The following is a 123,172-nucleotide window of genomic DNA, read 5'->3' as shown; positions in this document are numbered from 1 at the left end:
GCACCTGGTCAGGTTACCTTTATGTTTTCAATGTCAAGTACCATTCTTAAAATAGTAAGGAGACATCAGAAAATTCACTGAATGGCAGCGAGAAGTTTGGGTGTATGTTTTGGCAAATGAAACACGTTCCATCTTTTGTGTCACTGAAAGGTGTCAATCAGACCCACTCATTCCATTGTCTCCAATGGGCTTTGGAAAAAGCTTTTTGGGCATGACTACTTCTAGCACATCCTGAAGATAACCACACGATCCTGTGCCTGTTATTTATAGGTAAAGGCAAATATGTAATAAAAATAAATAGGTATCTTAAACAAGGGCTGCTTTAATTTCTCCTAGGAACAGGGTTAGCTGAGACAACAGTGTACTAGATAGCACCATTTCTGCATGTAAACAATCCACTCAGTATAGGTGCCTGGGGAAGGAGAGAAGGTAAAGAGTTGAGCTTCCTCCTCCAGGTATGTAAAGCAGTAAACAAAAATCTTTAAGCTGCAGCAATAGCTCTCCAGACAGTCACAAAACCACAGAATTCCAGGAAAGCCTGCCAGATAACCACCAAGTTGCAACAATAGTGCCTGCTTTGGAAAAAATTACAGGGAGGGGACTCAAAACCTGATTTTGATCTGGAAAGGCTTGTGAGTAAAATGTGTCCAGATTTACCAAACTTTCAGACGTAAGGAGTTTGCCTCATTTCCTGCCATTGTCTCAGATACCCAGATTTTGCCTTGAACCAATGCTGTCCTTACACTTCTAGAAGAGTTAGAGCGCGTGCAAAGTAGGTGCTCCCAGATCTTCATCTTGCCAGATATTAACTGACTCGCTCTGACATACGCTGTTGTCACAACCAATTAGGCTCTTCTACTTAGTGGAAGTGTTTATGGCTAGAATCTTGTATCATTAGACTTTCATTGCCTTAGGGATCAAGGTGGTGAAAACAGAACTTGACTTTGAGTTAGTCTACTTGTAGATGAGAAGTCTGTATTCATATACCAACGGAGCATCCTGCCAACTTCTTCCTACCTGGACACACAGCTTTTAGCAGCAGAAGACCTTTTTTGGTCTCTTTTTTTCCAATATTAACAAAGAATCTGTGATGAAGGACATGTTTTGCTGCTATAAGCTTCTGTGCAGTAGAACTTCTGCCAGCACAGAAATGTTGGAAGGTGAGAATTCTTCACACCTCTGAGTTGACAAAAATATTCCTATAAATCATTCTAGCATTCAGACTGTGCTTGAACAGCATCGTATTTTGTGCTCCTCATCAGGCTGAGGAAATGTGTATGGAGTCATGCATAGGAGTGAAAAAAATTTCAAGGGGGCTTGCGTGTAAGCCACAAATTGGGGATGAATGTTGCAAAGGACGTCTAGAACTTGTGGTTAAACTGAATACTTAAATTGTTCCATGTGATAGATTTGCAGGATATTAAATGTTGATGCAAAAGCTCAATTCTCTTTCAGATTTATCCATTTTAGTCAAACACAGTTTTGCGTTACTAATGCATTAACCCTGTACAATAAAAAAGGAAGGAAAACAGAAGCAGTTTTGTCACTTGCGGTAACCAATATATTGAGAAACACCTCCTGACATAAGAAATAGTGACACCTGCACAGGAACCACTCCTAACAACAAAGCACTAACTTAGGAATCTACTTCAAAAAAATAGGAGACTTTTTTATGTTTTCTCATACATTGTTGGGTGAGGGAGGAAAGTCTCCTCCATCATATGGCCAGAGTTGCACTGCCACATCTGCACAAGAAGTGAATCCATTCTTGCTTTGAAATTACTGGTTTTGTGTAATTTCTGTGCTTCAGAAGCAGTAGTGCTTAGAAACTCTCTCTTACCCTTCAGTGTTTCAATCCTGTGCAAAAATCACAAGGGCTACATTTCAACTTTTGCCAAAATAAACAGCTTTTGACCCTTCAGGAATCACTTTGTGGGAAACTTAAGTTATTATATGTGCCTGCACAAAGAATGCTGTATATCACTAAATAAAAATAACATGGTTTAATATGTACTTCCTTTGTTATCTTCAGTATATGTTTCTGGAATATGTTTACATTAGGAAAAAACTTTTTAAAGAAGAGAGGTGAATGGTTATGCATGCTCTAAAATAAAAATTGGTGTTTTAAAGTCAATGAATAAAATAAAAAAAATTGTGTTTCATTCAAAATTTGTCAACAAAACAAATAAAAGCCTTAATTTGATTTTAGTTTGGCAGCTTGGGTTTTCCTCTTTTACTGGCATCACTTTATGCAGAAGTGGGAGAAGAGAAGAAAGCAGAGGAGTGTTAATGATGTAAAACAGAAAGAGAAAAATATCATTTGATTTGAAATGATCATTTCCGTTACTGTGGAAGAAACCAAAAATCTGACGATAAGCATTTTAAAGAGTCATTTTCAGGTACACATGTGTTGAGCATTGGGGTGCCCATCAGCAACAGAATGAATAGTTAACATGGGCCATTTCCTTAATGTATTTCCATGCCAATCTGTTACCTCAACTTTTCCTAAAAATTGCCTTTCTTCAAGACTTGTTATTGATGTGGGTGTCAGAATATCTTTGTTAGTCCTAGAGAACAGCCCCATGGGCTGCACTGCACAGACCCAAGACCAGATGACTGAGCCCAGTGACCAGCCCGTGAACCTTCAGACATCACCGGCGGGTCAGCGTGTCAGGGAGTGTCATTTCCTCCCTTGTATCTCCTGGTGCCCCGTGTCCCCTTGACTTGTGGTTAAACTGAGATATAATTATACTGGAGGTGTGGCTACCGAATGTGATATTATAATTAAGAGGTCTTAGTGCTTCATAGGCTCTTTCTCAGAGTTCACTAATTAATCTTCCTTGCCCTGACTATGTCAGTTTATCTCTGCGTTGCAGTCGGTGAGACTGAAGCACGGAGGTTAAATGTCTTGCAGCCCAGAGCGGAGACAGTAGTTGTCAAGTAGCTTCTTAATGAGAAAGTACATCTCCTGTTTTTCACAGTTTAACTGTGGCCCTTACACTTAGAGGAATCCAATTTTTGGCAACCTGGCCTAGAAGAGCCGAGAACAGCCCAGGGGTGGGGAACATCCTCGTCCTGTCCCTGCTCTGATAGCCCTTTGCTGCTTGGTCTTGCTCAATCATCTTGCTACAGTTTTGTTCTTGGGCATTAACTGGATATTCTGACAACACAAGTTTCTAATGGCATGTCAGGGTTTCCAACCCTTGCTTTCCATTTAGTATAAAGTCTTAGCTTTAGCTGCTTAACCTGTTGTTATTGTAGGTGTGATATGTTAAGGACATGAGTGAGGCAAGATTTATGGAAGAGTTGTTCTCTCTATCATACCGATAGATGGAGAAAACCAGGGAAGATTTAGGCCCATGACTCTCAGCAAGACTTTGTGATACTGAAAGTGAAAGACCTTCTATTTTGCTTAGCCCAGAGGCTGATTCTCAGACAGCCAAATTAGATAAGATGACTACCACAGCTCGTGCATTTTAAATACCAAAAATGTTCTTTCTTCACAAGCTGTAAGACTTCATAACATTTGTTCAAAACTCTGTGTTTAAAGTCCTTGTCATGTAAGTTAACTGCTGAAGAGCTCTTACATCATTCTCCACAGATAAGACTTAGACTTGTACCAGGGTAGTTGCTCTTATCAACTCTCAGCATATGTGCTTCTTGTGAGTATATCTGGAACCAGAATAGAAATTGTAAGAAATTCTCGGTGTTACTAGCTTCTCGCCTGAACTACACATAAAAAGCAGCGCAATTCTGTAGAGGTAACTTCAGCACATACCAGAAAGCATGTGCTAGTACCACAAAGGAAACAACTCTCAGGGCATCAGTATAAAAAACAAGTTTGTGAAAATACAGTCAGAGAATGGAGAAAAATGTTATTTGACATGCTGGACCTCAGTGAATGTCATATTGCTTTGACCTCATCTGTATATGGGAAACTCATAGTCAGAAGCATCTCAGCCTTTCCAGGGACATGAACAACTAAGTGGAGTGACCCAAGCTCTCCTTGAAGTCTGTACTGAGAAACAGGATCATCCAGGTAGCATTTCATCTCACCTGCTATTTCTTCTATTCCACATCAATAGGGAAGCAGAATCTTTTGAAATCCCCTATGAAAGTAAGAAGGTTAATGCCTGGATACCCTGCGGTAGCCCAGCAGGATGCATGATGCTCCAGGGTGGCACCTCATGATGCAGAATATCTCTTCCAGCTCCTGCTGCTGCCATGCTCAGCCACCATAGCTGGATATCCAGAGCACAAAAGCTGGCTCTTTGGGGAGGGAGCTCTCTCAGAAAGCTCTGATAGTAAAATCATTCCTCTTTAAATACTCATTGGCCCAGAGAGAGAGAGGGAGGAAAGAGAAAGTGTGTGCGTGGAAGGAGTTTTAACACCCATCTCCTTGGTTGTAAGCAGAAATTAAATCTTGGAAAATATCCCAGAAAACACCTGAGAGTTTTGCCAAAATTATGTATCCTCCTGTAAGAGAACTGGGGTTTTATAGAATAGTATTTTTTTGAGGAAAATATAGGTTTCTCAGGAAATTTTCACCCAGCTTTGGTTTGAATTACACTTTCTACAAATATCGTTGTGGTTGTAGGAGCCTTGAATAATGGCATACAGTCATGATGTTGAAACTGAGCTTCAGGCAGGTAGAAAAACAAGGCTACCAGAATTAGTCATTGATATCCTGGAAACCATAAATTGCCTTAATTGCATAGTATAAATTGCTTTAATATGATAGTAATTTGGCCAACAGAGACAGGATGAAACAATGGAGGGGAAGAAACCGCTACCAAACTGTTTCTATACATAGTGATTATTTATTCATCCAGTATTAGCTAAGAAATTCTGTGCAACCAAGTGTTAAAATTAGGCCGGGTAGGCCCAGAACTTTAATTTCTAGTAAAAGGAGGAGCCCTTTGTACAGGTAGCAAAATGAAAAAATGATGCAGCTGAATGTCTGGGTACGGTTCACCATCTTGTGTTTTTAACCAGAATTGCAGTCCTATGGAGAAAATGATTTTTGCTGGTCTAAAATAGGAAGGGGAGGTGGTAAGTGGGATCAGTCCTGCTCAGGGCTGGTATATGTGACTCAAGACCTATGGGAGACCAGTACCCATCTTGAGGACCTGGAGGTCCGGTGGGACACCCTAGTGCATCCTGCATGGCACCAGGACGTATCACTTGGGAGAAGTGTCAGGAGGAAGGTTAGCGGGAAGGAGCTTCTCTGTTCAGTGAGAAGATGTTGTTCCAGATGTTTGCTCATTTTTTAACATCTATCAAGGTTTATAAACGGTAAGCAAAGAGCTTCTGTTTCCTCTGTATCTACCTTTTTATTAAAGTTAGACGTATAAAGACCAGATAAAAACTATAATGTTAAAAAAAAAAAAGCTGTAAGATGATTCTGAAATACTGTTTTATCAATGTAATAATATTCTCAGTAATCAGGCATGATTGTGATAATGCCCCTCATTAGATGGGTCAGAAAGTTTCTCCAAGTAACCAATGCCACAGAGAGGTACCAAATCTAAGTCCTCAGTTCTGAGTCAATACAGATACGTAATCCTTTGAAGTCATGCCCTGCATTGTAAAGGGCCTGGAAAGATATGAAATGAAAAACTTTACTCAAGGAAATGCATTATTAGAAGCAATGCACAAACAAACATGGCACTGTGACCACGCACAGCAGATCCAGCTAAATTTCCCCCTAGGCAGGAGCTGGTGGCCTGCCTGCAAATAAAGGTGGGAGAAGGCACATCTGGCACATCTAAGGTCTTCAGCTGAACTTAACCCTCTTGGAGACGTCTTAAAGGTGTGCACCGCTAGGCATTGGCACTAAGATGGTTCCTGGGAAGTTCTGGAGAAAATCAGATATTTTGATGGGGATGTTTGGGGACTTGGATCTACTGCTTTTTTGTTTGTTTTTTTTTTTTGTTTTGTTTTTTGTTGCAGCATTTTTTTCTACATGCTGCAATATGAATTCCACCTCGGGGGAGGTGCCTCGCTCGACCTGCTGTTTACAGACAGAGAAGGACTGGTGGGAGATGTGGTGGTCGGAGGCCGTCTTGGGCTTAGCGACCATGAAATGGTGGAATTCTCGATTCTTGGTGAAGTAAGGAGGGGGGCCAGCAAAACCGCAACCATGGACTTCTGGAGGGCGGACTTTGGCCTGCTCAGGTCGCTGGTTGAGAGAGTCCCGTGGGAGACGGTCCTGAAGGGCAAAGGGGTCCAGGAAGGCTGGACGATCTTCAAGAAGGGAGTCTTAAAGGCGCAGGAGCAGGCTGTCCCTGTACGCCGCAAGAAGAACGGGCGGGGAAGACGACCGGCCTGGCTGAACGGGGAGCTCTTGCTGGGACTCAGGAAAAAAAGGAGAGTTTACCGCTTGTGGAAGAAGGGGCAGGCGACTCCAGAAGAGTACAGGGATCTCATTAGGTCGTGCAGAGAGGAAATGAGAAAGGCAAAAGCCCAGCCAGAACGTAATCTGGCCGCTGTCGTTAGAGACAACAAAATATGTTTCTGCAAATATATTAATGACAAGAAGAGAGCCAAGGAGAATCTCCATCCCTTATTGGATGCAGGGGGGAACATTGTCACTGAGGATGAGGAAAAGGCTGAGGTACTCAATGCCTTCTTTGCCTCAGTCTTTAACAGGCAGACCAGTTATCCTCAGGGTACTCGGCCCCCTGAGCTGGAAGACAGGGACGGCGAGCAGGATGAACCCCCCATAATCCAGGAGGAAGCAGTCAACGACCTGCTACACCACCTGGACGCTCACAAGTCTATGGGGCCAGATGGGATCCACCCGAGAGTGCTGAGGGAGCTGGTGGAGGAGCTCGCCAAACCGCTCTCCATCATTTATCAGCAGTCCTGGTTAACGGGGGAGGTCGCGGACGACTGGAGGCTTGCCAATGTGACGCCCATCTACAAGAAGGGCCGGAAGGAGGATCCGGGGAACTACAGGCCTGTCAGCCTGACCTCGGTGCCGGGGAAGATTATGGAGCGGTTCATCTTGAGGGCGCTCACAAGGCATGAGTGGGACAACCAGGGGATCCGGCCTAGCCAGCACGGATTCATGAGAGGCAGGTCCTGCTTGACCAGCCTGATCTCCTTCTATGACCAGGTGACCCGCCTAGTGGATGAGGGAAAGGCTGTGGATGTGGTCTACCTGGACTTCAGCAAGGCCTTTGACACCGTCTCCCACAGCATTCTCCTCGAGAAGCTGGCGGCTCACGGCTTAGACAGGTGTACTCTGCGCTGGGTCAAAAACTGGCTGGACGGCCAGGCCCAGAGAGTTGTGGTGAATGGAGTTCAATCCAGTTGGTGGCCAGTCACGAGCGGTGTTCCCCAGGGCTCAGTTTTGGGGCCGGTCTTGTTTAATATCTTTATCACTGATCTGGATGAGGGGATCGAGTGCACCCTCAGTAAGTTTGCAGACGACACCAAGTTGGGCGGGAGTGTTGATCTGCTCGAGGGTAGGAAGGCTCTGCAGAGGGACCTGGACAGGCTGGATCGATGGGCCCAGGCCAACTGTATGAGATTCAACAAGGCCAAGTGCCGGGTCCTGCACTTCGGCCACAACAACCCCATGCAGTGCTACAGGCTTGGGGAAGAGTGGCTGGAAAGCTGCCTGTCGGAAAAGGACCTGGGGGTGTTGGTCGACAGCCGGCTGACCATGAGCCGGCAGTGTGCCCAGGCGGCCAAGAAGGCCAATGGCATCCTGGCCTCTATCAGAAATAGTGTGGCCAGCAGGAGCAGGGAAGTGATCGTGCCCCTGTACTCGGCCCTGGTGAGGCCGCACAGGCTCGAATACTGTGTTCAGTTTTGGGCCCCTCACTCCAAGAAGGACGTTGAGGTGCTGGAGCGTGTCCAGAGAAGGGCAACGAGGCTGGTGAGGGGTCTGGAGCACAAGTCTTGTGAGGAGCGGCTGAGGGAACTGGGGTTGTTTAGCCTGGAGAAAAGGAGGCTGAGGGGAGACCTCATCGCTCTCTACAACTCCCTGAAAGGAGGTTGTAGCGAGGTGGGGGTCGGTCTCTTCTCCCAAGTAACCAGCGATAGGATGAGAGGAAACGGCCTCAAGTTGCGCCAGGGGAGGTTTAGATTGGACATGAGGAAAAATGTCTTTACTGAAGGAGTGGTTAAACATTGGACCAGGCTGCCCAGGGCAGTGGTTGAGTCCCCATCCCTGGAAGTATTTAAAAGACGAGTAGATGAGGCACTTAGGGACATGGTTTAGTGGGCATGGTGGTGTTGGGTTGACGGTTGGACTCGATGATCTTAGAGGTCTTTTCCAACCTTAATGATTCTATGATTCTATGATTCTATGACTCTAAGTGTGGGACTTAGTCATAGAGAGGATGGAAAGGGATATATATACACACCTCTTTCTTTGTATTTAAAAAACTTTATATTTCTCTACTGCTGGTGCCATATGAAAAAAATTATCATTTATCACCTACATACACAGGTGTATCAGAAGCTTTGTGTTTAGGTCACAGCGTAAAAGTTGGCAGATTCAACATGTGCCTCTTATTTTGGCCGTACAAAAAAATGCATCACTTTTTGCTTTGTCTTTCTTTTCCTGTCTCATCCCCACTTACATGAAGTATCAAAGAGCCTTGAAATATCCATAAGGAATTTCCCAAATGAAAAAAATTGAATGATAAATAACTTGAACGAAAAGCTCTGTTTGTGAACCGGTGGTAAATCATGTATTTATTTAGCAGGAATACATTCCATTGATAATCAAAGAAAAGGTAACAGAAGAAAGTTAAGTGGCATTTAACATATTTTGCAAAAAACCAAAGTGTTTTGAAAGTGTTTCCCATTAAAAAGAAAGGAATCAGTGGACTGCAAGCAAAACCACAAAGTAACACATTAGTAGCTCAAGCATGATTTCTACAAAGTCTAAAATAACATCAGAGGTTATTTTGAGCTACTAGACTTACTTAGGACTGAAGTAATGGTGAGATTTCAGAAAAAAATGGTACCTATAGACCAATCTGAGCTGATGCACTGAGAGTGAATACACTTCACAGTGAGTTCTACTCTTTCCTAATAAGCAAGTCTCACAGCAGCTATAATGACATCCGCCAGGACATTATATGATTTGAGTGGTGCATTGACAGGTAGCAGGACACTTCTCCTTCACCAGTGCATGGTTACAGCTAAACAAGGTTTTCAGATTTTTGCAGTTTATAAAGAGGTCTTGATACTTGCAAGGATTGGCTAAAATACAAGAGATAGAAACAAAAGCATGAAATATTAATTGAAAACCAAGTCCTGGTCTGATACTTCTGCATTTTCCAAAAATTCCAAATTTTCAAGTCTTTGTACTTTTGCTCTGCTGTTAAAATTTCTTGAATATTCTAGAAAAGGGAATGCAGGCAGAAAGGTGGTATCTTACAGTTCCTATCTATTTGTACGCTTTGACTTGCTCCACATGGAAGTCTGCAGAACCCAGGGGCCTGTGCAGATCTTCATGTACATACGGATGGGTGAAGCTGGACAATCTGTTCGTGCCCTTAGATATGGATGTACATCAAGACATTTTGTCTTGAGCTTTCCAGAAGAGGGCAGCAGCAGATTGATGGTGTGATAATGCACCTATTGCTCGACAGCAACACAATTTACCCGCTATCACAGATTGGTTGAGGTTGGAAAGGACCTCTGGAGGTCATCTGGTCCAAGCCCCCTGCTCAGGATTGTGCCTGTTCTGGTGGGATATTTAACCACTGTTATTTCTGGGGGGAAATGAAAGGGGCAGTTCTAGGATCTTTCATCCAGATTAGCAAGAAGTAACCATGCAAAAGTAAAATGCTACAAAGGAACATTATTATTATCTGAGGTAATTCAACGTTTGTTGTAAGGAGGAGAATACATTCACTTACTGCAAAGCCCTCTGTCACAGTGGTCAGGACAGTCTGCACATTTTGGTCCGCTTTTGTAAGGTGTAGCTATTTGCGTTGCAATATTTCCTCTGAAATTTGAAAGAAATACAACACAAAACAAGATCAAAGTGCAGCTCTGAGACAGTAACAGGAGTTAATGTCATTTATTGCAATGAAAGGCATCCAGAAGTTTTTGGATAAAATTATTTTCATAGACAATCATGTTTTAGTTTCAGATATTCATAGAATACAATAACTTTGATTTTAAATAAGAGAGACAATAAGGTTTAGAGAAAGAAAATTAATTGATTATTTGCATTTGTACAGCATTATCAGTTAAAAAAAATCTTATGTGCTTTCTAGTTCTGCTTTTCTAATGGCTTTCAAGTGACTGTGGCTTATAACCTCAGCAGATGCCTTCTGACATGCAGCTGTTTCAGATGTGCTCTTTACTTCTGTGAATATTCATTTGCTGTTGGCTTTCACTTTGCATCTGACTTTCTTGTTTGTGGTCAAAGTTATAGGATGATTTGTGCATGATGCCTGATTCTGCAGAGATAGACCTTTCTTTGTTCATATGCTAAAATTTCCCTAATATCTGTTTCAATGTGAAATAAAATAAATATTACTATTTAACCTGATGTTAAACCCACAATTCACATCGGTATTTTCAAAATTGTAAATGGTTAAAATAAACTGTAATCATTCGATCCTACACCTGACCAATGGACCACAGGAGTTTTTGAAAACATATCCATAATTATCGCATCTTAAAATGAGTAAAAAGGCAGTACGTACGGAGGACAGTATTGGCAAACATAAAAGTATTTGAACTGGTTCCTGGGACAGTAGGCAACTGCACATCCAATCTGGTAACTGTTGTACCAGACTAGCTGTGGAATAAAAAAATAAACACGTTATTTCACAGTCATGTTTTATTGAATTCCCATCAAAAAGCTCACAAAATAACAGAACCAGAAGATAATTTTTTGTTTCATTTTGTCTATTTAGCTTTTAAGTTTACAGTTTAGCTGTCAGAAAGAATAAATAGAAAAATGAGTTAACCATGTTCTCCAGTTTCCAAATGTTTTTGAACACAGTTTCTGGCAGGACACTAAAGTTTAAGTTCAAATATTTTCATCATAGATATTTTGCTTTTACATTTCTTAATCAGGTATTTCAATCCCTATATAGAAAATATTTATTTCTAAATTAAAGGTATTGAATTTTTTTCTACAAAATAATATTTCTCTTCTGGACAGCTCTTCCAAAATACTGGTTCCATTGCCTCAGAATTAGATGAAAAAGAGTTTTCCTTTGTCATTCATCTTTGGATCAGAGTGTGAATGATAATGGTTTGATGACAGTGATATTTTTTTTCTGATTATAAATATCTCCCAGCTCTCTTAAGTGTCCTCCTGTAATCCTAGCATATCACTGCAGTTTGTTTCAGATCTCATACCTGAGTATAGCTCTCGATAATGACATTTTTCGCGGTTGCTCCAAGTCCATACTTGAAATTGGAGGACTGACTGTGCCAGACTTGAATTGCTTCAGCCCACGTTCTTGGGTTAGATGACAGTAATACATTCTCACCGCAGGTGACACCTGAAGTGGAAGTTAGTCTATGTTATTACTTAGGAGAGAAGCAAGCTGTCGGGTGGGAGGTAGGACAGAGGGGTTGTAGCTACATCCTAAAAAACCCTCTATGATGCCAACCTATTTGTCCTGTGATTTGAAGAAGAGGACAGTACACCTGATCCTATGAAAGCTGCAGGAAATGTAACTCTGATTTTGGTGAGCTTTCAGTCACAGATGCTTATTTGATTACAAAATGTTACACAAAAGTGTCTGTACTTAGTCATACCAACAGTCATCTATTGTGCTGTCTTATCTCCAGCAGGAGCCAAAAGTGGACACTTCAAGAAAGGTACAAATATAGGGCAAGTACATAGCATCCCTCTCTCTCAAGTTCCAACAATTTGTCTTTCAGGGTATTTATCTGACAAAGGTGATGGTTTTGTGTTTAATAATCCTAAAAAATATATCCTACAACAGATTAAAAGTTATCCTTATTTCTAGTTCGCAGGCACAGGGGTCATCTGCAAATTGTCATTAACCCATCAGCTTATGCTCCATATTTGTCATGTACCATCAATGACTCTCTGATCTTCTGGACTGATTTTCATCTCACACTTATCTGCCCATTTCTGAGCACTTTCGGCGGCTTTCTCACTCCACACCTGAAAGACACAAAGGAAGAAGTATCCAGGTCACAGATAGGTTAGTGCAGTCCATGAGAAGAAAAAAAAATGGGGAGCGACTTGGGTGTTGTGCACTGAATGCTCCCGTGGTCCTCAACAGAAAGCAGAGGAGTTGCGCCAGTTTACACTACTGGGGCATGGGTGCCACATTTCTTCAGCTCTTAAAGGTTGCAGGGCAGGTTATTTTGCACAGTAGCACACAGTCCTGATCTCCAGGGAGTCCTGATTAATAGGAATTTTATAACACACTGTTGCTTTCTTTTGGCTTTGTGTCTGAGTTAACTTTGCAGGGCGCAGTGCACTAAATGGTATAAAACTGATTTTCAGCCCAGGTGCAGCTGAGATGTAGCGACAGACACCAGCTGGACTCTGAACCTGGGGAATGTTCGCAAGTCTTACCGCGCAGACTTAATCATAAAGCACTGATGAGCTCATCTGCCCATGGGATGGGGATAACAAAGAATATCAGGGGTGACGGGGATGGGAGAAGTGATGGGCAAAGCAGGTTCCGCTGAGGGCAAATGGCTAGGCGGACCTAGGCCTTTTTTGCCCTCCTGACAGTGTGCGATTCAGAAACATGTTGCTGCTGGTGCTCCTGCTCCACCTTTGCTTTACACACACTTTCCTTCATCCAGGACATGTGTTTCTCTTTTTCTAAGGGAGGTGCTTATCCCACAGACTAAAGAGTGTTATCCATAACCCGAGAGCCATCACTGCATTTTGTACCTTATCCCTGGTTTAAATACTTTCCCTGAAAAGTGAAAGTATTGCAGTCACTGTCTATTGCAATGAGCAGACATAAGGCAAGAACTTGTGATCCACTGTGCAGACTGGGTTAACGTAGGTTTGACAGCAATAAATAGATGCGGTTGGGGCAAGCCCCTGTGTTTGTAGCTCCTGTAGACAATTAACCCTAGGCATGGAACATTTCCGATGTTGTTTAACCGAGTTTTGCTAAGTGGAGAAACTAAGGCATGTTGGTTAGGAGAGAGGTTTCGAATAATGCTTGTGGCTCATCCTGAGACTTTTGCAATGATTTTACAAGTGCTTGCAGCATCGAGGTGTGCAAAGTTAAGCATGAAGCCTGTAGAAAAAAAGGGATAAAATTCTGATTTCTTCATCTCAATCCCAGAGCACCTTTCCTGCCCTCTCTCTTCACTGAGTGTGGGTTGTTTAGAAGGCTACAATCTTCTGCTAATGATGTGGAAAGCAGGCTAGTTGCAATGCATAGCTTACCATCTTCAGCATGTTCCTGGCTGTGGGAATTACGGATCTCCGTATTTCATTGTGTTGCTCAAGGATCTCTTTTTGGTTCTGAAAATGAAATGAGGAAAGGAGAAAATGACCATTTGTTTATACTGAAAACCCTGGAAAACAATAACAATGAAGGTTCCAGTTATCAGACGTTTAATAAACAAGATAAATTATGAGCTGCTTGTCAAAGTAAAGCTTGGAAATTCCCAATTTTCCTTTATTGGTTCTTCTACTCTTATAATTGCTGGTTTTTTTTTCTTCCTTCCTTGATTTGAACTGCACTTTTCATTAGGAGACGTGACCCTAAATGAAATCTGTAGATAGGAATTCTACCTTTAGATGTCTCCACATCAAACATGAGAAAGCTTAGCTCTGGAACCAAATCTCAAGACTGGCTTTGACCTCTTGTGTGCACTAAAAATGTCCCTAGCTCTTGTCACTTGTAAGCTTCAGAAGTGTGTGAAGCTGGATCAAAACTTAGGACTGTTTGCAGACCATCTTCTGAAATACCTAAGGTCAGGAATGATTTAATTGTCTCTTACATCGTGATGTCAGGTCATGAATCCTTGCAGAGAAAAAGAGTTGCAACGTTTACGTTGGAGTTTTCAGACTAAAATATCCCTCAGGAAAGGATTCTTTCCATTTAATATCTAAAAATGAGGCATCTCAGTCTAAGCTAGACACCTGCACTCTCTTTGTCATTACTGGAGAGGGCAGAGGTAGCTCATCCCACAAAATCTGAACTCCTTTTTAGGACTGGAAGAACCATTCTTTACAAGTACCTCTTTCTCCTTCCTTTGTTTGTAGAGAGAGGCTGGCAGAGATCTGGACAACTAATACTTTGATGTTTAAGTCAGTGAGATGAGTTCCACTGTTGGTGTGATGGTCTCTTTTCTAGGCACTGATTCATCTTATTTAATTTTAGATATCTATACCATAGATATAAATATCTAAAAGTCATCTCAGTTTGCCTTTATGGTCAATGAGAAAAGCATAAAATGAGAGAGACTGAATTCTGAAATGTCCGAGTAGTATGAACGAATCCCACTGCTTTGCCTTCAGAGCTCAATTCTAGGTTTTGAAAGCTGTAGTCAGTGGCTTAAAATAGCACCTAATGCCATTTGAAATGCCCAGAGAGCCCTACTTAGTCTCAGACTGTTGCTCCAGAAAGGTATAGCTGTCTGTATAGTCACCCATGAATGGCTTAGATGCTCTGGAGGGTCTCAACCTGCACTAAGACACTTCTATTTGGGCAACTGAACCTACCTCAAGAGGCGTCATACATCTTATTTAAATTAAGACATTTACAGTGGTAGAAATAACATCTCAGGCAGTTAATTTAGGCTGCTGCTATACTCAGGTAAAGGAAACAAGCAACTTAGGACATAGTTCACCTGAGATTTATTGAAGAAAGATGATTGGCATCCCTGAAGTACTTACTTCTTTTCATTCATTAATAAGCAGATCTTGATAAATAGCTCACATTCAAGTGCCTTTGTAGCAGATATCTACATCTTACAACATTAATCCTCTCTAAGGAGAGGTGAAGATTAGATTTCTGATGCTTAGATAAACTATTTTAGAATAGTTTCAGTTCATATTTTTGGGGAAAATGTATTATTAAAATTATGCTTGTGAAGAGAATATTTTGACAGGCAGAAGAAATATTTTAATACAAAAATCTGTGAAAAAAGAGAGTTCATCTTCATTGTCTTATGTTAACATGTTAACAATAATTTCAACCCTGAATTGTAAAGCTCTGGAGATCACTAGACCAGGCTATGCCACGTCAGATATCTATACAATGTGCTCAGATACAGCTCTTTTGAATAGATGAATGCTCCTACCTGTCCATCAGATTGGTGTAACAAAGCAGCCATGAAAATGATTGCAGTTAGTAGATCCATTTCTACAGAGAAAAAACAAAAAACAAAACCCAAAATCCATTAATCTCTGTTGCAGAAAGTTTGTGGTGTAACGTGGTATGTAAGCAAAACACACAACTGTTGCAAAGTCAAGCCTGCCACACAGGAGATTATTTTAGTTGATACCTAATTGTTGTGGTTTAACCCCAGCCGGCAACTGAGCACCACCCAGCCACTCGCTCACTTCCCCCCCCCCCAGTGGGATGGGGGAGAGAATCGGAAGAGTAAAAGTGAGAAAACACATGGGTTGAGATAAGAACAGTTTAATAATTCAAATAAAATAAAGTAAAATAGTAATAGTAATAGTAATAATAATAATAATAGAATACACAAAGCAAGTGATGCACAATGCAATTGCTCACCACCCGCCGACCGATGCCCAGCCAGTCCCCGAGCAGTGGCCCCCCCGGCCAGCTTTCCCCAGTTTATGTACTGAGCATGACGTCCCATGGTATGGAATGTCCCTCTGGCCCCACTCGGGGATCTGCCAATCGAGCAGGCCCTGCCCAGTCAGAACTTTTACGTACTGTAGATGGGAATAAAGTCCCTGTAGTGCACATAAAAAATATGCTGGGGAGGACAGTCTGGGTTATTCCTGCCTCGGGCAGAGGCAGACCCATCCGTGGGATTGCTTTTGCTCAAGGACCTGGGTGCCCTTGGTGGATAATGCGGAAGGATGGGGAAGTCCGATGTGTACCTCAAGGGAATTTGATTTTGGGTGAGAATAGCCAATGATCTGAATTATGTGATGTTAAGTACTAATTATAGTTATAATAGTTATACTAATAATACACAGATATACTAATAATACTAATAATATTATATGCCATACTAATGTTATTACAATAAGAATCACCCAGACTAATGAAGAATAACTTCAGTGAAACCAAGCAAAGCACAGTGATGATGGTACCAGAACTGACTTCAACATGAAACAATCCAACACCACATACCATCTCCATTTTTCCTGCCCTGAAAGATTATTATGACAGATGGAGCCCGAAGTCATGGACTAAATGAACTCACCGAACGTTTTAGAGGGATGGCCCACAGACGAAGGGAATGATATCTCTGTGTGTGTGTATATATATATATAAAAAAGGGGGGTGGTGATTAATGAAAATGTACTGGAAAATATGAGACTTGAGCATGACGCAGATGGTATAGAATAAGGGGTGGATATTGTCCTGGTTTCGGCAGGGATAGAGTTAATTTCCTTCCTAGTAGCTGGTACAGTGTGTTGGATTTAGGATGAGAACAAAGTTGATAACACACCGATGTTTTAGTTGTTGCTGAGCAGTGCTTACACTAGTCAAGGACTTTTCAGCTTCCCATGCTCTACCGACTGAGAAGGCTGGGGGTGCACAAGAAGCTGGGAGGGGGCACAGCCAAACTGGCCAAAGGGACATTCCATACCATGGGACGTCATGCTCAGTACATAAACTGGGGAAAGCTGGCCGGGGGGGCCACTGCTCGGGGACTGGCTGGGCATCGGTCGGCGGGTGGTGAGCAATGGCACTGTGCATCACTTGTTTTGTGTATTATTATTATTATCATATTATTATTATCATTTTATTTCAATTATTAAACTGTTTTTATCTCAACCCACGACTTTTTCTCACTTCTACTCTTCCAATTCTCTCCCCCATCCCACCGGGTGGGGGGGAGTGAGCAAGCGGCTGCGTGGTGCTTAGTTGCCGACTGAGATTAAACCACGACATTGGGTCAACTGTCCTGGCTGTGCCCCCTCCCAGCTTCTTGTGCACCTCAAGCCTGCTCAGTCGGTAGAGCATGGGAAGCTGAAAAGTCCTTGACTAGTGTAAGCACTGCTCAGCAACAACCAAAACATTGGTGTGTTATCAACTTTGTTCTCATACTGAATCCAAAGCACAGCACTGTACCAGCTACTGGGAAGAAAATTAACTCTATCCCTGCCGAAACCAGGACACTAATACAGTGGAATGTGCTGAAACTGTGCAAATGAGTGTACGGTGGTGCATGGGCACCGCTATCTCATACAGTGAGAAGACTTCACCTTGCATTGAAGCAGGGACCGTAAGTAGCATAAAGTTATGTGTTTCTTTTAACAGATGGATCAACCCCCTTTTGACTCCTTTATTCAAGATATCTTGAATTCACAGCATTTCCTTTATCTTTCCCTCCTTGTATAAAACAAAGCCCATTAATTTGTTCAGTAGGTCACATCAATGTCCTGCTCAAGCAAGCATCATCTCTATTGGGAACTGGTATTGTGGAGCGGAGCACTGAACACATCAACAGTTGTCTCCATTCCTTTCCAGCTCCCTGTTTCCTCATCAAATCAGCATCATAATGGCTCCCGTAAATGGTGATGATCACCCTCAAGTTACACCTTACACCTGGACATAAACAAAACCTTCATGAAATAATATTGGTTATTGCCCTCCGGCTGCTAAGACGCCTTATAGAAGCAAATACCACAGTATGTACACAGACAGTCTGAAACCCACTCATATTCATGGGATATTTTTTCTACATATCAGAAGAAGCAAAGGTTACATATCTTTGTATTATTGAGGATATACAGGAAATCATGTCTTTTTAGTTGGTAAAGAGTAAAGATGTGGCAAAATCCTGAGGAAGAGTAACTTTGAGCTCAACGGGTTATCTTAAAACAGACTGAAGCAAGCAAGGAAAATAGATGTAATAAAAAACGTCGAACATAATAAACCTTAGAGCTGGCCTCTCAGAAAAATCCACAGCGTGAGCAGTACAGGTCAGTGGTAGAGATCTAGGAAATCCTGCTTGACAGAAAAACTATTGGGATAACACCTGTTAAAATCATAAATATACAATGAAAATATAAACAATCCACAAATCCATCTCTGCTAAGTGATTAAACATGTTGATGTTAGGTGAGAAGAATGAGTTACGAGCTTTTACTTCTGGCAGGAACTGAAGGATGGATTCACATCTCAGAGAATTAACAGCAAGTTACCAGGGTCCTGGAAAAAAAGCTTACATTTCATTCTTTTTTCACTGAATAGAACAAATATTTCTTGTTCCTAGGATGATGACTTGGAAGAGATGACATTTCTAGCATTATTTGTGCCTGTTCATTATTTAACACCTGAAATTGCCTCTAGATTTTTGATCTGATCTCTCTTTTATTTATGTTGGGTTTATGTTACTGAAGTCAGGAGATTTACTTGCTATCTAGTCCTGTGTGAGTGAGTCAACCTACATCTGTGGTGTCAGAAATTGCTGCTTATGATAGGGAAAATAAGGATAACAATAAAAAGAATAATGATGGGGGTCCAGAAAGAGTGTTAGCTTTCTTTGCAGATGCTTTGCTGTGACTCTCTCATTTATAAAGAGTGCAGCAGCTCCGACACTTTCATCTTCACTGAGGAGAAAGTTTTATATATTGTCGTCTGTAGCTGGGCACAAGCAGGTCCGCTTATAACCCTCATTTGGGGTAAATTTCCAACTAAAATTCAGCCCTGTGCACAGGGTCTGGGAAAGGCCTGCCAGAACACCGGAACATACGAAGTTTTTCAAACGTCTTTCTTTGTGTGTGAGACCCCTTTTATGTTCATCTTTTATGAGTATTCCACACTAGTTTGCAGTAGGAGTATTCCAACACACGTCACAGCGTATAATGTCATGGTTAAGGGCTTGATGTAGCGATGCCAGCATTTACCTTTGAGGTTGAGAGTGACTTTCTTTGAATTTAGATGCTAATAAGTATAGGCATAGATAGAAACATTAATAATTTTTACAAGAAAGACTTTCCACTAAGATTGGAGCTCAATCAACCAAAGAACATACATGTACCATGTGACTTTTACACCCAGCCAAAAGATCTTAGGGCTAATATTCACAGAAAAGTGTTCATGAAAAGATATAACACGAGTCCATGTGTCAGAAGGTGGCAATCAAGCCACTGTTGGAACAACATAAGTTCTTTATTTTTTAGACGCCCAGCTATGCAGAGTTTCAACCTACCTCTAGGGAGATTAAACGAAAGAAGAAAAAATTCTTTTTTCACTTGCATGGTAGCAATGCAAGACGAAGCTGCCTGAGTTCAGACCAAAAGGTGTTGGGTCATTCTATGCAATGTGCTGTATTCTTTCATGAGCTCACAAGGTAATGAGCTTGACGTATCAATTCCCAAACTGATACTAACAAAGATGGTAGCACAGCATTGCCATGCAGAGATGTGAGTTTGAATCCAATGCGCTTCGTAGTTACATTATGGTGGCATTGTGCCTGGGCTAAGAAAACTTAACCCTTAGGAGTTCTATTCAGCCTATGAAAACACCAAGAGAATGTGATCTGGTGACTATAATTCTCTTGTTATTAGATAAGTTGCAGCTAGATTAATCATTTATTTCAGTAGTGTATTCCATTGCATGATATAAATCCAGAAGACATATCCTATCACATCAAAGACTTCATGTCATTCAGATATTCAGTTTTTAGCTTGTTTTCCCATGCTTGCATTAGGAAATCTCTTGCATGAAGTAGAGGCAAGGATCTCAACAATATTAATGAAGAATAAATTCTTAAACTGAAGGGATATCTTTGGCCACTGAGGAGTTATCTTGTCCTTACATGCAGAAACAAGTTCTTTCTGGGACTTCCCAGAAAAGTGCTACAACTGGAAATGTAAAACATTTCTAGCTCCAGAATTAAACTTGATTAAAATACTACTGCACATCATCGATTGTCAGACTGTACAGTCAAGTCTGTCACTTGGAGCAAATGTATTTGGCATTACTTTCAAAGTCAAAAGACAACAGTTCCCAGGTACAATTATCCTTCCATGTCAATAGTATTCAATCCACTAAATCACTTCTATGTTTTTAAAAAGACAAATGCTAACAACGCACTTTTAGGTAGCTCTGCTTGAAAACTGGAATTTCATGCAAATTTGATGGAATGTAAAAAAAATAAAATCTATAGCTAAAAAGCTAGAAACAAAGTTTTATTTGAAAAATACAGTCCAGGCTTTTCATGTTTAGCCCTGGCACTTCACTCCTCAGCAGAGCCTTTTTCCTGTCAGCTGATAAAGCTTTCAGGGCATAGCAGGTTTGAAAGTTTGTAAGAATGGGAATATTTGTCTTTTCAGTTACTTTGATATAAGTTTTTTTTTACCTTCTCTGAGTTTACATCTTTAACTTTCATTTTGTAAAATAATTTTCACTCTGCATTAAGAAAACACAATCAGCTTACTGCATACTATAAAATATAATAGGCATTTTAATACTATATATACCTGAAAGCTTGGACAGATAGTTAATATTTCTAGATGGCAAAATTCTGAGTTCAGCTGTACTGGTATATCCCAATACTCAAGTGAAATAAATTCAACATAACAATAATTCAAATGACATTAGAAAAGCATTTCCTGTGATTGACCACCCTCTGCAAAATGGATTAATTTATGTTCACATTGGGAGAGTGAAGCAAGTGAGTCAAAGTGTTACCTTTTGATCTAAAGAAACATGGGAATTAGACTTCACTGAAGCCATTTCTCACCCAGACAGGTGGAAGGGGTGCTTTCTAAGCAGAAGATATAATTTATTTTTAAATTCTTCCTCTGAGTTTATTATAAGCAGACATTTTCTTTTAATTATCACATTTGGTACAACTTAGATATTAACTACATTAGCCTTTGTAACACAGTGCCCAATCAATACTGACCAAGTGACTCTATGGATAAAATCTCTAATGCTGAAATTAAATTCTGCATACATTACCTCTGTCCAGCGAGAATCCTTCTGTATCTTAGGAAGAGTTGCAGGAGTTAGAGGCTCTCCTCACTCTAGGGCTGTATATATAAATATGTGCGTTCCTTTCTCTTTCCTCGTCAATATTTACTGCCGATAAATGACATCAGCTTTGGGGCTGCACATTTTAGAAGAAAGAACTTTTCTTAAGGAACAGGTGACTGGAAATGAACCAATCCAACTGCATCGTTCTGGATTTTTTTTGCTTGTCTCCAGGGCAAGGAAAGAGGGAAGATAAAAGGCCTGTCCTTTTGCAGCACTTTGACTTTGCCAAAATACTTGTAGTCTAATCAGCAAGCTGCAGTGCTGATGTTGTGTTCACAAAATGAAAGCTCAATTTTAGGGATGGTTGCTTTGTAATTTTCTTTTCTGGCTCTGGCAAAAGAGTGGAATAAATATTTTGAGGCAGAGACATAAGTCAGCGACTCACTTCCTAGCCATGCGCAGAATGACCCGCACACTGGACAACGCAGTGATATTTTCTTCCAAGTCGTTCCTGAACTTCCATTTGCTAAATAAAATTTATATTGCATTAGCTCACTAAGGCCAAAAGGCTGTGGCCCTAGGCATTGTTGTACACACAATTCACTCCAAGTATTGCTTAAGAGTAACCTACTTGCAGAATGGCTACAGACGTGTACGTCTCCCCCCTTTAGTCTGAAGAGAAGTGTGGCATGTGTTTGCTTTTTTGCTCCAGTGCAGCGTCCCTCCGCTCACCTTTCCTTTTTGCAGAATCTTTGCTTCCACTCATTTATAAGGTAAAAGCACAAAGTCAGCTCCGACAGGTCCTCAATGCTCAACTCTGCTCTATTTAGACACGTCTTGTCTTGCTTCCTTCCATGCTGCCTGTTGGCTTTCAGAAGGCATAAAGCATCTCCAGATCTCCTCATTCTTTTCTTGCAGTCCCCTTCCTCATCCTTGCCTTTGCTGTGATGCCTTGCACGCTGGGCACCATTTTCGTTATGCTGGGTCGAGGTTGCTGTCCATAGCACAACCCAATATTGTTTCACTGTTTCCTGTTTTCTGCAGTATTTCTGCAGCTATATGCTGTTGCCAACATTTTAATATCAGATTATAATTCCTTTCTAACACAGCTGCTTTTGTTCTTTGTTTGTATAGCGGGCAGCACTGTGGAAAGTCACTTGTGATAAGGTCTCCCGTATCCTTCCATGTTCTGGGGTAAGGGCAAGGGTGCTTTTTTTATCTGAAGTGCTTGTGACAACTTTGATGAGACCAGGGTTATCACCATCAGAAAGCCTAATAAACTGCCTACCATAGTTATTAAGACTGCATCTCTGTTGACTGTGAGGGGAGGCAGTCTAGCACCTCCAGGCACTCAATGTCCTGGGAGATAGTTCCATTACTTTGCCCCATCCACTGTACTCAGTAATTTTCGTTGATTTGCTACAGTCACCTGAGCTTTATTTGTATTGTTAAAATGAAATAATACTGCTGCAAGTATTTCTTTAAAGTGTGCCATGCCTGTTTCAACAGTGAAATCCATTTGTTCTGTAAAAAATGTCTGTCAGATATGCTACAATTCACGGTCTATGGGTAAAATAATTGGGAAGAAAACAAAGATTAGTAAAACTGACATCCAGGGCCAAGGTACAAAGAGCAATTTAGCATATCAATTCCCACTTCCTCATGTGGATTACCTGAAGGGGTGGAGTAATTTAATTTAAAAAAAGTTTAAAAATTAATTCCACAGGGTTCTGCAAGTGTATGTATTTTTTTAAAGATAAATCTATGGGAAGTTCTTTAAAAAAAAAAAATCAGCTTGAGAGATTTGACTGTGGAAGTTCCTCTTCCAGCCCTTATATGAACCTGAACTATAAGAATCTGATTTGAGCTCAAGGAATGAAGGCAAAATTCCAGTTTCTTCAATTCCTCAGTTCCACTGAAGTTAATGACAGCTTAACTAGTGCCTTTGATTAAAATTCATGTTGTTCTGTGTGGTTCAGACCTTTTTCTTAGCTGTACAAAACACCTTTGCAGCTAACTTTGTTCTGCAAAAAGGAACATTATTAATTTCTTCCACACAACCCAACTCACCTTCCACTCCAGATTATTATTAGGGAGATAACTAACTGGGGAATAATTCAAACGGTTACTGTCAGGTGGGGGTAGATGCCACACAAAAAAAGCTAGCCCAGGCAAAGACAAGGCACATAAACGCAGAAGCTACGAGTCTCTTTGAAGGCTGTTGGACTACCAGGGCTGAGATGCTGGGCGTAGATGACTTGCAAATTGGAAATCTGCAAATACAGCACCATTATAATGACGCACCATTGTTTCTGAACTGGAGGATATGTGTGTTCAGCCAACATAGAGAGCAGGTAGAGCAAATCCACCCTCCTCTGAAAAACACACCATTCGATGTCTGCCCTCAATCTTTGGAGAGCAAAGCTACTCACCACAGCTTTTCTCCACCATCTTTCAGTCCAAGCAGATGTACTGATCGGATCGCTGCCCACTGTGGCACAGCTGCAGCCTTTAAGGGTTGAAATTTGCTTTCACTTTACAAAGGAGACATTTCAGGCACCGTTGCCTACAGGTGATTTGTCAGGTCCGCTGTCGGAGGCAGACCTGCAGACTGGCAGTGCGACTGCTCCTCCTTTGCTGGCCTGCGTTGACTTGACTGCTGAGTTTAAGCCTCTGCTGAACACAGCTTAATCAGATCTGCAGTGGTGAGGGCTGAGGAGCAGCTGAGAAAGACCCAAACCATTGCCTGCTAGCTAGATTTGGAAAGAGACTTCTCCTCAAACCTGAGATTGTTTTGGTTTTGTCCTTCTAGTGGCTGCTACTGAGCTTTGTATGTTTATATACATCATGTAATGTGACTGACTTGTAAGTTTAAAACTACTGTGAATAAATATTGTTCAGGTTATTTGCTCTCTGGACAGTAGCAAGGAAATTCTCAACAAGTGAGGCTGTAGACTAAGCACACACATAACTCTGACTGTGGTTACCCGAGGCAGTGTCATTTCAATAACTACTCACTTCTGCTTCCGACAAATCATCTCATAAATAGATAGATTTAATAGTTAAATATATTTGTATATAGCCTACAAAATAGGAAAGAAGTGTTTCTGAATTTCCTGATCTCTTGCTTTGAAATGAAAAGGGAGATTTTTAACTTTTTGTGACTTGTAATGAGTAAGAGTAATGAACTCACTACTCTTACATTCTTCCTTAGAGAAATCAGCACCCTAGAAACAGCACAGGAGAGGAAAATATAGACAGTAGTGGTTTTTTTCTTTTTTTTTCAAGGATAGAGGTCATCTTGGCAATTAATAAAATAAGAGATAAAATTGTCAGCATAATCATGTTAGTCACTCCCACTACTTGCAAGGACTAACCAGGTTAAATCCTTTAATTTCCCACACAATTTTGATTTGTTTGACAAAACATCTGTTCTAAAGTACTAGTCTGATTGTTAGTTAGAAATAATCTTTTTTAAAAGAATGATGGCTTCACAACTGAATTCAGAAACTTATAATTACCCTAGTATATTGTTACTTAAAAAAAATATTATTAATAAAAAACAAAAGAATTTTTTTTTTTTTTTGCATGGTCAAATATGAGTCTATCTTATTTGGCTGATCTATCACTTCTTATAACCACCACGTTAGGAAATTCCCACTGAATATGCGTTAATTTGCTAGTTTTATTGAATAAAGGTTTGACTACCAGATTTGAAGCGGGATTCACTTCCCTTACATTGGCTGTTGAAAAGTTAAGCATCTGCTCCATACTCACTGTCTAAACTCTTAGTAGTGGGTGGACAAGGCAGGTGTAACCAGTAGGTCCCTCTTTCCATTGGAAGTCAGGGCTCTCAGGTACATGAGTTGAATTAAGAGCATATGAAGTAGGAGCTAAGCACACTAACAAGCAGTCCCACCACATCCCTTCTACGTGCTTCTCCTCCGTGGGAGGGGACGAGATACTTCTAGATGTTTTGAGCACAGGGATATTTTTTTTCCTAAACTCTCCTGCTTCTGCAAAGCCCCAGATCTCTCAAGCAAATGGAGACAGCACTGACTGCAATGCACAAATTGTAGTCATTGCTGCTAACCTACTGCTCTACCCATCCTTCGGACTGCAGCTAAGTTATGAAAATACTCATCCTGAAGCAAAAAATATGGGTCTAGATCCTCCACAAGGGATTTCCCCCATTAAAGGAATTCAACTTTTTGCAGTGCCCGGATGGTACAGTGATTGCCCTAGTGATTGCAGTAAGTCTCCTTTCATGACACTTTGAAACTTGAAACCACTGCCTATGTGACTATTCATAACCAAGGAAAAAAACCCCAAAAACTAAATGAACCAAGAGTAACTGTGCATAAGCACAGTATGATGGAATAATTAAAAAAATTGCCAACCAGAAAGTTTGAGAGGTCTATTCCCTCCCTTCTGTCCCCAGAACAGGATCTGTTATAAATAGGCTGTGCCTGACAGATGTTTTTCTACATGGTTCTTAAAAGTTTGCAGTGAGGAGAATTCATGGTTTCCTCGGGTAATAAACTTCATTTCTTTCTAGTCTTATCATTCAAAAACTGTTTTTAAAGTCTAACGTATGAAATTGCAGAAGGAAATTTTTTTGGGGGGTGGAAGTCATTTGCATGAAGTCCAAAATAGATTAGCAAATGATTCAATTACTAAAATCATACACTTTTCATATCAAAGCTCAATATGTGCCTGTGTTCCTGCTCTTTTCAATCTTCTCTATTGAAATGTGGCAAAGCTGTGCAATGTAAAAGTGTAGCACTGTTCTTTTTTAACTGTATACAGATTGGCACTTCAGCTAGTTTAGATCTCGCAATTCATTAGAAACTTTTTCTAAATCTATACTGTGGGGCAGCAAGGATCTGGCTCCAGAAAAGAAATCTGGGGGAAAATTCATTCCAACTCCTGGGACAACTCAATAGTGAAAACACTTGCATTTGAGCTAGTCTTTTTCATCGCCCTTTCTTGTAAATAGCTGAAAACCACTTTTAAAGTCACCTTTAGGAAGCAACATATCTAATGCATTGAAAATGTTAGATTAGAATAAGAGAAACTATCAGATACAGGTCAATCAGATAGATAAGCTACACCCCTTCAATCACATTTCTCTCATAAAACAAATAAATAAACCAATGCCTGTTGTAAGTGAATGTTAACAACAATATGGAAGGATACAAAGAAGGTGAACACAGAAGACTTCTGTATGGAAACCTCATGTAGAACACCACTTTTTTTTTTAGATATGTCTTCCTTTGTGAGGTAACCAAACAAAACATAGTTATGCCCAACTGATGTTTTAGAACAAATCTGTTATTTGAAATAAATCTGGCCAACAGGAAACAAAGCAAGCAAACAACAACATTTCTCAGAATCCAAATTGACTTTTGATATAGGTGACTTATTGAGTGCTTTTTTTTAAAAAAAAGAAATGGAAAATACATCCCTTTCCTTCTAACTAATAGTGAAAGACACAAAGCAATACAGACTCCAAACTATCACAGATATCTCAAATGTAATGATGATCTGGAGGTATTTGTTTCTTACTCATGGATAAAAATGTTTTTAAGGGCTCAGCTTCAGTTTACATGGTTAATGACTTCAGCCATAACTATCTCCGTGTAAAACAGGCTATACAAACTGAAGTTTTTAATGAATGCCTTTTTGTTTGCTACATATATTTGCTGGGAAAAGGTGTTTCTCTAATCTAACAATAGTGATGACAATGTGGTGACTTTTGCCGTGAATTCTTTCAAAAAGTGTCAACCTTAAATTCATGCCATATATAAGCATTTTAGCCTTCTCACGCACTTGACATAAGAGTATATCAGATGTATTGTAGATGGCACAGAAAGAAGGTTGGTCTTCTTGTAACACTGTCCAGTTGGTAAAAAAAAAATATCTTGAACTTGCTGAGACTGAAAAGCATGTTAAAATGTAGAAGAAAACAGGAAAATCTGATTTGTAAGTCAGTGAGTCCCGCATGGACCATTCTATTGGACTGGTTGCAGTAAGCAAATGAGAAACATTTGGAGCAGTAAAAAGAAGTATTAAGATAATCTCCATTTAAAATCACAGTGTCCCAGCATGAAGAGTCATTTGGAAATGATATTGCTGATTAATTGCAGTTTGACTCATAATAATTACTGAACTAACTGCATTTGGCCACAGCCAAGCTTGTTTGTGGAGCGGCTTCTCACCTTTTTTGTAATAGCATAGAGGTTATAACACTCTGAAAGGGGAAACTACTTGATAAAAGATGAATCTAACCTACATAACCAGAGGGCATATTCCATACCCTTTCACAGCATATCTTGACTGAGAGGGCTTTCCACACACCTCGCTGAAGCTGATTCCCATTTAGAGATACATGATCTGATAGAAAATGTACACACAGTCCGGGAAGCAGAACCTGGAACACTCTGTTTTGTAATGAACTGCAGAAAAATAATTGGTAAGAAAAAAAAATATTTACTGGCTGAAACTGATACACATCTTTTGCAAGTTTCTGTTATTGGAAAGGATCCAGTTATTCACACTAGTGATACCTAAGCACCCGTGCTTACGTCAGTGCTTTTCTATGATCAAGGTGGGGAAAAGCAAATACATACATTTCTTCATAAATCAAAGAATAGGCTTTTGAAAGAAATCACAAAATATAGTCCTGTCTAACTAAAAGAGGGTATCTAAAATGTAGGTTTCTACATCTGAGCTGGTTATCCCAACAGAAGGAAGGAGATCTTCTAGGTTAGTGGAGACCTAAGTCTAAATGCAGCAGCCTATAAGGAGGCACTTGGCACCATTTCATATAAAACAAGATGTCCAAGACATCCTTGCAGTGTTAAAGAAGTTACAAAGGACATATGGAAGACATGCGCCCTTCCAAATTGTAGCTGGAGTCCTGGCAGGATACTCTGGGGCATCTCAGGAGGTTGTGGACTCCCAGCTAAGTTAAACGCTTAGATGAGACAATGAGGGGTGTCTTGGGAGAGACTTCTCTCACGCTAAGATGTCTACATTTCAGCAGGTTTATTGTGTATCAAGCTCTATTGTCTTCATTGATCTAGATCCACCAAGGAGAGGAACCCAGAGTTTTTTTTTGGAAAAGCTAACCTTGTAGAATCAGGTGAATCTCCAGGTGAAAGGCAGATGAGATCAGTAGCACTTAAGGCATCCCTGTTTTCTAAGTGTGCACTCCTTTACCTTTTATTTCATGACTTGTAATATTGCTGTTATGATTCCATGTACCCATCATAGTCTTTTAATAACTAGGGTAGAATTCAATTTATATTCAAACTGTGTATATCTATAGTATAGCTGCCCTCATCTAAATTTAGTTCCCTTTATAGTCACTGAAGAAGAACAGCCACTTCTGAGATATGATGTGCATTGCCCTGAATGTCTCACCCTAAAACAGACCACATAAATCTAGGATTAAGAACATGTATTTTTCTCAACTAACAATAAAAGTAATTCGGAGCAATTAGTCTGCATTATAGATATTTCAGTCCAGGAGAACTGAATCTTACCTCCTACTCTTCAGCAATGGATTGTAACAAACTGGAAGTATCTGTTATCTATGAGGAAGTTTAGTTTGGACCAGATATCCCAAAATGAATCTGTAGAGAGAAAAAAAATCATGCAAAACCGAACTTGCAGCAGCCAGAAATTGTTTTAGAAGTGTAGTAAATAAATAATCCCAGCCTTCTGTTTTCCTTGTGTGACTGATGTCTCATAAATTAGGTCTCATAAATTCATCTTGCTCAGAACACTTGTGTTCAGAGATGTGGGCCTGATGGCTTTGTTTCACCTACTGTTCCAAATTCAAGTGCATTTACTGACTGTGTCTGGTTTAAGTTGCCATCTTTGTCCCATGTTCTGACATTCTGCTGTATTTTATTGGTATCAAAACTGGAACAAAGACTACCTTTCTATTTGGTTTGCCTGGTACATGTCGGGACATGGTAGAACCTTAATACAAAATATAGTAAGCAGGAATTAGTGAGGAGGAGGGGAAAGAAATGGGATGTAAAAAGAGAACCCTGCAAAAGTAAGATACAGGTGTACTCAAAGCAAGGTCAGCTACAAAACGGGGCCATTGAAGGGCACCACAACTGTTGAATTCATACCCACCTGCAGTTATGCTTTGTGGAGAAAGCCTGACAGTGAGCTGCTCAGGTGGTTAGAGCTAAATTCTGCTCTATTGTATCCACTGACCACACAATCAGCAGCTAAACAAACAATTTAGCAATCAGCTCCTAGAACAGCACACATGCTTTTCTCCTTACGTTCACTGCTGGCAATGAGAAGTCACCACAAAAAGTTCCTGGTTATACAACCTGCAGGTGCAGAAAGAAATAGGTACTAACTCTCTTTTGCTGTCCTCTTAGCTCTTAACAGCTTAATACCTTTGGATAGTGTCTTGCTCACATTTAGGATTTTGGGGATGGGAATCCTGTCTCTCACTGTATCAGTACAGCTGCAGAGGACCAGGAGAGATCAGTTTTGTGGTACCAGCCGTGGATGTGGATTTGCAGAGGCTACAGCTGTGTGCAGAGAGGAAATGGGTAGGGTAAGAAACTATAAGCTCACGGCTCATAAAACCCAGAGCATAAGGACAGAAGCCTATGATCAGCATTATGCGAAGAGTGCAGCAATAGCCTAGGGCCATTCGTTGCAGGTTGAAGCTCTTCCAGGTTTGATTTCTTATCCCTCCAGCTCAAACTAAGCAGTCAAATGTGCTTGCCAGACAAATAGCAAAACTGTGGCCTAGAGGGGGAGAACACGCCAGCTGGGAGTCAATCTAGAGCTGAAAAAAAATTTCTGATGTTGTAGGCAGCAGATCTTTCACATCCTACCTCTGACACCGAAGATGAAGAAGAGATAACGAGAGTATGCCACTTTTTAATGTCAGCTTGGGTTGTGAAGTCAGCTAGGCTGATATTCACTGATCCTAAGGAGAATAGTCTACAGAGAAAGGGTAGATAGTGGTGTTGACATGATGCACATTTTAATCTGTCCCCTTTGCAAGCCATAACAAGCTGTCCCTCAACCTAGATGACTCATGAACTACATACTAGCCTCTTCTGAGGAAAAGGAATACCCTATCTGGATGGTCTAACCTAAAGAAGTTACTGCTCTGGTATGTGACTGGATTGCTTTGAATCTGTGAGTTTTCAGTCCTGTGAAAAATTGCAAGAAAACGATTTCTGAAAATGGGCAAGATGACTTTGCACTCAGAGAGAGCAGAGCTGTAGTTTGGCTGAGGACATAGCTACAAACCAGTTTCTCAGAGTGGGAAGGCTCCAGTGGGTCCACAACTGTGAACAAAAGTTTTACTGGTTCTGGCCCAGAATGTTCAGCTGTAGAAGTAGAGAGGGTTTCTTTCATATTCCTGTTTGGAAAACTGTGAGCTAGATGAAGAGTACTTTTTTAGTTATCCTGAAACTATTGGGGGTTTGGGTCATGTCAGCCAGTAAGTTTTGTCTGGAAGTAATTTTTCAGAGTTGGATAAACACTGTTCCTTTTTCCTACGGGCAAATGCACCCAAGCAGGCTACATGAAATCCAGTTTAATTCCCTCTGTTTTAATAGAGAAGACATATCAGCTCTTAACAGAGCTCCCCAAAAGGGGTTTATACATTATCTTGAGGAGACTATTCTCCCCTGTTGATATCAACTCTGCAGCCTCATGGTTAAGACATTCCCCTAGGAAGCAGTGTAGATATATTCCAGCGTTGCTTTAGAAATTGCAAACCCTGCACAAATATAGGTGCCCAGAGTGGCTGTGGACGCCATGTAGGTCTTTCCTGGCCTCTTCCTTCTATTCCAGAAGAGTATGGGTCTCTCACAAACCATCTGCCAGCCCCACACAGGGGTACTATAGGCACTGGGTCATCTAATACGGGGTACTATAGGCACTGGGTCATCTAATACGGCATCAGACACTTACGTTTGGTCATCTTAACCACTGCCAGAAGTCATTGAGAAGAGGGAGAAGAGGGGATAAAGAGGGCATATTCATGAGTACAAGCTACTCAAATCCCTGGTGACATGAGGATTAGGGCACTCTTCAAGGAGGGACATGTGCTTGAGCACAGACAGGAGAGGGATCCATCCAAGTTTCCCACACAGTGGGTGAAGTATGTTATTCATGTAGCTACTAACTCTGAAGGAGATGGAGATCCAAGCACTACTTGCACTTCTCTTTGTCTCTGATTTTCCCATAAATGTCCTGAATTAAGCACCTTGTTCCCAACTGAATGGAGTGATCCACTCTGAACTATTTTTTTTTTCCTAATGTGTTGGAGAAAATGGGAAAGAAAAGGTTATATTTTTTATTTCAAATGAAGTTCCGTCTCTAGGTCCCTGGTTGAGCTGCAGGGAAAGAGCACCAAAAAAGTAACAAGTGTTTTAATTGTCTTTAGAGGATCAATCTCTTAATCTCCAAAATCTGAGCCTTAATTTTAAATTTGTCTCTCTTAAAGAGACTCTTCAATAGACAGTTCTGTGTTTTATTTAGTTTTTACAGTTACAGTTTGACACCACAGTTAACAGGTTAGGGAATTGCTTGATTACAGATCCTTGTGCTCTTTTTCAATAATGCTTCACATTCATTTTTCTCTCTGAGAATCCTTTATTATAGTACAACCCTGGACAGCTTTCAGTTCATCTGTGGTGAGAGAGGTTTGGGAATTGGACTGATGTAAGCATTTGTAAAGGTCTGGTAGGAGAAAGGAACAGTCTCTATCCAGATCTGAAAAATAACTTCCAACCAATTATTTTAAGCACTTTGTCAAAGAACCATCTCATAATCTTGGGGAAAAAATGCACTGGATGCAAAATATAGAGTATGTATAGAGTATGTATATGTCTGGGTTTTGGGAATTTAGTTTTGCTTCTAGTGTACCCCAAACCTGGTATGTCTGATAGCATTCCCTAGGCAATCTTGCCTTTGTATGGTATTACTGATACAGTAGGTGCAAGTGCCATTGCAACCCAAAACACCCCTGTCATTTTCCAGTTCATACTGGTTGTATTTACTTTACCATATCCAGTCACTTGACATAATTATTCTAATTTAGCCTTGATTCTTCTGCCTAGCTCCAGCTGAACACAAGCAGGTTCTTATCTTATGTGTCAGTAGTTTGTGTACCAGAGCAGCAGAGTAACTTGTTTCACATTTCTGCTTTGTGTATGTAAAGGGAAACGTAAAAGTTCCCTTTTAAGAACTTAGCTACTGTGAGGCCTCTTCATCTCGCAGGCCTGCTTGATGGAAATTTGAAATATTAGATGTGTTTTGTTATCAACAAAGCCTTTATGGATTTATGCATTGCTTTTTCAATAATTTGATCCAGAATTTTTCCCTGGATCAAAGCAGGCCAATGATTCAAATGCTCCTTTAGTTCCCTTTTTAGGCAGAAGTTCCATATTCATCTTCCCAAAGCTCTAAATCCCTTCTTCCATGAGGTGATTGCCTTCATGAAGTTAGTTGTTCATGGTTCAAAGATTTGTTCAATTAGTTCCTTAAGTATCAGTGGTGAATTTCATCAGACTTGACTACACCTCTGCCATCTCACTGCTATCTTTAATCTTGCAGATGGTTTAGTCCTGCCTTCTATTGTAGTGAAGACAATTTATGTGGAGATTTATTGCATTTCCCTTGTGTATGACTAGGCGTTTAAATTTCACTACCTGGGTCATCCCCATGTCTGTGTAGCTTTAGGAGAGAAATAGAAAAGGCTTTTACATCGTGACATTCTCATATGACAGATCTGCAGATTACAGTCTCACGGACTTTTGTCTTGCTTGTCCTTTGCTCTGTGGAAAGCAAATACTTTGGGTCAGTGAAGTACCATTCCCACAGAGCCAGAGAATGTTTACCAGGAAACTTTCTGTTTGCCAAGGTAATTTTTTTTAATATTCCGTGTTGTACAACCAGGGCATTTTTTCATCAGCTCCAAGAATACTTTCAGTGCCAAGCAAGAAATCACAAGCTCTGTTCAGCTTATCAAATAAACAAGTTACTGTATATTTACCTTAAAAGAACGTCATCATCTGAAAGCCTGAGTTTAAGAGCAAATTACAACTCCTACCCTTGATTTTCCTTCCTACACCTTTTTCTTTGTCCTTTACTCCTGTGTGAAAGGCCTGAGCAAACACAGGGAAAACCATGCATAGCGACAACAATATTTGTCAAATGTGTGGACCAGGGTGAGGGTCAGGTACTTTGGAGGGAGGTTCAGTGGATGCCTCCAGCTTCCCAGTTCTTTGTTAGGTCACCTTTCGTGTTACGACCTCTCTCTTGGGTCTTGTTGCTCTGGCATCTTTAGTCAGGCACAAACTGTTCAAGCAAGAGATACAAAATATAAAGCAATTATTTATTGCTTTATATGATTTTTTTTCACATGCAAAGGCAGCTGTGGTCTGACAAGCTTTGAGGCTAACAAGATCACGACTGTGCAGAATCTTTGCTGGCAGGACAGGCACTGAGGGCGCTGGTTGGCCTCCCCAGCTCCTTAGAGTGCATCCCCAGCAGTGCTGAGATAGTTATTTCCACCAGCTTTGTGGACACTGATGGCTCTGATGACTCACCCAAAAGTCTGGTGATTCCCAACTAGCTCCTGGCCTGCCTCCCTAGCTTTTTTCTTCTTTTTTTCTTTTAGGACTTTATACATTTCCATGTTGACATTTTCCTTTTTGAATGTTGAGCTACTAACAATCCTATCTCAACAGTACTTCCTCTCCCTTCGTTTTTACTTTGCTGTCTTTCTACAAACTTTCCCTCTGCTCTTTCCCAGCAGTAGGGGTCAAGGGCACGCACTTGGGCCATGGATATCGGGAACACAGGCAGCTGAACCCTGGCACGTGTCTGGAGGGAGCTCACAGCTGGGATTGCAGAGCGACAGGATTACACTCATTCTCAGTGTAAAATTCAAAGCTCAAACTATTTGCACGTATATTTGTATGTGTACTTTTCTATTGCAAGCCTGATGAGCAATTTTGAATTGGTGATGTCCAGTGGTGATAATTTTGACAGATGAATGAGGCTTTATACACTGGTTTGCTCTTGCTGTCACCTCCACATTTGCAGCAGGAACAGTTCATTGGTGAGCGTGAGGGTGCTCAGCTGGCTGTCAAAGCTGTGCATCAAGTCAGATATGCAAGGACAGTTAAGCCAGCTGAAGTGTCTTGTGAAGTGGAGGAGGCGGCTCATTTGCTAAACCTATACAGTCCAAATATTGTTTTAAGGTCTCCCTTTTATTTTGCCCTTGTTCAAATCAAAGGCGCAAATGAGAGGGGATATTCACATCATCTGTACCTAACATACCCAGTGAGCCATCCCAGACTCCATCTGCAGAGAGAGGCTTCTCTGCAGGGCACCATGGGGCAGCAAATCAGAGATCCTTCCCTGACCCACCCCACAGAGGACCCTGTCCAAAGCGCAGCCAGCTGTGATATATGCTTCAGTTCAATGTGGTGGATCCCCCAGAACGGCTTAGGGGACCACTTCCAGTCTAAGTGGAGATTTTGCACTGACCATTAGTTGTAGCAGGGGTGGGATGTTACCTCTGGGCAGCTGGCACAGAGAAGCACTTTGCATGCACAGCTTCCCCTCCAGCCTGCAGGAATGATGAAGCGCACAGGATAAAACCTAGGCCCAGCCTTTTAGCATGGAGAAAGCGGAGGCCACTGAATGCACGGTTGAGCATTCCCACTAATAAACAGCTCCAGACAGCAATTTTCCCGTGAGCATGGTGTCCTGTTGCCCTCTGATGGATAGCAGCCCTCCATCCCCTTCCCGGGCAGAGTGGGGTGGCCACAGACACGCTCTGCACACACAGCAATTTGCTGGGCACTGATTGGGATGGCTAACCTGGGGATAAGACTGCATGGGTGTCATGACGAGGCTTTCCCACCTCTTTGCAAGTCCAACTCTGCAAGTTTTTATATGAGTTCAGTAGATTTGCTCAGGATGTGATATCTGATTGCAGTTTCAAATCTACACATATTGACACGCAGACAGAAAGGCTTTATACCGACACAGATTTATTATATCAATACAGACCTGCTCCCAGTAGGGACAGCTATATCACTATAGTTTCACGTCAGTGCAACTGAAATAACAGTCTTGGCTTGTGCTGCTTTATTTTTTTTCATGGGGTGATGACAGTATCTCTAGGAACCCCTGGAGATTTGTCATTTTAATATGAAGTACCCCGCTTAGTATTTTTTCCTTATAGAAGATGCTTTTCATTTTTCTTTTAAGGCTTATAAACAAATGGTGAGCAGTGAAAAGTAACTTACACTTCACTTTGCTTAAATAAAAAATAGAGTTGGAAGAAACTTTGAAAGGCCAAATGCAGAATCCACAGACCTAAAGCATTCCAGGCAGATGTTTGCCTAAATTAGCTTTGCCTCTGTTGAATTTAGTCTCTGCTGAATTTTCTCTGGAAGCCAATGGCACCCCCTACTCCCTCCCAAGAGATTGGTCTCTCAGAGTAAATAATAAAATAACGTAAACCCCAACTTTAAACACGGTACTATATATTAAATAAAAAACAATGCCGCTCCAGTCATTCATGCATTACAGTATGATAAACTGTATGATATTTTGTTTCTCACTCATTATCCATGTACCCTTAAACAAATAGGAGGAAAGAATTAACATTTAAGATTATGTTCCTTCAGAGACAAAATTTCAAAAAATTGTGGGGTGTGGGAGAATGCCTGAAGACAGTCTCAGTGCCAGAAAAAAGAGTCCTCTCACAAAATATTTGTTTTATTATTTTATCACTCATTAAAAATTTTTCTTCCTCTGTGGAAGTTGTTTGGATATCATTAGCACTACATGGTGTTTGTCGATAATACACAGTTATCTTATTCTATACAAACAGTGATTAGCTTTTAGCTGGCTCATGAAAAATCTTGACTCATTTCTTTCTTCTGAATTTCCTTATCTTTGATTTCTTGTTACATTATTCTCTATAAACATTTTAAAAGCTGCATTGAACATGTACTGCCTCCAATTGTTGTTTATACTTACTGGTCCGCTATTTATAATATCAAATCTATTTATTATACGATATAACGCCTAGACTCACTCTGAGAGTTAGGATTAAATGGCACCTGCCTTCCTGTCCTGCTCTCTGAAGGTGAAGGGTCTGAAATTTCCCCAAACCATCGGTCTCCCTCAGCATCCCGGCCGCAGGAAAAGCTCTGCAGTAACCTCAAACTGGTCTTGAGCCTTGTCAGTCTGCACGGAAGTCTTCAGAGCCCTGAAGTTAAAGACAAGCAATAATTTTGCTCTACAAGGCTGAGCTGCCATTACTTTTCCACACATCTCTTTCAGCTGGTCTTGCAGTGTTGTAGAACAATCCTAATGAGTCCAAGCTTAAATAGATAAATGAATAAGAATATGAAAATGGCAGCAGTGGATCACGCCAAAAGTCAGCCTAACCCCACTGCCTTTCTGGAGGAAAGGCCAAAAGCAAGCTCTTAGGAAGATTTGAAGGGCAGGATAAAGATATGATGCTTTCCAGACTATCTCCCAGCCTCTGCTGGATTCCTTGAGTTAGAGACAATGTATTTATATTTAATCTTTGACAGATTTTTCTTTCATGAGTTGGTCTAATAACCTTCGAAACCACAAAGTTTTTCAAAAAACATAATGCAATGAGTTTTAAGAAGAAAACTTCATACAAGTAAAAAAAGGTGAACTATTTTAAAGTAGTGCTACAGGTGTCATTATCATCTACAGAAAAGCAGGTACCAAGCCCTTACCGAACATAAGAATCGGGTTTTACAACCTTCTCGCTTTTGAAACCAGTCATCGTGCTTTTGTGTGGAACCCCCCACCTTCCTTTTCAGTAGAAATTAACACAAAAATAACTTTATTTTCATAAACTTGACAAATTGGAACTGAGTTCCTGATTCCCTCTACTTTGTGCTGCATTTTTCCAAACATCCTAAGGTACGTAAAATGTATCTTAGGACACATAAAGACCTGATGCATATACTTACAAGATATTCAAACAGGGATGTTACTTCTTTTCTGGAATGACCCCATTCTGGGTATACTAGCAGTATATTTATTAACTATGTTGCACTCTATGATACCATGCATTTGAGTAATTTGCTGTGGTAATTATGACTAAGACACCGAGGGAAGGACCATAACTGTGCAAAACTGTTTAGCATATCTGAACTAATTTCTGAGCACAACTTTGACAGAAGAAATAGTTGACTGCACTGGGTCGTGATCCAGACAAGTACTTAAGCATACATGCAAGTTCAAGTCAAAAGACCAAGCGTCTTGGAGAATCAAACTCTGCATGTGTGACTGTGAGCTTTAAATAAATAATTTCAACACAGAGGGATGCTGCTAGACGTAAACCATTTCTCTATCACAAGGCTAAGCTGTCTAGTGTTGAGGTGGGCAGAGGTTCTTACTGTGCTCTCCCTTGAGTGTGAGGAATTTACAGCCATTAAACAGACACAGACTGTCCCCTATTCCAAAATCACCAATAGTGGAGATTCTTCTGCCCGGACATAGAAGTCTGTGAGTTGTATATTTAGGTCTAGACCTCCTTTATGATTATAGACATACTTGCACAGGATGCTCACCAAAGTCCAAAACATGGAGAGTTTACACCACTACGTGCAAGAGTAGTTTTTGTGGCATATTGACAATAAAGGATGCCCTTTTGGCAGTGCCTAACTCTCCCATACCTATAGAGAAAGTTTAGTCATCTAAAACAGAGCTCCATATGCTACAGTCCCACCAAAATTATAGATTCAACATAAAACGTGTTACACCTGGCAACTTTTAAGCAGATAGTCTTTTTAAGTTTCAGGAGATGAAATGTCAATCCCTAGTACACCAAGATGAGCTGTGTCTCAAGGCTTCTATTAAGGTAGGAAAGAAGATGAAATCTAAACCAAGTTTTTTTTAAGAACAAAAAAAAAAATCACCAGATTGCCTAACCGGGGACAATTTTTTAGTAAACTCTCTTATTTCTAGGTGAAAATATCCAGTGATGTAACTAAAAACTGATCTGGGCCCTGCAGTTTCTTTTGATTTACCAGCAACAAATTGTATGTACTTGCAGTTGAGGAAAAAGGTAATTTTTAGTGACACTGAAACTTCAGCTTCAGATGTTCAGTTTTCCACCAGAGGGCACTCCTATATTTTTAATGAAGGCAAGTTTCTGAACAACTTTGGGCAGGTTTGCATAGCTTGGTGTCTACGGTACAATTCTAGCTGCGACATGGCAAGCAGAAAAATGCAGGATCGGATTCAGGTCTTTGCACATCTGTCAACACTATGCATCATCTGGCACGCTCCACTGCTAGCCGATCGTGCACAGCAAGTCTTCAGCATGCCAGATACGTCAGGCTTACGCACAGAAAATAAATAATCAGTTCATACACACAGTGTCTGCTGTGGCCAGGATATGACCCTGTTTAACCTGAGATTGAAGGGCTCTGCGTCTTCCTCCTGAGGAGAAACGAGGCCACCTGTGTCACCAGGGCTGGTACCGGATTTCAGCATTTTCTATGGAATATTCCATCCCCTGCACTGTCAGGGGATCACTGTACTGATTTTATCTTAGTTCATGGAAATACACATTGTTATAAAAATTAAATGACTTTGAGAGTTGACACAGCTTGGGTTGATTTTGTAGCTTTGATGCTTGAGAATTTATGTCAATATACAATAAAAAACAAATATCTGCAGTCAAATCTGTAGACACTGAAGAACCTGTTAGTTTAGCTGGACTCTGTCCCTATCAGGACTCATCTATTATAGGGCTTTTTGAGCCTTTTTTATCTTTTTTATTTATTTTTAGAAAGATATTACAGTTGTTAAGGTGATATACTTGGATTAAGAAAATCTAGGTAGTTTGGTTTTTGATGACAAAAGAGAAAGCATAGTTTTTAGGGCATCCACATGAGGAAGCCAAAGCTTTTTGAAGAAAAATGCTAGAGAAAATTAGAAGTTTATCTAGGCATACAAGACTAAAACACATTTCTTAACAGGCTCTGTCAAGGCTGAATTACCTCCTAAGGATTTATTAAAGTTAGTCTCATTCCTTAGTTACTGAAATAGTTGGCAAAGGCAGTTTAAGGAGGAAATAAACTCTTCTGGTAATTTGACCAAAATATATATGAACAGAGTCAGCAGAGATTGGAAGTATGACACACCAAACGGTTTACATGTTCTGGCACCAAGTCAAAAGTGACAGATTCTCACAGCAATTCTTAAACTGAACAGGTAAATACCTTCCCCTTCCTCTAAAGCCAGTGAGAAGGAACAGCCTGAAATCAAACTGTCACACTCAGCTCTACACCAAGGAAGCATCTACGTTAACCTGAACCCAGCTGAGATGACAAGGGAGAGCCAGGCTGAGCTAACACGGGTGTAAGCATGCATTATTTTTCCAATCCTTTCCTCCCAGTTGTGTTTTTCCTATAGACACCTTTGGCGTGTTTCTTCTGTCACAGTTTTTTCCCAGCTGTTTATAGCTCTGCAAGAGGTGCTTACAAAAATCACCGGTCTTCACTGGACCCACATATGTCACGTGGCTGTGACCTGCCGGTTTAGTCAGAGGCAGAGAAAATCACAGATAAAAGCCGGGCAGCTTTTAGTTACAAATGTACTTTGTAATAAGATGACTTCCTTGACTGCATTGTTCTGTGGTGACACCTCTCCACCTTGCTACCTCCTGTGCTTCAGCTAATGAGTCAGCCACTGTCTGTGCTGGGCCAAACTCATCATCCGTAATGTAAGCAAAGGGAGATCAAGAATATGGGGTCTCCTATGAACCTGTGATGTTGCACTTTGGGAACAGACAGATAACCTCTGTGCTTTCAGGATTCGAATATGGGGATTCTCTAGCTCATTCATCTAATGGGACCAGTCACTTCGCTTCTCTGGAGTGTTTCGTGACTACTTGTCTTAATGTGCTTCTTAAACTTCTTCTTTTGACCCACTGCAGAAAATCTCTCAGTGTTTAACTGCCTGCCAGTATCTCCACAATTCAGTCTCTTATTTTTCAGCCAGAACCCTTATGCTTTGCAGATCCCCCACCTCTCAGCCCCACCCCAGCTAAGCCTGCTGTTATTAAAGTTTAACCTCATTATAGCTAGCCTCCACACAAGTCTCTTGAGTTTGCAGATGATGATGAAGACCTGTCCCTGCAAGAATATGATCTAGACTGCTGGGGTGGGATTCATCTCATTCAGCTCTAGAAGCTAGGGGTCTACTTCAGAGCCATTCTCCTTATGCTGCCTTTAGAGGTAATGGAGGCACTTCAGGTCTGCGTTTCATCTCCTCTGCTTACAGCAGATGTCTGGGATAGGCTGGGTGAGCAGCTAAGTTAAATGACTGCCTTGACATCACCAAGACTTTTAAAAAAAATCATATGGGTCAAGTCATTTGCTATTCTATACCTCTTTGAGGACAAGGTTGAGGAAACGATTGTTTCAGGAAGAGATGTAAGGGGGAGCTGTAAGGCTATAAATGCTATCTCTATAGTACTATGTGTCTAGGATAACTTTGTGGGCCTTAAGGCCAGCTAAGTTTGGCCCTGGTCAGTATAGCTGAACTCTACCTCTTGAACCACTATGACGTCTGCCAAGCTGCTGGTAATGAAGGGCCCTTGGCATTACTAACCTCTCAACCATGTCAAGGCTTTTCTAGAGGGTAAGGCTAGTTGGTCTTAGCCAAAATAGTGTCAAGGATGAAAAATATAAAGGTACAGAAAACCACGTCAGTGCTCAAGCCTGTGTTCTGGCTCTCTGTAACCTATTAATATAGATAGACATGGAAAAAAAAAATGGGTGGAAAGGGTTTGGAGGAAGATCTAGGAAAAGGTCTAAAGCTAAGAATAGATTCAGGTCATGACATGGAGACAGCATTTACTCTTCCTACTGTAGAATGCCATCAGTGATTGACCAACAGTCTGTACGTATCCTCTAAAATACACAGGGAATGTGTTAGACTGCAACGGACACGTGTAAGGAAGACCTATCTGAGCTAATTCATGTTTATTGGAAAGAGGAGCACAAAGTCACCAGGAAGAAAACCTGCTCCCAACTGAGTCATCTTCTCATCAGTGTGTTACCTTTGGAGCCTGATTGATGGTGTCTCTATATGGTCTGTAGGAATTATTAAAATGTGCTGTGTTCCCTCTGTGAGAAACAACACAAAATTGCACCTCTCCACTTCTTCAGCTGCTTAGCTAATCACAACTACCTTCATAGCTCTGGTGTGTACACACATCACCCATTCCTGCCCTAGATCTGAGGGCTATTTTTACAGTGCAGTGCAGTTGTTGACATATTTCCCAGTTGCACAGTCACACAACACCTCTTCATGAGGATGGACAATACTACACATACCATATGTATTCCATATACGTGGTTTGTCCAGGCATGCTGCACAACTGCTATTTTGCCTTCAAAACACACCTGCTGCTTCCCCAGAATTGAGCTCATACACTCGTTCGCCTGCATGATGCACTTATGTGACACACCTGCTGGAAACAGTGACATGAAAAAAATTTGCTTTTCATGAAGAACAATACATCTCATAGAGTCATAGAACAGTTTGGGTTGGAAGAGGCCCTTAAAGACCATCTAGTTCTAACCCTCCTACTATGGGCAGGAACATCATGAGAAATGGCAAAGTTTTTACGGCTGTTTTGGTTTAGCCCTGGTAGGGGCAGAGAATCAGAAAGGTAAAAGTGCAAAAACTCATGGGTTGAGATGAAGACAGTTTAATAGGGAAAGCAAAAGCTGCACACACAAACAAAGCAAAACAAGGAATTAATTCACTCCTTCCCGTCGGCAGGCAGGTGTTCAGCCATCCCCAGGAAAGCAGGGCTCCATCACCTGCAATGGTCAGTTGGGAAGACAAACACCATAACTCCAGATGCCCCACCCTTCCTCCTTCTTTCCCACAGCTTTTATTGCTGAGCATGACGTCATATGGTGTGGAATATCCCTTTGGTGAGTTGGGGTCAGCTGTCCTGGCTGTGTCCCCTCCCAGCTTCTTGTGCACCCCCAACCTACTTGCTGGTGGGGTGGTGTGAGAAGCAGAAGAGGCCTTGACTCTGTGTCAGCACTGCTCAGCCATAGCTAAAACACCAGTGTGTTATCAACACTGTTTTGGTCACAAATCAAAAACAGAGCACCATACGAGTGACCATGAAGAAAGTAATTCTATCCCAGCCAAAACCAATATAATGGCAAACAGCGTCACTGATTGCAAAGATGAAGACCCATAACAGTTGCTTTTAGAATCATAGAATCATAGAATCATTGAGGTTGGAAAAGACCTAAGATCATCGAGTCCAACCATCAACCCAACACCACCATGTCCATTAAACCATGTCCCTAAGCGCCTCATCTACTCGTCTTTTAAATACCTCCAGGGATGGGGACTCAACCACTTCCCTGGGCAGCCTGGTCCAATGCTTAACCACTCTTTCAGTAAAAACATTTTTCCTTACATCCAATCTAAACCTCCCCTGGTGCAACTTGAGGCCATTTCCTCTCGTCCTATCGCTGGTTACTTGGGAGAAGAGACCGACCCCCACCTCGCTACAACCTCCTTTCAGGGAGTTGTAGAGAGCGATGAGGTCTCCCCTCAGCCTCCTTTTCTCCAGGCTAAACAACCCCAGTTCCCTCAGCCACTCCTCATAAGATTTGTGCTCCAGACCCCTCACCAGCCTCATTGCCCTTCTCTGCACACGCTCCAGCACCTCAACATCCTTCTTGGAGTGAGGGGCCCAAAACTGAACACAGTATTCGTGGTGCGGCCTCACCAGTGCCGAGTACAGGGGCACGATCACTTCCCTACTCCTGCTGGCCACACTATTTCTGCTACAGGCCAGGATGCCATTGGCCTTCTTGGCTGCCTGGGCACACTGCCGGCTCATGTTCAGCCGGCTGTCAACCAACACCCCCAGGTCCTTCTCTGCTGGGCAGCTTTCCAGCCACTCGTCCCCAAGCCTGTAGCGCTGCATGGGGTTGTTGTGGCCGAAGTGCAGGACCCGGCACTTGGCCTTGTTGAACCTCATACAATTGGCCTGGGCCCATCGATCCAGCCTGTCCAGGTCCCTCTGCAGAGCCTTCCTACCCTCGAGCAGGTCAACACTCCCACCCAACTTGGTGTCGTCTGCAAACTTACTGAGGGTGCACTCAATCCCCTCATCCAGATCATCGATAAAGATATTAAACAAGACCGGCCCCAGTACTGAGCCCTGGGGAACACCGCTCGTGACCGGCCGCCAACTGGATTGAACCCCATTCACCACAACTCTCTGGGCCCGGCCGTCCAGCCAGTTTTTGACCCAGCGCAGAGTCCACCTGTCTAAGCCGTGAGCCGCCAGCTTCTCTAGGAGAATGCTGTGGGAATGTAGCAGTCTAAAACTATCCCCTCATTTTTCTGTAGATCCTGAAGAGTACCCACCAGCCCTATGTGTAGATCTTTGCCAACACAGAGTATCACATAATGCCTCTGTTTGAGGAAAAAAAAAATGTTCTCTGAATTGTTCCACAAAATTACCATTTTCCCTCCCTTCTCCCCAGTAAAGACTGCCAGTATGACTAAACTGGCTGTAGATGGCTAAAGTAATTCAAGACGGATCCCACCCACCATATTGATATTCCTGACGTTTTAATGGGTAAGCTCATTTGCTTTGGTTGACCCAGGAGCTGTGTGGTACCTCTTGGCTAACAGGTGTCTTCAGTGCCTAAATTGTGCAATCTTGTTTCTTATTAATGGGTGGACTGGCTGCCAGTGTTATACCTCATTAGGTGATGGGTTAACCTGAATGGCCTTGTTATTTGTTGTTAGTTTCTTAAATGGAGGAAAAATGTAAGCTATGTATTGTGTATCACCTCCTGGCAGGATGAGCCTCCTGCTACCACCCACTAACGGCAAAGCAGGTCCGACGCTGCAGTTCATAAAGTGAACATAGACAGCTTGGGCTCAAGGGAGATGCTTTATGCAGAAGATGAGATCAGGCTCAGACACAGAGCTGCTTGGGGCGATGCATTATTAAATGCTATCTACTGATATGCTACTTTTGTAGAAGCTGATTAATGACATCCTACTTTATTATTCCTTATCTTTTATCTTCACCTTGTTTCACAGATGTAGCTGGCAGTACACGGCAGTAACCAAAGACCCGTGGCACTCATTAGATGGTGGCTGCTCCTCACAAATGCCATCAGGCATGCAATTCCTATTCACAATTTTGCTAACGATGCTGGTTAACATGTTGCTGTGTTGCTGTTCAATCAACCTAGGCAACATGGTCTTGTCAGTCTCAAACTAACTTATCTCTTACTTATCATTTTCTTTGACATAATCCTCTGATAAGCTGAGGGATAAATACATGACAGACTCTGCAATGTATTCCCCCGGCACTAAAATCTTAGCAGTAACACTGTAGAGGGGCTTCATCTAACGAGTGCTTCTTTTGACCTGTTTTCTATTTTGTTAGAGTGTTGCAGCTGCAGATCTTAAGGCACATTTAAACTAGAAAAAAATTCTTGTTTAGCCGTTCCCCATGCCTTGGGAAGTGTTCTGTCTTTCTGTGAATGTGGGTGTTTAACGCTAGCAGCTCAGGACAGGTACAGGATGCAGGCAAGTCAAATACCTTCAGTTGCTTAAATTCCTGTTTTGTATGAATAGTTTTCTGCTGGGTTAGTGTTCTGATTTATATTCGCAAGGGTTAATCAGGCACCAGGACGCTTTCATTGAAGACAGCTTGGTTACTTCTTATGGCAACCAGATGTGGATTTGGTGTGGAGAGAGAAGAAGGGGTAGATTAGGGAAATGCAGCTCCTTGTTAGTACTGGCCAGTCTGATGGTAATGGTGTGAGTCTGTTGTGTGACTTCACGGTCTCTCCTTCACCCTGAGACTGTGCCTGATCCTGCGGGTAACCCAGAGTTCTTGCACAGGCTACAAAACCCGCGCAGGTCAGGGGGGTAAATAGCAGGGCAGCTGCTCTCTATGGAGCCACGAAGGCTGCTGGTATTACCTGCGCTATGGACAGGATAAAATCAGTTCCACAAAAACATTTAGAGCCACATGGGCTTCAATCATTAAAATAACAGTAGCATGGATATACTGTGGAGATAACTTCTGCCCAGAGAGCATGTCATGGAAAGAAGATGCTGTGAGACAAAAGGAAAGCACAGAGAGCAGTACCTGAGCCACGGTGTCACTGCAGGTGAGAGCATGGTATTCCCCACGCCTTGCCCGGTGCTCTAACTCCCACTCCTAAGGCTAGCTGGGTGACTAGACTAAAGATCACGGTACTAGGATGCAAACAGTGTTTTCGTTGGCATGCCTTCGTGTGGAATATGGCTCTGTTTATTTTATTTCAGTGGTGCACAGGAAGCATGAAAAAGATGCTGAATTAAATTGTGGTAATATGCTTACCTCCTCTTTAAATCAGGACATTTTTAATACTTGTCTGCACATTTGCAAGGGTTTGCTGAAATATGAAGAATGGAAAATTTGAAAGAAAACGTGATAGATGAACTGGCTTTCAAGCCATGCTTATATTACAGATTGCCAGTCACTGCAAGTCCATTCTGCTGCATGTCTTCATCCTAGCTGATTTCAAATGGGAAGAAGACTAATTTAATGAAGTGGAAATGAGTAAGATGCAGCTTTCTTAAGGTGCTATCCCTTTTGTATAATTTTCCAAGTCAGAAGGGTAGGACCTTCGGTCACACCATATACCTCACCAGTCTAAGCTGGACAAGGGGTTCAAATCTCTGCCAGTCAATATCACAAGAAATGTTTCCCAAAGTCAGCCTCCGGGGAAGGGGCTAACAGAAAAGCTTGTATTTCATACATTTTTTTGACAAATGCCTCTCCGAAGCTTTTCCCCTTCTATTAAAAATGATGCTGGGAAAGGAAACTTTTCAAAGTGCATATCTATGGGATTTCAACAGCAGAGAGTGATGGATTACACTTTTGTAGTTCTTGCACTCACACCTTTGAACTCTTTAATATATGGCTAAGAGGTACTTAGTGTCTTTTCCTGATCTTCAGGCCACGCAGTCCCTTGGTTAAGAAGGAACCATAACTTTTGTTTAGCTTGTAGCCATTTCTGATGAAATCCTGAAAGACCTTGAGAAAGACCAGATTAGAGCAGAGAGAAAAAATGCCTTGAGTGTATTACTTTTTCAGAGTAATGATTTTAAGTAAACCTGTAGATTTATGAACTATGGCTCATGAGTTTTGACCTTGGAAAGAGGTCATAAAAGGCCTTATCAATGGGAATAATGGTTGCCAGCCAGAATGAACCATGGTTGACAGGAAAAGGTCTTCACCACAAGCCATAGCTATAGAAAAGTCAAAAAGACGAAGTCCCCGAAAAGTAACACAAAAGAGTCTAGGTCCTGAGTGTGCAGGCATCTGAACCCGGTCATCCCAGGATAAGCTAGAGCTGGCAATGAATAGCTACCCACCATGACTCCTCAAGTGTCTGCTCCTCTCCACATGCCCAGTAAAAAATAGGAGGTAATACGTCTCTTTTGCATTGTGAGTTTGTTACCTCACATTTATTACAGGATAAAAGCATGTACATGGGCAATTACAACAGAATACTTGATGTCGCAAGACTGTTGCAATAGGTTTCCCCTACCTTTATTTGCTCAGGTCTTTATTCATACTGAGAAGTACCTTTATTTGTGAGTATTGGATGTCATGAGAAATGACTCTCAAAAAGCAAAGATTGACTAGGGAATGAGTTCCTTTCCATGAAATGTTTTCAACCATCTTCCAGAATTGACACATCTAAGCATTTATGTTTAAGTCTTTAGAAGATATTTGCTTTCCATCAGACTGCTTTAAACTTCTGTTTAAAGGGTCTGATTTGTTGTAGGTTATGAAACTGATTTTTAGAGCATGAGACATACAGAAAATGAATCATAGAATCACAGAATCATAGAATCATTGAGGTTGGAAAAGACCTCTAAGATCATCGAGTCCAACCATCAACCCAACACCACCATGCCCACTAAACCATGTCCCTAATTGCCACATCTACATGTCTTTTAAATACTTCCAGGGATGGTGACTCCACCACTTCAATGAAGGCCAGCTCTGCTCTGTATACAATTGGTGTACTGAACCTCATAGCAGAAGATACACTGAGGGGATGCTAATCTAGTTTAGAGCTTGGCCCAAAGGGTGCTACGCAAACTCCTGTCTACTGTCCAGAGAATTATTATGCTTTAACTAGGTGGAGCAAACAATGCAATCAAGCAAAGAGTATACATTCTATATACAAGATATAGAGGTAAATTATTCTCAAAATTTAGCAGTACAGCTGACTGAGGCAGAATGGGGTTAAGCACCTAATTTTCACACCCTTATGTGAAACACTTGACCCCTCTGAAGGTAATAAATAGCAGTTATTCAAAGACAAAAATTTCCTTTCTGAATTGAGCCTGATTTCAGCTGGAAGCAAAAGCCCCATGCACAGAGATATGGGTGTTTTAAGAGTCCCCAGAATGAAGCATGGCACACAGGTAGATGTAAATGGAGGAACACAGGCAGCCCTAGAAACCCCAGTGAATTATTTCATTGCAGCACTGTGATCATGTATAGATGGGCCATCCCAACTCTTTCAGTTACTTGTTTTCCTCTACTGCTGAGGTCTGTGGGCTTAAATGCACTGATATGCACAGTGCTTGGGACTTCTTGCAACAGCAGGACTGCATTCCTTAAAGAAATAAGAAAAGTTGGATGTCCCCCTCTCTCTGAGCTGCATTACAGGCTGAATAAACAGTAGATGAGATGACCACCTCCTACTCTAAGTCACTGCCTTTCTTATCCTTTCTTTTTAATTCTTTCCCTTCACAGCACATCTACTTGATAAGGACAAGAAGCACATCAACTTACTGTTGATGAGGAGGGACCGTGCTAGTGGCTGAAGAGGGGAAACAGATGAAAGGAGAGAAAAAGAGAGCACTCCTGGGATACGACTGATTTGGAGCCATCTGATAGTTTCCCACTATCTCTGGAGGAGATTCTACTCCTTTCTGTGTCTGCATGTCTCAGTCCCAGACTATTGCCCTTCCGCCTCTGCCTCTGCAACTCTAGCGCTTGCTGGAGCCCATGCCAAGCCAGCTCAACTGTAAAACCAGCAAAGCAGCAACCCAGCCAGACTGGATAGTTTTCTGCCAGGTTAGGAAATGCAATCAACTTAGTAAGGAGGAAACGTAGTGGTGGCACTGGGGATGATCCTCCTCTTCCAACAGCGGTAACCTGTGTAAGCCATCCCAAGTAACTTTGCTTCCACGGTACTGTCAGATGAGACAACCAATCTATTCTAGTAATTTTTTCCTGCTCCCCCATCCCTCAATTCCACCCCTACAAACTCAGTCTCTGCACTTTAACAGGTTATGTCTGAAATCCCACCCATGAGCTATGCATGAAGTAATAACATAGTTTAACATTCCCCCTCCCACAAAGCTCATTTCTGCCTTTTTATGGCCCCTTAGTTGTAAAAAAAAGGACTTGATGTTGGACCTTATGGTGAATTGTGCTGAGAAGCTGACCCGGATTAAAAATAATTGATTTTTGATAGGTTATTTTTAATTATAGACCAGCTCTCTGAAAAACAGCTCCCCCCAAACCAGCCAGAACAGCAGTAGCAGCAAAACTTAAGGAAAAAATGACAGAAATTGTCTGATACAGCGCTGCTACTAAATGAAAACTTAGCAAACTATGGCCAAAGCATATTATAGGCAGAGTAATAAATATAGTTACAACAATGAACAGTCCCTGCCACTTAAAGCTGAAAAAGAGGTTTATTCTAGACATATTACAACGAGTACTGGTTTGTGGACAGGCCGAGACCCAGGTTAGAGGATCCCTACAGACAGCTCTAGGAGAAATGTAGCTGCTTAAATCCAAACGTGTGGTCCTAACTGCCTCTGATATCTTCTGCCATGCCAAGGGAAACCTGTAAACCTTATGCATGCCACAGAACAGAGGGAGTGGGAGGATTAAAACTGTGCTTCCTATTAAATTAAAATAGGCCACTCCTTGCTCAGTCTTTGTTTGCAATTTGCATCTAATTTGGAGACAGTTACCTCTTGTGTAAGGCACTGTGCAGGCAGCCTGGGTGCCAAACAGAGGACTGCAGGTGCCACGGCTCAATTTCAGGGTGTAAAACATCAGGTTCTGGAGCATTTCTTGGGCCAGCTGAGGGCACAGATGATCTCTGGCCCTGATAGATCTGAACGTGCATCTCCTGAGTATACACCTGTTGTTTTCTTTTACAGCTGCAAAATGATAAAATAATAATCTACAAGCATGTAAAATTATCTGTAGATTATTTCTATTTTCTTTAAAATTTGTTTTATCTTTCTTACCTGTCCAGCAAGCTGATGTAGCAGAGCAGGTAGACACACACATAAAGTCAGGAAATCCATCTGAAAATGGCATACAAAGGGTTAGAACAATGTTCATTACTTTGTTGTATATAGAATCATAGAATCATAGAATCATTGAGGTTGGAAAAGACCTCTAAGATCATCGAGTCCAACCGTCAACCCAACACCACCATGCCCACTAAACCATGTCCTTAAGTGCCTCATCTACTCGTCTTTTAAATACCTCCAGGGATGGGGACTCAACCACTCCCCTGGGCAGCCTGGTCCAATGTTTCACCACTCCTTCAGTAAAGACATTTTTCCTCATGTCCAATCTAAACCTCCCCTGGCGCAACTTGAGGCCATTTCCTCTCGTCCTATCGCTCGTTACTTGGGAGAAGAGACCGACCCCCACCTCGCTACAACCTCCTTTCAGGTGGTTGTAGAGAGCGATGAGGTCTCCCCTCAGCCTCCTTTTCTCCAGGCTAAACAACCCCAGTTCCCTCAGCCGCTCCTCACAAGACTTGTTCTCCAGACCCCTCACCAGCCTCGTTGCCCTTCTCTGGACACGCTCCAGCACCTCAACGTCCTTCTTGGAGTGAAGGGCCCAAAACTGAACACAGTATTCGAGGTGCGGCCTCACCAGGGCCGAGTACAGGGGCACGATCACTTCCCTACTCCTGCTGGCCACACTATTTCTGATACAGTTATCAGATATCTATAACAGTTATCTATAAAGCTTATCTGTGGCTAACTGCTACAGAGAAAATGAATGAGGATTATCTCCATACAGGTAGAAAAAGCACCTTTCTGCTCAGATGATTAATATCTAAATTACAACAGTCTCAATTTTTTTAAGGCCATTTTAAAGTCCGTTGTATTTTTTATGATGTCTTTACTCTTGCAGAACAGAATAAAAACCTGGCTGACGCAGACTGTGGACAGTCTGGTACTAGATATAGCATAGTGTGTAGCAGATGATGACTCAGCCTCAGAGGAAATCTGTTTGATAAAACCAATCTTACGTATGATAGGTCAAAAGCTAGACAAACTATATGGAAGGATGAACCTGCACTGGCAGGAATTAACTGAATGGGAAAAAAACCCCAAATATTTCTTGGTCTTGTATAAACTTACAATTCCAATTAATTTCTCTGGGTTTCCATAATTATGTGAGAGAAGATTAAGGCACAGGTACCTGCTCCTGCAAAAACGCAGGAAAACCCCCCACTAAAAATCAATGCATTTGTCTAATGTAGCAATCAAAATCAGAAGTGTGAAAAGTGCAAGTGCAACTTCATTTTGGTACTATACTCCCAATCTTTGTACGCTCACTGCAGCCTCTCTCTTTTTAGTTGTCAACCAATTAGGTTTAGCTGAGGAATGGAAAGTTTTATCTACCATGCAATTACAGCTACTCGTGACATGCATTTCAAGAAGTCAAGCTGTCCTTCCCTTCAATGCTTAGGACTTTCTTCAAGACTGTGTTTGAATACGATGGAATTTTCCATATTTTGATCAATGCGTTCATGCATGCTTTCATGGCGGGATGTTGGTAGTGATTACAGAGCGTACACTTCTTGGCTTCCTCAAATATTAATAACTTATGTTTAGTGTGAAAAAGGGAAAAAAAGTTGATAGATACATTTAAAATAGTGTACAGGATGTTAAATTTCATTAGCATATTTTAAAACATTAATATATGTGAACTGTATTATCTAACGATGATGTCTCTTGCAGTAAGTACACTTTTGCCTTTGTGATACATGCCGGGCAGAGCTTTGCTGAAAGCTGTCAGGCAGATTAAAAAAATAGAACTCCTTCTTCAAATCTCAGGAAAGCATGGAAAGAAATTCACGGAAGACATTATATTATCAAAATTAAGTTTTCATCATTTTAGATTAATTTATGAGATTTGTTGGTTTGTTGTGTCTGCTCTCAAAGAAATCCTTGTATTAAGCCTATGTGATTGTGTGGTTTCTAGCTCTGTCTTTAAAAATGTTGTGGAGTTTGCTCCTTGGATGTTATTTGGAAATAAATAAATAAAAAGGTACAAGCAAAATGAAGTAAAAAAAAAAAAAAAGCCTGTTCATGTGAAAATAGTCTTGAAAAGAGACAACATGGGGTCATTTTTCTCCTGCTGTTGATTACACCATATACAATTTGGAAGTTATAATAGGTCTCGCCAATCTTTGGAATGCATTGCCATTTACTTAAAATTTGCTTCTCTCAGAAGGCCTGTTGGATGCACAGATGCATTGTTAAACAGTACTGTCCCGCCACGTGCCAACGAATGCAAAGCATTCTTGGCTTAAGGAAAGTTAGCTCTGTGATGAGGGTGTTATTTAAAAACTAGCGATCCTTCTTGCAGTTATTTTGTTCAGATGGACGCACACTTTGTTTCATTCAACTCCCTTTCTACCGAGAAGAAATGTTACTCTAAAGCACGTACAATATCTTTTTCGTGAATTTTGGGAAAGAGCTGTTGCATCGTGCAGCCAGGAGAGACTCTAAGTTAGAGGCAACCCACAGTTTCAGGCGGGATTTTTCAAACCCACCGCACGTAACAAGACTTCACCATTTTTCCATCCTCACCCTTGAAACATTGTTGTAACACTTTAAAGTGTCGAATCAGTCAAGGCTCTAGGCACACATTTAAAAGTGTACTGCATGTTTTTGCTTTGCAGGTTTTAAGAACATTTCTTCAAATTCTGAGAAATAAGTGAATCAAGGCCTACAGCATGAGAAGGGTGTAAAATACATCCGTCTTACAGCTTTGAGAAGGCTGCATACGTTCTAGGAATATCCAGAAGTTTTGTAACTAATGATGATACATTTTCAAAATAACATTAAAGTTTCTGTTTCAGCGCTAAAAGGATGTCACGACTGTCGGATAGCAAACCTGGGGAAAGAGAAAACTCAGTTCTGCCTGCCACAGGATTTTCCTACCTGCCATTAAAGGACATTATTTTTGTAATGACGAGAGACAGGATACTGCCTTAGCTGAACTGTGCAGGTCATAAAGTTTCGCTGTTCTTGTTACAGCATTGCACCAGTGAGAGAATTGTTGCAGTTTAGAGAGGAACTAGTTCTAAACTAATTTGTGGTCAGGCAGTTGGACTAGATGATCGTTGTAGGTCCCTTCTGACTGAATTTATTCTATTCTATTCTATTCTATTCTAAACTGTGTACTTTTCCACAGTGAACCAGGGGCCCATGATATGGGACATAATTCAGTCACTGCCCTAGAGCAGCCAGCTGTCTGCAGGGAGCTCCATCAGAAGTAGGTGAGAAGGAGGAATGGGAAATGACCCCTTTCCGTGGGGCCTCCCATGACAGCTCCTTGTCTGCTCTGGATCCTTGGTAAAGGTAGGAAATGTTTCAAGGGTTTCACCTTGAATGGTGAACTGAGCCAGGAATAGGATGTGCTAGGAGGAATGCATGATCTGATGTGGGGACCCCAGTGACCACAGGGGACTATCAGGGACAAGGCACACTGCCTTGCAATACACTATGAAATACCTGTTATAATGGCTTTTAAGTCTTTTACCAGCACTGCCTGGTTGCAACATGACCATTTGGTACCAGAGACAGTCACTAAACCTTTCTCATGCCCAAGAAAAAAACAGTAGCTGGACCCCACATAAAGATGCTTATAGCCATCTTCCTTCCAAAATATGCTTAAATGAAAAAAAGGTGTTGGTGGAGGTCTACTTTTTACCAATTTGCTTTGTAGTGAGAGAATGTGTCAGGGGAACAGGAGACCTGATACAATGCCGGTCTGCAGCAAAGCCAATGTTTATGAGGAAGGTACCGTAAGCACTAAATTAAATGCTATTTGGGATAGGTGAGGAAAACATTCTGTACTTCACCCATCAAAGGTATATCTCTTTGGAGAGAAAAAGAACATAAAATTCCTTGTAGCAAACAGGAGCAGATTAGTGTCTGCAGCACAGCACAGGACATCTTGCATTTCTTGCTCCAAGGGTTGTTTATACCACCATCGATCTATCCATTTTTTATTACCTCTCCAGATCTTACCTCTCCTAAGTACCAGTTATTCATTTTATACTAAACTGTAATGGATTAAAATTCTGGCATATTTCTTAGAACAGCATTGGCTCTTAATGTTTGTTGGAAGTAGTCTGGGAACTTAGGACTTGTTTTTGTCCAAAAGAATGCCCTAAATGTGCTTGTGGCAAATGGGAATGTGGGAATTTCCAAATGGGAATTTTCTTTTAACCAAGAAAAAGCATTCAGTGAAGGTTTTCCTTATTGGCAAAAGCTGTCTTCAACTATGATTGCGACTTGTGGCTGGGGAAGGTCATAGACATCACATGAGAGAACTGTGCAATTAGATCTGCATGTGGGTACTGTCCGTCTGCGCAGACACCTTACCACATTGCCAGAGGCCTCCATCTCTGCCCCCTGCACAGGAGCATCACGGATATGTGTGTTCAACAGCATGTATGTGCTGTGTCTTCTTACTTTCATCTGAACTGCATCTCCCTAGTTTGCAAATGTCTTTTGTGGCTTTGTCAAACATGCTACCAAAGCCAAAACAACATCCACTCGTCCGAATTGCTCACTGACGAAAGTTTGGTTTGGCAAGATCAGCTCGTGACGAATCCACGTTGGTATTTTATACTCTACTGATTACAAAATGACTGGTAAACAATTTGCTCCGTTATCTTCCTGGATATCTAAATTAGGCTTATTGACCTTTAGTTCCCTGGGTCCTCATGGGTGAGATGTATGAGGGCTGATTTTTACTTCATTACACTACTCCTTTCCTCTTGTCAGTGACTGAGAAATCAGTTCTTGTGGTATGGGTTACAATGGAAGGGAATAGATTTCTAGACCCATTACTCATAGTAAATGGACTTTTTTAGGAGTGGGGGGTAACAGGTTGTCCTGGTTTCGGCAGGGATAGAGTTAATTTCCTTCCTAGTAGCTGGTACAGTGCTGTGGTTTGGATTTAGCATGAGAACAAAGTTGATAACGCACCGATGTTTTAGTTGTTGCTAAGTAGTGCTTACACTAGTCGAGGACTTTTCAGCTTCCCATGCTCTACCGACTGAGCAGGCTGGAGGTGCACAAGAAGCTGGGAGGGGGCACAGCCAGGACAGCTGACCCCAACTGGCCAAAAGGATATTGCACACCATGGGACGTCATGCTCAGCATATAAAGCTGGGGGAAGAAGGAGGAAGGGGGGGACATTCAGAGTGATGGCGTTTGTCTTCCCAAGTAACCGTTACGCGTGATGGAGCCCTGCTTTCCTGGAGATGGCTGAACACCTGCCTGCCCATGGGAAGCAGTGAATGGATTCCTTGTTTTGCTTTGCTTGTGTGCATGGCTTTTGCTTTACTTATTAAACTGTCTTTATCTCAACCCATGAGTTTTCTCACTTTTCCCCATCCAATTCTCTCCCCCATCCCACCAGAGGGAGCGAGCGAGCGGCTCTGTGGTGCTTAGTTGCCAACTGAGGTTAAACCACAACACGGGTCTACCCATTTCCTTAATGATAACAACACTGGATTAGCTATTGCATTATCATCATTCTTACTTGGACCTGTGCTAATTATTTAAGAGCGCAGTAAGTCATGTTCCAGCACTCACATCTATGTCCTGGCATTGCTTAATTTACTAGTAGAGATGTACCCAAATGAGAGGGCAGTATATCATGGAGGGAAAAAGTGGTGGCAATGAATGAGAAAAAACCCAACCCAAACAATTCACTTTGAATTGTGAAACCAGGCTTTTAACTTAATGCTGATCTTTCATACAAGAAGAAATGTCACCAAAATGAATGAGTCAGAAATGTGTGCTGAAATTGCCACTGAAATGAGTAAGTCAGAAGTGTGTGCTGAAATTATTGTGTGCCAAAGACTTGTAAACTTAATTACGACAGCAGCTTCCTTACTAAAAGAGGACTGGAATGTGAAACCATTGTAAGGTGAGACTAAAATAATATTTAGTCCCACTTGTGACTACACAGAAGAGCACTTGCTTCCCAACGGTCACAGAAGTGAGTATTACATGTTATTTGTGCTAACGGTCATTCTCCCTGAAAGAGGGTCTGAAGGAAAGTTGTTTGCCTGACTTCTGTTTTTGCCGAGGAAATCTTCAGTTTCTCACATGAACTGTTTCTGCTTATGCTGCTAAAGAATCAAGCTCCCTTCAAGACCTAATGCTGGTAAAGTCACAAAGTTGGTGGAAGTTAAATGAACTGTATTTCACGGTAATAAGAAAGAAGGAAAATTACAATGAATTGCTCAGTGAAGAATGAGTAATTTAATGATTGATACAGCAAAAGCAGATATTAAAAAAAAAAATCTTGGAAGACACCCTTACTTCTTATTAAAAGCAAACTTTCCAAATGCAGGGACCTTTCCCCTTGGCTATCTATTTTTGTGAATTAAGCCCTTTTCTCAGACAGTTCTTTTCCATTAGAGGGCAGGTTTCGTTTCATGTATTTATGATAAGTGCAATCATATACTATAAGCAGAATCACTAATTTAGATGAAATACACTTTTTTTTTTTTTTAACTTTTAGATACAACTGAGCATTTTGCAGTAGAATGTATGTCAGCAAAAGATACAGATTCTAAATCAGAACAATTCTAGTGGAAGCTGCGCTGCTTTCCTAATTCCTTTTGAGAACTACATATTTCAGGTTATCCTGTTTATTTTCTGGTCCTGTTAACAGTCCAATAGTTCAAAATGTTGATCAAGTTAAGACTAGTTGCATGACCAAGGACTATCCATCTATACTAAGAACATATGAAACACATGGAACCACAGAACTTTAAACAATGCTCCTTAGATAAAATTTTGGGGAAAGAGAGATGTGAAAAGCTAACCATTAAATATATCTGGTACCCAAATGCCAAATTTCAATTAAGGTCTCCGCTATGTTCTAGACCATTATACAAATAGAATACGTACATCCTCCTACAGCTTTTTCTCGTGTGAGTCACTGGGCTGAAGTTACTCCTTCTGCATACGTGGGAGAGGCAGGATGGAATCTGGTTTTCTGAAAGAAGTCACTAAGGAGATGGATGTCCAGGAAGGGAAAAAATGAGCCTGTTATTTTATTTCAGTTTTGCGCTGGCAGGAAGCAGGGCAGTGAACTTGAGGAAGCTATGGGTACATCCAGGAGACTTCGCCAAGGCAGCTGGAATAAACATCTTCAAACTTTCAAAGCTTGGCTGAAAATGAATTGAAACACAAAATTAATCATAAGTGGGAAATGAGAACCTGCAGCATTTCCTTTTGGAATAATTTTTCATCAATATTTCTTTTCTCTGTAATTGTTTCCTCTTTGTTGCCATTTACTCCACAGCAGCATACAAAACCTTTGACCACACATACAAAATCCTTAGCTCTTTCAAGGAGGTTTCTCACTGAACTTGCAAGGTGTTTTGAAGCTTTCTTCCTTTATACTACAGCTCACAATGAGAATTAGGTTAATCATGTAGCAGAAGTTAGACTTGAAGTTAAGTCTTGCATTATGAGACTCAGCCCACATGTTTTTATTTTCTGTTAGAATTCTTAAAACTCACATTTGCTACTTGCTCTTATCAAGTGTGTTGTTACTCCTACCTGATCGGCCACCATTGCTCAAAGGAAGAAGAAGAAAAAAAGATAAAGAAGTCCCCTCCTTCCCTGGCATTTCCTAGATTCAAGGGTGAGAATTGCCTCTCCTGGGTATGGAAAAGAATATAAACTGCAGCTGGAAATCTGGAGCTGAGATTTCTGTGCTACCATTGGTATAAACATATTTTTGACCTCACTGCAGTCAATGCATCTTCTTACGCTAGAAAGTATTCATGAGAGTTTCCATATGGAGACCCAGACATTGTCATCTTTAATGAAGGTATCTAGGCCACATGAATATCTTGATCCATGACGTGGAGGGTATCTGCATCCCAATGTACACCAACTGCTGTCTAACATTTTCCCACCCTTATCATAGACTCCTTCTTTGGTTTCACTCCACAAGTCGTCCCATGTAGGTAAAGCACCTACCATGCTGAAGCGTGGTTCTGCAAGAGTACTTTTGGCCTGGTATTTGAACGAATAATTTCAAAAACTTTCCATTTGCATAAATTAATTGGGATTTTTTTAAAGCATCACCTTTACCCGAGTCACAAATAAAATGCTTAAAACTTACTGCATAATCCGTTCTCACAAGCATTAGGGCAATCACCACAGGGTTCTCCTTTTTTGTAGGGTGTCTGAATTGAACTCTGTAGATTCCCCCTGAAACATCAACATCACCAACATAAGCTATAAAGTTACTATAACATATCTGAGAATAAAACTTAATTATATGGATGCATACATATGTAAATTTACACTCAGTCTTTGGTTATATGTCAACCAATTTTTATATATGTGTTGGGTTTATCTGGAAAGGTTTCAGTAGTGGGGCGGTGGGGGGGTGGAATTTGCAGGGGTGGCTTCTGTGAGAAGACACCAGAAGCTGCCCTGATTTCAGACAGAGCCAATGCCACTGCTGCTCAAAGCTGAGCCAATCAGCGACAGCGGTAGCACCTCTGGGATAACATATTTAAGAAAGGGTAAAAACTGCTGTGCAACAGCAACCAGAAGAGAGGAGTGAGAATATGTGAGAGGAACAACTCTGCAGACACCAAGGTCAGGGAAGAAGGAGGGGGAGGAGGTGCTCCAGGCACCGGAGCAGAGATTCCCCTGCAGCCCGTGGGGAAGACCATGAAGCAAGATTTCAAGTAGAATGTGAAAAATATTTATTTGTGATTTACTATTATGAAAATTAGGATTTTTAGGCAAATGAAATTTAATCTGAAAATCAGTGTTACTGATTATTACACTTTTATGTGTTTTGTGCTTTTCCTTGTTTGACAATTCTTTTGATGAGTATTTGTCTTTTCATATTCCTAATACACTCCTCAAACCTGTTCCTCCGCTATGGCTGATGTGCCCTATTACAAATTTCACCATCTCTCGACTAATTTTGATCATGTAATAAGAACTTCCAGAATCAGAATCAATACGTACGTGGGGCAGTACTGGCAGACATAAAAGTATTTGTATTTACTGTTGGGGCAGAAAGCGACAGCACATCCAATTTGATAAGAATTGTGCCAAACCATCTATAGGTATAAGAATAAAAATAATGGGAGAATGAAAAATATACATTTGAAAATCATTTAAGTACAATATGCATTACAGAAACATTTGCAACCAAGTTAAGTCACTTTATTTACCCTTTATAATAAAATATAAGTTTCACCTTGCTGAAAAAACATTGTTTTTCCCTGCTTTCACCCTTGAACCAAAGAACATTTAGGATACAATGATAATAATTTATCACACATATATACAAAATATTTGAGTTAAACTATCTCAATTATACATGTTTTCATTCAGTTGAAACTGTTGGAGAAGATGTAGGAATCATGATGTAAAATTTTGTATCCCGTGTTTCGTGCAGGCAAAGAGAGGAGGTTATCATAAACCATTGTCCAACTGGAAACTCTCTGAGTCAATGAAACTCTGTAGACTATAACAAACTTATTTATATTTCCTTCCTGATACTTTAATAACCCTATTCTTCCAGTGTCTGAGCAATTTTCAGGTGTTAAACAAACAAATAAGTTTCTTCCCTTTGCTTCTTTCTGAAGTTTTGAAATACCAGTATCTTTACTCTTTACTCCATGAAGACACTTAGCCTATTATTTTAATTTTAATTCTGTTACTTTGAAAGCTTTCATCTTGTTTTGTCAGAATAACTCTCATGTCTCCATTGTACTTATTCTCTTTAAAGATAATGAGAGGGTAAAAGTTGCTTAGCTAACATATAGATATTTATTTATTCAGCCTGAAATATAAAAAAATCGCATCTACCTGAGTGTAATGGCCAATCACAGCACCTTCTGTTTTTGCTCCAGTTCCGTATTTGAAATCTTTCTCCTCATTGTACCAGGCCTGAATAACATCTGACCATGAGAAAGGGGCGGATGACATGAAGAGATTTTCACCACATTGTACAGCTGAAAAAAGAAAGGTACTGAGAAATGCATAAAAGAGACACGTGTGAGAAAAAGACAGCAAAAGGTGGTATGATTTCCATGGAAGTTCTCATCCCAGGTGGGACAGCAAGGTGGGTTTTTTTTCCAGTTCAGTGACATCACCCTTTGTCAATACTGAAGTTGTCACTTGACCAGTATGCAGCATGGCCAGCCTGTTTGGCTGGTAGTTTGCTTGTTGACAGACCTTATGCATGTCTGTAGATACACCTGCACGTGTGCACCACAGATTCATGACTGTAATTCTGCTATTAGAAAGTTAGCAACCTAGTCATTATTCAGGTCACAGCTCAGTAATCTTGGGAAGATCCCAATAATTCAAAGCTTACTTCTGGTGCACAAGAAGGTGTCTACACTGTTTTCACCTACTGTTTTTATTCAGGTCCAACCTTACTGCGTACGCATTAGTTCTCATCTGGAATTCACCTTAGCAAGAACCAGAGGATTTGGTTTTTAGGCAAAAAGTATGGGGACTGAAGGACAGTCCACATCTTACACACAGTATAGACAGAAGTCTGTCAACACCACATTGGGCACTGATCACGGCTATCGTTAACATAGTATAGCTGTAACTTCAATAGCCAATGACTGAAGTGTTTATATGAGCCTCCAAGATAGTTACAGGTTGCAAGTTGCCAGGGGATTTAAAAACTATGAGTCTTGTCTTAGAAATTATGCTTAGCACCACCAGCCGGTTTTGGACCTTCACCCTTTGCACCTTCCTTCCCAGACAGTTTCATCCAGCACATGCAAGCTGGTTTTTGCAGTAAACTGGGTCTAGATTCTCTTCTTTCTGATGGATATTTTGACAGAATATGCTTTCTCACTATGATTTTTTTCACCTACTGAAGAAAATGGGATATACCTATGTAAAACTGATGCAATTGGGATGAGATTCTCACTTACTGGGCAGGTTTATATGTAGAATTTTGCCTTTGCCCCATGCACAAACAAAATAACATTGAATATAAATGACATCTCAAAAAACCAAAAAACAAAACAACCCACAAACAAAAACCAAACTGGTCACATCAATAACATGATTGACATTATTCAGTTAGCACTCATGCTTCACTTACTGGTTCTCCGTACGTTAGCAGGACTGTGACTTAAAGTACATTGATTGGCCCATTTTTGGGCATTCTTTGCAGCCGGAGGACACCATTCCTTAATAAAAGAAGAAAATATTAGTAATTCAGACATGTACCAATTAATAACCCCTCATGAAGGAACAACATTTGGAAATTACACTTCAAATCAGAAAAAATCATATATAAAATCCTTTTCTTCCCCTTTTTTTGGGGGCAGGGGGACTAGGAACAAAGTTACTATACACCCAGGAGAAGAATAGAAACTGTGAAGACTGATGAAGACTGCATCAGAAAGAAATGAACAATGCCATGGCTCCTCATTTTCCTTTTCTTTTTCCTCCAAAAGAAAGAGACATTATTGTTCATACACCACAGTATTTTCCAGACTTGTTTTTCCACCTGCCCAGCTTTATATTTCTCTTGATGCTGGCCATGCCCAATCCTTAGGAAAGGTCCGAAGGGTGAATTTGTGCCTAAATAATATAATATGACCTTGTATACAGTCCTATATCTCTCATAGGGTCCGTTACTCATTCCAAACAGATTTACAGCACACAACTTACCATCTTCAACATGTTGCTGGCAGTTGGTTTTACTCCTCTCCTGAGGGTATTATGTCTGTCAACAATCAGCTTCTGCTGACCCGCTTTGCTAGTTGACAGAGCATCAAAACCTTCAGGTTCCTAAATTGAAAGAACATGTTATATTTCTTTTTTATTTGAATGTAACTAAATCCTGAATCATCTCTAGGAAATACTAAAATACCAGAATACTGATATCAACCAAGGAGATGATCCCTGCGATGGAGAAGGTACTGTGATACACTCTGTCTCCGAAGTATCTCTAGGGGTGCTTCCATGTGGAATAGCACTTTAAGTGGTTCCACAGCGTAGAGCTTAGCAGTAATAACACTGGTTCCTGTGTCATATCTGCCAACCCTCTGTGGATGGCTGAGCTATCCTGGAACATCTCACGTGCCTGTAGACTCTTAAATTTAAGCAACTGAGTCAGACTTAATTTACTATTATTATAATTTCCTTCATGAGGTTTTGAGGAAACAGGATCTAAAAATCAGCTGAAGACATGAATGTGCTTATGATGTGTTTCCCTTCTTCAGTATTTTAAACATGCCTATCAATGTTTTTCCATTGAAGAAACCTGTTGTTTAATTACAGGATCGTCACAGACCTCCCGCAGTACTTCATCAGGACATCCCACTGAACAAAAAAGTGTGTCTGTGTTTTTCATGCCAGAGATTTTCTTCCTCTCCTGCCATAACTGATAGCATTTCTCAAACTTTTCATGTGTTTTTTAATTAAAAAATAGGCATGTGAAGAGCTCAGCCTCCTCTTTACAACCATTCTCACTAGTCTTCTAGACGGTAGCATGGAGAGCAGAAATTGAAGAATTAGGGGAAATGTAATCAAGCCTTCAGTCACATTAGTGTTTCTGAAGCAGAAGTAGCAAACTTCAAACTTCAGACTAGGTATGGGTTGGGAGGAACCACTCTAAGCATGCATTGGGTATGTTAATCTGTTTAGCTATTTGAGGGAAATGAGTGATACACGTTGAGAGGATGGGACTGTGAGCAGAGGGAGAGGCGCATAGCTCGGGACCTGTAGGACAAGAAAGGGAGAGAGTTAGGCAATTGCTGCTTGTAAAAGTGTGGGGAATTAACAGGAAGAGGGCTGGATCTTTGGGAGATCCAGATTACTGGATCTGTATATAGGAGCTTCTGGAAAATATAGTTATCTCTGACCCAACTCATAAGTAACAGTGAGCCTACAGATGGTTTAGTGTGCAAGTGTGGAACCAGTCTACTGCTTTGAAATTAAACAGACTTCAAGGATAAATGCTTTCCAGATCCTAGATACCTAATCAGACTCTTTCTGCATATGATCAGTGTGCATAGGAAAAGCCGTATTCAGTCAGACCACGAGTGCCTTGGGTCCCATCCAGATTTTCTGAGTACAAAGTGTGGATCCTACCTCTCCAGTGGACGGAGGCAGCACAGCTGCGAGACACATGAACACCACTGGCAGAATCATCTCTGGAAAGGGGAGAATGACGATTTAATTTATTTTTTGTGGAGCTTTCATTTCTCTGAATACATAATTCATCTTCTGTGTATTTCCTGTTTTTTTCTCAAGTAGCAAGGCAATGTTTTCTTTCTCTCCTCCCTCTCTCTTCCTCCCATTTTTAGAAGTAAAAAAATAAAATTCATTCCCCCTCTGCATTTCCAAATTCCTATGAATCAACTGCTTTGTACATCTCTTACTTCTGGCTGTAATCCTGGCCAAATACCTTCACCTGAATTCACAGTACAGGAGGACATTCATGCTGCCTTTCCTGTAGGAAGCCTTGGGCTCATTGCCACGCTGTGGAATGGCTGAGGTGGGATGCTGCTTTTAGCTGGATTCTGTGTCTGCGTTAGTCCGAAACTTTCCCTACTCCCCATCACCTGCGTTGAATGGACTGCATTGGTTGAAAAGGGTGTTAGACACTCAGCCCATGTGCAGACCTGTACGCACAGGTATCCGAGTCTGGATTCAGACGCCTTACTTAATGGCCAGCACTGCGAAGCCTTGCATGCGAGCTGGAGCAGAACTGGCTGGACCAGAAACGGACCAGCACTGGCTTCCTGGGGAAGACTTGTTTCAGAAATCTTTTTTTGTTTTTATTTTTTTAAAGACAACTCTTGATTTTATTACAGGTAGTGTGGAATGGCAGCAGAAATGAGAGCCTTCTCTAATTGAAGAAGCAACCACCAGGCTCTGTGCTCCAAGAGTCTACTTGCTTAGGAGGCTCAAAGCGCCATACGGTCCCACTACAGTGATCCAGGGGGTAATAGGTCACTTCGAAGTTCTGGTGTCTGATTGCAATCAGTCACAGGAGTTAGCATTCGTCTTGTTTCTGCTTAGGTACCTTGGGCAGGCAAGCAGGTGACTAGAGTGGAATTTACTTATTTTGGCATCTTTCCCAGCCTCCCACTCCAAGGGAATTTATGGGCATGTTGCCACAGAGGTATATCATTAGCTGAACTTCTTACTTGGTTTTGAGGGGCTGCTGGTTGTAGTTTTAATTTATTCTTGGGGAAAGGCCAATAGGATTTGCTGATCTTTCTGTATTCAGCAAAGCCCCTTTACCTTGAGGCAACCAGTTTATACAAAACACAAGGTGCTCCGGCTCATGGAGAACATGTGGGTAAGAAAAACTACCCTTTTCCAAATGGTACGGCAAGGCCCATTTTCCTCACCGGCTTGCTTACGTTGCACTGGAGGCGACCCACAGTCCCCAGCCTGTAGGCAGGGGAGCTACTCCAGCTCTGCTAAGGAGCAAAGCCCATCGAAATGGACTGGGACTATGGACAGCTGTAGCTCAGAGGCCAAAAACCGGACAGATCAGCCACAACTGTACAAATAAACTCTCACAGCCTCCAAAATAGGGTGGCTTATTCCAAGCACTTATAGTTTAGGAAAGATCTAGTTGATCCGGGAGAAAAACATGCTGGGAACTATTCTGATAATTAACAGCATAAGTCATTGATTTCCTGTTCTTGGTATTGCCTTATGTCACTTAATGTTTAATTTTGACATCACCTATGCCTCCTTGAAGCGCTTTAGAATCACAGAAGTTTTTTTTACTAACTTTTCTACCACTTATTCCTCAGAGCCATTACAAAACTTTGCAGTGTATATGACCTTTAGCAGTAAAAGACTATACTCCCAATAACATGAAAAATGATTCTTTTCACCTCATTTCTAGCTAGAAAATAAATAGAGGTGGGGGTTATTTTTAGCTGTACTCAAGTTACAAGCAAAAATACATTTTTTGAGTGTAAAATGTGACGATATGCAAATAGAAAACAACCCTTTTTGCACCTAAACCATGTAAAAACAAATTCTCTCTTTCAATGGAAAAATAACTCTTCATTGAAATTGTGAAGCTTTCTATTTTGCAAACCAAACTGAAGAAGCTAACTTAAAGACATGGGCAAAGTATTCATTCACTGTAAATTTTTCTATGAATTAACTTACAGTTGAATATAATTGGTAATTTAATACATGATACAAGTTTCAAAATGCCATTGGAATGCTTTTTAAGACCCAGTGGGTTTCCTTCTCCAAGATATTAACATACTTTTGGCAATCCCACTGATTTCAACCAAATGCTTATAGTTTATGAGATGTAAATTTAATTGCTCTGCATTAATTTCTAGGCACTGGTCCTAAAATCAGTCTCTCTGTCCCCCTCCCCTGTTCCCCCTCAATCAAACACAAATCAGGACATGTGCCAAGTCTTACTGACTTTCCTGCAACTCCATCTGTGTACAGGGATCTGCCACTGAAAGATGGTGCTTTAGCATCCCTGGCTTGTATGAGTTTAGCAAACTTGTGTGAATATGTTTTTCCCATCCCTCCTCCTAAAAAAAAAAAAAAAAAAAGTGTATCCTAAATTATTCATACAATTGAATACAATTGAAAGGACATTCCCGTTATTTTTTATTATCCTTGAAAAACACCTGAAATGGAATAATACCAGCTGTGATTTCACTTATACAGCACTGTCGCACAAAGTCCTACTTAGCAGCCACCTTGCACAAGAGTGGTAAGTTGCACAAGTAGCAATTTCCCCAGTCTGAAAATAAGTGGTGATAGCTACATATAGCAATAGAGTATACTGAACTGAATATATATCCAAATCAACATGTTCAGTCTGTCTCTGTCTCTTTCTCTATGTACATATAATCTGCCAAGATACTGCTTCCTTGCATACAGATGGCTTTTCATCTGTTTTTGATTGTTCATCAATTTTCTCTCCCTTTTTTTCAGCTCATGTTACACTACTGCCTATGTAATGCTTATTTTTCACTGAATAAAATCATCTTTCTGTGACTGTCCTAAATTGTTCAAGAAGTCTTCTGACAATAGGTTGCATTTTAATACATGAAAAAACCTAAATACTTTAAACAAACAAATCAGTCTAAATTCTACCTTTCGTTTCCAGGACGATCAGAAGTTTCTTCCGTCCTTCTTCAGCTGGTTGTGGAAGTGACCAGAGTTCTTCACCAGAGGGTGATTTATAGCTCTTCTGTTTCCTGATAGGACCAGGTGACTCAGCATCACAGGTATTATAAAATTCAAATAGTGACCAGATAGAAGAGCACATTTGTCAAGTGCACATTCTTCCAAGGAGGTTGTTTGCTTGTGTTCCATTTTCATTTCCTCTTACTTCTTGTATTGGAAGAGATGAAATACTCTGAAATGAGTTTTGTATGCATTGCTCCTTATACGTGAAATTTGCAGTCAATGTGAACGCCAGGTACAAAGGCTCTCTGCTAATGATTGACGCATCCAGTTGTAGTGAGACTTGATCGCAATCTCCAGCAATGCAAATAAACTCAGCTGGCTACTGAGGTGTCTCCTGACTGACATTGTGGTAACCAAGATGGAATCTTGCCTATTGATTTTTCCATGGGGGTAAAAAAAGTCTTGGGCCAAGTTCCTGTTCATACTATGGCTTCTTTACATCAATCCTATAGTAGAAAAGTCAAAGGAGACAAGGATATTTCTGTAATTAATACTTTTACCCAGTATTGGATAAAGATTAAAAGATTATTGTGTGCACTAGCATTAAAACACAGGTAGTAATTTGATTTGACATTTCCCGGTACATGGAGTAAGATGAGAATGGGTGGAAATACTGCCAGATCAGAAGGGTATTGCCCTTCGGCAATAAGGCATAATAAGAACACATTTTCAGGGGTGGCGGGGGAAGGAAGAGGGGAAAGGAGGCTAGTAGATCAACTTTTACTAAACATTCAAGACTTCACATGTCTTTCTTAGATCTTCTTTCAACAGTAAGCCTAATACTGAATTTTCTGATTAGGGATAACAATGTATTTCAGTTCAGCGAAATACTGAGGCACTTCAACTGTTTCTGTCCACATTTAGTCTCAAGTAATTACTGACCAGAGCAGCTGTCATTGTCTGCTTTTATATAAAACGTTGCTCTTTTTCTATTTAAATTCAGGTCTTCCTTCCTTGTAGTCACTCAACTCCTACCCTAGTCCCTTGAGAAGTGCGCCTTCAAAATGAGCTTTTGCTTTTCATTACCTGGGAAACCAGTATATTGGCACTACCAGATGAAATGGTAGTGGTGTGATTTGTTGTTTTGTAATTATATGGAAAGGAACACACTGTCAGCAAGTTTGTGGTTGACACCAAATTGCAGGGAGCAGTCAATATGTTGGGTAATAAGGCTGCCGTTCAGAGGAATCTCAAAAAGCTGGAGAAATGATTTGACAGAAATGATCTGAAAGTAAACAATTTGGAGAGACCAATTGTCTAGGGAGCAGTTCTAACAAAAAGCACGTAAGGGTTGTTGGTGGATGACAAGTTGTGTATGAGTAAACAGTGCACCCTTGCAACAGTATGGGCTGACCATGTACTGCACTGCATTAGCCGCTTTGTAGTGAGAGTCGTGAGAACAGTGATTATACCCACATCTTCAGCACTTCTGAAACTATGTCTGGTCTACTGTGTCCAGTTTTGGAGTCCCCAGTACAAGAAAGGCATTAACAAACTGGAGTAAGCTTAGCAAAGGGCCACTATGTCGGCAAGGGGAAAGGCAGAGGTGGACTCTTTTACAACACGGACATGAGGTAAGGGCCACAGATTGCAACCCTAACTAGATATAAAGAAAAAGAATTTTTACAGTGAGGCTTGTTAAGCACTGAAGCAGATTGACTAGGGAGGTGGTAGATTTTGCATACTTGGAGATATTCAAAACTGGACAAGGTGCTGAGCAATCTAATCTAACTTTCGAGTTGGTGATGCTTTGAACATGGTATTAGAGCAGATGAGTTTCAGAGGTTCTGTACAACCAGAACTGTTCTGAGGTTGTGTGATTTTTATATTGTTTACACTGGAAAGGCACCAAATGAGACTTGTCTTATTTTACTTGTTGACAGATATGACAATTTAATTTATTACAGTGGGAACCTCTAATTGTTGTACGAGAAAGCAAGTGTTACTAGCATAAACGTTATAACCATTACTGATGGAAAAGGTTGCATTCAGGTGATCAGTGAACCATGGATCCTAAGGTAAAGACTGGATCCTATTATGCTCGTGTCATTCATCTCTGCCTAATATACACTGAGACCTCTTGAATCAACTCTTAATTCAAGTGTAAGAGCTGTCCTTAAACCCAAGTGAATGATTCAGAACAACATCCTATCCCGTAATAACATTTCTGTGAATAGAGGTTCTGTCATGACACTTCATAAATTGTTCCTATAGTTTATTATCATAGAATCATAGAACAGCCCAAGTTGGAAGGGACCTCGAAAGATCATCTGGTCCAACCTTCCATGGTAAAAGGAACCTAGATGAGATTACCTAGCACTCTGTCCAATTGCATCTTGAAAACCTCCAGCAATGGGGACTCTACCATGTCCCTGGGGAGGTTCTTCCAGTGAATGGTTGTTCTCACCATGAAAAATTTATTTCTTATGTAGAGATGAAACCTCTCTCGGGGCAACTTGTACCTTTTGCCCTCACTCATGTTCAGCTTGTTGTGCACCAGGATAACAGGTCCCTTTCAGCAAAGCTGCTCCCCACACACGCCAACCCAGCCTGTACTGGGCTCTTTGGTTATGTCATCCCAGGTGCAGGATTTTGCACTTTGTTAAACTTCATACCGTTCTTGCTGTCCCACTCTTCCAGCCTGTCTAGGTCTCTCTGTAAGATGGCTCTCCCTTCTGATGTGCCCACCTCAGCACCCAGTTTGGTGTCATCAGCAAACTTGGTGAGGGTGTTTTCAATCCCATCATCCAGATCATTTATGAAAATGTTGAACAGCGTGAGGCCCAGTGGAGGACCACACTTGTGACAGGTTGCCAGCCTAAGTAAAACCCATTGATCACCACCCTCTGAGTGCAACCTGTTAGCCAATTTCCTACCCGTCTTGCAGCCCACCCATCCAATCTGCATCTTGCCAGTTTGTCCAGGAGAAGGCTGTGGGAAACAGTATCAAACATTTTGCTGAAGTCCGGGTAAACAGCATCCACTGCTCTCCCTAAGTCAACAGAAGATGTTATTTTGTTGTAAAAGGTGATCAGGTTAGTCTGACGTGATTTGCCTCAGGTAAATCCACGCTGGATTTTCCCAATGACCTCCTCCATTTGGTAAGTACTAGTTTCTAGGAGGACTCGTTTCATTACTTTCCCAGGAACCAAAGTAAGACTAATGGTCCTGTACTTTCTTGGGACCTCTTTTAGGACCTTCCCGGGGCCACTATGGACTCTCTTTTACATAAAGTGCAACTCCACCTCCTCTTCTTCCCTTCCTATCTTTCTGAAAGAGTTTGTAGCCATCCATTGTGGTCTTCCAGTCATGTGAGTTTTCCCACCAAGTTTTTGTGATTATTATGATATCATAACTCTCAGACTGGGCATGGGTCTCCAGCTCCCCCTGTTTTAACTTGTATATAAAGGACTTCTACTAAAGCTTTTCTAGTGGAAGGACCACCGCCTCCCGGTGCACAGGGGACTTGACATCCCCCCTCAAGATTCTGAAGCAAAACTAACTGCTAAAATGTGTAACAGGGATGATAAAAGGTGGCTATATCAAGCGGTTTTATCTTGACTGTCAAAAACATGCATTGCATAAACATAAGATTAGAAATTGTCTCTCTGGCTCTAGAGTTCAATCTCCTATTAGAGGCCAATGATACTATACATTTATTTTCATAAAGCACTTCTAGTTTGAATTTCCATGCCTTCCATTTCTAGACTTTGGATCTCATTTATCTTTAATTAAAATTTTCCCTCTCACAGAATTCTGTTCTTGCTGGAGACCTTAGTTATCTTGATCTCAGGATCACAGAATAGTTGAGGTTGGAATGGGACCTCTGGAGATCATCTAGTTCAGTCTTCCTGCTCAGAGCAGGGTCACTTAGAGCAGGCTGCTCAGGGCTGTGTCCAGTTGGGTTTTGAATGTCTCCAAAGGTGGAGACTCCACAATCTCTCTGGGTAAGCTGTTCCAGTGTTTGACCACCCTCACTGTAAAAAAATTTTTTCTCAGGTTTTAATGGAATTTTCTGTATTACAGTTTGTGCCCACTGCCTCTCATCCTTTCCCTGGATACCACCGAGAAGAGTCTGGTTCCATCTTCTTTACACACTCCCATCAGGTATTTGTACATACTGATAAGATCTGCCCTGAGCCTTCTCTTCTCCAGGCTGAACAGACCCAGCTCTCTCAGCCTTTCCTCATATGAGAGATGCTCCAATCCTTTAACCACCTTAGTGGCTCTTCTCTGGACTTTCTCTAGTATGTACATTCCTCTCTTGTACTGGAGAGCCCAGAACTGGACACGGCACTCGAGTTAGTGCTGAGTAGAGGAGAAGGATCACCTCCCTTGACCTGCTGGCAGCGCTTTGTCTTCTGCAGCCTAGGATGCAGCTGGCCACCTTTGCCTCAAAGGTACATTGTTGGCTCATATTTAACTTGTCTAGCAGGCCCCCCAGGTCTTTCTCTGCAAAGCTGCTTTCCAGCCAGTCGGTCCCCAGCATGTACTAATGTATGGGGCTATTCTTCCTCAGGGACACGACTTGGCGTTTCCCTTTGCTTATCTTCACGCAGTTCCTGTTGGTTCATTTCTCTGTCCTGTTGAGGTCCCTCTGAATGGCAGCACAACCATCTGGTGTATGAGCCACTCCTCTCAGTTTTGTGTCATGTGCAAACTTGCTGAGGGTGTACTGTGTCCCATCACCCAGGTGGTTAATGAAGATGTTTCATATTAGTGGCCCCAGTATTGAACCCTGAGAGGAACCCCGTTTTTTTGGTATGCTCTCCTCAGTTTACTCTGCACTGTTTTGTTCTCAGAATTCATTTTAGTATTTCGCTGAACTGAAATACATTGTTATCCCTAATCAGAAAATTCAGTATTAGGCTTACTGTTGAAAGAAGATCTAAGAAAGACATGTGAAGTCTTGAATGTTTAGTAAAAGTTGATCTACTAGCCTCCTTTCCCCTCTTCCTTCCCCCCCTCCCGCCCCCCAAAAATATGTCCTTATTATGCCTAGCTGGTCATTTTCATTAAATTTGGGAAATTAACTTCTTCGATGTCATTGAAGCTACTCAGGCACATCTCCCTAGATAGCATATGGAGAAAAATGGACACTTCCAGGATGTGAATCATTTCATCCTGTATTACTTATCTAAAATAGATTATATCCACAAAAGCCTACAAATGTCTGTTCTACTTCATTTTCTCTAAATAAAGCCTAGAGCAACTAACTCAGCTGTAGACTTCTATACTGAAGATGTCTAAAGGTTGATGAAATAAATCACATCCACTGAGGAAGCAAAGTGGTCATGCACACAGAAAACACGATTATCTAAGCCTCACTTCTATAATAAATCACGTTAAATCTCAGGCATTTATAATGGGTCTGTATGCCTGGCATTGCTCATATAAATACAATTCCTTATCTTTCTTAAAATTTTCATGCCAATTCCATCTCATCAGCCATAAGCTACTTGTTTCCACTTTTCAGATACGTAGAGCCCCTCTCTGTCTCCTGACATTCTTCTTTCACCCACTCTTCAGATTCTGACCTTGACTTCCTCAGTCCCTGATGCTGACTTCTACCTTTTAGTTAGTAAATTTTCAGCATCTTTAGTTTTGTTATGGAAAAGCAGTCAGCAAACATCTGCAGAGCTACCTCTGAATCTTCCATGTAATCTCTTCTTTGCTTTGATACCTACAAAATATTTCACTGCAGTAAGGCAGCCCTAGGCTGTAGATATTGTCTTACAAATAGGTCAAAACCATTTTATTTTGCCCTTATTATCTCCATTTATTATCCCTGTTTATCTGTATCCCTCTTCTGTCTTGTCTGGTAGCTAAATATACACCCTCTAGGAGGAAAAACATCCATTTGTTCTCATTTGTACAGAATCTTCTAAAATGGTTTCTTAGTCCAGAACAGGGTCCCAGAGGCTATCACAGTAAGAACAAAAAGAACTAATAAACTCTATAAAGAACTGTACTTCAGATTCCTCTCACCTGTCTTTAGATGTCCAGATGATGCATATCTAGCTCAAAATAGATGTCTGGAGTCTCTCAATAGTCAACAGAGAGTATGAGACACCTTTGTCTTTTCCTATCTTAGACACCTATCTTAAGTAAATTACCTTCTGAAAGTATTGTTCTGTTCCTGTTGGCTACAAAGAGAGCCTGACCTAGTTTAGATGGCACAAAAGCATCCGAAACCCTACTCTGCCAAAATATTCCTGTATGTGGGAGGCAGTTTGCAAGTATCTAGATGTTCCTGGGTTTGCTCCACTTTGTGACTGTAGAAAGAATTAGATGAGAATTAGATGTAGAAAGAATTAGATTTTTTCCAGTGGAGGAAAAAATAATTGTTATTACAGATTAGGATTCATCTCAGCTAAATTTATCAATCTAAAAATTCAATTTCAATCTTTAAAGTGGCGGGTAACTTCCGGGTTCATCCTACTTAGGGACCAACCTTGGGTGACATCCCAGTTCAGTGATTAAAACAGACACCTGAATTAGAGATGTCAAAACATTTGAGAGAGTAATTTCACCTTCCCAACCATAAAATCACTTCTGTTCAGCAGTCCTGCATTATAAATGGGTGGAGCTGTCTCATTTTCTTCCCGCCACAAACTGAAAGCCCAAACGCTCATCTGGAGTTTCATGCCTGTTACGCAAATGGAACAGTCAATAAATGCATTGCTTTTAAAGGCCAAAGAGGCTTTCTGGCAGCTTTCCCACTGGTATTTTAGACATAATCGGCCACATTCTTTTCTCATGCTCCATATCACGAAAATGTTCTCAATTATTCGAGCATATTATTTTTTTATTACCCTGAACAGAAGTGTGCTCTTTTCTATGTATTATCTGCATTTATCTCAGGGAGGCAATGCCTTTGTGAACAGTGTAACCTCAGATCACATGCTTGGTAAATATTTTGGCTCCATTATTGAGATTCCGAACTATATTAAAAATTCTGAAAGAAACTTGATGCCTTAGCTTTTATTTCTACCTCACTTTTGTGTTTCCCAAGGCCTCAGTTTTACCGGTAAACTGATGGAAAGATTGTGCCATTGAGCACAACCTTTGGAAAACAGCAACCTGAAGGCTCCACTGAGTATCTCTAGGAACAGACTGGTTGCAAAGTCAGTCACTGAGGCGCAATGCTTCCATCCTAAAGACGATATCGGTCCTTTCAAGAGTCAATGGCTCTTTCTTCCCTCTCCATCCCTAACTTCTGCATACAGACCACAAAACCCAGGCTCTTCTGTAGCTTTTCCCAGAGTACTAAAGCCAGTAACTCTAAGTCAGCATGACTTAGAAGAAGGTTAAAACAACTCCTTTATTCAGTAACTTCAGACTTCTGCCATAGCAAATGCATTTAGCAACAGTGCAGTTATTTAGAAGGTTTATGTTTCAAGGATCTACTCCTGGTTTTGGCTGGGATAGAGTTAATTTTCTTCCTAGTAGCTGGTACAGTGGTGCTCAGCTGCCGGCTGAGGTTAAACCACAACAGGCAGTCACACAGAAAAATGCAACTACAAATGAAGCTAAATTTCCATCATTTATCTGAAAGAAGTGTTTCCATATTGTCCTGGTTTCGGCAGGGATAGAGTTAATTTCTTTTCTAGTAGCTGGTACAGTGTTTTGGATTTAGGATGAGAACAAAGTTGATAACGCACCGATGTTTTAGTTGTTGCTAGGTAATGCTTACACTAGCCAAGGACTTTTCAGCTTCCCATGCTCTACCGACTGAGAAGGCTGGAGGTGCACAAGAAGCTGGGAGGGGGCACAGCCAAACTGGCCAAAGGGACATTCCATACCATGGGACGTCATGCTCAGTACATAAACTGGGGAAAGCTGGCCGGGGGGGCCGCTGCTCGGGGACTGGCTGGGCATTGGTCGGCGGGTGGTGAGCAATTGTACTGTGCATCACTTGCTTTGTGTATTATTATTATTATTATCATCATATTATTATTATTATCATTTTATTTCAATTATTAAACTGTTTTTATCTCAACCCACGAGTTTTTCTAACTTGTGCTCTTCCAATTCTCTCCCCCATCCCACCGGGTGGGGGGGAGTGAGCGAGCGGCTGCGTGGTGCTTAGTTGCCGACTGAAGTTAAACCACGACACATGTTCAGGGTGAGATGTTGCTTGCCACTATTTTAGCAGTATAGCAAGGTTGTATAACAATATCCTTGTACCATACCATGCTTTTCTATAAGGCCTCATTTAGATCTTCGGTACAGTTAATTCCCAACATACCTGCTGTTATCAATTCTGATTAAAAAATGTCAAGAAGAACATGTTAGATGTTATGGAAGGGAACATCTGTGATAACTATTTTGGGCCTTGAAAAGATAATAGAAAAGGAGCATTCTGTGGATTTTTTTAAATGTCCAATATATATATATTATTGAACATGGACCATTTAAGGAAACAGTACGTCCAAGGGTATGTTCCAAAATTCAGTATTTTCACTGAATGCTGCGCTGGACTAGTGGAGCTCTCATTTCGCTTCTTCCCAAAGGGATTTTTAAGGTACAGTCTAGCCTTTAGCCTGATCAAACCCTGAGGCGGTCTAAAGCAAGAGTCCATTATAGAAATGTGTCTTGTGTTTAAGACTAATAATGTACTTTATTAAGAAAGTAAACTTGGAATTAAAGATTAATTCTATCAAGGAATCTGAGTGGAAGAAAATTTTGTTGTAAAATTGTATTTCTGTTTTTCTATATCCCTGTATGTATTTATTTATCTCTCCATGACTCAGAGTAGAGGAGAAAATCCACTGGGCAAGGAGAGTTGTGCTCACAGGGCAAATGCATTTTCCTCCAGCACCTGTGGTTCCCCAAGCATTGCAAATCAGAGCAAATCTTCAGGTCTTTTGGGCTGACTCAAGACAACTTGGTTGGAAATTCAGTCATTGTTTCACTGGCTGTGGTGGTATACAGGTTATCACATGAAAGGACCCGAGACCTAAAGTGTCACATCTCCTCTTATGGCCGAAGCGAGGGTGTCCACTCAAACCTGAATCCCAACATCTTATTTGCTCTTTGTTGTGTCCTTCATCAACATATAGGAGAAAAAGAGGGCTCCAAGAGCCAAAAGAGCTTCTGTGGACTTTTTCAACATCTCTGTGAACACACGTAGGCCCTCGTTAATGGCAGTGAAGAATTACACCTTGTGGCCTTTCACAGAAAGGGAAAAGCCCAAAATCTTTTTGAACTGCCTCCCACTAAAAGGCCTTGTCTTAATACCATGAGCAGGCAATGTTCAGGCACAAATTTACCGAGGTCAGAAACCTTAATAATTATTTCTATGAATAATGTACTTCTTTTCCTTCTACAGGTTAAAAACATATCCTGCTTTCAAGTACCTGTACATGATTCCAAATGGCTTCTGAAGTAATATTGTCTCCATCACCACACTAAATCCTATGCATATAAAGGCAATGAAAGCTGAACCTTTTTTTTCAGGTATTCTATGTTAATAGACATACGCAATACAGGAAACTTTATCTATGAACCTGCACATCTAAAAAACTGCTATGCCAAAACTAAGTCAAGCGTGATTGCTCTACAAGAAAGAAATATAGACAATGCTACTGAGTCATTCATTTTGCTTCTTTTTAAGAAGTATTTGCAGTCTATACAACATTACAGCTGTGACCATCTCCTGCATTAGTGGCTTATATAGTCACATCCCCTTTGAATTCATTTAAAACCAAGATTTACTAGGAAAGATTATGAAGAGTTCTGAAGAAAAGAATATTACGAAGACCATTAAGACCACGTTCTCCAGGTCATTTAGGTACCTGAAATAGAATTCATTTAATTAAACACAGGCATCTACATTTGAGCAAAGCTCCTTTCATAGACTTTGGAAATTAACAGGCATCTTTGGGACATGTTTCATTTCATCCTGAAGTTAACATCTAAACAAAATCATACCGTGTCCTAGAAGTACCTGTTTATCTTATGATTATTGGATGGCCATATTGAAGTTTAATACACTCTTTAATTCTTCCTTTTTAAAAATTATTTTTATTTAACTAATTAATGAAAGAGATACTAAAAGTTAGCCTCATTGTTAGGATAAACAAGTGTAGCAGAAGCTGAGGGAAATGGGTGAAAGAAGGAAATAGCATATTCAAAGCTGGTGCACACCTCTGGAGAGTTAGTCTTTCCTGTTCTTTTCTTCTCTTTACAGGGAATTTCTATAGCTTCTCTCTGGTTTGTGTGTGATTTTCTATGGTTTCTCATGCTGAGGAAGACAGATTAAGAAAAGGCAGAATTCAGTCAGAGTCAGGGCAAGGGGAAGAGAATGCCGAATGCCAAAATGTGGAAGAGAAAGTGAACTGGTTGTCATTAGATGAAGGCTGAATTTGTGAAGGTTAAGAGGGAATTTTTAGTGCCCATCAGAAAGAAAAAGAGGACCAAAGGGGTTGAAGAGAAGTGCAAAAGTTCAATATTGTCAGGAGGTAACTGTGATTGTTAGTAGTAGAGTAGATGCTTCTGGACTTATTTGATAAGCATCAATGAATGTGTCCACCCAAGTTATTTCAGAAAAGGGGAAGTAATACTAATTGCAGGATACGATAGGAGGAAACAAGAGGAAAACAGTTGCTTGTCAAATTCAGGAAGTTTGTGGCTCGATCACAAATGGAACTTAATTTCCGTACACAAAGCCAGCCCTTCCTTTCTCCTTCTCTTACAAAAAATGTCATTAAGAGAGATCTGCATGCTGCAGATCTTACTCATATGCTGTACATCCACCAAAAGGTTCTGAGAGTCATCTTTGGAAACGTCCTCAGTAGCAAGTGTAGACAAAGGCGAGGAAGCTTGCATTATTTGCAAGAATGAACAAATGTCTCCATTCATGGAGACATGAGCGCTGCCTGGGGATGAGGGTTATCTGCCTTGGATTGCACACCACACTGCAAAGATGTAACTATATTGCTCTGTGCCTTAGCTGGCTGATACTTGCAGTTCTGTACTAGGTGTGTGATGACTTGCAGGGTTGGATCTCCCCACGCTCAGGGAATTTTGAAGTGCAGACATAGAAGAGGGGATTTTGTTGCTGAAACATGGATGTCTGATGCCAATTTTGCTGTAGCGTATTTGAGACATATGCATGGTACTGACAGGTATTACACAGCACTTATGGGAGACTATCCTTCTGGAGTGTCAGATGGAGGCTAGGTAGGACATCCTGCTGTACTTAAAATAAATCTAAATGTCTATATGTAGGCAAATGAATCACATTCCTATTGTTTCAGGCATCGTTGAATTATCTTGCCTGGCCTCAGCTATGCTTCAGAACTCTGGGGATATCCCAGGAGTTGTCTGTCATACCTGCATGGCTTCTAAAATGATAGAATTGTTGAGGTTGGAAAAGACCTCTAAGATCATCAAGTTCAGCCGTCGACCCAACACCACCATGCCCACTAAACCATGTCTCTAAGCGCCGCATCTACACGTCTTTTAAATACTTCCAGGGATGGGGACTCAACCACTTCCCTGGGCAGCCTGGTCCAATGCTTAACCACTCTTTCAGTAAAGACATTTTTCCTCACGTCCAATCTAAACCTCCCCTGGTGCAACTTGAGGCCATTTCCTCTTGTCCTATCGCTGGTTACTTGGGAGAAGAGACCGACCCCCACCTCACTACAACCTCCTTTCAGGTAGCTGTAGAGAGCGATGAGGTCTCCCCTCAGCCTCCTTTTCTCCAGACTAAACAACCCCAGTTCCCTCAGCCACTCCTCAGAAGACTTGTTCTCCAGACCCCTCACCAGCCTCGTTGCCCTTCTCTGGACATGCTCCAGCACCTCAATGTCTTTCTTGGAGTGAGGGGCCCAAAACTGAACACAGTATTCGAGCCTGTGCGGCCTCACCAGTGCCGAGTACAGGGGCACGATCACTTCCCTGCTCCTGCTGGCCACACTATTTCTGATACAGGCCAGGATGCCATTGGCCTTCTTGGCCGCCTGGGCACACTGCCGGCTCATGTTCAGCCGGCTGTGGACCAGCGCCCCCAGGTCCTTTTCTGACAGGCAGCTTTCCAGCCACTCTTCCCCAAGCCTGTAGCACTGCATGGGGTTGTTGTGGCCGAAGTGCAGGACCCGGCACTTGTCCTTGTTGAACCTCATACAGTTGGCCTGGGCCCATCGATCCAGCCTGTCCAGGTCCCTCTGCAGAGCCTTCCTACCCTCGAGCAGATCAACACTCCCGCCCAACTTGGTGTCGTCTGCAAACTTACTGAGGGTGCACTCAATCCCCTCATCCAGATCAGTGATAAAGATATTAAACAAGACAAAGTTTGGGCAGCTGAATGTAGCTGTGCTGGTTTTGGCTGGATAGAGCTAATTTTCTTCATAGTAGCTAGTATGGGGTTATGTTTTGGATTTGTGCTGAAAAGAGTGTTGATAACACACTGGTGTTTATTGCTGAGCAGTGCTTACACAGAGTCAAGGCCTTTTCTGCTCCTCACCCCACCCCACCAGTGAGTAGGCTGGGGGTGCACAACAAGTTGGGAGGGGACACAGCTGGGACAGCTGACCCCAACTGACCAAAGGGATGCTCCACACCATATGACGTCATGCTCAGCATATAAAGCTGGAGGAAGAAGAAGGAAAGGGGGGACATTTGGAGTGGTGGCGTTTGTCTTCCCAAGTCACCGTTATGCGTGATGGAGCCCTGCTTTCCTGGAGATGGTGAACACCTGCCTGCCGATGGGAAGGAGTGAATTAATTCCTTGTTTTGCTTTGCTTGCGCACAGGGCTTTTGCTTTCCCTATTAAACTGTCTTTATCTCAACCCACGAATTTTCTCACTTTTACTCTTCCGATTCTCTCCCCCATCCCACTGTGGGGGGAGCGGCTGTGTGGGGCTTAGTTGCCAGCTGGGGTTAAACCATGACAATAGCCCACTGTCTGCTTCAGTCACTTTCCTTCAGATGTTGAATTCAGTTACGTCAACTTCAGTGCCTGGCACTGTTTTGAGAAGCTGTAAGATATTTTGCCTTCACATTAGCTATTGGTTCAGAAAGTTTGAGCTTCCCACTGATGTTTTGTCATACTGACAGCCCTGGGTGGCTTTCTCAGATATACCAGGGCATCTTACACAGCCAAGAATAGCTAAGGTCAGGGAAAGAAATGGAGACTCAGCTGTCTAAATGTTAGGCATTTAGTCCGCCTTAGGACTCAATCCATACTCAATGAAGATAAAATTCAAACACTTCAATTTATCTTTGACATGTCTTTTCTCAATCTTAGAAAAGGGTGAACCATCCTCTACAGGTGCCTATGTCTCTCCAGTGACTAGGAGTGAGCTTATGGCAGGATTCAAGTTTACACATCTAATTGTAGGTGTCTACGCTTGATCTGCATGTCCTGACTCTTGTAGTCACTGGCAGTAAGATTCAGTTGTCTACAGGCATCCAGAGACATTAGGGATACCTTGGAATATTAAAGATATTCATGTGGGCCATGTTGTTTTTTTAGATCTACAGATTACACTAAAAAAGTCATACAGCCTAGTGGAGCTAAAATAGGTCTCTCAGTCACAAGAAAATCAAGGAGTTTCTTGTTGCATTTGAGTACTCCAACCCAGACGCTTTATTTGGTCAAATCTTCTTGGACAAACAAGGCTTTTCAAGACCTGATCTCAGACTGGACCCAGTTGAGATGCTTCCTTTGATTTCCCTGGATGCTGCATTGTGTTTACAGACAGAGTTCAGCTAGTGCTGTGAGAGAATACAACACCCTTTTGTTACGGTACAAGACGCAAAGAGGATATTTCACTTGGAGCCCTAGCATGTTAGATAAACACTGTGACTTCACCGCAATGTACCTTAGACTAATGTGATAAGGTTGCAGCATCCTAACAGCATGGCCTTAACCATGCTAGACTTATGAAAATGCATTGCCAGGTGCCATGTAGGTATCCGAATAAAGGTGGGTTGGGATGGAATGATTTATAGTTCGTACTCTATGAGTCAGCCTGGGCCATTCATCCATTCACAAGTTTCTCATCGAGTCTTTTTCCCTTATTATTTGTCTTGACATTGGCATTAATGGAAACAACTTCCAAAGTGGAGATCTCCTCCAGTAAATACTGCCACAGATGAGTTCTGAGTGTAGAAAAAAGATGTTAATAACCCTGCAGTTAGAGATTAGGAAACATCCCTTTGAGTTTAGGTCTTACGTGTTTGATTTTAATCAAACCATTAAATACGCCTTCTTTGTTTGCAAGTTCTCAGACTTATATAGGAGCACTCTATTCCTTGAGGTTTTTTTGTGTGTTTTGTTTTTGTTTTCCTGCTTGGACCTGAGCAGTAGCCAGTGATGGCTGTTTCTCTCTATGCGCGTGTGCGTGTGTGTGTTTGTGAGCCCAATGCCATATTTGAAGTCTTTCACCTCATGCTTGTCTGACAGCTGACCAAGTACCGAAAGTGTCTGTCAGACAGATTTTCACTGCAGTTCACAGCTAACATAACAGAGGGAGAGGGGAGGGGAAAGACAGTTCACAAAATGTATGAGGAAACGTGTCGGGAAGATGCAGGGATCTCTGCGCAGACAGAGTGTCTTTTGTCTCTCAGGCAGAATGACTCCCTGGCTCAAAGCCCGCAGAGAAGCAAATAACAGAGCAGATTCATTATGCCCTAATGCTGCTACATGACAGTACATCTGGGAATTAAAATATAGACAAAGGTGGGCTCTCTCTCTCTATTATTTTTTGTAATCTCAAGAAGTTGCTATTGTCTCACCGTTCAATAGCTTCTTTGTATTCCCTAGATCTGCACACGAAGCCAAACATTACCTTACTTGAAATAAGTTACAGTTACGTTGCAAATGTTTCTTCGTATTAGTTTTCACTCCATTTCTAAAAGAACAAGGGCCTATTATTGATCAGAGTTATACAAAACAGATGGTATTTTTCTTTTTTATATCAGAGAATAACAAAACCATATAAAAGTATGAATGGTGAGATTATTTTTTAACAAAGTTTTCATATGTTAAAGTCTGATGTCTGGTCTAAGCTAAGCATATAGATGTCCTGTAGTTATTAGACTGAAAAAAGTGTCAATGGAGCATGATTTAAGCCACTCGAACAACTTAAGACAAGATGCATTGCATTCTGGAAATGCTTGCACTGCTCCATTGATTACAGAGACCTGTGACACAGATGTCTGTCTTACAGATCACTAAAGTAAAGGATCTCAGTTTCTTCTGAACACTCAAAAAATTTTGACTTTTTAATGAAGATCTTGATTTTTCTACTTAGATTTTTTCTACTTTCTACTTAGATTTTTTTATTTTACTTTTTCTCTTTTTTTTGTAAAGCAAGGTGTAATTTTACATTTTTTTTACATTTTATGAGTAATTAAATAAAACTTTAAACAAAGTTATTTAAGAATCTGTAAACAAAGAAACAGAGAAAAATCCCCCCATATTAAATATTCACCCCAACTATTTTTATAGTTATTTACAGGTGGCATTTTACACTTTCGCCATTTTACTAATCACTGTCTTCACCTGTCTCCATGATCTGCCAGGACTGGTAAGTGTCTTATTTTCTTCTGAGGTCCTTGACACTTTCTTCTATGCTTTGGTAGTTGCACATCCTTGTGTCATTCAGCTGCAACATAATAGCTGGTGGCTTATCTTAGGAAGCAACGGCTCTGCTCAGAAATAGTTTATTGTTTCAGCAAGATAAATCTCCATGAGCTTTGACATGTCAAGGGGAACTCATTTGGTGTTACACCTCTTCCAGATGAGTAATTTCTTAAATATCCAGCCAAATCTCAGGAATTACTGTTGATTCTTTATTGATTCCCACAGCACCTGAGATTCTTGCAGGTATATGGATTTCTTATGAGGACGCTGGTGGCAATCCAAATGGAGCCTGGAAAGAAGAGTCTGGAGAAAGCACCAATAATTTAGTTGATAGACTTGTGAGCTATATGCTAGCTCCATTTGCAGTATTTTTCTCTTCTCAGACAGCTAGTTTGGGTTCAGAAGCATAGGGTTTTCCTATTGTATAAAATAAACAGTACTTTTCAGATTTTGAATTTGCACAGTAAGCCCAGAAGAAAGGCACAGCACATAAATACAGTAAACACACAAACATGAGCCTAAATGCTGCCAAATAAATTATGCTGTCACACATTTAGTTTTTAAGAAAGACAAGGTAAACAGAAATTTTTAAATGGAAGTGCTGGAGTTAAGGCCTTATCTGTCTATGCTCTGAGGTTTTATCTACTGTATGCATATATATTTGCATATATACGCATACATAGTCTCTCTATTCTTGTCCCCCTCTCTGTACACACATACAGAATTATGTATATGTGTATACACATACATATACATATATAAGTGTAGCAAATAAATCAATGCCATGGACTGTTCTCTAGCTCTGCGACATCTGGTGACCCTCTCAGCCTCCAAACAGGACGACTGCATTAAAATTGCTTATTGGGATGGTCTCTGACCCATGCTGATTCTTGAACCATGCTTGGACATTATTTGGGAAAGCATTAGATAGACAGGTATTCTTCTGCCTGCTACAGTGCTGAGTGAATCAATGGAGTCTGCAGAGCTATTAATTTTGGCTATATTGATTCGATCTCTGCTGGCTGTAGTGGGAACATAGGTACCTAACTTGAACACAGACACCTCTGTATAGATGCTCAAGGGCAGGTAAGCTGAATTCCACCTTCATGCTCTCAAGGCAACTTTGAAAGTGAAAACTCACGGCTAGATTGATTTGCTCAGACAGACATATAAAGAGTTTTCTAAATGACTCTTTTTCTTGCGTATCTTATTTTTTAAAAAGAGAAGCTTTAATGTACCATTTGAATGATCTCTAACAATAGAACACTATAGAACAATAGGAAAATTCCCAAAACAAAAGAAGCAGATCCTTCCAAAGCTCAAAAGTAATGCAGTACATTTAAAATCACTGCTCTCTCACTCCCACTGGTACTCATCCTGCACCAGTGACGTCTGCTGTTCATTTCAGTACACACAGAACAACAGCCATCTCTGACTTCACTACAAATCAGCATGAATTTGGGGCCATATGTTGACTGCACACTACAGGTACCTAACCTGGATGCTGTAAGCTTAATGTTTTATAATTTAAACAGTATTTAGACCACTTTATAATTTCTCTCTATCCATTGGACTTTCTCCATATGGGTGTTGTTGACTTGGCGCAGACATTATAAGCAAGATATCTGCAAATTGCAGCAAGTCCAGCAGAAGGCCATGAAGATGATGGGGGGCTGGAGTTAATGACATAAGTGGAGATGCCAAGGGAGCTGCATTTGCTCATCTTGGAGAAGAGAAGGCCAGTGAGGAATATCTAATTTATATTTCAGCAAGGGCTGTGGACAGATACAGATTCTTCTCAGAGATGCACAGCAAAAATACACAAGGGAATGGGTATGGGTTGTAAATCATGCTGGGATGAAGAGGTGTGGCCAAGAGAAAGTCCCATTTCATAGTTCTTATATTGTGAGAAGCTTCTGAGAAAGGAAAATAAGAGCTTCATCAGCATTAATGCTGGGGAAGACAGCAGTTTCCCACACTGATAAGAAGGGAAATGTTCAATAATGGCAGAAATTTATTGGTCATGTGTCCTGAGGAAACCAGACCACCATGACAATCATAGAGATCCCAGGGATTAAAGTGGATGATTTGGGTCCTTCTGCCTTTTTCCTTCCCCCTCTTTCCCCCAACGACCTTGAGGAGGGGTGGATTCTCTTGCAGTCTAGCAGTCTAGAGATGCTCATGGAGGATGACAGCTGCTGCTTATTCTGCTTGCCTTTTTTTTTTTTTTTGAGACTGTATCTGCTTTAATAACTGCTGTATTCAACCCTCCCTCCTCTCCATTTTTCTGACTTGCTTGCTGCCAGTCTGAAATAGCTTTAGTTATACAGGATAACCTATTTAGCGATGCCCGTTAGTGGCATACACATGGTCCATGATGGAAACCTCAGGTTTACGTTCTTGAAAATTTCCATACACTGCTAACTTTTCCAAGCTGTCCCCACCTCTGTTCTGTGTAAATGTATGTAATAAATCTTGTCATTTCCAGATCAATGGAGCAAATGACTTACTGAAAATCCTATTCTGCCAGTTGTTAAAGTGTGCAACTGCCTTAAAACAGAGAGGTTGATTTTCTGGGGACTACTCAAACCTTAGTGTTAAATATTCCTTCCTGAGTCAGTTGACATTGACTATGACTGTAGGCAATTAATATGAATTTCCCAAATGACAGCCATTTTCTCTTGGTAATTTCCTTCTTTTTGTGTCTCAGAAACAATTTCACATGGGCAGACTATGACAGGTTGTTATTGTGAATCTGCTGCAATGCTTCCAGGTATTCATAATATTGTTTGCATTGCTAAGTGCTGTGAGGAAAAAAATATCAAAGTTAAGGGATTATGCTCTGCTGAAGCTGATTAAACAGTTCCTTCAGTTTGCAGAGTTATGACAAATAAAAACCTCTTACACACAAAACAAAGTTATCCAGGTTGTCTGTTAATGAAACAGATGTCGGTTTGCTTAAATGCCAGGCTTCCTTTTTTTCCGTACTTCAAATCCTTGAATTTCTACCTGAGCAAAAGTTAGGTGTGCTCCTGCATAACATTTGCCTATATGATAAGAAAACGCCTTAATTTGGCTCTTCCAGAATTAAAAAAGGGGTCTTATATAAAAAAGAAAATGTTGGAGAAATTGGATCTCATTCCTTTGTTCTGGTTTTCATCTTATTCATAATTAGTCCATTGGAAATGCACTTATAAAGTAGTTCAACAGAGGGTAGAATTCATCTGACCTAAATTAATCTTCTCACCTTAAGAATCTAAACTAACAGGTTGTGTTGGCTTCCTATGTAGTAGATGGAGAGAGACAGACAGCTCTAAGAGGGACATTCGTCACATCTTTGTAGACATGTCTCTGAAAAGTAGGAGAAAACTTTTTCTGCAAGAGGTTCACTTTATCCGGTGATAATGGACAGACTAGATTGGATTAAATCCTTAATGTTTAGAAATCTGCAGTTAGGCAAGATACCTTGAATCTTCTTTAGAAGTTTAGAAACATGGAAAAAAAGACATTGCAGATTGTCTGAGAATTACAATGTGATGAAAAGTTGGAAGCAACTTCGTAAAAGCAGTATCTTTCTTGAGTTTTCTCAAGTGGTGTCAAGGCAAATAACATTGAGAAAAAATAAGATTATGAGGGTCCAGCTATTTTTGTAGGGAATTTGATTGACATATAAGGAGACTCAAAGGGGAAATATTCCTATTTAATAGGTAACAAGACTCAATAGGAAATAAAGGCTAGCTGGAAGATGATATATTATAGCTAAATTATAATACAGACATAATATAGTTATAGAGAGTAGTAGGCACAGGTAATTTTTTTTGATTTGGAAATGTGTTTTTATTACACGTGTTTTCTATTGTACCACAAGGACTAATCTTTCCTATGTCAATTACATAACTCTTAAATCAAGTATTTTTCTATCTCAGTGATGCATTTATAGGAACCAAGGTAGTGTTCTTGGACACATGGGTGGTTGCAAGAATATCTCTGTTTCCGCTGTGAGCAAGTGTCTTCATACTTGCAAAAACCAGCTGAAAGGAAAGGGGACATGCAGCTAGCATGGATTACTCTGCAGTTAGCATTAGCCATGTTCTTTAAGTCTCTAAGGCTGTGTCTTTCCTGAAACTGTGGTTATAACCTGGGCAGGAACACCTGAGGTGGTTTTCCTCTGTTTAGTTTGGGTTGATGAGACTAGAGAGACTGTTCTCCTAACTCAGCTGCTCCAGACCAGTAGGATGAGTGTTTCACAGTCAGCTTCAAATTTTTTCACGTCCAGAAGAGAAAGAGGATTAATTTAGCGTCCCCATGTTAGAGGTTATGTCTGTGTTAGGGGTGCAGGTGTGTCTAATAGTCATGTCTTGGAGGAGTGACACCCTGGCCCCAATTTGTCCTGATGATGCTCTCATTTAGTGAGGGAATTGTGAATGGATGGCATTGGACATGCTAACAACTGGTTGGCTCAGGATGGTGATTCTGAGTAGGACAGGGAAAAAGGGCAGTGTCAGAGAACACTGAAGGGAAAAGGCAAAGAAGGGATTTGGCATCTCCAGCTCTGGCTCAACCACAATCATCCCTTTGCCAAGGGCCTGGTTTCTGCCCTCTTCCTTCTTCAAGCTTTACCAACTGCTCAATTATTTCACAAAATTCTGTTCTGCCAAGCTAACCAGCAAAATGTCTGCAGCCACTCCAAGGTATAAACGAACAACTCATACCAGGTATGAGTTCAAGTTAGGTACCTATCAGCTCATTTGATACTCCTTTTGTAACAGTGGTATGAGTCTGCAGGAGCCATCACATTTGGGCATTGGGAAATCATTGCATTCCCAGGCATATTATTTACCACTTACGACTTTTGTTCTTGAAAGTGATATAAACAAAGCAGCATGTCTGTTCTCCCTGCTTTTTAAAAAGAGGCTTTTTCCCACCATTTGATGCAAATGGTGTCATATTCACAGACACTCATGCACTGACCTAGCACTCCACCAGACCAGGGATGGGTAAGTGAATGGCTCCACTCTTATGCTGCTGCTCTTTGAGATCAGTGAGAGTAGCCCCACAACAATAACACTGACAGAGAATTTAAAAAGGAGTTGCTCCTTTGGCATGGATGCCACTTCCAGCAGCAGGACCGGATGACTTATTTGCATATATTTAGATGGCTAGAGTACAGATGCCCACACCTCATCTGGTCAGCCCCATGCTTCCTTTACAGACAACAGAGAAAAATAGGGACTTGAGGGTAGTGAACTCATTTTAAGTTGCAGCTAAAATAGGTGAGATGTTCTTCATTGGCTTTAGCCATAGTCAAGACTATCTCAGGTGAAGATGTCAACACTGTGGACATACATAGGTATCTAGAGCAATTTGAGGTGCCTCAGGGCATCCAAGACACCCATGGCATGGGTCTGACAGGGAAGGGAGACATACAGAAGGCCCACAGCCTTCTGGAACAGCAGCTGGATGCTACATAGGACTCCTCTGATTGCTTAAACCAGCATTACATGTATATATTTAATCCCATCCTATTTTACCACTAGTAACAACAGTAACTTGGTCATCTTTCTCAGATGTACAAACTGCATTGTAGATACTCAAGTCTACAGTGACCAGCCATGAATACTACCCTTAAAGTTAGATGACCTCAATCTCACCCTTACAAATGTATCTAAATTCAAGAGATGTACCTATTAGCAAAGGTTGCAAGACTCAATGTTCTTCTGTAGTCTAAAACCGATGTAGGAATTTTTATTCTTCTATGTGTGTAACACAGATAACATGCCCTGTTGACTTCTTTGATCCACAATCAAGCAGTCATGGATAATAGTCACACTGATTTACTCATATTTGTTCTGAATTTAAAAGGCCATAACAGTTAATCCCATCTCGGTTGACATGGCGGGTAGTCCGTTGTGTACTGGATATGAACACATTCGGTAATACGAACATGTATTGTTTAAAGCAAACAGGCAAGTCAAATCCCCTTGACTGAACTTGGAATGGATTAACCAACTCAACATTACCAAAGCCACACCAAATCTTCACAAGAGTTCAAATCTTCCTAAGAGTTCTATTCACTTACTGCTTAGTCTGTGGTTGCAAGCATGAGGACAGTTTCTGCAGGGGTTTCTTTTTGGGTAAGGTGTGTAAGTCGAGCTCATTAGATTTCCTCTGAAATTTTCAAGTGACATAGAATGGAACAAAATCTTTTCTTTATTTCTATTCCAAAGAAGACAAGAAACTTTGCTCCCTGGTGCTGCAGTTGCTACCCAAAGGGAGAAATGAATATCTAGTGTCTATCTAATTTTCAGACAACTGAATTCCAACTTAAAGTTCTAGGACTGGCAGAGAAATGCTGGTCTCACTCATTTCCATAGCCTTACCAGTTGTAGGGAGAACTTAACAGTAGCATAATTTAATGGGTTCTGAAACTGGGTGCATGTACTAATAGCACTACTGAGCAATACCTAGCTGCTGCAAAGTAGTAAAACCTGGCACAATTTTGGGAGATACTGCTGCCATTGTAACCGCTATCAACAGTGCTACACAGCAAAAGGTTGGTTCTCCTAATGCAGCATAATTTTTATAGTTCAAGTAATCCCCGGGATTGATTTCCCACCACTGTCCTGGATGTTGGTGGTCCATTAAACATGAAGGTTTGGGTTTCATCAAACTAGTGCTGGACTGAAGATGATCATGAGGTGTGTGCACTTGCATAACAGGGATTTTTAACCGTAGGAAAAATCTAGACAAGACACAGTATGAGAGTTTGCTTGCTTTTGTCAAGGAAAAGTTATGAAACCATTCAAGAATCTCCAGAATTAAAGAGAATGGCATACAAATGAGACAGAGCAAGTGCTTCAAAATAGAATTTTGGACACCTCTCAAATATCCTTGTCAACATTAAGCTGATCATTCTTGCATGCCTATGTGCACATTAAACACTTCGACCTGACTTTCATTTATAACAAGGTTTCTTTGCTCTGCTGTGACAACCTAAAGGGAACTTCAAAGGTGAGCAAATGTATTGCTGCTACCCTATCTCACCTGTTTACATTGCCAAAATCACACTCATATACACAAAGACCTTGTGTATGTGAGAATCTGATTCTGTGCTTTAAACTGATTCCCCTGTAAATTTTTTAGTATGAAACAGTTTAAACCTTGACCTTTTCCTGAGTCCCCTTATCAATGCCCCAAGTCTCATCAGGTAGACCTCATCTTTGAAGGAGGGATTTCTCTTCATCCTTTTCTGATTCTTGCTTTGCCTTAGTGTCCCATTTCTCTCTTAGCTGAGGAGAGTAAAAATTTTTGCTGGCAGCTGATATAGACTATTAGCCTTCATAACTGATCAGTGCCATCAGATTCAGATTTCCACTTTCCTAGTGTAAATTTTACCAGCCTGGTTAGCTATCTGCTGCTTTACATTCTCTGCTCCAGTGCATCAAATAATTCAGAAATCTTGTGCTGTTGGAAATAAAGTTGTTATACTTCTGCTCCACTTTTCTCTATATACCAAGAATGCCAAGAAGCTTAGACCAATTAGAGAGTACTTGAGGAAAACAAACAAACAAACATATTTACTTTTGTATTGACTTCCATCATTAGAACTATAAGATAAAGTGTACTTGTCTGCCTAAGGTTTAGCATTCTCTGCGGCTTCTTCATTTCACACATTAAGAAAATATGGGATAAGGAACACAATTAATTCAAAGGATAAAATAAACTACTGAAGGGGGTTTGTCTGCTTTGGTGGCTTTACCTAAAGTTGAATATACAAGCTGATATTTTCAATACCTATTACTGAGAACTGTGTGTCTAAACTCTTAGGACCTGTTGAATTTCTTAGCCCAGTGTGCACAGGTAGTTTAACTGTCTGCAAAACAAGTGCTTAAAATTGCTTACGTCTCTCATGGACACTGTGTATTTCTCTGAATCTATAAAAACTGGCCACGTAATCAGGTTTCCCCCTAAGGAATTAGATCCTCAAATATAGATATCTAATCTTTTAAAAGAAACTTGTTCTCATTTGCTTAGTGTACCAAATGTCTCATGAGATACAATGATAAACTTTTACCTTTAGCTAACTGAATTTTCAGTTAATAAATACTGAGCTAAAGCCATGTACCTCGGTTACTTGTCAAACCGGTTGTTGATTTCAATTCAGTACTATTTGAGGAACTGCTTACTGAATAAAGAAAACTTCCATACCAGCACAAATTTGCAGCATTATTGGCTAATTAAGGCTTTGTCTACACTGGCAGCTGGGGACTTTAGGCAATCTCATGCCCATATGTACTAACCATTTACATTGTAAATCTTTTGGCTAGGTCTTAAGTGACAGTCTTGCCTGATGCTGCAAAAAATGTTGGCACGAGGCTGATCTGACCCCTTCATACCATGTGCTTTGAAATTATCTGGGCACACAATCTGTAAGCACTATAAATCGATCTGCTGCAATCCCACAAGTCCCTGTTTTTGACTTCTTTCCGTTCCTGCAAATCCTTTCTTTTCTTTTTGCCACCCATAAGTACAGACAATCTCAGAAAAAGGCAGACAATTCACAATTGATTACTAAAAGAGCTCAATTTCATATGGTATAAGGGAAACTGTGATTCAACTTAGCTCTTAGTCAGATAATATGAAGCATCAGATACATAATTTATAGCCCTTGGGAATGGGGGGCAGTTAGGTTCACTGTGGACAATTCAAAGTTGGTCATAAATATCAGATTAGATTTCCTTTGTACAACATCATGAAGACAATGCTTCAAGGTAGCTCATGGCAGAGGCATAACATTTAGCAGGATAAAATAAAATTTACCTTGCAAACTTTTTTATGCACAGATTTTTCCAAGTCTTACCTTTTGCAAAGATCTTGCTTTCATTTCATGAGCACCTAAGAACAAATTGAGCCTTTGACTTATATACATGTGCGATACATATTGAAGAAAAATATTTTCAAGACTAATAGTCTTGAAAACACAAGGAATGCTCGAATTTCTCAGACCACTCAGAAAGCAACCTGGTTTTATTGAGTCCAAAACAGGACATTTTTTTGCCACTCGACATTTTGTTCAGTGGCTAAAGATAGGTTCAGCTCTTATTCTCTACAGTTCCTCTCCTTTTTTCCTCCAGATTTTCTGCATTCCTCCTCATCATCAGTACTACTTATTCTTCTGATTAAAAGGATGAATGATGATTTATAATATCTGTCTTCTTGATCTCTTTCAGCTCCACAGCATAATGCGTACATATGTAGTACTATCCAGCCTAAATCCTGCCTAAATTGGAACTAGATCTTAGATTTTTTGCATAAAGTCTCCCTTTTCTTAGGCAGAAATAAAGGTGCTCATAGTGGGGGAGATAAATATTTACATTAAGAGAACAGCATCCCTTTCAGGAGGGACTGAAGTTCCAGCTGAGAGAGGGAAGCACGTAGGATAAGCAGACTGGATCTGCAATGTGAGCAGCCTTAAAGGTGGCCTGGTTAGAAAGGGAAAATTACTGAACAGAAGAAAATGTCTGCTGAAAAATACTGACAGAGAAATTGCCTGCCAGCCTGGGAACTGTGAGCCTGGGAACTAAGTCTTCAAACTAGAAACATCCTTGAAAAGTGCAGCTAGCCTCTTTGAAGTATAGCTGGGGTACCCAGAAGCCAGAGACATCCTGAGATACCATCGATAAGCACAAGAATTTGTAACAGCAATTTATCATCTGAAAAAGTGGAAATGGTCTGGGAAAATAAAACTGCTCTGAAAGAACCAAAAACATCATCATCTATTGGCTGGTACAGGTGAAAAATAGAAATTAACAGCATCTGTTGGCTCCTCAAAGTGATGAAGTCCTATGCCCTCTTATGTCTCTATGATATAAAAAGGACTTAATTTTTATCCAAAATGGAACCTCTGTCTCTGAGAACTTTCTGTTCTGCATGTCCCTTCCCTTCCCTTCCCTTCCCTTCCCTTCCCTTCCCTTCCCTTCCCTTCCCTTCCCTTCCCTTCCCTTCCCTTCCCTTCCCTTCCCTTCCCTTCCCTTCCCTAAACAGGCTGATTTCTCTGTGTGAACTTTCTAAGAGATCTTGGTTTCTCACCAGGGACATCTGGTCAACTCCAGACTCTGTGATATGAATCATCTTTGAAGTGAAACTCTGTCCGTTACCTTATTGGTCCCCCTTTGGGTCCACTTTTGGGGTCGGGTTGGTTTGTTCTCCCACCTCTGGGATGGTTTGGTCCCCATCTGGGATCAGTTTGTCATAGAATCATAGACTCATTAAGGTTGGAAGAGACCTCTAAGATCATCGAGTCCAACCATCAACCCAATACCACCATGCCCACTAAACCATGTCCATAAGCGCCTCATCTATTGTTCAATTTATTGTTCAAACAGCTTGCTCCTCAGTGTCTTTTCCGGTCTCCTTTTGATGAACAACAACTAACTTACTGTTTCCTTCCCACAAAAGAAATTTTCCAGGTAGTTCTTTTCCCATCAGCCCAGGTATCTCTCGTCATTGTTCATTAGGAATACATTTGTCAGCTCCAAAGCTTAATCCAAGATTGACTTTACCCATCACCTATTTCTCTTGTTTGTTACCCGACACCTTCCCAGCCCTCCAACATCCTCAGCCATTCTCCACACCTTTGGGTAGCATAAGGCCGTCAGCAGCTCATTCCCTGTCCATGAACCTGCTGCACTGCTTTTTTCCTAGTCCTTCTGCCTGACTCCCTTAAATCCATCTTCATTCAGATTGTTTCTACAGTGTAATACCGGAAAAGTGAAAAATCCTATCTAAGTATCGCCTTGACCGTCTTTAGTACCTTGAGTTTGCTTTCAACAACCTTACCAGTCTTCCAGCACTCTCTCAACAAAGTTCCCTCCATTTTTTCTTCATTAGCCTTTTCACTGTGAAAAATTCCTATATGTTTCTAATGTCCTATGCTATCAGTATCTTCTATTATCTCTTTTCAGTATGATTAGATAGGCTTGTGAATTTTTTTATAATTATTGCTGGGTTCTGTTATTTCTAACATGAGAATAGCATGTACAAAAATAGCTTTTTTCCCCTTTTTGCTTTTAATAACCCCATACTTGGGAAATACCTGGGCTCTTGTTTTTCATCTAATGGGGTATTTATTCCTCTGAGACACTGGTCAGCTAGGAGAATATTTATGTGGTAATAAAAACTTTAACAGAGGGTTGCTTGGATCTAATAGTCTCAGGTATTTCACACATCTTTGCTTGTCATGTGTCATGCTGAATTACATCGTGGCCTGCATGTGACAGCAGCCCATAATGCGACCCGTGTAATACAGTTTGAAACGTAATGTAGTGGGAGGGGGGCTTAAAGGGAAAAATGGCTCTTTCGTGCTGGATAAAAGCTGTGGATTCAGAAAGAAAGCAACTTCAAACTGTTGGGGAACTGGAAAAGATTAAATGATAGCTCAGCGACAAGCCTACAAAGAAATCTGCAATAATAGATTAAATGATACCTGTAACACATTACATTAATATTAATAACTTTAATTACTATTTTTCAGTTTTACAGCACAGATCATTTTTTTGTCTGAGTCATCAAATCACTGCTAAATGTTAATTTGTCAATTCACGCTTGGCAAATTATAAATGGTTTATAATTAAATACAAATACAGAAAAGTAAATAAACATTCACAGAGGATAAACAGCTGGCTGGGACATAGGGACAGAGCCATGGAAAGAAACCAGGTGTCCTGATTCTCAGGACTGAGCTTTAGCCTTTTGGTAACATCCCTTTCCACCAATCATGCACTTATACTAATATATCCTGGCTTCAGAAAAGACTTGCTTCTTTACTAAACAGTATGGCTGTATCAGGGAGAGAGAGGGTACGACAGATTTCCATGTGAGGCAAAGGAATGAAAAAGTCCTTCTGTTCTTACAGAGGATCTGATTCTCTAGGGAAATTATGCTATTTGCCTAGATGAGGGGAAAAAAGAAAAAAAGGAAAAAAACCTGTTTTTTTCTGGCAGAAACGGTGAAATTTCACCCTTCAGCAATTTGGTGAAAACTGATAGCTGTGGACACTTCTCAGCCTGGGTAGCACAGCAAAAGACTGCACCATGCGAACTGGCAGATGCAAAGAGAGAGAGAGGAAAAAAAGAATGGCACTGTAAAACACCGCGCCAGGCTGTCCAGCTCAGTTAATCTGCTCTGCCGTCCTCCCCGCTTGCACAGGGCTGGTGTAAACTCAGAGAGGAGAGAACTGTTCTCATTTTTGCCAGCCAGGAATCCAGCACGTGACAAAACAGACCGCTATGAACCACTGGTGAAGGGGCTGTACTTGGGGAATATGTTCTTCAACTAACCTGTGCTCAGTCGCAGTCCTTCTTTCCTGCATGAAACACGAACAGGAATCCCAACCCGGATCAGACCAGCTAGGTCTAGCTCATCTTTGGAGCTGCAAATGGAAGCAGGGCCATGACGTGGCTTTGCAGGAGAGGGAAATACAGGCCAAGCCGCAAAGGATCATGCTGAAAAATCCTAACAAAGGATAAAATGCGCTTGCTTTATTTTGCACAAATCAACGCTGGAAAATAAGTTTGATTTTAAAACTGGAAAAAAGTTACAGAGGACAGCTTGTCACCAGAAAAGGCCATTGCATTTAGATCAAGAGTCTTCAGGTGAACAATCCATATTGACCAGGCTTCTTTCCCTTTGAATGTCATGATGAATTAAAAGATTAACATTATTAACATTTAATTATTACATCATAATTACTATACAATGCCATATATTATTTTCAAAGCGGAGCATGCAATTTGAATTGCTAAGACAAAATTAAAATTAACATTGCAGTCTATTATTATTATTATTATTATTATTAAATTTCAAATTAAATTTCAGGATCATCTGGTTTTGAAACAAGAACAAATTCCAAGAGTTTTTCCTTGCAGAATGGAAATGTGGGTCTCTCTTTTTGGAGAGTCCGTACCTTAAACTAGTTTAAGGCCACTGTATCAGAAAAGTGGTAACCATTTCCAAAATCATCAATGGCATGTCAGGGGAGGACAAGCCTGTAAACGATGTTTAGTTCACCATTTAGCTCATCTCAGCGTGCGCCCCGGAAGGGAATGCCGCTTTTGGCAATGTGCTGCAGTGAGAATCACCCCAGAATATAAGTAACTTAACAGGGACAACAGGGTTAGCATTCGGTAATACAGTAACGTCAGATATGAATGGGCAATTAAATCTCCATTTGAATGGTGTTTGGTCAATAATTAGGGAAACCTTGCCATAGAGAATTCAGTAGGAAGCTGTAAAAGTGCCTGGGTATAATACTCCTAAGTGTCTAGTGCTATCTGAGATGTCCCAGGGTACCTGAGACAGCCATGTAAGTCTGGCAGATGTGTCCCAGGATCTATAGGAGACCAATGCCCACCTGGTCTGCAGCTGGAAGCCAGGTGGAAAACCTAGGGTATCTCCGATGGCACCGAAGACTTAAGTTTAGGAATATAAGTTGAGCCCCCTGTTTCTCTCTGTTGACTATAAAGGGAACTGGAGGAAACTGGTTCCAATGTAGACACTTATGGATCTATTCGTCTATCTGGACCTCTGTAAGGCCTTTGGCACGGTCCCCCACAACATCCTCCTCTCTCAAATGGAGAGGGATGGATTTGATGGGTGGACTGTCCGGTGGGTGAGGAATTGGTTAGATGGTCTCATCCAGAGGGTAGGGGTCAACGGCTCAGAGTCCAGATGGAGATTGGTGACGAGTGGCATCCCGCAGGGGTCTGTATTGGGACCAGTACTGTTTAATATCTTCATCAGTGACATGGACAGTGGGATTGAGGGCACCCTCAGCAAGTTTGCAGATGACACCAAGCTGAGTGGTGTGGTCGACACGCCAGAGGGACGGGATGCCATCCAGAGGGACCTGGACAAGCTGGAGAAGTGGGCCCCTGTGAACCTCATGAGGTTTAACAAGGCCAAGTGCAAGGTCCTGCACCTGGGTCGGGGCAACCCCCGGTATCAATACAGGCTGGGGGATGAAGGGGTTGAGAGCAGCCCTGCCGAGAAGGACTTGGGGGTCCTGGTGGATGAAAAGCTGGGCATGAGCCAGCAATGTGCGCTCGCAGCCCAGAAGGCCAATCGTATCGTGGGCTGCATCCAAAGCAGCGTGGCCAGCAGGTCGAGGGAGGGGATTCTGCCCCTCTCCTCTGCTCTGCTGAGACCCCACCTGCAGGACTGTCTCCAGCTCTGGAGCCCTCAGCAGAAGAAAGAGACGGGCCTGTTGGAGCAAGTCCAGAAGAGGGCCACGAAAATGATCAGGGGGATGGAACACCTCTCCTCTGAAGAAAGGTTAAGACAGTTGGGGTTGTTTAGCCTGGAGAAGAGAAGGCTTTGGGGAGACCTTATTGTGACCTTTCAATACTTAAAGGGGGCTTATAAAAAAGATGGGGACAGATGTTTTAGCAGGGCCTGTTGCGACAGGACAAGGGGGAATGACTTTAAACTAAAGGGGGGTGGATTTAGACTAGATCTAAGGAAGACATTTTTTATGCTGAGGGTGGTGAAACACTGGCACAGGTTGCCCCAAGAGGTGGTGGATGCCCCATCCCTGGAAACATTCCAGGTCAGGTTGGACGGGGCTCTGAGCAACCTGATCTAGTTGAAAATGTCCCTGCCCACGGCAGGGGGGTTGGACTAGATGACCTTTAGAGGTCCCTTCCGACCCAAACTGTCCTATGATCCTATGATCCTATGATCTACACGTCTTCTAAATACTTCCAGGGATGGGGACTCAACCACTTCCCTGGGCAGCCTGGTCCAATGCTTAACCACTCTTTCAGTAAAGACATTTTTCCTCACGTCCAATCTAAACCTCCCCTGGTGCAACTTGAGGCCATTTCCTCTCGTCCTATCGCTTGTTACTTGGGAGAAGAGACCGACCCCCACCTCGCTACAACCTCCTTTCAGGGAGTTGTAGAGAGCGATGAGGTCTCCCCTCAGCCTCCTTTTCTCCAGGCTAAACAACCACAGTTCCCTCAGCCGCTCCTCACAAGACTTGTGCTCCAGACCCCTCACCAGCCTCGTTGCCCTTCTCTGGACACGCTCCAGCACCTCAACGTCCTTCTTGTAGTGAGGGGCCCAAAACTGAACACAGTATTCAAGCCTGTGCGGCCTCACCAGGGCCGAGTACAGGGGCACGATCACTTCCCTACTCCTGCTGGCCACACTATTTCTGATACAGGCCAGGATGCCATTGGCCTTCTTGGCCACCTGGGCACACTGCCGGCTCATGTTCAGGCGGCTGTCGACCAACACCCCCAGGTCCTTTTCCGCCAGGCAGCTTTCCAGCCACTCTTCCCCAAGCCTGTAGCGCTGCATGGGGTTGTTGTGGCCGAAGTGCAGGATCCAGCACTTGGCCTTGTTGAATCTCGTACAGTTGGCCTGGGCCCATTGATCCAGCCTGTCCAGGTCCCTCTGCAGAGCCTTCCTACCCTCGAGCAGGTCAACACTCCCGCCCAACTTGGTGTCATCCGCAAACCTACTGAGGGTGCACTCGACACCCTCATCCAGATCATTGATAAAGATCTTGAACAAGACCGGCCCCAAAACTGAGCCCTGGGGAACACCGCTCGTGACCGGCCGCCAACTGGATTTCACTCCATTCATCACAACTCTCTGGGCCCGGCCGTCCAGCCAGTTTTTGACCCAGCACAGAGTCCACCTGTCTAAGCCGTGAGCCGCCAGCTTCTCTAGGAGAATGCTGTGGGAGACGGTGTCAAAGGCCTTGCTGAAGTCCAGGTAGACCACATCCACAGCCTTCCCCTCATCCACTAGGCGGGTCACCTGGTCATAGAAGGAGATCACGCTGGTCAAGCAGGACCTGCCTCTCATGAATCCGTGCTGGCTGGGCCTGATCCCCTGGTCGTCCCGCTCATGCCTTGTGAGCGCCCTCAAGATGAACCGCTCCATAACCTTCCCCGGCACCGAGGTCAGGCTGACAGGCCTGTAGTTCCCCGGATCCTCCTTCCGGCCCTTCTTGTAGAAGGGCGTCACATTGGCAAGCCTCCAGTCGTCCAGGACCTCCCCCGTTAACCAGGACTGCTGATAAATGATGGAGAGCGGCTTGGCGAGCTCCTCCACCAGCTCCCTCAGCACTCTCGGGTGGATCCCATCTGGCCCCATAGACTTGTGAGCATCCAGGTGGTGTAGCAGGTCATTGACTGCTTCCTCTTGGATTATGGGGGGTTCATCCTGCTCGCCGTCCCTGTCTTCCAGCTCGGGGGGCCGAGTACCCTGAGGATAACTGGTCTGCCTGTTAAAGACTGAGGCAAAGAAGGCATTGAGTACCTCAGCCTTTTCCTCATCCTCAGTGACAATGTTCCCCCCCGCATCCAATAAAGGATGGAGATTCTCCTTGGCTCTCTTTTTGTCATTAATATATTTGTAAAAACTTTTTGTGTTGTCTCTAACGACAGCGGCCAGATTGCGTTCTAGCTGGGCTTTTGCCTTTCTCATTTCCTCTCTGCACGACCTAACGAGATCCCTGTACTCTTCTTGAGTCGCCTGCCCCTTCTTCCACAAGCAGTAAACTCTCCTTTTTTTCCTGTCGTCCCCTTTGGTATGGTTTCCTTCTGAAATCTGTCTAATTCGCTTGATACCGGTATTATATATCCATATAAGTAATCTGTCATAAGTATATCAGCTGATATATTGTTGATAAGTTGCTTCACTAATGATAAGTTTGTAGTAACCTGTAATAGTATATACCTACTTGGTTACTGCTGTTATTGCTCGTTGCAATACGATTGGTTGCTGCTATTATTAACTCCTGCCATACTATTAATTGCTACTATATTATTGATTGCTGATAGAATTTGTAATAACTCAATATATATATATATTCACTCTATTAATCATAGGTATACTTGCTAGTGGTGATTATTTGTGGTAATCTGTAATAATCAGAGAAATTTAGAGAATAAAAGCCTCTGTGCCCTTGTGTGTAACAGAATCCTATGAACCCATGATCATGACCTCTACACACCTGCAGGCCGGGTAACACCTTAGGTCGTGACAGGCTGACCTTGTGCCAAAGGGTGCAAAGAATTTGTCTCCCAAAAGTCAGACTCCTCAGCGTTGAACAAGACAGTGGCAGGCCAGATTTCACACAATTTTAGGAGTTCATTGTTATTGCTTTATAACACAATGAAATACAATAAAAATGAGTAGGCATGCAATTTCTGATATGTGATTTGGTGGTCTGGAAGACACAGAATCACGGAATTACAGAATCACCCAATGGTTGAGGTTGGAAGGGACGTCTGGAGGTCATCTTGTCCGACCTCCCCTGCTCAAGCAGAGCCATCCAAAGCCGGTTTCCCAGAACCATGTCCAGACGGCTTTTGAATATCTCCAAGGAGGGAGACACTCTCCAAGTCACAGTTCCTGTAGTACCTGGTGACAAGGATGAGATGTCGAGACATTTCAACCAAAATGGTTGCAACCTTTTTCTTACCTCTACCAGAAGATGAATGAAAATTGAGTCCTTGAGGCTTCTGGTATTAAAACATTTGAGAACCACTGCTCCGGGAACATGAGCAACATCTTTATGACAGATGCCATCATCAGTGTGTTGCTAGCTGTTGGAATTATTCATCATAGTAGGTCAGTGTGCTTGCCAGTGACCTTATCTTGTGTCTCTGGCAAGTAAGTAGACAAAGCAGCATAAACTGCAGCAGAGTCCTAAAATGCAATTAAAGATTTGAGGAAAAGCATTTATTTAAATAGATATTTATTTGCATTTTCAGATCTTACATTACATTAATTTAGGTGCCAGCCTGGGACAAATGTTTGCCAGCAATACTGGAAGTCTTCCAGGGCTGCAAGAAGTGTTTCTGGGAATGACATGTCTGGTCTTCTCAAGAGGTTTGTTTCTAAGGAAACACCACAGCTGTCTCGGGGGAGTACCTAAAATTACAAGTTCATACCTGTCCGAGGTAGATGAGATCCAGCAACTGGCTAGATGAGCACAGTTGGTAGACTCATCTCTGAATAGGAAAAAACATTTCTGAATTCCCTGAACAGCTGCAAGTTTAATTACCTGGAGAGTTCCCGTAAAATCATCTCACAAAGGACATATAATTAATGCATCAGAGTGTGACTTTATTGAATGACTAATAACAAAACATATGCAAATATAGGAAGGGATTGTCTTAATCTTGGCAGTAAGTGCTGACTGTGGATGTTCATTCTGAAATGCTCCAGTCAAAGATACCATCTGACTTATCAGAGTTGAACACAAAATCTGAATTTTGCCAGATTTCACCCCTGTAAGGAAAGTTAAAATACATGTGGGATACTGACTAGTCAAGTCTGCTTGGTAAGTCTATCAGTCCATCTGCACATGAATCCCATGGTACTGGGACGTTTCATGATAGTTGCCATCAACTCCAAGTTTTACAGCTCTCCAGCTAATGGGTCAGCCTGTATATTTATACTCGTAAATTATATAGGGCATGATCCTACGCATTGCAGTGCAATGCAAAGCATATTGCTTAAACTGTTAGCAGAGGCCATAGCTGGACCTCAAGCTGACCAGCACTCTCTAGACAATCCCAGGTTAAAGTTCAGGAGTTACCGTGGACCAAGGACCATCCCCAACCGACAGTTTGGGATCCAGCCATACTGTCTGGAGTATAACAGTTATAGCTGGGCCCGATGATTTGGCCTCAGGGTCAGAAGGCAGGCCTGGCAATGTTTACAACACTTGTGTAGATGTAGTCCCAGTTGTAGAATGGAAGGACTATATGCTGTCGCCTATATGGATAAACAAAGCTGCTTCACCTTACAGTGTAGTAAATTTGGGCTCTGTATATCACATAGAGTTAAATGCTGGGGGAGGATATATGGAGGTTAGTAGCAGTTTCTAGGCTAAATGAATAGTTCTTGATGGGTTTATAAGCCACAGGTTGAATACTACTACTGAAAACCACCCCAAAAAGTTGAATAATTGCAGTCTTCCATAAAGGCCACATCTGTGCCTGAATTCACTATGGTGGAAAGTGTGGAAAGGCCAAAGGTGAAAATAAAATTCAGTGTCGGTTTATGGTTTGTTAGCAGTTATGAGACAACTAAAGGCCAGGACAAGTTCCTTGAGCTTTTTCCTAGCATGAGCTGTCTGTCACAGGACAAGAGTCTAAATGGCTCTGTGTCTTCCAAGCTTTGCTTCCATGACTAGCTCTCCCTCTTTGCCAGCCTAAAGGGAGGTTGTTGCTCTAGAATAAGAGCAAGTCACTGCTAATAACACATTGTGATACCTTAGGTTGATATATTTGTCTTGGCAAACACCCATGGAAAATTTTCATGTATCCCAATGAGAGGATCCTCTTCCCACCGGCCCGTCAATCTGACCTGAATGCAGATCTGACTTAAGGAGACACGGTGGGGTTGATACGTTTCGGAAGATACTTCTCACAACTGTCACTACCATTTTGGGTCACTTCTTACATAATGTTTTTATTTGTTTCAGAAACAAATGGTTTTTGTTCAAAAACCAAAGCCGTGTTTACAGTTCAGCAAAGAACTGAAATGCGTGCTCCAGTTCACTCTCATTCAGGACAAGGTGGGAAAATAGATACTTTTTACTGTATAATAAAATAGCATTTTTACCCACACTCCTCTGATCATAATGAGCTTTTAACACATTCATTATCTTAGGCAATTGTTTAAATGCTGTTTTGAATAGGAATCACTTTTCAAATAAGGGTCCAAATCATTATGGGCCCCCAATGAAAGGGTCCATTGCTTAGATAGGAAAAAACAGAGGTAACTTTCTGTCCAAAATATGGAATAATTAGAACACCATGGAAACTGCCTCAGTCCTACAGCAGAAATAGTCCTATTGAACAAACTCCTATAAAGTAGAGGTGGAATGGTAAAATAAACGTGTCAGTGGATGGTTCAACCTTTCTGCTGTGTATTTTGCATTTCCATCACAAAGCACTGGAGGGGCCAAACTGCCCAACACTCATAGGAGCTCAATGCTCTGTATAAGGATACAGACTCAGCCCAGTTTTGCACTGGAAAACCACATCATTTTCACCTTTGCTCATATACTGCTGGGAACCGCAGGCTTGTGTAGACATAATGATATGCTTATTTAAACAGAAAAGTGATCGTGAATTCACCGAGTTCAGCTTCTGCAATTTTGTGTGTGTAACAGATAAATGGCTTGACATATATTGGGCTTCTGCTGTTTTTGCAGTTGCAAATTATTAAAAATAGCCAAGATAATCAAATGATACTAAGTTATTACCTAATACATTACAGCAGTAAAAGAGAAATTCATAACATTGTCTCATTTGGAACTGACAGAAAAACATTTTGTCATGCCCCACCTGCGAGTAAATCCCGGCACACTATCCTGAACAGAAACAAGATCTGTCCGGTCGGGAGGTTTTTGTCCCCCTTCCTCTAATTCGGACCGCAAAATTTTTTCTCGGTCCAGTGCATCTGACAGGGCAGCATGGAGTCGCTGAGTAGTGTTACGTTCAGCGGCTAGTAGACCCTGCAGGGTTTTTCTTTGCTCTTGTAAAGATTCTTCCATTTCATCGTTGGTTTGCTTAACCAGGTGCTTCTCCTTCTGGGCTGCCACTAGTGCTGCTCCCAACACAGCACACACCGTGGCTTTCCCTTTTCCCGGTCGAGCCTTTTGTTCTTTCATGAGGGTTGTGATTTTGTCCGCTACAGCTTTCGGGTTGTGCTGATTAATATGGGCCCGTGCCATCCCTGGTGGGGAAGGGCATGCCTCATATTCCTTTAACTTTTCAATAACGGGAGCAGTCAAGCACCGGCATTTCCCGGCAGCCATGGCTTGCCACTGCTCGTACCTCTCCCGGCTTATAGCTGAGAGGTCACTTCCCGGCTCTCCCCGCCCGCACTCACCGGGTGGAGAGTTGGTATCCCTTAGGACCTTCCAACACTGAGGGGATCCTGTCCGTGACACCAATTAATATGTCACGTCCCACCTGCGAGAAGGGGGGAATGACTAAGATCCGCAAATCCCCTCGGTGTGGATTACGGTGAGATAACACTCAAGGTCCAAAAACAAACTCCAACTTTAACGGCACAAACACTTCTGTAAGCATCAACCCTCTATGCCTTAATATATAACACAAGCTAAGCGGCTTTGTGGTGAGTTGAGATAGGCCTTGTATTACTTAACAACATCAAGAACAGAGAGCAAGGAGAAGGAGGAGAGAGAAAAAGAGAGAGAGAGGTAGAGAGATAGACAAAGAAATCACCAGTCCTGGATCCAGTGTCAGACCTGCCAACTGGGGGGGGGTGTCAGTGCAGAGAGCACCCCGAGGAGGCTCACGTGCGCCCCTATTTATTGGCTCCAGCCCAAGGTTTCTGGAATCTTCCCTCACCCCAGCTCCAGCAGTGGTTGAGCCATTAGTCAGCCAAGGTGAGTGACACCGGGCCCCTCCCCGTGGCTGGCTCCTGGAGCTTTCTCTTGGGGCACTGTCTGTGCTTACAGCACAGCCACGTGGGCCTCGTCCCTTACACATTTCTTGCCATCATTTTGGCAAGGAAACAAACCTTTCTCTATGATGCCCATTTTTAAAAGTTAAAATCAATGGACTTTTAATGAAAGGAGTGAGAATTCATCTTCAGACTCTCTAGGAAGACTGTAGAAATTAACGGTATCAAAATATGAAGTACTTTGAGATACTTATCTTTCTTTTTACCTGTTTTGACATTATATCTTAAGCACATCCAAGCTGAGAAAACTTTTTTGTCTTTGTCATGCATGTTTCCGAGTGGTATAAGCAATATTTAGGTTTTTACCTGGCTGTTACTGTAGACACCAGTAGCATGCAATGTGAGCAATACAGTCAGAATATGAAGTTGTCTCTGGGTTAATTTACCTGCTGATATTACAGTAAATTAGTATGGCAGTCGTGGTACCACAAGCTTCAGGATCTGTGGAGCCTCATGTATATTCTGAAGGTATTCTCTGTAATAGGTATTCTTTAGCTATTTAATTGTATCACACCTGTTGCAAGTTTCAGCTAATCCCTGCCATTTAGTTAGGCACTATCTATCGTTTAAAATCAAACACACTCTTACAATCATTTCACAATCGGTTCAGCCTGGCTGAACACAGAATGACTCTCAGCAACTCCCAAGGGAGGGTCACATTTAAATAATCCTGATATTTAATGTCTATTTTAATGGATAAATTAAAATGGATTAAAAGTAGCTTTACCCTTTCTTTTATAGGATTAAAAATAAATGAAGTCTTACATTGTCCTTGGAAAAAAGAATCCATCATACAGTACTGGTATGAGGGTTGCAGAACAAACAGAAACAATCCAGTTCTTGATGCTGGGGCCCTTCTGTGCTAGTGCTTTACCCAACATTATGGCAGATTTACATAGCTCTGGTATGCATGAAAGTGTAGAAAATGTCTTTTAGCGCTGAAAGCCAGTCTGCCAGCTGGGGAGCACAGTAGCTTTCATTGTGTTCTCTCTAACGCTATGTGTATATTATGGGATAGGCAGTTTTTGGCCATCTTGACTGCTTACCAGCTGAGGACTCCCTCCTAGCACGGCCGTTCCCAGCTAGCTTTGAGGAATTCCATTCCATTCTCAAGAGTTTAAGTCTCAATAAGGGTTCCAGGCAATTTGTTGTATACTGGGCCTCAGTAATATTTAATATGGTTTTGCAAATGCCAGCTGACAGAAGTTTAAGCACTCGTGGTCAGGCACTATCTGAAAAGCAGGTTGGAAAAATACCTACATGATGGAAATAAGCGGTTAGATCATTTAAAGATTTTAGCCTGAACATCAAATCATGTTCTCAAAACATAATGTAGCACAGATGTTTGCTACACTTCTTATGGCTCCATGTCAGAAGAAGTCTAGGACACAAAACTAGAAGGGATTTTCTGAACTGTTAAGTCTAGTCCCACTGATATCGCAGATAACTGAATTAGTTTCTTTACAAGTCATAAAATGTTCTCTTAAAACTGGTTTATATTTCTTGTCACAATAGGTTGTTTCCAAACTTTGGCCAAGCACTTTAAACTTTAAACTATTTACAGCTGCTGTTAGGTTGCTAAGGAAGTGTGTTAAACAGAAGTACAGAATATATCACTCCTCAGTAACAAGAGTTGACTTGTTGCTAAACATGAATTATCTTTCACCATAGAAAATCAATATTATCTTTTTCTCTGAGTAAAGATAAGGATTCCTCGCTGCACTTTACATAATACAAGCATTGAGAGTCTACAACCAGAAAGACCTCTCCTAACTGTCCTCCTTGAACGAGGGAAAGCAGGAAGGAGAATAGCAAAATTTTAGATATTAAAAAAAAATAGATGAAATCATAGTCTTTTATTCTGTTTTTAACCACTCCATGTTTAATCACATTTTTTTGAACCAGTAGAAGTAATTCGGAGACCTTGTGGTGCCACGGATCACAAGTTGAAAGCCATGTTAGAGTAAGGCAGCAGTATCTTAGCCAAAAAACAGTAATTTCAAAGCTTAGTCAAGGAGGCTTGTGGATGGATCACATACTCTCTGCTTGTTCAGTTCAAAGGAACAGCATCCTTTAGATACCCTTTCTCCTGAATGTACACAAGGTACCACCTTGGAAGTAATAACTTCATAGCAAGTGGTATGGAAATGATGAGATCATGAGACCGAGATCATGTGCACGTAGCCTAAACAGAAGGTCAATTTGTTGCGTTTCTTCAATCATGAGCACTCGGCATTTACCTTTTGCATTTTAATGGCATGATTTGTAGTTTTAATCTTGTAATTTAACAGGAGAAAGGAATAATGCAAATATTTGCATTCATGAAGAGGTACCGATATTTAATATTCAGAGTAACCATAAAGATAGAAACCCTCCATAAAGTTCATGGCCTTATGCATTCATAACATTAATAGTGAAGGATGGTATTCTATCTGGCTATCTACCCAAGCCCTAAAGAAAGGGATACTACATAAAGCATAATGAAACATCATTCCAAAGCAAGTGGTTAGCTAGTCTATGTTTTAAAAGAGGAGGTACCCTCTTTTGCTTCATTTGCTTCAATTTCATTTGCTTCAATTAGATCCCTAGAAATAAGTAAAAAAAAATCTAGTTTAGTCGTTCACTTGCAGTTATAAAAATATTTGCAGAGGTTTGCCATTGGACCGTTATTATTTAAAAATGGAATGTGACTAAAGTGCCATAGACTTTAAGTGCTGTTATAATAATCAGATCCACTGGTATTCAAGTGATCTGTTGTTTTTTGAGACACAGTCATTGTACCTACAGTTTAAAATCAATCTTTACTTAACAGAAATCTCTTTTCACAGAGCCTGGGACATTCAGGTAAGTTGTTTTCTGGTCTGCTTCCTTACTCAACATATGCTGTGGGATTTCACGCCATATTTCCTGCTTTGAGGACAAATCTTTTATGGAAATCAAAGAAACTAGGATGTTGCACAGGATAATCTTAATCTTTATAGTAATTGCTCCACATACTCTGCTTGCACAGTTGCCATGTGTCAGTTCGTTCACCTGAAAAATGTCCCTTCCATGACATCTCAGTGCTGGTTTATAACCAGTTCTCCTGAAAGTGGGTGGTAGTAATCCCATATTTGCATTTTTTTCTGGATGAACAGGGAGATGAAGCAGAGATGACAGTCTGATCCCGAGCCATGTCAAATGGGTAGCTAGAGTATCCTTTTCTTTTTTCCCCAAAGATTTTGTTGCTTTAGAAGGCCAAAATATTTGATCTTTATTTATTCAGCCTGTTCTCTGATGTAAAGTGATATAAAATTCTGCTCCAAAATGGATAGATATGGCTTTTCCAGTACAGTATATATTAGTATACACTTTGTCCCATAATCAAGGTACATGTTTTCCTGTTGCATAACTTCCTCCTTTTTTAGAGGTGATACAAGACACGGGTATTTATAGCCATATCACCTCTGACAGTATTTCAGAAAACTACTGACTGCTCATAGTATTAAAGTATTACCCCAGTGATTCATGAAGGATTTCCTTTAGCTGGCACCGAACACACTGAACGATGATTATACAATATGTGACCTTTTCAATGCTTATAAATATTATACATGCTTTTACAGAAGTCAGTTTCAACACCGTGTCAAAATATTTACTTACTCATTGTGGATTTGGGCTTATAATGAGCTAAAGGATCCTGCCTCATTCATCCAAAGTAATTGAAGGCATAATTGACTGAAAGCAATTTCTACCAGCCACCTGCATGAAGGAGCATTTGTTGAAATTGCCTTTTCCCTGTAAGCAATTATCAGATTTGTTACTGATGGTATCACATTGAGCTTCATTAACCAACAGCTCCTGAATCTTGCAAAACTGAACGTGCTTAATTATAATCCCAGCCTACTATGCTTATTATTGCAAATGCAACCTAACTATAAAAATTAAACCTATTAATTGCAGCTTTATTGCTGAATGAAGCAATAGCTGAGCTAGATTTTTCTAGTTTGTGTTTGGCATGGAAATTGTGCGGTTGGACCGGGAAACACTATAATTATTGACAGCTGAAGGGAGTTTTTGTCACCTTGCTAATATCTTTAAAAACTGAGATTTGATATTGTGCTGGTTGATGTGTTAGCATGACTCTATGTTGCAGCACTCTCACTACTAAATAATAGTTTTGTGAGCAGTGGAACTACTGAAGCTGCAGATGAGATTTAACCGGCAGATTAAGACATCTATATTTTAGTGGTTACATGTAGGTGTGCACTAGGTGTTCAAATCACATTGCAGTCAGCAGAGCTCAGTCAATACAGGGAAATCTACAGCTGTTCGGTTGACCAAGTGTCTGAACAGCTCCAAGATTATCATCGCCTTTCTCTTGTTCGGGGCACAAATTTCCATTTCTCTTCTCTATCTAGTCAGTAATTTTAATGCAATTTTAGAAATGTTAATACCTGCAATGAGTTTGATGCCACTAAGCGAAGCAACACTAGGAAATAATCCTGAGCATTGGCACCTGGTTGCTGGTTTTGAAGATGAACCAGGAATTCTCTCTTGTAGCTGAGATTTGACTTGGTTTTTTTCTTTTGTTACTGATCACAAAAAAAATATATATATAGCTCTGGACTGACTTACAAAACAGATACAGAGGCAGCCCTTTAAATCAATGGTACTCTTTTTGAAGTACACAAGTCATGCAGAGTAAATCTCTTTGTTACTGTGTAACAGGACTTGATTCCAAGTTGCAAAGCTCGTTGTTCCTTTCTCATGTTCCCTTCTTATGGCTCATTAAACAAATGATTCCTATCCCTAAACTTTTTCTTTCCCAATTCTGAAATTCTATAAAATAATTGATAGGAGCAGGCTGTGGGTCTAATGAATTGTTCTCCTGGATCTTTCTCACTTTCTGTTCCCAAAACTCTGCGTAAGATCTTCATGCGTGTTGAAATAACTTTTTAAATCTTGAAAAAAAAAAAAGACATCAAATCCCCTTATGAAAAATCCTGTTGTGAATCATAATGGACACAAAAGAGAGTTTAATCCAACTATCGTTAGTAATGCCTAGAAGTACTGCTCTGCTTACATTGCAAATATTACATTATTCTTCATGGGTATGGATTTGTTTGACAAAGGATCATCACAAAATTAAAGTCAGTATCTTTAAAGCTATCTCCTGAAAACTCGTTTTCATTATTGATATATTTATGACACAATGTTAAGCCTAGTGATAGGGAAGTCTGGCATTGAAAATAAACATTTTGCAAGAAAACTTTATAACCTTAAAAATCTTTCCTTTCCTGTTGGGTCAGCTGCTCCCTTTCCATTCACATACAAAAGAACTTTCACACATGTTTGTTAGTAGTTTTTCCAAAGAGGAATCAGAAGAAACAAAGATATATTCAGAGCTGAAATGCCTCAGTATGCCCATTTTGGCACATCTACACTCCCTTTTTTGACAATCGTCTAGAAGTGCAGTTGAGAAACAAAATATAACCTGAAACCGAATTTTCCCCAACATTAGGGATATTCAGAATCAGGTTTTGACTTGGATGTATTTTGTCAGTTATGTTAATGGCACTTGCTGAGATTTAGTTTTAAGATACATTAATGTTTTTTTGTGGGACATTTGGTTCAATTAGAAAAAAAAACCTCCAAATATAAAGGCAGATGAAAATATTCATTTAGCTGTTAATTCACCTTTTAATTAGAAGCAATAAAGTACCTTTGAAAGAATCCTTGGCTAAGGCAACACAAATTCAACAACTCCTTTTCTTTTCTCATTTTGTTATTGACTAAGTAATTGTAAGGTATGATTTGGTAATTTTTAAGTCAAGGGAAAATATTTTAAGTTGGAAATTGTCCCCAAGAAAAATTCCACCAAAAAACTGTTTTATTTTTGTTTGTTGAAGAAAGAATGAATGAAAAATCAATGAATTGATAGATGACTGATGTCATCTATCTTGACTTCTATAAGGCCTTTGACACGATCCCACACAACATTCTGGCTGCTAAATTGGAGAGATATGGGTTTGACAGATGAACTGTTAGATGGATAAGGAACTGGCTGGATGGCCACATGCAAAGAGTTGCACATGCACATGAGTCAATGTCTCAATGTCAAGTGGAAACCAGTAATGACTGATGTCCCTCAAGGGTCTGTACTGGGATCAATACTATTTAATGTCTTCATCAGCAATGTAGTGGCCTTGAGTGCACCCTCAGCAAGTCTGCAGACAACATCAAGCTGAGTGGTGCAGTTGATTCACCAGAGGAAAGGGATGCCATCCAGAGGGACCTTGACCACTCGAGGAGTGGGCCTGTGCAAACCTCATGAAGTTCGACAAGGCCAACTGCAAAGTCCTGCACCTGGGTCAGGGCAATCCCCAATATCAATACAGACTGGGGGAGTCTGCCCCTCTACTCTGCTCTCATGAGACCCACCTAGAGTACTGCATCCAGTTCTGGGGCCCACAGAGGAGGGCCATGAAAATGATCGGAGGGCTGGAACACCTCTCCTATGGGGACAGTCTGAGAGAGTTGGGGTTGTTCAGCCTGGAGAAGAGAAGGCTCTGAGGACATCTTACTGGGGCCTTTTAATATATAAAGGGGGCTTATAAGAAAGACAGAGAGAGACTTTTTATCAGAGCTTGTAGTGGCAGGACAAGGGGCAGTGGTTTTAAACGGAAAGAGGGTAAAAGTTACACTAGATATAAAGAAGAAATTTTTTACGATGAGTGTGGTGAGACACTGGAACAGGCTGCCCGGAGAAGTTGTGGATGCGCCATCATAGGAAGTGTTCAAGGTCAGGTTGGATGGGGCTTTGAGCAACCTGATCTAGTGAAAGATATCCCTGCCCATGGCAGAGATTGTGGAACTAGATGATCTTTAATGGTCCCTTCCAACCCAAACCATTCTATGATTCTAAATTAAAAATTATGTAAACACTTACATTCAGGCAAAAAATCAGTATCACTCTTCCACTGATGAATCAATCAATTGATAAAGCAGTGTAGGACAAGCTGTATAAATGCATACAGATTCCCAAGGCTTTTTTATGTTTTTGAAAGTTAGTCAATACTTAGTGACTAAGCAAAATTTCCCTCTAATTTCTTTGTCCTTTGACTTTAAAAAATCATAAAAGAAATTTTCAGTACCAAAAAAGCTGTTGGTCATTGGCTGTAATAATCTTCTCTTGAGAATACTAACTGATTTCAGCCAATGAAAATGAGAAAATGATTTAAAACTGATTTAACCATAGTTAAAGGAAAGCAAAGCATATAAGTATAACCTGAATTTGCGGATTCTAATTCAACGTTACTGTCAGCATTCCCTGGAGTCATTATCTGTCCGTTATAGCAAATAATATTGAAGATAGGTTTTAAGATGCTAGGCATTTTCTATGCAAGCCAAAAAAAAAAATTCTTCTAGCAAAACCCATGAGTCTGATTACAAAGTAGTTAATCGCAATTTACATCAAATGACCTGATCAAAAACTATCAGATTCATGCAAAGCTTCCAATAATTTTTAAAAGCTTTGACTGAGTTTATAAATGGGAACTAGATCTTTGGTCAGATAGATAATGAACTCTCCTTAACTTCTAAAAATGGCAATGTATGTGTAGAGGAGAAATAGTAGTTGTAAATGGCTATTAGATGAATAGAGATCATTGCAATGTGTTTATTCTGCTGTGGACTCCGGTCTCACTCAGCGGCAAATCCATCTTCTCTCAGTGCTTAAAGGTGAAATTGGCTGTATTAAGTCTTTGGATAAAATAAATATAAATGATAGTGAAATTATATTTGTTGTTACGGTAACTAAAGTAAGTAATATCTGATTCTTTCACAAAAATCAAAGAGCAGAAAAATCTTGTTTGTCAATTATTACTTTTTAAATGAAGAGGCAGTTTCAAAGAATGAATTTAACTAAAATAAGACTTATAATAAAAATAATGCCTTTTAATTTTTAATTTCCTTCAGAAATATTGATAGAAAGAAGATCTATAGAGAAAATGAACTATTAAGGTATTTTTATAAAAACCATCAGAAAAAGTCATTTTTACTTTTCAAAATGCTGAAGTAAATACAATAAAGAGAAAATCAACAAAAGATTTGTCTTATTTAATTTGCTTGCAGGACACTCCATGTAGTCCTTGTTTATGGTTCCTAAACATAGGGTCTATTTTTTTTATACTAGTTTTTGAAATCTCTCTGAAGAACGGCAATAAGTTTCCCAAATTAATTTTGCCAATATGACACCCTTTAGATCAGAATTGTCCTCCCCAGAGATAAGTAAATGCCTTAGTTCAGTCCCAGTCTGTTGGTTTTTTTCCTATTGAAATTATCAAGTGTCTCAGTTGTAAAGTATTTTAGTGTTGATTCCTCTTTGAACGGAGACAAAAAATATTTAACCTGTGTCAATAGACAGGTCATGCTTTCAACTATGTGTTTCCATTTTTTAGCTTGCTTTTCCTTTTTAGGTGTGTTCTTATCTTAATGCAAGCAAGATAAACCATGAGATAAATCTCAATGTGTGTGATGAGTTTAATCATAAGGTACTGGTTTCCAAAGTGATGTGTGAGGGTTAAAGAGATTTACTTTGGTTCATAAACATCTTTATAAATCATATCATAGCCATAAAACATTCAGCAAGGCCTAAGCCACTGGCCCCATAGGGTTCTTCCTTAAGGGTGTTTGCAGAGCTTCTCACTATTTGTCTGGGTTTTCCTGCTTGTTGCACCAGCATGTTGTCTCAAAATACACCACTCATGAACTCTTTAGAGGAGATGTTGCTTCATTCTGCCTACACACCCTGAATGATTGGGCCGTAATTCATCACTGATGCCTTTGGATACTATTACCACCTAACCCCTATTGACATTACTTACCAGATAAACAAGGCTACCTATGGTGTCTCAGGTATGTGATCCAGAAGTAATAGCCCGCTACTTTACAATATTACCATGAAAAGAATGTTAGATCACCTTAAAATTTTCTCCTGTCAATAACATGACTTAAATAGATAAAATACGAGCTTCACAATTTTTCGTGGAGTCATATGTGTGTAATACGTTTATGTTTCTGATTTTGACACTACAGACTAAGATGAAACACCAGTGGTACCCGGCTATTACTGCCAGTTTATCTGCGTAAAAAGTGTAGACTTCATCAAAAGCATAGACATCATCACAGATAAAAGGAGTGGAATAAAATTACTTGGAGTGAAGCAGGACACAGCAACAGAACTTACGCCTTAAGTATTATTATAGCATTCCTGTAAATATAGATGTCTACATCTGGAGTAGTTACTTGATTTCTCTTCGAAGTGAATGAGGAGAAGGTGGCATTTTAATGACATGATTCTCACTGCAGCTTTTAGTATTTGCTGTAGGGTGAGATAAACTGAAATCTGGAACCACCCATTTCCTCTTTTGACCACAATAGGGAAACTAATAGGCTTTCAAAGGGCTTTTCACTTCATTGTTTGCCAGCACTGGAGGAACTGTACCTTCAGGGCTTACTTCAATGGCCTACTTTGCAAACAAATAACTTGAAGAGTAGTATCAAAGTAGAGAACAATTATTCTCTTGTGCTTGCATCTGGATCACCTAGGAAAAGGACAAAAGTTCAAAGAACAAGTTGGTTTTTTAATCTGTGATAGAAATTTCATTGAACATCAGTCTACTAACTATAATTAAATATATTCACAAATATGTCTGTATATACATATATACTTAAGTATATACACATATATGCAGTTTACTTTTTCTTCTTTACTGACATTTTAAAGAGGAATTTTTGTCTTTTTAATCTAAAAATTTTTATTTCAAACATTACTTTTCTCACAAAATTTAACCACAAATATTGACAAAAAAACCCAAAACACATTTTCAAGAGTATTTTTGAAAAAGTCCTTCTTCCCTTCCAGGTTGACCATCATCCTTAATCGCCTTCCTCCCCAGACATGCTTTTTTTGGAAATGGGCACAGCTCACTGCAATGTTACGTGCAGCAAAAAGACATACACCCTCACGGCAAGAAACTTTTTCCTGATGTGGGAAACTTCTGAATGAACAAGTGTCATGATTTAGACTCTTCATTTTTCCTTTTTTATTCTTCAGCTGTGAAAAAAGAAAATTCACTAAAAAAATCACTATTCCGGTATACTCTACAACTGCCAGTGTCACTGCTTATGAAAAACAATGAAACCAAATTTAAAAAGAGATATCATCATCAGTTTCAGTAATGATGTGGTGCTCCTAAGACATAGGAATAGGTACAAAGTAGGAACAGTGACTAAATTAGCAGTGTAGCCACTGAGGTGGAAAAGGAACATCAAATATCCTGGCTGACGTCTTGCTTGTTTGGATGAATGAGCTGCGGAATTATTGACTCAAAGGAAGAATTCTGGAGTCATATAGTCCAACCTGCTAGTAATTGTGGAATTGAGCAGGATTTTTCTCAATGAGAAAAATCAGTCTCTGACCCAACTGTATTGGGTTTGCGTGGCAAGGTTTGGTACCGGGGGGGCTACAGGGGTGGTTTCTGTGAGAAGCTGCTAGAAGCTTCCCCTATGTCCGATAGAGCCAATGCCAGCCGCCTCCAAGATGGACCCGCTGCCGGCTGAGGTTGAGCACATCAGTGATGGTGGTAGAGCCCCTGGGAAAACATATTTAAGACGGGGAAAAAGTTGCTGTGCAACAGCAACTGCAGCCGGAGAGAGGAGTGAGAATATGTGAGAGGAACAACTCTGCAGACACCAAGGTCGGTGAAGAAGGAAGGGGAGGAGGTGCTCCAGGCACCAGAGCAGATTCCCCTGCAGCCCGTTGTAAAGACCATGGTGAGGCAGGCTGTCCCCCTGCAGCCCATGGAGGTCCATCGTGGAGCAGATACCCACCTGCAGCCTGTGGAGGACCCCACGCCAGAGCAGGTGGATGTCCGAAGGAGGCTGTGGCCCTGTGGGAAGCCCGCGCTGGAGCAGGCTGCTGTCAGGACTTGTGAACCTGTGGGGGACCCACGCTGGAGCGGTCTGTTCCTGAAGGACTAGAGTGCTGGAGCATGTCCAGAGAAGGGCAACGAGGCTGGTGAAGGGTCTGGAGAACAAGTCTTGTGAGGAGCAGCTGAGGGAACTGGGGTTGCTTAGCCTGGAGAAAAGGAGGCTGAGGGGAGACCTCATCGCTCTCTACAACTCCCTGAAAGGAGGTTGTAGCGAGGTGGGGGTCGGTCTCTTCTCCCAAGTAACAAGCGATAGGACAAGCGGAAATGGCCTCAAGTTGCACCAGGGGAGGTTTAGATTGGACGTGAGGAAAAATGTCTTTACTGAAAGAGTGGTGAAACATTGGACCAGGCTGCCCAGGGAAGTGGTGGAGTCCCCATCCCTGGAAGTATTTAAAAGATGTGTAGATGAGGTGCTTAGGGACATGGTTTAGTGGGCATGGTGGTGTTGGGTCGACGGTTGGACTTCATGATCTTGGAGGTCTCTTCCAACCTTAATGATTCTATGATTCTATGATTCTATGACTGCACCCCGTGGAAGGGACCCATGCTGGAGCAGTTAATGAAGACCTGTACCATGTGGGAAGGACTGACATTGGAGAAGTTCATGGAGGACTGTCTCCCATGGCAGGGACCCCACGCTGGAGCCGGGGAAGAGTGTGAGGAGTCCTCCCCCTGAGGAGGAAGGAGCGGCAGAAACAACGTGTAATGAACTGACCGCAACCCCCATTCCCCATCCCCCTGCACCGCTGGGGGGAGGAGGTAGAGAACTCAGGAGTAAAGTCAAGCCCGGGAAGAAGGGAGGGGTGGGGGGAAGGTGTTTTTAAGATTTGGCTTTATTCCTCATTATCCTACTCTGATTTGATTGGTAATTAATTAAACTAATTTCCCCAAGTCGAGTCTGTTTTGCCCATGATGGTAACTGCTGAGTGATCTCCCCGTCCTTATCTCGATCCATGAGCCTTTTATTATATTTTCTCTCCCCTGTCCAGCTGAGGAGGGGAGTGATAAAGCGGCTTTGGTGGGCACCTGGTGTCCAGCCAAGGTCTACCCACTACACCAACTCTCGGAGTTCTTGACTTTAATAAGGTTTTTATAGGGCATTAATATGGGATGACTTCTGTCTAAAAAGTAATTTATTAAGTAAGATGATATTATGCTCTTTCTATTTCTATATATACAGAAATATCATCAACATACTTGATATCTGAAGGTCTTCAAAGCTATTTAATGTCATCAATTTATGTAGGAAACTAAATATGGTGGAAATCAAGATTTGATAACCAGGATAGCAATGTTAGCGGTTGGACTAGATGACTTTTAAAGGTCCCTTTCCAACCCAAACCTTTCTATGATTCTATGTTTAAAACTATAAGAGCCTCTACTACCTGTATAAGAATGTTCAAACCTTCAAGGAATTCATAAAAATACCACAACTCTTCTTATTATTCTGGTGTTTGATTTTAGCTTGTTTGATTTTAGCTGAACTCAGTACTGGGCATGCTTTCAAGCTTTGATCAGTCAATGACTTTGAGATAGGAATACATAAATTGTGTCTATTTTTAAGTACAAACTTGGTATCCACAAAGTCAGTGCAAGGAAAATGGAGTCGATCCTTACTTCATCACCTAAGAAAATTGTTTGGATAAACCTCTGCAGCTGCAGACTGTTACATGATTAGGGCTAGGAGGTGTTTTAACGGATTGGTCCATTATAACATATTGGTCCATATGGACCACAGATAACAGAGTGCCATCTGTGTTTTACATGAAGTAAATGGGTGTTGGCATGCACTTTGTTTAATTGTGAAAGTATTTTGCAAATATAAAATGGAACTTACATGGAATTAGGTGTTATATTTTAAAAGTCCCATTCTCCAACTCCCCTTGTTAACTGTATAATCCTTTCAGAGCTGTAGCCGTCTCTGTTTGTTTTGCAACAATAAAATTCCCTAGAGCTTGGTACACCATAAATTTTTACAAATGAGCACATAAGCGTTTGTTTCCTGTCTAGGTTCAGCTTTGACTCGCAAAGATGACGTTCCCTTGCGCATGTCATTTGAGGAAGCAGACCTCGCCGGCCTCCTCTGAACCTGTTTTATGTGTATCACAGAGACTGGACTCCACAGTTTTGATGTAATAAAGTGAAACATCAGCAACAGAAGCTCCTGGATGCAGCTGGTAATGGTCCACTTCCCTATGACACTTCAGTGGCTAAAATATGTACAAAAAATATGGAAGGAAAGGGCTGAGTTTTTTTTCTTCCTAAGTGGAAGTTCAAATGTTTGGTCTTCTTGGACAAAACCCCAACGTGAACAACTTTCCACTTTCGACTTCTGATTTCATTTCTGTCCCTATGTCCCTTTAGAAACCTGTCCCTTTGTTGCTTGCTCAGTGCCTGACTGAAATGAAAGGGATTCAACACTGCAGTGAGGATGAATAAATTAATATCAACAAGGTGCTCAACAGAGTGATGATAGATGTTGGGAAAGAAACTGAAATATGGATCATTAACCAGGGCTTCCCATTTAATTCGAGTTTGGTTAATCTTTAATAATCTTCTCCTTTCTGGAAGAGATAATCTTTTTAATGTCATTTTAACTTTTACCCCCATGTAGCTATATTATACTACATACCTATATACTATAGGTATATTATTCTACACAGCAACAAACTACTGTACATACATATATGTATATATATGGGGGGGAGAGAGAGAGATTTAGTTGGTGACAACTAATAAAATTAAATCAAATGTTTCTTCGGCATTATGTAGCACAGTGAAGTCTGGTTGAATGGTTGTTGAAGTTAATCTAGAACAAGTAAGCCTCTATAAAACATAAGCAATAACCATTATCCTAATAAAACCTGAACATTAATAGTTCAGTCATGAATAAATTTAAGACTAAATGCTTAATGAAAATCCTCATATTCTGTCACTTCAGTGATATTTCTCCCATCTCCCACTTTCCTCTGATTTTAGCATATCTATGCTATAGCTTAATTTTGACTCATATTTTTTTGAGCATAACTTAGCTCTCTCCCTGGCACAGGGGCTGAGAACTGAACAACTGGAGAGTCACTTAGGACAGGGTCCATTTCCTCTAACTTTAGACATGGACTGTATAGCTGTCCTAAATTAAGTTTTTTGTTTAGACTCCCTTTACAGTCAGGGAAGGAAAGCTTCTGGTTGCAATTCTTCTTAACTGGATGTCTAATAATGGTGGGATACATCATATTATACGTATCTATTTCTTTCCAGGGACTACAAACTGACCACACAGTGATTTCAGACAGAGCCAACTGGACTGTCAATATCTAAACATTGGGGATGTGAATCTGACCATCTATGCCATCTCCTAAGGACAGCTTGAAGACTAGACTCACCCATCTCTGACACCACAACCCACTGCGTGCAGGCTTAGTCACTTCCAGAGCTGATGGACACACTGGCAGAAAAACAGCCATGTTCACAAAAGTTGTGTGGGATGTGGAGCACACCCTGTTTAACAGCATCTCCAGAGGGTGCTCTTTCAGGGTATTATGGCAATAGCATTTATCCCAGAGGAATGGAGACAATGGCTGTGCTTGTGCTTTCCTTTATTTTGTTTTTCCACCAGGGAGGCTATTCACAATACCTCCAAAGCTGTTCACTATTAGGGCTCTGAAGGGAGGCTACTTTTTTTAAAAGATAGTTTATCTAGGAGCAAGAGCAACGTTAGGGAAGAAGGCACTATATGGAAGAGCACCACAGAATACTGTGCAAGCAGAGAGACTTCTGTTTTCTGTCCCCTTACATGCATAATATAGAATGGCTCTTCCAAATTAGAACAAGGAAAAGGTACAATACAGATTAGATGATAAATGTGATCTGGAGTAAAGTTCTTCCAGACTCTCCTATTGAAGCAATTGAATTTTTGGTGAAATAATGAACTATTACTTTAGCTGGAGAGATAAAGCTTGTGAGGCAGCATTATTGTATTCCTTGACAGCTGCAGAACACTTTGCTATTCTGTGGAAAAAGAGAGCTGTTTCTCTTGCACCAAATCAGTCTGTGTCATCATTTGAAATCATATCTCTAACTCCTGAGTATTTTATCTACTTATAATTCACTTATAATAAAATACTTTATAATAGAAAACATTTTAATGTCCCTAAAAATCCTGTTTCTCATCTGTAGCTACATATTTTACTATCAGAAAACACTTAACTAGCTTACATATCTAACTTTAAGAGAGGGACTGTGATGAATATACACTGTAAATTTACCTTTGGGGTGCAGGGCTGCCATTAGCTCTAGTGTCTCTCCACAGTACACTGACTTTGTGAATCTCACCCTTAAGTGACAACTGTATTGTATTTGGGCATGGGTAACTAATTTAAAACTGGAAAATCTTCTCTAGAGAAGAAAGCTTAAAATCAGGTTCTGCAAAACCTCAAGATCCTTTATGCATTTAGCTCTTTAGTCCAAGGTCCTGGTTTTGAGGAGACATTAGAATGGCCTTTGACTGTCTGTCATTTCTGCATGTGAGAATAACTATAGAAAGAAAATAAAACAGAAAAATAAATAAATAGATAAAAGCATACATATCCATTGTGTGAGACTGTGGATGAAGATGTTTGGACATCCTAGGACATTATTATTTCTTTAGATTTGGTGGAGCTCTGTTTAAATGACACCAGTAGGGTCTGCAAATCCAGCCCATGAAGAAAGGCAGAACTTTCAAAAATATCTGGCAAGTGCACCCATGTTGCCTGTCTGTAAGAGAAAGAGAGAGAGCAACAGATAGCAGAATGTTGCCACATTTCTATAATTTCATTGTATATCTTTAAACTCTCAATAGGCAAATTAAAAACCCTGACTTGCTCAAAGGATTTATAATGACACAATCTGTGGACCACTGGTCATTCCTCCTACTACAAAATGATGACTTTCAGGATGAATTTAACTTGTTGTGAACCTGGGAACTTTTGCAGCTAATATTCAGCTGCTCATCAGTCTAATTATCAGATAGCGTAGTGATTAAAAAAAAATATATATTAGAGAATGGCCAATACATGCTCACTGAGGACTTAAAAGCATTAGAAAAACTAAGAAGTAGAAGAAGTGTGTGGGGTTTTGTATTTAGCTTTTAAACATGTCAAGTTCCCTGCCTATGCTTGACTGAACCTCTTCAACATAAGACAAAACTTAAAATACAGCAGAGGTGTGAAAATAAGATCCCTGGTTTCCTATATTTGTCACTAATTGTGGACTAAAGTTATTACTTACAGCAATTTAAATTTGCTTTCAGTTTTAGCTCAGTGTTCAGAAAAGAGCTACCATGGATTGGCTGCAGTATCACTGCAAAATAAATATTTCCTGGGTTGCAACTGAATTTTTTCTCTGAATTCCTCTGTCCAGCTGTAGAAAATACCTCTAAAAGATGGAAAACAAAGGGTTCCTGCTAAAGGGGACTGAGAAAACTGTGATTTTCCCAGGTCTAAAGTGAAGATTTCAGATCTCCTGAACCCCTACCAGGCAGCAATAAAGCCTCACCGACACATATCCTTAGACCAACTACATTTTCTTCCAGACTGAGATCAGTCCTTTTTTCAATGAAGTGAACATATAAGTCCACGCAATGATCTGGGTTTTGTCATAAAGAGAAATGTCAAACAGCTGTAGAAGCCATTTTAAGTTAATTCTTTCACTACTCAATACTTAATTAGAAAGACAAGTCTTCAAGCAGTATCGGTCTCTACCATGTAGGCTATATCATGCACCCCACTGTGCATGCACACATACAAATACAGATGTTCATGAACACTTGCATTCACTTGAAATAGCATGTTTACAACTGTTAGTGATTTCTCTAAGGCTGTTGTGGCATCTTAAATCTTTTTCTATGCCTTGTAGCTGAGCTGATTTGAGACGTCTTAGGCCAAATTGCATTTTGTGAATGTGCGTGTGAAGTGTGAAGGTTTTTATGGAGATAGATGTGATGATGAGTCACAAGAAGGATCAGTGGGGTTCTGGAGGATGAAGATGTATGTTTGAAGGAAGCTCCAGGGATGTGAAGGGGGACTTAGGGATGAGACCACGAAGGGTCGATGAAGACTTGAAGAGCAGTGAATGATTCCAGGAAGTTATTCCTGGGAGAAAACTACCTTCCCCCTTTCTTACCTTTCATTAACCTCCCCTTGACAGCTGATCAGACTGTGAGGTTGCAGTGGGACTGTAGCATGCTCTTCCACTGTCAGTCTCCTTCTCCCCAAAAAGTACCTTCTATCTCACACGTTCCCTTATAGAATTGTAGAATCAGAGAATGGTTTGGGCTGGAAGGGACCTTTAAAGGTCATCTAGCTCCAACCCACCTGCCATGGGCAGGGGCACTTTTCACTAGGTCAAGTTCATAGAAACATAGAATGGTTTGGGTTGGAAGGGACCTCTAAAGGCCATCTAGTCCAACCCCCCTGCCGTGGGCAGGGACATCTGCAACTAGATCAGGTTGCTCAGAGCCCCGTCCAGCCTGACCTGGAATGTTTCCAGGGATGGGGCATCCACCACCTCTCTGGGCAACCTGGGCCAGTGCTTCACCACCCTCAGCGGAAAAAATGTCTTCCTTAGATCTAGTCTAAATCTACCCCCCTTTAGTTTAAAGCCATTCCCCCTTGTCCTGTCGCCACAGGCACTGCTAAAACGTTGCCAAAGCCCCATCCAACCTGACCCTGAACACTTCCAACAATGGGGCATCCACAACTTCTCTGGGCAACCTGTTTCAGTGTCTCACCACCCTCATTGTAAAAAAATGTCTTTTTCATATCTAATCTAATTCTACCCTCATTCAGTTTAAAACCATTGCCCCTTGTTCTGTCACTATAGGCCCTGGTAAAAAGTCTGTCTCCACCTTTCTTATACAAGGTCCCACATGAAGGGACCTCTGGACCCACTCTAACAGGTCCATGTCTTTCCTGTACTGGGGGACCCAGAGCTGGATGCAGTGCTCTGGGGAGGGTCTCACGAGAGCGGAGGGAGCATCACCCTCCCTTGCCCTGCTGGCCACCCTTCTTGTTATGCAGCCCAGGAGACGACTGGCCATAATTGACTTCCTGGGACTCTTGGGCTCCCATCACTCCAGTGAAGAGTGGGAGGGGATCTGTCTGGTCCTGCCTTAGGGCAATGGAATGGGGGAGAGGGGGTGTAGACAGAGCCTGGAGCCGCCCTGAGAAGCTGAGCTTGGGGCAGAAGAAGGCATGGGAAAGACAATGGCCGTGCTGGGAGGGACTTTTCCCCCATCTGCACTACCGTCCACCACTCAGGAACCGATTTATCTCAGTGGCAAGAGCAGCGAGGCTGTTTGTGTTGAGCTGTGCAGGCAGGGGACAGAGGTTAGCATTTCAGATGGAGTAACTTGCTCAAATAACCAGGCCTTGTAAACCTTCCTAGTACAGGAAAGATAGTACAACTATTTTGTTGTTCCAGCAGACCACTTTCTGAGGTAAATCCTAACTTTGCCAGCTCTAAAAGCCACTTCTCAAGAATTCTGTTAGGATAAAATACAAGCCATAAAAACGTGTCTCTAGTTACTCGCTCTACTGTAATGCAGCAGAAAGAGAAGGAGGCATTTGGCTCAGAGATCAAATTCTATTTTTTTCTCCATAATCTCTACCTCCAAACAGTTTGGGAGGCTGAAAACCTGCTTGGATCTGATGAACTTGAAAATCTACTACAGTTTGGCTGTTATTCACTGGGATTTGATCAATTGCATATTAAGAAATAAATTACCCCATGAAGTTTCACTGTGTTCAGGGTCACAGCCTGGAACTGACGGCAAACATTGCTCTAGGCTCCTGGTCTGACCTGGTGAAATGAGTGAGCTCAGCCCTGTAACTGTCCTCTGAGGTGACTCTTGGCAACAATAAAAATCTGGGCAAAGGGGAAAGATGGTTGTGTTAGATTTTTCCCATTGCGCTTCAAAGTGTAAGACGTGGAAAAGTTAGAATGTGGAACAACAGGAGACAAGTAAGGCCAGAAGGTCACTCCTGTAGCTCAGCCAAAGTTAAAAACAAAAAAAAAGTCAACATCTGGAACTACTGTCTGTTTCTTTTAGATGGAGGAAGCCGAGTTCCTAGGCCCGGTAAGTGACATACCAAAACATTCACATGTCCAGCTTTACATCATGGGATGAAGATACGGATGCATAGCCAGATACCTGGACAATTTGGTAGCGGTAGCTTCAGCAGCTCCCACCGGTTCATTTGCTTTCACAAGAGCCAGATTACCCAGCAGTTGCTCAGCCAGCACAAACCCATGGCTGGTTATGTGATGTCTTCATCATTCAGTGCTGCTCTGGGACACCTTGCAAACTGCTCAGGAGCCATAGGATGACAAATCAGACAGCTGATGGGTTTCTCTTAAAAAGGTCTCAAAAGATCTGTTGTAACACCCATGTTTCAAACTCCATCTATCCACTGATGTCTTCAAGCCTCAGTCCACCTTCTTGCCTGACCATGCTTCCTTGGCCACTGAAAACCAGAACACAGCTATCCGACATTGAAAACTGAAGTTGTGGAAGCAGAATTGAAATGAAGAGCTTAAATAACAAACAAACCCAAACAAAGGCAGAAGATCCAGTGTGGAATGTCCTATTCATTATTGTCTACTTCATACTAAAGGTTTCCATTTCTTATTTGAATCAAATCATTTTGATTCAAATTCTGCCAAAGTTGTTGATGAAGACTCATTTCTGACATTATGAAAAGCACAGAGGCCGCTGATACAGAGACACCCTGGATGGAGGGCTTGAAAAATCATGAGGTTTTTAAGCTCTTTCAAGTCACTTTTAGAACACTAAAAGTAATGTCCAAGAAAGCTCTGAGTTGAACTCATTCTTAGTTATCCATCACTCAGGGAATGCTGGGCTAAGTGCAATGGTGTGGAATAAGAAAATGTGTATACAAAGCGTACACATACATTGTTTTATGCCACACCATTGTGCTTAATCTTCTGTTCACTAAACCACGCTGTAAAAATAAATTGGCATAAAATGAAATATGTTCTGGAAAGAAGTAGGAAGTTCCTCCTGACTGACAGCGGCTTGCAATGCCAGGGCTTATTCTATATTCATACTTACAAAATGCAGATTATATTTCTCTCATGCTGGCAAGCCAATAACTAAGCTTCACTGTTTTTGGCATTCACTAGATTTTTGTCATACCTCCCTAATATGCCTTAAGGGTACTTGTTGATACCAAGAATTGAAACAAAGCTTATGCTTTCGGTTGCCAAGTCACTTCAGCCAGATGGAA

At 41.2% G+C, this 123,172-nt stretch overlaps 2 protein-coding genes across 2 annotated transcripts; both read right to left on the bottom strand.

Moving 5' to 3' along the window:
• Positions 1 to 8,691: 8,691 nt before the first annotated feature.
• Positions 8,692 to 21,189, bottom strand: CRISP2 (cysteine rich secretory protein 2). Its single transcript, XM_076332609.1, has 8 exons — positions 21,075 to 21,189; positions 15,253 to 15,314; positions 13,388 to 13,465; positions 12,040 to 12,130; positions 11,350 to 11,495; positions 10,686 to 10,780; positions 9,888 to 9,976; positions 8,692 to 9,225 (listed from the first exon to the last, which is right to left on the bottom strand). Exons 2-8 carry the CDS (start codon positions 15,310 to 15,312, stop codon positions 9,098 to 9,100), a joined length of 687 nt encoding a protein of 228 aa, XP_076188724.1. The 5' UTR covers positions 15,313 to 15,314; positions 21,075 to 21,189; the 3' UTR covers positions 8,692 to 9,097.
• A 34,562-nt stretch (positions 21,190 to 55,751) lies between these two features.
• Positions 55,752 to 65,877, bottom strand: LOC143157704 (cysteine-rich venom protein TEL1-like). The gene is made up of 8 exons (XM_076332608.1): positions 65,688 to 65,877; positions 62,682 to 62,743; positions 61,257 to 61,376; positions 60,682 to 60,769; positions 59,421 to 59,566; positions 58,572 to 58,666; positions 57,706 to 57,794; positions 55,752 to 56,740 (listed from the first exon to the last, which is right to left on the bottom strand). The coding sequence occupies exons 1-8, from the start codon at positions 65,860 to 65,862 to the stop codon at positions 56,730 to 56,732; spliced, it is 786 nt and encodes a 261-aa protein (XP_076188723.1). The 5' UTR covers positions 65,863 to 65,877; the 3' UTR covers positions 55,752 to 56,729.
• Positions 65,878 to 123,172: the final 57,295 nt, after the last annotated feature.

This window comes from Aptenodytes patagonicus, chromosome 3 (assembly GCF_965638725.1).
Source record: "Aptenodytes patagonicus chromosome 3, bAptPat1.pri.cur, whole genome shotgun sequence".
Taxonomy (NCBI): Eukaryota; Metazoa; Chordata; class Aves; order Sphenisciformes; family Spheniscidae; genus Aptenodytes; species Aptenodytes patagonicus.
The sequence above is the reverse complement of the archived record's forward strand: the minus strand, read 5'-3'. Positions and strand labels throughout refer to the sequence as shown.

Coding starts and splice junctions, on each gene's coding strand:
- CRISP2 (XM_076332609.1), bottom strand. CDS start 15,312: ATGGATCTACTAACTGCAATCATTTTCATGGCTGCTTTGTTACACCAA. Junction 13,466..15,252: donor TACACCAATCTGATGGACAG/GTAGGAGCATTC, acceptor TTTCATTTTCAG/AACCAAAAAGAGATCCTTGA. Junction 12,131..13,387: donor CCAGGAACATGCTGAAGATG/GTAAGCTATGCA, acceptor TGTGTCTTTCAG/GTGTGGAGTGAGAAAGCCGC.
- LOC143157704 (XM_076332608.1), bottom strand. CDS start 65,862: ATGTGCTCTTCTATCTGGTCACTATTTGAATTTTATAATACCTGTGAT. Junction 62,744..65,687: donor GATCGTCCTGGAAACGAAAG/GTAGAATTTAGA, acceptor TCCCCTTTCCAG/AGATGATTCTGCCAGTGGTG. Junction 60,770..61,256: donor CCAGCAACATGTTGAAGATG/GTAAGTTGTGTG, acceptor TCTTTTATTAAG/GAATGGTGTCCTCCGGCTGC.